General features: G+C 51.3%; 1 protein-coding gene across 6 annotated transcripts; it reads left to right on the top strand.

Annotated features, from left to right (window-relative positions):
- Positions 1–19,393: 19,393 nt before the first annotated feature.
- NRP2 (neuropilin 2) lies at positions 19,394–103,782 on the top strand. Of its 6 annotated transcripts, none has more exons than XM_082763255.1 (17): positions 19,394–19,868; positions 30,781–30,958; positions 46,306–46,487; positions 50,610–50,840; positions 51,407–51,562; positions 53,397–53,566; positions 54,590–54,745; positions 62,839–62,983; positions 63,279–63,628; positions 64,717–64,861; positions 68,592–68,708; positions 71,270–71,422; positions 80,855–81,117; positions 82,930–83,026; positions 85,344–85,385; positions 99,516–99,584; positions 100,185–103,782. In XM_082763255.1, the coding sequence occupies exons 1-17, from the start codon at positions 19,796–19,798 to the stop codon at positions 100,487–100,489; spliced, it is 2,832 nt and encodes a 943-aa protein (XP_082619381.1). In that variant the 5' UTR covers positions 19,394–19,795; the 3' UTR covers positions 100,490–103,782. The 6 variants fall into 6 exon arrangements, with proteins under 6 accessions (XP_082619381.1, XP_082619382.1, XP_082619383.1 ...); XM_082763256.1 differs by having other exon boundaries at positions 19,395–19,868; positions 85,344–85,364; XM_082763257.1 differs by having other exon boundaries at positions 19,395–19,868; positions 100,236–103,782.
- Positions 103,783–125,873: the final 22,091 nt, after the last annotated feature.

Below are 125,873 nucleotides of genomic sequence, written 5' to 3'. Positions count from 1 at the left end.
AAGGTGTGCTGCATTCCAAAACATTTTGAATGCAGATCTTGGCATTTATAGCAAAGACACTGTTCATGGGCAACTCTGGGTCCATTTTAGCCCATATTAAATTATAATTCATGTAGACACCAATTTTAAAAGTTATGGAGTCATGATTTGCACTCATCGCTAAAAACTGGACAGATAAAACACCGATGCCTGAGTTTCTCTATCTGCTCAAGTTATACAAAGTGTCAAAAGATAAACTGAGAGTGTATTAAAAACTGAGAACTCAGTGATCAGAATTTCAGGAAGTGCTCCTCTGGGAGAGACAGGATTGCTCTGGGAATCAGGTAGAAGTGATCAAGGAAGAGTGGGAAATGATGGAGAGGCAACTGGAGCAAAGGAGAAGGGATAAGAAATTAGAATAGGGTGGAATGGGGTGCAGGGGAGAGGGAGCATGTGATGGAGAGGAGAGAGGATTGCCCCTGACGTGCAGTTCACATGCCAACAAGGAAAATGACACTTCCAATAATGACCATTGCTCCCCAGTTCCCGCTTGGGACACCGATCCACTAAGCCCAGCAGGTCAGGAACTCTTTGCAGCACAAAGCTGTCCCTGCCTCGGGGAAGAAACAAAGGGGCAAGAAGGAATTGTAAGGAAACCCATTAACTGGCCCAGGGAGAGAAAGACAACCCTTGCTGACCCCTCCCCTAGGTTACATCTTGCTACCCAACTCTCCAGCCTGCCTCCCTTCACCTCTCTGGGTATCACTGCCACCACTGCATCCCCTTCCCTCCCAGATTCCCCCCTCTTCTCAGATCCACCCTGAGCTCTCAAGTCCCCCCAGAGCCACATTGACCTTCAAACACAACTTTTGCCTTCACTGCTGAGAAGCCTTGGGCCATCTGTGGCTGTAGGTAACCAACACCAAGAGTTTTCCTGGCACCCGAAAGCGATACAGAGTTGAAGCATGTGGCCTCTGGAACAGGCGTTCCCGTGCAGCATGGGCTGGGGCTGAGCCACTGTTACAGACAGGGACAAATTGCGGTCACTTTCGAATCAGCTGCTTCGTGGGTATAGATTGCAAGAAAGACACAGATTTTTATCTCCACGGTCGTCGTTTTGCTTGTCTAGAGTGAGCCGTTGACGTGTACAAAAGCTGTTCTATTGCTGGCCTGGGGCAAAATTGCTGAACCGGTTTCAGGGGCCAAAAAGGTGATTGTAGTCTTTAAAAACAGAATTAATTCTCCAAACGTTCCCAAAATATGCCTGACAAACTAACCCAAGACAGACGAGTTGGCTGTGCTCACAGAAAAAAAAAAAAAAAAACAAACAAAAAAAAAACTCAGTTCAGAGGAAACAGCCCTGCTTTGCTTTTCCAGAAGAATATCTGCATCTGAAAGAAAATAATTTATTGGGAAATATGTACAGTAGAGTAAAATTGCAACATAAGATATTCAATGGGGATTCTATATAAAACCGTGCCCTTTGCCTCCAGCAGGTAATGAATAAAAATGATATAAAGAAGCAATGAACTTTCAATGTTTTATATTTAAAATACATTTTGTGAGGAAAACAATGTGCCATAGAAACAGGACTGAAAGGTTCTCCAAGATAATGCCAGCAACTGCAAGATGTTAGCAGCATTGTCGTGTAAGTTTCAAGGTGTGGGTTTTTAATTTTCTCTTATGAATCACAGAAGCAGTCGTGAAAGCTATCATTAAAATTCATTACAAGAAAAGTAAACTTACATTATAACCAACCCATTCTTCTCCAGATTCTGGGTACTGGTTAGGAAGCACTGTCTGCTTCTCTGCCAAAACCTTACCTACGCAATGAGATTTAATCTCTAGGCTCTGTTAAATCTGAGTTTTCATACATCGCATCCTTCAATCCAGAGTACAAAAAAATAAAAAAATAAATAAACCAATATTGCTAATCTAAATTGCAGCCTAGATTTTCAAACCCGCAAGCTATGATTTTAAGAGACTTCATCTGCCATAATTTTTTCAAGGAGTGAAAAGAGAATAAGTAGATCAAATATGAAGAAAGCAGATTATAAGTAAATAAAAGTAAATAAAGCAGCCCTCATTTCTTCCCTTTCCCCTTCCTGCTAGGTATGTTGCTATACAAATACATACATGCATATATATTTAGGTATTGCTGCTTTTGATCTAAAAAAATATATTTCCAGCCATTCCCTCTCTCCAAAGGAAAGAGGAGTCAGGAGGAACAGCAGTCTATGCACGTGAGAAAAACTGGTGAAAACGATGCGTGAGTGGATGGATGTACAGAACAGCCGGGACTGAGCCATACTCAGCGAAGCGAGCAGGAGGTGTTCAGACAGAGCAGCGTTTCCATGCGCCACGTGTCAGCCCTATGCCTGCATCTCTGTAAGTGGCAGTTGGCAGAGGTGGGCTGGGTGTGCAGGGAGGTCCCCGCCCTGCCTGGGGAAGGGGTGCAGCAGGTGAGTGCTGCGGGGCAGGCACCAGGGCCATGGCATGGTGGCAGTGTGCTCACTGGCCTGGCCAGGATGGGAAAGGTTGAAACCAAAGCATAAATGAGAGTCAATCCTGAAGCTGCTGTAAGGTGATGTTAAGCAGACTGACAGCCTGCTGGTTATTCAGTATGCAGAGGAAATCAAAGGTGCGCTTAGCATGTCCAGTTGGCAACTCTACATTCAAGTTTGGCCAAATAAGTCACAACTATGGGAATATTAGGTTTGAGTAGGGTATTTGTGTTCATGAGGAGGCACGCATACGCTGAATCATGGAATGCGTCTCTCCTTGCTTTCCTCCTTGTTCCTTGCTTCCATCCCTTACGTGGAAGCAAGTTCCCTGTCATTTTCTTTATGTATAAGAAAAGGACACTGAGGCCTGAGTCCAGAGAGCATTTAACCCAATTATGCTGCCAGGCTGCCCTTCCTGCCCCGTCCCTACCTCCTAGCACTTGGTCCCACCCCATCCTCCACGCCTTTTCTCCTTCCCCAGTTGTATGAGTTTTCATTGCTGTGAGAGGACAAAGATAACAGAGCTGCTATTGGGAAAAAAAAATCATTTTTCTTCACTGGGCTGTTTTTATCATGGGCTGTATCCCAGCGCAGTCCCCCAAATTGCTTTAATAGCACAACAGAGTGGATAGAACAGTGATGGGAACAAAGCTGGGAGGGTTAGGATGAGTTGGAAAGTGCTTAGGTTGTCGTTGCTACAAAACAGAAAAGGAAAAGAAAAGCAAGAATGCTAGATCACAGCCAAAGTGCGATGTATTTAGGGGCTTGGATTGGAAAAGCCAAGCACCATCTTCTGCAACGGTTACATTCCTCTGCAAGTTTACTTCTGGCCAAGTTTCCTGTGAGCAGAGGCAGCATTCGCTAAACTTGAATTCCTGAGGCTCTTGCTTGTGGATTTTCTTCTGTGTTCAGCATTAAAAGAGGAGAAAACATGAGACTTAACTCAGGCTGTGGCTTTTCCCCTTCCACCTCGGTGTGGTGGAGGCACCGAGGAGCCCTGGGACCCGCCATGTGTGGTGACCCATGCAGGTCACCTTGGTGGCCTGGGGACGTGGGTACCAGGGAAGACAGGGCGGTGGTGGGCCCATCTGGGCAGGACACCCTGAAGTTCCCGTCACCTCAGCTCAGGATGGTTCCCAGTTCCTGCTCTCTGTCAGGGAGGAGGTTTGGTCCATCGGTAGCTGTGCTGCTGCTGCCAAGGCCGAGCGGTGGTGGCAGTGCCATCGCTCTGGGCCGCAGCCCCGCTGGGACTGCCGGCTTCGCACAGGGGAAGGCACTGCCCAAGGGCTCCTGTGTGAGGAGTAAAGGGGGCAGCAGGGCAGCAACCAGAGCAGCAGGTCACAAAGCACGGCCAGGGTGATCACAGTCACGGCAGCGGCTCTAGCATGGTGTTTCCTTCAGCATTTTAGGGCGTTTTTGTTCCCCTGGCAGGGGCTGGCTGAGGGATGCCAGCAAATGATTCAAGTCACCCTGCAACGTGGTTTTTGTCAGTCACAGGCTTGGCCGGCAGCAGTGACATTTGGGCAGGGCTCCCTGGGCCCCGGCGGCGCCGGAGGAGCCTGTTTGCCAGCTGAGCTCCGGGGTCCTCCTGGCCCTGCAACCACCAGGAACAAAGGGGGCCCTCGGCCCAACACGGGCAGTGTTTGGGGCGATGTTTTGAGCAGGACGTCTTTTGTTTTGTCTGTTTGGTTCCGTGTGTCCTCTTGGATGCTGGTGCCGAACAAGTCATTTGTTCTCTCACCAACTTCAACAAGGTTGAGTCCAGCTGGATTTGTGTTTTAGGTGCAGAGAGCCAACAATGCGCCCATCAGCTGCCCTGTCCCAGAGGGCTGGGCACAGTGCTGCCCCAGGCACACGTGCTCGTCCCCGTGCTTGTCCCCACGTTCCCAGGAGCGGGAGTGAGAAGGTGCTGAGCAAACAGCCCCGCTGCAGAAGGGCTTGGCGACCGAGCCCACCAGGCAGCACGGGGCCCTCAGCTTTGGGGACGTTTTGGTGCTCTGTGTACCCATGGTATTTAGCTGCCGAGTAATGTTTGCTTTAATTTCTTAAACCTTTTTATTTAAAAACAAGCAACAACAAAACACAACACTTCCACTTAGTTCACTCCGTTCCCTGCACCTCTACCTCTCCCTTCTCCCAGTGTCACCTGTAGCCAGAGCCTGGGCTCACAAACCAGAAAGCAGATCGGTGTGAAAACACAAAATGGGCACAAAAAACACCCAGAGGGAGGACAGGCATGTTACTTGTGTCCCAGTGCAGGCTGAGGACAGGGTAATGCTTGGTGCAGGCAACCACATGCTGGGTGGCTGCTGCCTCCATCGGGTCTGTGCACGGGGGGCTCCTGTCACAGCTGGTGACGGAGCAGGGCAGGGGCTCACTTTGCTTTCACTCCTGCTGCGAGCACTCTCAAGCTAAGATGTTTTACGTTGTCCTTATCTTCCGAGTAATGAACATTGTGCTGTGGAGTGTAAACACAGGAAAGGAACAGGACAAAAAAAAAAAAAAATCCAAAAAATTCAGGCTGGTGCGGTGCAGTCAGGACATTTCTTTTCCTAACAGGATATGGGATTGGAGGAAAAAAACTATGCATCAAATCTCGTGTGTCCAGGGGACAGGGGGCAGCAGGCAAACTAAGCAGGCTGTTGGCTTGGCTGGGAAGCCCACGCCATGCAGCAGCTCAGCAGCAGGTCCCTGCAGCGGTGTGTGCCCACAGCCGGGGCTGCAGGGCGCAGGGAGGCTCCGCAGGCCTGGCTGTGGCCTGTGAGGGTCTCAGTTCGGTTTGGCACCACCGGGGAGCAGACCAGAGGGTGGGGAACCTTGGTTGCTGCAGTGAGCAGTGGCAGGAAGGGCCAGGGGCTCGGTCCACTGCTCGGCACCAGCCCCCCAGCAGATTTGGGACACCACAGAAAGGCGTTCAGCATTGTAGCTCCTGTCAGAGCCCCTCTGACGTCCGCTCTGTGCAGGCACAAGGGGCTGGCTGCCCCATGCAGCCCCTGAGGCTGGGCTGTGCCGGAGGAGAGGTGGGATCCAGGCTGCCGGGCTGCAGACAAAGCCAGGAAGCTGTTTCTGGTCAGGCATTTCAGGGGAGGGCACAATTTCCACAACAATAAGTGCATCTGATTATTTGATTAAGGGGAAGATGCGGTCCCCGCAAGGAGGGCCTCACACACAAAGGAGGAATAACTCATGTCCCCGCTGAATGGGAAGCGGCCGCTGTGACAGGGCAGGAGGGTGAGTGCAATCTCCTACTGAGGCTTTGATCAGCCGGGGTTAAGCACGGCGGCTGCTAACATGGCTGAAATCCAACCAGCAGAAGGAGGTTCCTGCTGCAGCATCATGCCAGGCCCCCTCCCAGCCCTCCACTCCTCTTTTCCACAGTCCTTCACCCTCTGTTTGGAGGGACCTTCCCGGCACGTCCTGCCACCTGGCCTCCGCTGCCTCTGGCAGGGCCATGTCCATGCTGAGCCCCCCTGTGCTGGGCATTGCAGCACATCCCTGTATTTCTACCATTTATTCATCCCCATCTCTGTGACAAGCTGGGGAAAGAAGCCCCTTGTGTCCCCATGTCTCACCCCTCTTGCCATGAGGAGAGAGATGGTGAAGTGTAGAGTTGTCAGGACAGAGAGGATCATTTTCCAGTTCTAGCTCTCCTGAGCACTTGCACAGTCTGTTTGTAGTCACCTGAGGTTCTTCCTGTCCCCCGTGTGTCTGAGCCGTCCCCCTTCACCCCAGCAATGAGAGGCCCCTGGGGACATGGCTGCATTTCGAGGGATGATTCTCCTCACTGCTACCAGCTGCTGGTGAGCCTGTGATTAACTGATGGTCCTTGGTGGAGGCAGGACAAAGTGTTCAGTGTAGCAGTTTTACAGCTGGCCCTTGCCTTCCCAAGACAGGCAGACCCAAAGCCTTGGCATCCCAATAGCTTGACCCACACAAGCCCTTCCTGCAGGAGAGCCCCAGGGTCCAAAGGCACCATGTGGGTACAGAATGGGCTCAAAGATCTGAGCTGCACCCTACTCTCCCTTGGAAGGAGCTACAGTGCATGTAAAAGTAACTTGTATTTGGCCCACGGAATCATAATGCTTGGAAGCAAGAGCAAGAAGGAGATGATTTGGCACTCCACAGGGATTAGAGCTCTCCAAGATCTTTACAAACACAGCACAGTTAACCCTTGCAAGAGAGAGAAACCCTACTCTACATCTGCATGGAGGGGAGCACTGACTGCACATGAAAGTCACTGGCACTCCAAAAGCAAAGTAAGACCAAAAAATAAGAAAAAAGCAACTTAATTCAAATACATGTCTCTACACAGAGTTGTATTGCATGGGCACAGCTTACAGATCAGCAAACAAGCCCTGAGATTTTGATCCCAGGTTACATCTAGGAATTTATCTAATAGGAAAAAAAATCTTCACCCTTTGATGTGTGTGTGTTCTGTGAGGATTTGTGTGGTCATGCTGTGGAATGCATTGGTCCAGTGAAAGCTTGTGCTTTGCATGCCTCATAGCCTCTCTCACTCCCCAAGCTCTGTGCAGCCAACGCCACGAGGTTTGCCACAGTTCATTTGTCATCCCACCCTCAGTAAATCATCCCAATATCATCTGGCTCAGAGCTCCTAGGAATCTGGACAACCTTGACAGAAGGTATGGATAATGGACTGGGAAATCCAGTGGAAGAGTCTTGGGGAACATGAGACTGTAAGATAGGACGCTTCCCTGATCTGCCTTGAACCTGAGGTCTCCTCCTAAGAGCGCAGCTAGAGAGCATCCCTTTAAATGGACACTACTTCAGAGGTATTGGCTTACCAGTGGCCTGGGTACAACTCCCCATGAAACTTCAACCTGTGATATGCGTGTCGCTAAGAGACAAACAATCCCATCTGCAGCCTGCCCCTTCTAGATGTCAGCTCTGTTTATAGAAAAGAAGGGGGTGGTGAGCGTCTGTTAAAATGTATTACTTCCTGACGTCATTTTTGAGAAGTCATATATTATGGTGGGACTAGTCAGTCAAAACTGTCTAATGGCACAGTGGTCAGTGCTCCTTAACTTCTTCCTCTCAGCGGCTGCTGCAGAGGGACAGAGATGCTAAAAATAACATTTCTGTCCCAAAATATCTTGACTTATTTAAGAGTGTATGTGTAGAGGGAGTGCTAATATTTCACGTGATTCGTGCCCTGTGACATGTGTATCCCTGGGGAAGCAGAGCTCTCTGGAGACCTGTGGGGAGAGTGGAGGAATAGAAACCATGAGCTCAAGGAACAGGAAAAATTTTGAGGCACAAAAGGAGATGTTTGTGTCGCCTTCCCATAACTGCAGGCTCTGAGGCAATTACCAACAGAATCAATAGGTTCGGCTTAAGCTAATGAAAAAAGCAGGTAAGAAAGATTCCTTCCCCATCCTGCACCCACATTCTCATTTACCTTGGGCAAAAAGCACAATAAAACATGCCTAGATATGAATTCTCCACCAGAAGCAGTATTTTATACCCACTCGCAGAGGGTAAGTGACTTCATGTGGTATACTGCAGTGGGAATTCAGGCATGTAATGTAATAACAAGAAAGGATTTTTAGCTTTGTCTCAGGAACCGTGCTAGCTCAGACGTTATAAAAGAATCCCAAACCTTCATGTCCATCTAGGTCTTAAAAAGAGTGAAATACATCTCCTGGTTCTTTATTTTGAAAAATTGCTGCAGGAAACGTGGGCAAACAGCACCTCACATCTGAACTGCACCTTACCATCCCTCAGTTCTTTACTAGTGTAATAAAATCCCACAGAGCAACTGCTTAACCAACTTCTTTGCTTAGTAAGCTGTTTGCTAGTCATCTATAGGATGTGGCAGCACAGAGTCCAAGCCTGAACGGGGGCTTCTAGGTAAAACCTCAAGGCAAGCAGGAAAGGAAAAAGGAGAAGTGCTGCCTCTGGGGGTGAAACGGCAACACAACACAACAGACCAGGACAGGGCATGAAAAATACAGTATAGACATAGAGCTGACAGCCATAACGTAACGTGACCCCAGTCACAATGGTATTTGATTAGTAAACGCAAAGGGATTGGGAAACAGCCCTGCTCTTAGGAGAAAGAAATCTTTCACATCCCGATAGTCAAGACCTCAGCTTTGTGGTTTTTTTTTTGTTTTTTTTTTTTCTGGGAGATGGTATCTTAACGCTGTAGCAGAACAGGCTGTGCTACCAGAGTGTGTAAGTCCCTACATGTCCCTGAACGCAGGATTTCCCCCCGGGGTGCCAGCTGAAGGAGCAGTGGCTTGTGGCAGTCCCAGAGGTCTGTAGCAGGTACCGTGGTGGATTGTGAGCCCTCCTGTGTGCTGGCTGGGCTTGGGGCTGTGGCCATCACACCACAGATGGGGAGAGCTTGCAGATTCGGGTGTTTTTTAGCTTGGCTACTGGGAGCTGGCTTTGGGGAGCTCCGACTTTGTACATTCCTGTGAGTTACAGGCTGAGGCCCTCAGGCTCGTGCTCCCTCTTTCTTTGTGGAATCTCACAGGACAACCAAGTCACACTCTCTGCCACCTCCTCCTCCCAGGGCTGCAGGTGGCTGGGATCATCCTGCACACAAACCCGGTCAGCAGCCAGCAGCTCTGGAGAGGAGCTGAGCATTTCCAGCTATTCACCTCTCCCCGACAGAACCTTTTTGGGCATTAAAATCAGAGGTGCCAGTTTTCCCCTTCCTCCTCCTCACCCCCCTCTCTGTACCACTTGTCTGCATCATTTTATTTCGGCAAAGCTCTGTTTTGCTCCTGAAATCCCCCTCTGTCCTGGCATTTCATTTCCCGCAGAGTGAGATAAATAAATAAATAACAGCGGTCAAAAATGCGTGCGCGTAACAAAGCCTGGAGTGCCAGGAAGCAACTGGTGTGCCTGATTTTTCAGTGAAAGTCCAGGTGCAATCTCGGCAGCACGGCTACTGTCTGCCTTTCAAGCAGATGTCTTCATATAAAGCTCCCGCTGCCACCCCGCTCCCTTTGTGTGTCGGTGCAGGGAGGACGGGAGCGGGAGACAATATAAATTAATATCCATTGGAATGACAGCAGCTGGTGCCTTGCATAGCTGCAAACACGTGTCTTAGAAGTAGAGTGATTAGTCGTAAAACTGTAGAGCTGAATGTTTATGCTTGATCAATTACAGGAAAACAATGGATGGTTTTTTTTACAAGTGGGAGGAGTGAGGGGAGGGAGTCTTCAGCCATGAGATGATTCTCTTCTTTTTTATATAATAATAGCTGCAGAGAACATGGGGCCTGCTTACCGAAGGGACTGGCAAAACAGCAGCTTCTGGAGAACCCACTGATTGCTGGTTCTCCACAGCACTTTTGAGAAACAAGATCTTTTTAGGCTTTAGACTGCAAACTTCTTAACACTTAAGAGGGACAGACTCAGCTGCCCAAGCAAGGAGCATGTGGGAATGAATTAGCCGGAGTTTTATAGCATGTGAGCACGCACCCATTACATCTAGAGGCCTTCAGCTGCAAGAAGTTATTTCATTGTCTTTTGTTTCACAGAACCTCTCCCTTCTGCTCCTCAGCTCAGAAAGAGCAGTCCTGTCAGAGGAGTATGCCCTCAGTGGCAGTGGAGTGCTGCAAAAGCGTGGCTAGGACTTCACTACCAATTCTTTAGCAATTCTGATTGCAAAAAGAGGCTGTGTCCCTCCCTACATCTGCCAAAAAAAAAAAAAAAAAAAAAAAAAAAGGAAAGAAATTGAGTTACATTTTGCAATAATTCTAATGGAAATGCTAATGGGATGAACAGCAATACGAAGCCAGTGAATGACCCAGCAATTTCATCTGTGCTGGCAACAGATGACCATCTAAACCATGTTCGGGTAATTCTTCCTCTCATTAGCAGCACAATAACTCATACGCACAAATCCATAGGCATTTGCTATAATTTTTTAAAACAGGGCTGGAAATAGAAGTAAGTGCATGCAGTCTGCAAGCGTTACAGCATATGTTGGCTGTAAATCTGTCTGGAAGTGGCCCGATCCTGTTCCTGGGTAAACCAGTGGGAATTTTGCCACTGACTTCAATGGAAGCAGGATAGGATTTTTTGGCCTTATTTTAAAGTGGGTCTTTGTTTTTTTGGAACAAAGTTTTCAGCTTCACAGCTATGTTTCAGTACTTGGCTTGAACTCCAGTCATTTCACCTTTCATGTGTTTAACAGATGGGGCTTCTTTGCTGCTCACCCTCTGCTTGGCATCAGCACTGGAGCAGGGCTCATCTGGGTGACAGCCACCCAGGACCTGGCATGCGTGGGACCCGTGGTTGTGCTGTGGGGCTGAGCTGAGAGGAGATGGGAGCTCACGTTGCCTTCCCCGGACACCTTCGGTCTGAACGTGTTAGAATACTTTGAAGAGAGAAAACCACTGCCTCTGTATTTATCAGCACCATCGAGGGAAAGCGGCCAAAATGTTTGTTAGGAGCAAAGGTGAGTGGTGGCACAAGAGGGCTGAGGAGCCTGGGGGTGTCAGCTCTGCCCTGGGTGGGTCTAGTGGCTCAGTGCTGCATCATGTAACGTGGAGGTTATTTGCAGTCTCTGTGGCTTTCCTAAACCACCTGTAGCCCGCTGAGGTAGCACTGTGTTGGCAAGTATTCCATAGGATAGACATACACACTTTCAGCTTAAGTGTGTAAGGCAAAGAGGCTCGCACATGGCTATATGTAGCTCCTGCTGCCACAGTAACTTTTGAACCTTGGGGCAATTTCATCAGAAATATAAATCTTCTACAAGGCTTGAGAAAACAGCTGGGGACAGAGGACAGAGCGACTGCGCTCGTGCTATCACAAGAAAAAACTGAGCTCAACCTTTATTATACGGCAGTGGATCCAACCACATGCTAGGCACCTCTAGGAAAGCAGCGTTCATTTGTCCTATTGCTCACAGAGCTAATTGCTTCATTGATATTCATTTTTGGTGGCCGCAGCGTGACGAATCCAGCTCTTTTTTTCTCTTCAAAGAGTGCACTCTCATGCTGCTCCTTTCTGGCATTGTCCCTGCTCCCACCTGGCCTCCTTGCTGAGCACTTTTGGCTCCCCCTTCCTGGCTCTGCCTCTGTGCTGCTCCCCCCAAAGACCCCTGGGCTCCTCTGCCAATTGTCTTCGCACTTTCCCGGGAGACATTTCTTCTCCCTCAGTCTCTGGTAGCAGTGCACCCCCTCTCAGCTGTTGATGGTTTACAACTCATCCATCCACCCCCCCATCTGAAATTTCCACCACAACAAAAAACTCAGGAATGAGGCAATTAATATGTATTATTTCAATAGGAGGCTTAAAAACAAAAAGCTTTTGCAACAACTTCCCAGTCAGAACCACGGAGACTATTGTAAGGCAGAAAACCTAAGAAACAGCAGCTGTAAAATATATTTAAAAGCCTTTATTCTTTCCTATCACAATGTGGCAAAAGAGACTAAATACAGCTTTCCATTTGTTTAACTAAAAGCTGCCATTCCTCAGTCTCTTTGATGATAATGATACCCACAGTTACAATCAAACTCCAGCGCACACACGGAAAACTTTGAGCTCTGTACCAACTTTGCACAATGTATTATTAATACTGAGATTTGCGAACCCAAATGCTCTGAGGTGCTGAGAGCAAGGGAAAGCCTGACTGTGCTGGGCTCCTGGTTGATGCTGATAAATGTAGCACACTGTGGAGGAAAAAGAAAAACCTGTAACTGAATATTGTTTGTATTGCAGTAGCCACCAGACCTACTACGCTACGCGTGGGGAGAGACCATTCAGGAGTTCATAATCAAGTAGAGAACTCAGAGAAGGGGTGGGAGAGAAGAAGTATTAGCAGTTCTGTTCTGCTAATGTGGAAATGAAATGCAATACACTAAAGGACTAGTACTGCCCACAGGCTAACACTGGGTTGGGTCCTGAATCACTTGTCCACCGCAGGAAGACCGAAAGACCCTACTGATTTTCCTAAGCTGCAGCTGGATGGCCGCAAACCCACCCCTCATTTCATGGAGCCTGATAGTGGTTCTTTTAGTGCATTTCTTTACTTCAACAGATTTTTGGTGTTAAGCCCTAAGTTTAAGCTTCTGAGAGGAACAACCTGAATTTGAGGAGGCCCATGTGCTCCTAAAGTCCTGTGTAGGCAGTTCAGCATGAGAGTGAAAACATTGCCCTGAGGTACAAGCTGCCCAGAAAACAGGCAGCTTCCTGGTTATTTTTCTCTAGGTCCCAATTCCCCCGAGGACCATCCAGTGTAGTTATTTGAGGCATGGGCCTCTGTGCCTCTCGGCAGCCATGCTGTGCCATCCTATTGACTGTGAAGCAAGCTTAGCACCATTGATTTCCATGAGAAGTTTTACTGCAAATCAATGGGATTGCATGTGCAGGATCCTGAGAAGAGAAGGAGGAAACCTCTCGGGAAAAAGGAGCTATGCTGCATTGATAAGGAAGCTGCCCTGGCCCAGAGGGAAACTGTGACTCAGAATGCTTAAGAAAAGGGAAAGGAAGCAGGGAAGAGCTCCTCTGAGACTATGGATTTCTTGGAATATAGGAAGTGACACAAATACAAGGTCTTGAGTTGAGGTGCACGCGTGTGTCAACGGGAAGATTACAAAGACAGTCTTCTGCCTGCTGCATCCAGCAGAGCTGTTCCCAGCAAGATCATAGCTTCGCTATGAAATCTTTCGGTAGGTAAACATGTACATAAGTTCTGTGCCAAATGCACTGTGAAATGTTCCCAAAACACGGGATTGTTTGTCTGTGATGAAAACATCTCAGCCTTGCTTCTTGCTATCAGCTCGGATCCACTAGATCTGTTCCCTTCCCTGTCCTCGTCTGTCACTTATTAGCAGAATACATGCCTTCTTTCTGTTGTGAAATTGCTTTTTTGGGTTACTGAAACATACTTGGTGATGGCAGGTGAAAAGTAGTGATCCCTTAGGCCTTTCAGGGACATCCTCACGTAAGTGCTTTGTGTTGAAAACCCATTTCCAAACAACAGGGTATCCAGCAGTATCAGAGGAAAGTTCCTACCTCTGATATTGCACAGGCGTAGTCGTATGGCACTCTCTCCCTCAACAGTTTACAACTTGACTAAATGCAAAAGTAATCCATGGGCTTGTCATCCACGTTGTATCTGGTTCTTGGTTTCTGTCTGCTTTGTCTCTTCAGACTGTAAACTGTTTGAGGGAAGAACTGTCTTTGATTCTGTGTTTGGACAGCAGAAGGGTCCCAGTCCTTGCTGAGCCAGGTACCGTAATACAAATAAGGCACAATAATTTATTTTAAAATGAACATCAAAGAAAATAAAAGATTAAAAGGGAAAGACGACCTTTCATAGCTCAGAGCTTCCCCCCGTGATAGTGCTCCAGAAGAATGTGCTCCCTGCTGGAAGGAGCGTCTAGCCCAGTCGCTGGGAGGGCCGTGCGACGTACCGCCACGGGAGCCAGCACTGGAATGTGCCTGGGCGCAGGGGGAGAGGAGAGGTCAAAAGCTAAAGCATGATAAGCAAAAGAGAAAGCCCTTTAAAATATACACACACATTTTCTTGCCAGGATCTATTGAGCAAAGAGCCAAAGCATGGTAATGGCATTTTGTTTATAGGAAAAAGAAATCGCTTCTGGCCTAAGAATGTCTTTGCCAAGTTTCAGGCAAGGGGGAGTCAAAATGACTTGCTGCTTTAAGAATGCGTGTATTTTTAAGGTGGTGTTTTAATGAGATTGCTGGTGTGTCCCTTTCTAACACTGAGCACACAGCCCTGTAAGCATTTACTCCGGAGCACAACACGGTGTGGAAGCCAGCCCGGCGGAAGTCGATGGCAGCACTTACAGCTAAAGACATCGTGCTGGCTTTGCAGGGCTCAGCCACTTGGGTCACATCCAGACGTCAGTGAAGCTGATGGATGAGCTCTCACCAGCTTCAGCAGACTTTAAATGAGGCGCTTGGTTTCTGACTGTAACTGGGTAGGTGTCCACCAATGTGCCCCTCTAATTCGGTCTGTAGAGAAGTTGCTGCTGACCCTTCCTGGAGTGAGGTCCACCTGGAGCTTCTCCAGCATAACGCTGACCAGATGCTGCAGAGACCAAGGATGGTGGGTCATTTTGGGTGCTTTTACCAGGTGAACGTGCAGGGCTTGGGTCACCTCACACTAGCAGGAGGTTATATGACTTTTCGAGACTCTTAACCACACCTTACTGTTTCAGTGGGGTAAGAAAATCAAACCCAGTTCAAAGCCCGCAATAGCGAAGCTAAGCACCAGGGTCTGATGGAGGTACAGAGGGCTCCGTGGTCCCCTCTGCCAGTGAGAAGCTGAGGGGGGATTGGGCACTTGCAAGCTGGGAGCCCGTGCCAGGCCGGTGCAGCAGGAGCTTTGATGCAGAGTCTTGTTTCCACAGCACATCACCACGTACAGCCCATGCTTGGCCAGTATCGGATGCCTATCTGCAAGGGAACTGCTGAGTCCAGAAAGAAAACTCACCAGCATCTGCAGAAAAGCTGTCCTTCCTATGAGGAGCCCCTAGCACTGGTGGCAGCATGGAGCAGGGGGACGTCAGAGCGGTGCAGGAACCAGGCAGGTCATTTGTGGGGATGGATGGGGGCAGGATGGATGTCTGTAGGCTTGGGGTTTCACTTTAGGGGTTTCTGCTGCTGTTACCAAAAGACTAGGCCTGTTGGTGTGTTACAGTGGTTCCAGATCTGTCCTCTCCAGCCTGGGTCACGGTGTGACCCCTTCCCCTCTTCCACTTTCCCTCCCAGGTCCATTCACTGTACCAAACAACAGCATGCAATCATCTTGCGGGGCTTATTTCTGCCTAATGTACCCACCCAGTGGGATTTCAGTGAACATTAAAGCGGTAGATGGAGCCTTTAATGAAGTTAACCTGCTGAAACCAGGAGAGCGTTTGGTTGAAGTACACCTGAAAGCCCTGGATTACACAGCAGCTGCTTCAAAAGAAACCCATTCCCTCCTTTCATACCACTGCCGTATTGAGAAATAATACAGCACCTTTATATTCAGTCTAATTTAGTCAGCCTGCCGGAGTCTGAAAGCTTTTTTTTATTAACTCTGGAGATGCAGGGGCTTTCCTGCCCCCGCCGGCACTGCCACCCCCCCGCGCAGGCTGCAGGGAGCAGGCCCCCAGCAGCACACCCGAGCAGCTCCCCAGCCGCGAGGGATCGCTCCCCGCTAATCCAATGATGGATTTTAACTCCATTAGATTTGCTTCCTCCACTCTCTTCCCTGTTTTCTTCCGTTTCTTCATTTTCCCCCCATCCCCTTGTTCTGTCTCTTTGTTTCTTTCGCCACCTCCCTTCTCTGTTCTTCTTTCCCTTTCCCTCATTTTTTTGTGGCTTTTTTTTTTTTTTTTCCTCCCTTCTCTTCATTTCCCCTTTCCAGGTTGCCTCATCACTCCCATTTCCCCTGCAGCAGTGCCACTCCCTGGCTCTCCCTGTGGCTCTGCCAGCTGCTGGCACCGTGGCAGAGCATCACTGGCCTGGTGCCCACAGCAGTGCCCGTGCTTCAGGCCACGCCACAGCCAGGCAGCACGAGCACTGGGTGTCCTCTGCATGCCAGCACTGCTCCCCGGGTGCAACATACCTGTGGGCATGAGAGGCAGCAGGAGAAAGCAGCTCCCTGCAGCTGCTGGCAGCTTAGAAAAACGTGGGGGGGTGAGTTAGCGGGAGGCGAGCAGGCTGAGGCAGCTTCTGGGCTCGCCCTCTAGACACAGGTTTTGACCACAGACTAGTAGCCGTGGTATCCCCGTGAAAAATTAACTGGGAAACTTGCTAATTAAGCCACCTCCACGCTGGAAGTTTATGGAGTTGACTGCAACGTGCCAAACTGCTTTCTCCAGGTTGGGGGATTTGCCTGCTTTTGGAATATGGACCGATTCCCAAGTGAATAGTCTGGCTGAACACTAGGGCTAATGGGATCCTAAGGTAATTATTGGCTATTTGTGGCTATAAAATGAGACCTCGTAATCATGCACCTGATAGACTAATAAAAACATTTTATACGATGCACTTAGAGCTTTTTAGCTGAGGAGCTCAAAGCACTTGCACGGAGGAGGAGAGCTGCAGCCTGCCGAGCTCCTGCAAGGAGGCAGGGAGACAACCCGCGCCGTCTGCCCCCGTGCCCCACACTCCCACTTCCCGGGTATCCTGCCAAAAATGTCCGAGTCCCGGCTCTCCTGCTGACTGACAATACTTAAGGTTTTATCTAGGCTGGGTATCATTTTTCCTCGCTGTCATTCCTAACCCGGTTTCTGTCCTGCCGCATTATTTTTTCTGGAAGGCTGTCAAGTTCTGTACTGGAAATAGTGTGTTTTGACATAAAACTGGGGGAGAGACCCTGTTTGTCCAGCTACTCTGGAGCCCAGAGGAGGGTACAGGAATACATGACGCACTGGAGTTTTATTTTCTTTTAAATCAGGATTGAAAAAGGCTCTAAGGAAAAGCTGGGGGGTTTCCTGCTTTACAGACACCTCCTGATGGTCAGTTCACGGGGTGAGCAGGACTCATTTAGAAAGAGGAAGCTGTGATTGAAAATAAATGAGTCTGTATGATCAATGTTGAAAAGCAGCTGCAATTAGAGGGAAGAGAAGAGCAGAAGTGTGCCAGGGAAAACCCTAGGTACGTGGGCCCTCGGGTCAGCAGCAGGGAGCTAGGCAGTGCTTGAGGAAGCAAAGGCTTTCTGCTGGAGGGGAGGAGAGAGATGGGGGAAGTTTTGCTACATCACAGCTCTGACTAACGCGGCTGCACAATTCCTTCCACCAAATTTAATGCAGATGGTACAATAAACACTAGAGTACCGCTATATTACGTATTGTCTCATTCTCAGTGAGTTTTTGTGGATGATTCTGACATACAGATATGGAAAAATGTGGCAGTTCCTGATGGATTTGGTGACTTTTAAGTCCCCACAGGAGGACCAAATGGAGAGCCACGAGCAGGCAGAGCCACAAGCCCTTCGCAGAAGCGGGGCTTCACCAGCACAGAGAGCTGACGAGGTCCAGCCTTGCTTGGGGCGAGGAGCAATGCCCACAGCAGCAGCTGCCCTGGAAACAGGCGGAGGTAAGTCCAGGATGCATAGCTTCACCTTATGCTCGGTTTCTTCAAGCCCGAGAGAGGATCTGTGTCTTAAATGTTCCCAACAGAAGTATTTTTTGGCCTCTTTTGTACCCGAGCTGGACTAGCAGGTGTCACCAGCGTGGTTGTCATCCTGTCCTGAACACCTGCAGTGGTAAAAACTGCAGGAGCCCTGCCTGGTATTTCAGTTGTGCTTTTCTTTTCCTGACAGCAGCACGTTGTGGAGAGGAGACTTAAGAACTGACACGAAACACATGGCTGGATTTGTGGAGAGCTATTGAGAAGCAGCTGAGAGAAACCTCTGTGACGAGCAGGTAACTTCATTTCCCATCGCCATATTCTTTCCTAGAGTTCTCTTCTTCACTCAGTAGCGGATCAGAGCTGGTAACAGTTCAGGGCTGCGTTTGCGCTCTTATGTTCACCTTAAGCAGGGGAAACACCTGAATGTAAGGCAAGAAAAATTGCCCCTGCGCTGTATGGTGTGTTACAGGGGGCCATCTCTGTCCAGGGCTTGGTAACCTCTTCTTTTGCGTGCACATCCCAAGAGAGCAATGATTCATGCTGTGGATTTATATTGTGCTGCAGTATCTGTGTTATGGTTTGCGAGGGCTATTTATACACACAAAAAATCACACTTTGCTAGCTTGATAGTAGTCTAACTATAAGCAAGTAGTAAATAATAGTTGCATAATTGCACACCAAACTACAATAAATAAGGCAGCAGGCTCAGTTGCCACTGGCTTTGTGTTGACTTCAACAAGTGTTGGAGCACGTTTGAGCCACAGGAGATGCAGAATAAGGTATTGAAACACACAGGAGGAGCAGGGACGCTGTGGCCCTCAGGGTAAGGGCTGAAATATCAGATCTATCTGCCAGGCCAAATCTGTTGCTGTCAGTGAACTTCCACTGGCCTCGGAGGAACTGGGCACACTCATGGTGTGTGTGTGTGTGCTCGACAGGTTGGCATCGTGATTTCATTGACGTGAGCTGGTGATGCTACCCGCAACTGATAGACAGCAGAGTACAAAATAATTAGTCTCATCACCTTCAGTGAATACCAGTGAAATGTTCGTACTTTCCCTCTCACCCACACAACCATGTATTTTGCTTCTGCCACATGTCGGTATTTCTTCACTAATTACCAACTTTAAAGAAGTGAGGTAACGTGGCTTTCATCCCTTTGTCTGCTGTAAATCTGGAAGTTACAGCCGACAAGCCAGGGACTGAGTAACAGCACCTTTTCGGTTCGGGGTCCTAGGGCTCGTTTCACCTGCGTGAAGTCCCTTTCTCCTCTGAAGTCCCGGGATGTCACAGTGCCGAGGCGTGTGCTGTCTCAGCGCTGCGTGCAGCGAAGCACCGTGCAGGGGCTGTGCACCTGCCGGGTACCAACCAAGGCCAACAAACTTCCCGAGCGCTCTCCGGGCTGCTGCGGGCGCTGCTCCGCGCCGGGAGGAGCCCGGCGGGGCCGGTGCGAGCTCGGGGAGCCCCGCTCATCCCGGAGCCTCTGCCCGAGCCCTCCGCCTCGCCGCGGCGCAGAGCAGGGCGCCGCCGGTCCCCGAGGCGCTGCTCGGCGACAATCCTTGTCCTGATGCTCCCCCCTCCGACAGCTGCCGGCTGGCTGCGGCTCGCACCGCCCCGCTCCGCTCCGCTCCTCCGGCGGCTCCCGGCGGCTCCCGGCGGCGGGGGGCCCCGCGGGCTCGGCTCCCCCCGGCCGGAGCCTGCCCGGCCCCGCGGGGGGCTGCGGGGGGCTGCGGGGGGCTCCTGCGGGCGGCGCCGGGGCGGGCGGCGGGTGCGGGCGCCCCGAGGGGGCGGTGCGCGGGCGGGCCGGGGGGGGCCGGGGGGCGGCGCTGCCGCTCGGCGCTGCCAGCCACATGCCGCCCTGCCTGAAAAGGCTGCGAGGCGCCGGCGGGGAGCGAGAGGAGGCGCAGACGGCGCCCCAGCCCGCACCCACACCGACACCGACACCGCCAGCGCCGCCGCCGCGCCCCGGGGGATGCCGAGGCGCCGGCCCCGCGGGTCGCCCTAGGGGACAGGCGCTGCCCCGGCACCGCCCGCAGCCCCGCAGCCCCGCACGGCCGGGGGGAGCCGCCCCCGCCGAGCCCCGAGCGGGGCAGGGAGGCGAAGCCCGGCCCTGCACAGCCTCGGTGGTGCCGGTTGGGTTTTTTTCCTCGGTGCTGGTGCTTTGGTTGCCTTTTTTTTTTCTTTTTCTTTTTCTTTTTTTTCTTCCCCGCTGTTGTTATTTATTTCTGGCGAAGGATGGATACGTTTCTCCTGGCGTGGGGATTTCTAGCGCTGTGCTTGCCCGGCTCCAGAGGCACGGCGGACACAGGTAAGGCGGGGATGCCCCCGGCCGCACAACTTTCGGGTGCCCGTGCGCGGCCCCGGGACCCGCTCGGGGGCTCGGGGGGATGCGCGCCCGTGGCTCCTGGGGACGGGCTCGGGGCGCATCGCCCGCAGCCGCCCGGCTCCCCTCGGCCCCGGGAAGTTGCGGTGCCGCTCCGTGCGGGGAGCCGCCGCATCCCGGGCACCGCACCCGGCTGCGACGCCGGGAAACTTTGGGTGAGCGGGGCGAGGCGTGTGCCGGGGCGCAGGGAGCCGCGCCGGCAGCGGGAGAGGCTGGCGGAGGGGGGCACCGGCTGCCGGGCCCCCTGCCCGCGGTGGGCACGGACCCACGGCTGTGGCACGGCCGGCCCGGGACCTGGCGGCTCCGAGCCGGGCCGTGCTGTCAGCGGGCAGGGGGATGAAGCCCCGTCCTGGCCCTTGGGCTGCTCCGGCTGGGGGCCAGCCGAGACTGGGCCCTCTGCTCCCTGATTAGCAGGCTTTGGGTCCGGCTACTGGGGGCGGTGGGGTCCCTGCTGGAGCAGGCGCTGGAAGGGAGGGCTGTGCCCACCCGGCCTCCCTCATGGGGCTCCATCTGCGGTCACCACTGCAGGAGCTGCCCGGCAGGACGGTGGTGCCAAGCCGGCAGCTGCCGAGCTGGGTTTCCCTGCCACTAGCTGGATCCACAGGACGTGCCCCAGCCGGCTGTGGGGCACGCAGGGTCCCTATCCATGGTGTGACCCAGGCAGCGTTAGGTGGCAAGGGTCTGTCCGTGCCTTCTCCCTGCCCCTCTGCTTTCCCCCTGCCCTAAGCCGCATGGCCACCGCCTCCCCCTTGGAAAGGGAAGTGGGAGAGTCTGCCGCTGAGAAAGTCCCTTTCTTGCAGCAGCGAGGCACAGACGTTCCCGGCACACGCTTCTTGTGCATGGAGTTGCTGGTTGGCATCGCCTCCTTTCCTTACGGCTGTAAGGGAAAGAAGAAAAAAAATCCCATCTTTTGTTCATTTAGGAAAATAAATGAATAAGCATTCAGCGGGGGTAAAGAGAAGGGGTGAAGTCCTCCGAGGCCCCTGCTGAGTGAACCAGCCTTTCCACGTGGTCCCCGTGCCAGAGGCGCTGTCTGCTCCCCTGGCGTGGGTGCTGTGCTGAGGCGCTGACCCGGGGCTTGCTCCTGAGGATGCACGGCCAGCGCCGGCTGCGATCCTTGCGGCTGCCGAGCCTGTGCGTGCACGTGTGTGTCGGTGTGACCACCTCCTGCCGTCCTCCCGCGGGCTCAGGAGCAGGACTTCTTGCTGGGAAGGGTTTTCTGAGCGAGCCGACTGTGTCGCCGAGGCCGCTCGGTCGCTGTAAGAAATGTTTATTTGAATGCGGGGTTTTCCCGGCTAAGCGGAGCATCACATGGTGTTCGAGCCAGCAAGGAAGTTGTCTCCCTGCGGCTGACACCAGCAGCTTTTTTGCCTAGACGCTGTTGTTGTGCTTGAAACCTGGTCAAATGACTTGATTGTGAGCCCAGTGAGCAAAGGTATGGGGTAGCGGGACGCGCGCCTCCGTCGGGCGAAGCTCAGCTCCAGTAAATTAGCCAGCCTAGTAAGAAAAACATGCCCGAGGTAGATGGATTTATGTTTCAGTCTGGTGTATCTGAAAGCCTTCCCCCATTACGAAAGTCCGTCTTAAGGTTCCCCGAGGGAGGTTAATAGAGAGGGGAGATGATTTTAATAGACAATAATATGATAATCCGCCTGGAAAAAAACCTTGTGCAATATTTCTACAGCAAGAGATAAACAGTGCAGCTGCCAATTTGTATGTAGCCGAGCAAACCCTGAGATAACCACGGAGGGGAGTGGGTGGGAGACCCTGGAAGATAAATCTGGAGGCTGGATGGCTGTGTGTTTTTCGTCTTCCTTTAAAACGCAATCAAGTCAGAAAGTAACAGGTTTGAGTGACCCGAGTACCGCGCCACGCAGACGATGTTTATGCAGCTCTGAGCGAAGCTCGCTCTCGAAGCCTTCCCAATAGTTTGCCTGAAAGCTGGTATTTTTAGTGGTGGCTTAGGAGCTGTAGCGAGGTGGGGAGGGGGACCAAAACAAATTGCTGCCAAGCAGGCGCACAGCCGCGCACACACAGACACGCGCACCCACCCACACAAGTGTGGTGTAACGCCTTTTGCCCGTTGTGCTGTTAACTCCGCTCTTACGGGGAACAAAAGCTTTTTTAGCCTAGGAATCAGACAGTTGTCAGGAGCATCACTGAAGCGCCTGCTACAAGCTCAGTGGGGGGCTCTGACCCAGGTTAGGATGTTGGATTTTGTTTTCCTAACTTTCCTGCCACAGCGAAATCGCCGTGTGTGGTGCCTGGAGCGACAGGCAGACCCCGTGCGCGTCCCAGGGGCTCTGCGGGGCGCTCCCCATCTCCCTGCCCGGCTCCTTCTCCTCCCCGCTCACACCACCGTGGCATTTACCCCATGTTTGCTACCTCGGCATGGCTCAGAGGTTAAAGTGGGAATGCAACCGGCTTTGCTGGGCCGGAGGAGGCAGCGCTCCCCGTCCCAGCGCTGTGCTGCTCCAGGCGGATGGCTCGGTTTCCTCACAGAAACCTCCAGTGCCGCCGGGCTCTAGGACGTGGTGGCCTTGTACCACAGATAGCCCGAGAGGAGAAAGCATCCTTCATGGGGTTTAGGAAGCTGTCAGGTTCAGATAAGGCTGGGATCCTATCCTGTGGGACCCCCAGTTGTATTAATAAGGAAAAATTAATTTTTAAGCACTGGGATGGCTGCCAAATTATATGACCTCTGACAGACCAGCTGTGCTAGGAAAATAAATCGTCTATATCTGAGACCTGTGATCCTATCTGAAATCGAAATAGAAGAAGTCGGCATCTAGCCATGGTGGTGGGGGCAGGTTGCAGCAGCCTGAGGGCAGGCTGGAAGCTGCTAAACTTGCTCTCCATTGTGCAGTGAAGTCACCAGCACCGCGTCCCCACGGGGTCTCGGGAATACAGTTGTCTAATCCGGGAAGTGTGGAAAGCCGATGTGCCTGCACACACCCGGGCTGGGGCTGACGGTGCCGGCACAGAGATGCGGGCAGAAGCGGGTCTGAACGTTTCCAGCTCTACCCTCGCTCTGTAACAGCCCTTTGACACGTTTCTAATTATAATACACACACAGACAAAGAGGTAGCTGGGCTATTTTCGAAATCCCTGTCTACACCCTGGTGGAAACCGCAATACTAGCAACAACATAAATCAGGGCTGTTGCTAGCAGTGTTGCACACGGCTTCGCGCTACAGTAGCATGGTTTTAATCATACTCAGAATCAAAGGGTCAGCCTTCCCCTTGCCTGAGCCAAATCGCAATCTCGGAAGGCTGGATCCCGAGCCAGGCTTGATGCCTGTGCAGCGAGGAGACACGAGCACAGACATGGAGGGGAGGTTTGTCAGGACGAGGTCGGCAGGCGCAGGGCCAAGCGCTCGGAATGACAGCTCGGATCTGTGAGCCTTTCTGCCTGCCAGCAGTGCCCTTGGATGACACGGGGGGTGCTAGGGTAACAGTGGGGGGCCAGCCCCCCAGCTGCAGCCTCGGTGGGGCTGCCCGTTCCCAAACAGGGTGGGGAAAGGGGTACGAGCTGATGGGGAAGGCAGAAAGCCAGGCTGCAGTGAGTCGGCATGGAAAATAGCTAGAAGTATTGCTAGCAGCGATGGATGGCTGCAGAGACTTTCTGTCTGAACGTTTCTCACCCTTTCTTCGTACTTAGTGAGTCAAAGGAAACGGGCCCCAGAGATGAGGTGCTGGGCTCCGGGTCCTTGAAACCGGCCCTGATTTCTGCCTGTGCGTGTGAGACAAAGGCAAGGCATCTGCCCCAGCTGTTCTGGCCGGTCACCCCTGGCTGTGAAGTGCTGTTGGTGTGGGGTTTGAATGCCTCTCTCTGCATCTCCCTCCGAGGGAGATGGTGAAACCAAAAGGATGCTGTCGTTTTCTGAAAGACCGAATTTTTAAGGGAATGCCTGTGGGCAGAGGGAGGGAAGAAGCTCCTGCCGCACTGGGCATGTAGACGCAAATGCAAACAAACCCTTACTATCTCCCTCGCTCCTCCTCTGTCTCCACCAGCACACAAGTCTGTACCTTTTCCCTCACATGCACAGCCCCGCTGGTCCCCCCCTGCCTTGCTGCCTGCCACGCGCACTCCTGCATCGTGCCCTTCCCCATGCTCTCCCTTGTGCTCTCCCTCGCGCACCCAGCTGCTCACCACAACTTTCTCCCTCGTGCATGTCCCCAGGCTCGCTCCCGCTTCCCTCTCTTTCTGTTTGACCGCTGAATATGTGCTCAGCAGGAAACAATGTGTTGGAGATGCTCGCCAGAATGTGTAATAACTTCAGTGCTGGTAGCAAGGCTTAGCAGTAGCTGGATTAGAGCAGCTCGTCGGAAAGGCTGAAGCTGCTGCTGCTCAGCAGTGTGCACGGGGGGAGCTGCAGCGGGGCCTCTCACCAGGTGGCTCCAGGGGAGCTGCTTCCTATCCCATCCCGTCCCGTCCCACCCCATCCTGTCCCATCCTGTCCAGTCCCACCCACCTGCCACCGAGGCACTGGGTTTTGCTCTGCGGCTCTGACAGCACCCCTGGGAGGGAGGTGGGGAAGGATTCAAGAGAGGCTCTGCCAGCCACATCGGGAAGAGGCAGACAAACTGGTGGGGAAAGCTTGGGATTTGAGTTTTTGTGAAGAACGAGCCCTGACAGATGGGCTCGGAAGGTGTGAGGGAGCTGGGAGAGCACAGGGAACTATGAGAGATAAGATACACTTTTTTGTTTCTTCTTGGAATTGTCATAATAACAATAGTAGTCAGTAATTCAGAGGCACTGAGCACCTTCCATCAAGCCTGAAGCGCTTTTCAGAGGAATCCTAGGTGAATCTATGGCTCTTTCTTTGATGTGTGGAGTTGGAAATGTCTCTCATTTTCCTCCGTGGCCCTCGAACCAGTCTGGTTTTGATAGTGTTCACAGGGGTGTCTCAGCGAATTGTTTCATCCTCCTATCGGTTCCCAGTGTAGCCCACAGGTAAGGCGGCAGGCTGCCATGCAGGAAGCCTCTGCTTTGTTTCTGCCCCTTCTCTGAGCCTTCAAGCCTCCCCTGGTCTCCGTTTCCCTGCCTGCAGTCCTGGTGAGGTTCCCTCAGACACTGCCTGATCTGCAGCATGAAGGTCTCCCAAAACTGCCACCTACTCCTGGGGGATGGCAGTGTGTTTCCATGAGATTTCAAACCCCTGGGAATCCAAGATAGAGGCAGGAGGAACAGGCAATGGTTCCTGAAAGTCCAACGTGCAATTATCCCCTCCCTTGTGCACATACACACACGCTCACGCACCTCTTGCATGATTACCGCAGTAGCCAGGAGTTGTAATTCCAGACCCACCAATTACGTTCGTGGGCAAGCCAGGAGAATTGTGTGCTCATCTATATATAAAAACTAACAAAATTAAGCCAGTGGTTCTATTGGAATTGCATTAGCCTGTGATATAAGATGACAAATAACAAAGTTAGTGAAGGTGGCACCATGTAAAACCAGGATATGAAGCCTCGTCAGAGATACAAATGTTTGGGGGAACAAAAAACCAAAACCCTAAAATTACAACATTTGAAGGTCAAGGTTGCCTCAGACTCAAGTCACAAGTGGTACAGACCAATGCCTGCCCCTGGAAAGCAGCTATCCAGAACTGCAGGGCTGGAAATCAGCTGAACTCCAGTGATTTGAAAGCAAATTACCTGGATTTGCCTGCAGGATTTGGCCCTCTAGTTTTCCACAACGGAGCTCGAGTAGGTCTTTATTTCAGGTTTCCATTTAATTCCTCTGTGGATTAACATGGCACAGAAAGTGCAGGTACGAGAAATCTCCAAATCCTGTTCTCTCTCTTCCTCCCTCAAACGCTCTCTTCCTATTTAAAAATAATTTTAAACGATTTCTTTCTGCAAAGGCTCACAGCTAAAATGTTCCATTTGCTGAGCTTTCCGGAGTTCCCCTCTCATTGCTGTCCAGCACTATAAAGTGAATATATTGCATCCTTCCCCAGTTGCCTTAGGAAGTGGTCAAACGGCCGCATTCCTGAACTGATGGATTGGCGCGTTCCTTTCTTGCCTGAGCCCAGACAGTGTTTTTATGAGCCTGTCTCATGACAGGCTTGAGACGCTTTGATTCAAACAGAACCCTAGTTCAGATCACAAAAGCGGTCTTCACGTTCTGCTTTGCTGTGAGGCTACTTTTAAGGGAAATTCTCCTTAAACTGGTGAAGACCCTGGGCGAAATGTTCAGGGAACTTGCCGTGGCTGTGCGAAATCCCCAGTTGTGGGCACGAGTGTCGCTCGGGGATGAGCTGTGCGTGCAAGTGCCTTGTGTTTTCTGGGTGTGTTTGTCCATTAATTTGTTCAGGAAGCCTTTGAAGCTTTATCTCACAATCCAAAGCAAACATGCTCCTGCTAATATGATCTATGCTACTGGGGATAAAAAAAAAAACAAAAAAACTGCTAATCTTATTAGCTTCCTCTGTGCTCCGTCTCTCCTTGGCCAATGGCTAAGCTGTACATGTAAATCCAAGAGCTCCCAGTTGTGTCCCAGCCCCTTGTGGACGTTGTGCCCTGGGGTTTGAGGTTCAACCCACACCGTGCTGGGAGCCTGCAGCGTCAGCCCGGGGCTGAAGCCCTGGCAATGAGGCAGGGTGGACATTAGCAGCAGTGAACCCCCGCCAGAAGAGATCTGTTTCTTCCATCTGTGCCGGGGTTTGGCAAAGCACATGGATGCACGTGGACCTTGAAAAACTCAGCTTCTGGAAGAGCTGTTTGACTCTAGCACAGTTTGCTGCACAAGAGCCCAAGCCAAGTTCAGCAGTTTTGGGAGCGCTCGGCCCTCCTCGCCTGGCCCCGTATCTCGCAGCGGGGCAGATCTCCCCTGCCCAGCGCTGAATCCCGGCATGTAGAAATCTTCCTTGGTGGGAAGAGACCATGGAGCTGGGTGCAGGGGCTTGTGCAGGGCAGAGCAATCAGTGAGGAGGTCAGAAAGTAATTCCTGGTGATTTGGGGCTCTCAGGACCTCGCTCCCTTGGTGCCCTCGAGGCTGCTCCTTCTGAGCAGCACAGACACTGCCGCTGCTGCCGGCCTCTGGGGCAGCAGGAGCGCCTTGTGTTCTGCACACAGCCCTGAGTTATAGCCCCAAAGTAAACGCAGCCCAGCGGATCAAAACGTGCGATGGTTCCCTGCCAGACGCTGCCGACTCTGAGAGGCTGTAGTGTGTGTGTTTGTTGTGAAACGGGCCTCTCTGGTGATGATTATTTTTGTTACAGGCAGAGTTGGCTTTAGTTTCTGTGTTGCGGGTCCAACAATAACAGCGAGCCCTGCTCTCCTGGGGTGAGGAAAATCCAGTGGGGTTTAATCAGCAGGAAATTCAAGTAGGAGAACACGCTGCTCCCGTCTGAAGGTTTCAGCATATGCTGATGAGCTACAGGGCTGAAAACCCCAAGTGTGGGTGGAGGTTCCTGGGGCCGGGCTGCTAGTTTTGGGTCCCCCTGACCGTTCGTTGCAGCCCTGGGGGGAGCTGGGGGAGGCTTTGTCCAGCAAAGGAGCGGGGGTCTCTGTGGGAGTCTGCCCCCATGAGCGTCTCCCAGTCCTCCCTTTCCGTCCCTATGCCTTGGTGTAGGTTTCCTGTTGGGTTGCTGGGGTAACCCAAGCACTTGGTGGGCCATAAGGAAAGAGGGCATCTGAGGATTGCCCATCCCAACCCCTTCCCACTCCCGCACTGATGAAAAGTGTCAACCTCTGTGGCCTCCACACCAGCTGCTGGCCGCGGCCTGGCCATGGGCAGAGCCTCCCCAGCTGCACTGCCCCGCGGGCTGGCAGGGCCCCGGCTTTCCAAGCCCACGTTCACCAACTGAGCAGTGGGGTGTCCCGTGCACCTGGCAGCCTTGGTGAATGCTTCAGAATTCAATTTTAATTTTATTAAGTGAATTCAGGGCTGGTGAAAGCTGCCAGAGTCCATTAGCTGCAGAGCACATCTCACTTCCAAAGCGCACAGCCTGGGCAGTAGCCATGCCACTCGCCTTTTTTCTTACTTTTTTTTTAAATTTTATTTTATTCTTGCATGGATCCAATGCATCAGTTTTAAAAGACAGATTTATATAGAAGCTTGAACCTCTTCTGTGTGCAAAACAGACCTGGTTTTATATACAAAGCCAGTGCTTGGCATGTCTGCCGAGACAAACCCTTTGTCTGTCAGTGGGCGCAATGATGGATTTTTTTGTTGCAGGTGTTTGTCTGCTAGATACTGTGAATCAATAGAAAAAAAGCCCAACAGAACAATTACAAAGATATTAAAGTCATTTTACCTCTTCAGATAACTCTAAGAAGCCCCTGTTTCCCTGGTACACTGTTGCCCACTGCCTAGCCTGGTGCTGTGCGTGGACGAGATGGAGCTGTACTGAAGTCGCCCTCTTCATTAACGTGGAGCTTCCTGGGGGGATGAATGAAAGGCTGAAGTCTGCTCCTCTCAGAGAGGCACATAAGCTTTCCTTCAGGTGGAAGGGCTTCCCTGCCGCAGAAAGATGGTGACATTTTCCTGGAGGTCTCTAAACACCTGAGGGACGTGGCTGGAGCTCCTGGCTGCTCAGAGGGTTCACCTGCTTGTCCCCTTTTACCCTTGAGACCACAGATGCAGAGAGCTGGGCTCTGGTCCCTCTCCCCCTGGCACCCAAGCACCGAGCTGACCTGAAATCAGGCCGAGCCTGGGGTCTTCCTTACCTCGGTCCCACTGAGCTGTGATAGCTTCCCAGGGCAAGGGGAGAGTTTCTAACATTAGGGTAGGTGAACATTACTGCTTTTCTGCTCCTGATTTCAGCTGTCAGGGAGGAGCCAGAGCAAGCCGGAGCCTGGTACCCTTGTTCACATAGCAGTTCCCCTCCGGCTGGCTGGATTGCAATGGCTCCCGGAGTATTCGTAGTACCCGGCACGAGTGAGGGGCTAGCAGCTTCTGAGCGGTGGGTGATGTTGGTGGTATCAGCCTAGCGGGTAGCATGTGTGTGAAAGCAGGAGAGACGGGGAGGGGATGACGAGGTGTGGAAGGATTGACTGTATTTTCATAGCTTCGAGACTTTGCCCTTTCCAAGAAAAATAATCCGCAGCTTGAATATTTCTCTTTGCTGGAGGGGGTGGACATGTGTGCAAACGAGGTGTGAATTTTTAGGAGAAGGTGTGAAAGTGCGTACATGAGTGAAGTGTGAATTACACGTCTATTTGTACGGCGATGTCAACAAGTCCGTGAGTTTCTTTCTTCCACGTGAATGTGTCTCTCTCCCCCCCTGCCTCCCCCAAACCCACAGAGACACGTGTGTGGGCAAATATGCCTTGCTGAGAAAAGAGGTTTGTGCAAAACTGTAGGTTTGTAAATGTTTGTGTGTTGAGCAAGCTCTCCTGTGGAACAAAACCAGATGTTTTTTGGTATTCTCAGCTCCTCCGTGGCAGCATTGCAATTTTTTCCCCTCATATTTTTCAGGATTCTTACAGGATTATTTTAAGAAAAAGAGAAGGCTGCAGAGATGCCTTTGGGTGTGTGAAAAGAAAGTTATTTTAAACAATGACTGTGTTAGAGGGCACCAAAAATATGGAGGAAACGGAGGCAGTGCTTTTTCAGGGCAAAGGAAGCCTGGCTCCCAGGGGGCAGCCAGACCCCGGCAGGACCTTCCTGCTGCTGCTGCACCTTTTTCCAGGAAGCGTCACCCATGAGGGTCCTGCCTTGCTCCTGCTCCTTGCTGTGGCAGGAGGACAGCTCGGACTGTGTGGGGAGGCTCGCGGTGGGGACAGCATTTCCTCTTTGCCCCTTCCTTCGTGGTGCCTGTTTCTGGCTTCTCCTCTGGTGCAGAGGCCCTGGAGCACACTCAAAGGTTTGTGTCCCATGTCTCACCCCATTGCCCAAGGGCAGGGAATGGGGAGCCCGTCTCAGCACAGGATCAGGGTCAGCAGGGCAGCACTGGCCGCTCTGTGTTCCTGGCTGGCTGCTCTGCGGAGGGGCCACAGGCTCTGGCTGTTTCTTTGCCAATTTTGCTGGGGAGGAGGAGGTAGTGCTGTTGTCTGGAGGCAGCTGTGGGGCCATGGTGCTGGGACAGGGCAGTGGCAAAGGAGAGGCACGCAATGGGGGCCCCATGGAGAAAGGGACTTTGTTGGGATTGGTAGTGCGTTATCAATTGACCCTGTGATGCAGATTTTCCTCCCAGCAAGTAATGCAATAATAAATTTGATTTGGAGCGTTCATGAGATTAAATGTTTTTTTGAAGATGAAATCACCCTCCAGGGCCTGTTCTAACCCAAAGCTGGGAGTGCTTCCTCTGCTCACCATGTAATCGTTGCCAGCAATTTGTGGGCTAGCCCCACAAAACCACCACTGCTGATTACCGCAGTCTGCAATTCCAACTGCTCGGCTTGCCTGAAAGGTTTGGGGAGGAGGAGGAGGAGGCCAGCCTGCCAAGACGGGGTCGTGCGGGCAGGCGGAGCTGTTTGGGGAGAGGGAAGCAAGCGCAGAAAGGCTGCGCTCCTGCAGCTGTCCCGAGGGTTGTTCCTGTCCCAACTTGGTGTCTCTCGAGGTGGCTGTGGGAGACTGCCATGGAGCAGCTTGCAAAGGAAGGGATAAAATGAGGCAGCTCCAGATGATCTGATATCAATCTGTCTCTTACTTTATGGCTCTGTAATTGCCTAGGCAAGAGCATTTATTTCTCTTTTCTGCTCTGTGTGAAATGTGGTACGTAAGTGTGGCAGAAGGTAGAAGGAGAAAAGAGTCAGTTTCTTGCGTAGAGTAATTTCCCCTTGCCCAGAGATTGATACTGAAATGCTGGCCTGCAGGGACCCGCTGCCCCCAGCTGCTACCCCCAGCCCGTGTTAATGCCGTGTTCCCTCCATGTCTCTGCAGCTCAGCCGTGCGGGGGCCGCCTGAACTCCAAGGACGCCGGGTACATCACCTCCCCGGGGTACCCCAATGACTACCCCTCCCACCAGAACTGTGAGTGGGTCATCTACGCCCCCGAGGCCAACCAGAAGATCATCCTCAACTTCAACCCTCACTTCGAAATCGAAAAGCATGACTGCAAGTAAGAGCCTTCCTCTTCTTCTCTAGTAAACAGTCATATTCTCCTGCTTTTGTGTGGCAGTACAGGCGTGGTGCTCCCTTGTGTGTGAAAACAAACATCAGCCTGAGCCTCTGTGGTGCTGCGTGTCATTGCCTTTCAGGGGCAGGTGTGCCTTTACCGGCCAGGCAGATGTAAGATGCTTCTTTGGACGCATAGGTTGAGCACACACAGGACTGAACTTGTTGCATTAGCCTGAAATCACCTAAAAGCAAGAGCTAACTGGCTTTCAGCCTGAGTCTGACTTGAGTTAAGAAGCAGCTTGTTTTCTTCTGTGTTGTGGTGGCTTCGCTTTTAAACCACGCTGGGAGAGCAAAGTAATTTCCTGGTGTGTAATGAGGCAGAGGTACGGCACAGAGAGCCCTGGGGCTGGAGACCCAGGCTCAGGTCACGTGAGGCTGAGAGTTTGGGCTGAGGGTCCGAGTGTTTGGCTGGATCTGATTCTCCACAGTGCCTGCTCTGCTGTGCTTAGTAAACTCGGGTATTGGTTTTGTTTACTCTTCTTTTTCCCCTAAGAAGGGGCTCAGAAACTAGATGTCCAGGAAAAACAATTAGCAGCTAGTAAAGAATAATTAACAGCATCAAAGGGCACCATAAAAGGCTGAGTTAATAACACGGTCTCGGCAGGCGTATAAACCTGTGTGTTTCATCTGGAATCTGCAGCCAGCTGCAGGGATATCCGAGCTGTGAAGGAGCTCGGGGTCTCCTAAAGCGGGCCTGACACAGCAGTCTTGCCAGACACGCTGCTCCTGTTGATTAAAAGGAGGTTATATATGGAGAGGGGGACTCTGGTTGCAAAAAGGACAGAGGGACTGGGGAAGCATTTATGGGGCTGTAGGATCAGTCCTGTGGAGAACAAAGAATTCAGCATGGGTTTGATGATGTACTGAGGGTTATAAAGCATAGAGCTGGATCCTTAGCTACCGTAAATCAGCATAACTCCTCTAACTGTAACGAAGGTGTGCTGATTGATGTCATTGGGGATCTGATCACCCCCTACAGATAAAGCCTGGGCTAATAAGGCTCTGAGCACCATGAACTCTCCATGAAGTCACTCTGTGCGCAAGGAGTTTAGCACTTTGCAGGATCAGGCCTGCATTTAGAGAGGGGAGAAGGCAGAGACAGGCTTAATGTGGGCATAAATGAACACAACAAGGCCTTGGCAGTGCTCGTGAGAATAATGGTTGCTATCAGATTTTATTATTGCTCGTACCGGCTGAGCTGTATAGCCTTCTCAGAGCTAATGCAGTTGTCCCAAATTCATAGTAATAAAAGCTTTATAGGCCTACGTTCTCAGTCTGCAGAGTATGCAGCACAAATCGGGCAGGACAATTTGTGTAGAGCGGGGGCTGAGCTGGGCAGGAGGGTCTCTGCCTCTCCAAGGCCTCAGACAAGCAAAGCCAGGTCAGCCAGAGAGCCAGAAACCTCCACGGGCACCTGGCTTCTCCTCTACATCTGTGAAGTTGTCGCTTACGGCTCTGAATACTTAGGGCAACTTTTGCCACGTTTTGCTGCTTGAGAAAGAGCAGGGCCTGGTCCTGAGCTGCGGGTGCTGCAAGCTGGGAGGGCTGCCCCGACCGCTGGAGCTGTTGTCCCTTTGCTGCTTCCTGCTTTGTTGTGGCAGATCATCCGTCGATACTTTCCTTTTCTATGTGGGCGCACAGGGCAGCCTTGCAGGAGGGTTTGTGAGGAGGCTTTTGGTCCCCAGAGCTCTCCACGGGACGTGCATGGTGAGGAAAGTTTCTCAGGGGCCTGACTCAGCTGAGCAGCAGCATTGCTCTCTAGAAACCAGAATTACCATCAAGCCTCTCTTGAAAGTGAAGTTTGCCTGCATCTCTGTTCCCTCAGCAGCTGGGTGTGTGCAAGTGAAACAGGGCTCAGGGCTCATCCACAGTGCACCTGGGCTTTTGTTGGCCCCCCGATACGAGCTGGGAGCCCAGCAGCGTGCAGGTACCTGCCCCCAGGGCAAGCACCGGGTTTGGTTTGAAAGAACCTGATGGGAACCGTAACTAAATCAGTGAAAGCAATGCGAGAGGAACACTGCCTGAAAGGAACAGATGGGAAGGAGACTTTCTGTTTTTACGTGACCTACCAGAGAGAGACAAATCTTAACAGAGTGTAATTGCTCGGACATGAAGCAGTATTAACAGGTGACCGTGCAGTAATAAATACCATCCGAGTGTCAGAGGGTTTGCAGTGAGGAAGCAAAGGTCTCACTGCAGCTGCGAGTGGGAACCTCAGCAGGAATGGGAGTGCAGCACAAAGGAAACATCATCTCAAGGCAGAGCCTTTCTTCTGCCATCTGACCATTGATATAACGCACGCTCACACCAGGATGACAGGCTGATGAACCTGGCTGGCACTCGGTCTCTGGGCAGACGAGGTTCCCCCTGGCCTGGTGTTGGTACCTGGCAGCTCTGAGCGGGAGCAGGGCCAGCCTGTGCTCCGTGCTCCAGCTGCCAGAGGTAAACACCATAACCACTTCCTTTGTTGCTTCTTCCTTCGCCATTTATTTTTCCCTTATTAGGCTAAAGTTTCTTCCTCATCGAGCATAACATTTACATTCCAAAACCCCATCCTAAGGCCTACAAAAATATCTGTGAAAATCTCCTCGCTTTGAATGCGTCCCCTCTGGCCATCCTCCTACCAGCCTCGGGCTTCCCTCCGGGACAGGAGGCGTTTCCTCCTGCACTCTGCACAGCTCCTGGCACCCTGGGGACCTGCAGGGAAAGGTCAGCGGCTTCCCCTCGCCGGGCAGCTGGCCGGAAAGCGCCGCAGCTCCGCATCTGGAGCTGCCTGGCTGTCGGAGCCTGCACCGAGCAGGCTGGGCCCGGGTGGGTGCCCGGGGGTGGCAGCGACAGGCGGCTCGCCGGGTGCTGATTATAGCTATTGTTTCTCCAGAGACACATCTGGGCTTTTATTTTTCGGCCGTGTCCAGCTGCGTGAAGAAACTGCACCCCCCTCCCCCCCACCAGCCGTCATCAAAGGAGTAATTGGGTATAATTGAAGCCCCAGAAGATGTTTCTCTATCTCTGTGCTTCATCTGCGCTCTGAGGAAGCGCCTTACTTTGGAAAACACTTCAGATAAAGAAAATTGGCCACCTCCTGCAATTGCAGCCCTTGTGCTCCAGTTGTGGCGGGCCTCCCCTTACAGGGGGGCGTGAGAGGGGCCTGGGACCCCGGCCGCTGCTCACCCTGTCCTGCAGCCCCAGGGACACAGCGTGACGGCACAGCCAAAAAGGAAGCTTGATACTGCGATGAGACACTGCCAAAGTATTCAGAAGTAATTGCAACAGCCTGTCCACTCACCCTGCTTCCTCCCTGCGCTGCGAGCACAGCTGTGGCTCGGGCAGTGGGACCTGCGCTGTCGGTGTCTGCTCCCTGAACAGGGAGGTGGCACCCAGTGGAAAAGAGCACGCTGTTGCTGCCCTGAGAGGTTCTGACTCTGCCTCACGGCATGGCACGGTGGTGGCTGGGTAGCCTTGTGCATGCCAGGGTTTATTTCTGATCCCAGGAGTGACATGAACCATTTTTCCCAGTGGGGCTGTGCCCCAGCTGCCCAGTCCTTTCCAGCTGCCACTTCTCTGTTCAGTCTGTGCTGCTCGCTTGGAAAATCCAAGTCAGAAACCTCAGCTCAGCGTGAATCACCGCCTTTACAACCACCTTTTCCATTCCCACGTCCTTCCCACTCCTAGATTTCTCTCTGGACCATTAAAAGCTCCCTCCAGAGACTGGCTGCCGGCTCTGCTGTCCCCAGCTGCACTCGCTGGCTGTGCCGGGGCACTGGGCTGTGCAGAGGCGCGCTGGGTGCCGGGACGTTCCTGCCTGCACATGGCAGAGGCACGCTCTGCAGACCGCAGCGCACAGGCTTACACTCGCTCTGCGAGCAGCAGACCTTTCGCCTGAGTCATCGCATCTGTGCCAGTGGGGTGTTATTATTTAAAACGAGCCCGACCTCCAGGCAGGCCACGCCACCAGGTCTTGCCGTCGCCCTTTCTGGCAGATCCTTCCCAGCAAGGGATGCTAACTGGGGCCGCTCTTCCCTGCCTGGGCAGGATCTGGGGGAATGCAGCCGCGGCTCGCAGCCCCCTCTGGTGGCACTTGCCAAATGCTGGCGAAGGTCTCTGGAGACAGGGCTTGGGCTCCAAAACCAGGCAGGAGGCTGCGAACTGGGGACAGCTCCAAGCTGCAAAGTCCGATTCTTCTTCCTGTGTTTGGATCCCCATGTCAGGCCCTGGGGGTTTCCAGAAAAAGGAACTGCGGCCACCATTAGGAGGAAATTTGTGCAGTTGTGACTGTGGCCTCATAAAAGCCTGCAATACAGTGATGCTGAGAGAGGAGAACCACACTGGGCGTCCTGGTGTGCAGCCAAGATGGGGCAGACGCAGCAGGAGATAGCGCTGCTCCCAGCTCACGGGGCAGAGGGGACCAGGGGGCGACGTCGGAAGGTGCCACGCACCCGGTGCCCATCTCGGGGGGTTCTCCCCCAGGAGATGCTGGCAATAACTCACTGGTGCCTTGCCAAAGGTCTGACACATGGGCACAGCGAGGCCCCCAGTGGCAGCATGCCATCGCCTGTGCTTCCAGGAGCGGGGCACTGGGACGCGATGCAGTTCTGTGTCCTTCCTGCAGAGCAGCGCAGGCGCTGGCCCCAGCCCTGTGCTCGCGAGCCGTGGGAATTCAGGGGGATTCTTCACCAGGCTGCAGTGGGAAGCGACTGGGTCTCCTGCAAGGCTGTGACTTTGTGGAGGGAGGAAGTCAGAGATGAGATGGTAAGGAAAGCATTTGCTTGCTCATACGTTTGTGGCATGGGTAGCCAGAAGCAACATTTCTAACGTACAGGAAATAATTCAGTCTGGGTAACATGACACTGCAGCTCAACTTGTCTTCAAATGAGCTTCTGCTGGTTTTTAACTCCATGCAGTATCCGCTGTATGCTTCATAATTCCTGTCCAGCCCCAGTCATTTCCCAAAACAAGACAAAAAGAGCGGGCTAGCCTCAGTGACGTTTGACCAGCTCGGGGCGATTCACATCTCTGGACTCTGCTGCCCATCTGCGGAGCTGAGAGGGCTCAGCTCGCTCTGTGGCTCTCCTGAGGGGATCAGGCTGTGTCCAGCCTGTGAGGTGGGCGAGGGCATGCTCTTGGGGTCTCCAATGTCACACTGCTCACCAGCATCCGGTGCGTCCCCTGGGTTTGTAGAGGCTCATCCCAAACAGGTGGCCTTGGGAGCCTAAGTGCCAGTAGGGATCTGAGCCTTCATCACTTTTTTGGCATCATACAGTGGGGTTAGCAGGCACTTGTGTGTCATGGGTTTGCTGTCTGGATGCAGGAGTTAGAAGGTTTAGTGGTGTGAGGGGGGACCAGAATGATATTTTAGAAAGCATCCTTTTTGGATAAGAACCAGATGCAAAGCCTGGTAAAGGCAGCAGGAGGTTTTACCTTGATTTCCATAGGAACTGAATTAGGCTTTTAATGAGCAACTGTTTGCCTTAGCTGCACGCAGCCTTTTTCATGGATATCATGCCTATTGTTAGGCTGTAGCAGAGGAGTGACAGACTCACCAGCAGCATCAGGGCTGGGAGTTGTGAGATTTGGGTCCTTCCCCTTCCCTGCTATTGATTTACTGTTCCTGCATTCACAAATCATTTTAAATTCCTCACCCTATAAAGAAGAGGTGCCCACCTGGGCATCTGCAGGCACAAAACCCAATCCAGATAGCAACAGTGCCTTACACATCCCCTGCCAAAGGCTGCCGCGTTGCAGCATCACTCAGGGCCAGGTCAGAGCGCCACAAACGACAATTGGTTCCTTCCCAGCCTTTCTGGCTGGGTGTGAATCCTGCAATTAAATATGAATGCGAAATAAAAAGAACAGACTGCGAAGAGCAGACTGAAAACAGAAGAAATTGCTGGCTGCTCTTGGCCGGAGCTCAGCACAGAGCTTGTTTGAAAGACCTGGGAGAGGTGAGGTTTGGTAGGAGGCAAGTTCTCCCTTTTCTTTAAATCAAGCGGCTGCACATTACGGTGACTGGCAATGTAATGATACGTTGCAAAGCACAGCCTGGTGATTCTGGAATTCCTTATAAGTTAATAGCAGTCATGGTCCACTAATCACAGCTAGGATGTTTTAAGCAACTGTCTTTGATATATCAGCTCAGACACCGCGGAAAGGCCTCCTGATGCTGGCCTAGCATGTAGATCATTAGAAAGAGTGGGTGACCTGGTTATGTGGTTGTTTTTGCGTTGAATCCCAAAGGGTTCGTGGGACCCACGTACAGCGTCGCTGAGCAGTCCCAGTCCAGCAGGATAGTGGGGGTTTCGAGGTAGCACCAGGACAGATGTGGAGATACTCGTGTCTCACAAATGGCTATAGAGGCAGAGCCTGAAGTAGTGGGTTCTGACAGCAGAAATCCTATGCCAAGAATTTACTAAACCCTGATACAAATGGCACAGCCAGCAGCAGGGTCTCACTCCCTTCAGAGGCACCGAAGGCAGAGGTGGGTGTGAGGAAAGTGGTGTGGGAGAGCCCCGTGTGGGAGCTGCCGAGGCCGTGCTGCTTGCACGGGAAGCAGCCGATGTGTCAGAAACCCCCCGGGAGCCCGCAGAGCCGGGGGTTGTTGACGGATGTCCAGCGAGAAGGAGGACCCCCCCCGTCGCCTGCTGCCAGCAGGAGATTTTATGCATGTGTTCAGCTTCCTTCCTCTTCTGCGAGCGTTAGTGTGAGGCGTTATTTATGTTGTTATTTTGCAGAGAGAGGGGAAGGTGTAACGCCTGGCTGGCACACGTTGTGCCTTTGGTAATGCTGATGTTTGGCTGATAAGCTGAGCAGGAACAAGGTCTGGGATCTCCATCAGCAGAGGGGACTGACTCCCCATTGATCTCTGCTCACTGCACCTTGTTGAAGTTTTTTGACCCATTTGATTTCTTAGGTTTTCTTTTGTGAAAACCCTCTGATTTTTCTGCCGCTCGGGAGCAAAACATATCTCTGTGTCTTTAAATATGGCAGATGGGGATTTCTTCAGATGTCCAACAACTCAATTGATGGAGACCTCAGGAGACCTCTCCCCTTCCCTGTCCCCCTTCTCAGCCTGTCTTTTCATCTGCAATCTGGAGATGTAAGGGCTATAGTAATAGAGTGTCAGAGGAAGTAATTGATTCATCACACGCCGAGAGAGGAGTCTGTTGCCTTCGGTGTCAATGGAGCTGAACCGCAGCCGGGAAGGGTGAGGGCGGCTTGTAAACACTCCATGGCTGAGCTGGCAGGACAAAGCAGGCGCGCCGCCGAGGGGGTGACACAAAGGGTAGCTTCAAAGCAAAGCTCCCCAAACAAAGCAGCGCCAGGGCCGCGTCTGGGGGAGAAATGGGGACGCTCCCATCAGCTTGTACCCTCATCCTTGCGTCCAGTGCACTCAGCCCCGCAGTGAGGCTCGGTTCAGCTGCAAGGATTTGGGGGCTGAAGGCGGTGGGAGACACCGCACAGCATTTTAGGTGGGGTCGGGCAGGATTGGTGCGCTGCTTGCCCCAGGCTGCTGTCCTCTGAGCCAGCTCCGTGAGGTTTCAGTGGAGGTGCCTGAACAGCAGCGGCTGCAGGCAGCAGGCTCTGCTTCCCAGCCTCCCAGCCCTGAGGCTGGGCTGCGAGCTGGCCCTGTCTGAGATGCTGTGGGGTCAGAAAGCTGTCCCGAGGCGGGCCGGCCGCGGGGAGACCCCTCGTCATTAAGGAGGGATGGAGGTGGCCAGCAGCGGGAAGGGGCTGGTCAGGGCGCAGTTCCTGCAACCTCGTTTCTACCATCGCAGCCTAATGATGTGTTTGTTTTGGGTCTGTGCTGAGAAAAGCCAGTGCAAATGAGAGGTAGGTGGAAAGCCGAGCTGCAAAGCTCCCAGCTGATCCTGGTTATTACCAGCTCCTTCGTTCTTCATGGCGTGTTGTGTCTGAGGCCACGACTGACACCGTGCCAGTGAGGCACAACGGGACTTGGCCCGCTACATCTCCATGGAGGGTGTTGTCCTCGGGGTGGGGGCGGCACAGCAGAGCTCGTGGGCATCCCCTCCTCTTTCTTAGCAGCCACCAGCCAGCCCCGACCTTCATCCCTGTGGCCAACCTGGCCCAGGGCTGGTCCCCATCTAGTACCTGGGTTGTTGGGCACTGCTTGCTGGCATCAGGAGCTGGAGACAGGAGCCTGCTCACCTGCTTCCCCCACTGCCAAGCGAATGTTTGCCCTCTCCCTTCTGCCTGGTCTGCCGCTGTTTGGCAGTAAATTTTCCTCTCGTAGTTGTTATCTTTTATTATTACATTTTTTTTCTTTCTGTTAGTGATCAAGTTGCCTGCGAGTGGTGACAGTAAGATGACACAGAAAGCAAAGTCTAATTTTTTCCACAGATGGATTGTAGCAGAAGGAGGAAAGTGCAAATGTAGTTTCTCAAGTGTCCTGCATTTTGGGGGTATGAAAGGGCTGTGAGTTGCTTCAGTTCCCTTGCAGCAGCAACAGAAGGCAGAACGCCATGGGAAGGGGGGCTATTCTTAACACACTTTATATATATTTTATTCGTGGTCTCACCGTGATTTCCCCCCTCCCAAGAAAGACTACTAAAGACATCTTGCAACGAACGACCCCTGTAGCTAAAGATAGAAGGGTGAGGAATTTATAGAGATGGTTTTGGAGACAGAAATAAAATTAAACAGCCATGTGTAACTCCTGAACAACAGCCTGCAGAAAACCCCTAAAGTGCACATTAGCACATCTTGTTTTCTTATATAATGAACGGTTTTCCAGACATGCCCCAGATGAGAGCACTTCTCTACTCCAACGCGCCTTTCCGCAGCGATCTGGCAACACAGCTTGAAGAAGGCAGCCTGAGGATGAGCGGCAACGCGTGGGGAGCCTTTGCTCCCCCGCCTCGGGGGGGGCAGCAGCATGCAGCGTGGTAGGAGCTGAAACTCCCTCCTGAATCAGAACTCGCCACAGGAGCAGTTTACAGATCTGTTTTATTCTTTCCTTTGCAAGCTGTATTTTGGCTACCTTTTTTTTTTTTTTTTTTTTTTTTCCCCTGCATAACTTAACAGTTACTGCTGAGGCTCTTCCTATCAGTGGTGCTTGTACGGGGGTGAAAACAGTCCAAGGAATAAAAATAGAGGCTATTTGTAGTTTCCATTTTTTGTCTTCAAGACATTTTTGAAGAAGTTTTCCAATCTGTTAGGGTTATTTTCTCTCTCCCTGTCTCTGTCTCTCTCTCTCTTTTTATTTATTTATTTTTTTTATTGGATGACTGGATTTTTCTCATTTCTCAGAAATTCTGGTTAGATTTTTGAGGAGATAAAAGAATCCAAAGCACAGTGGAATGATTACAAAACCCCACAATACTGCGGTTACACAAGACATAATTGGATGCAACAAATTCAAAACAAACTTCCGAGAAACCCTAAGCAATTATGCACCCCCCAGGCCTGCCTCTCCCTCTGCTGCCACCAGATTTTAATAGTTTTAGTCTCTAAAATCCAGTGAAATCCCTTCAGATGCAGAGCAATGATAGCCTATTTGTGTCTGTTGTTGCCAGGGGTAGTTACTTATGAGGGCAAAAGCAGGGCAAGCTCTGGGTGCATCTTTTGCCTCGGTATAGGGACAAGCAGCCCCACAAGCTGCAGGCGGAGCCCAGATGCACCTCGTGCCTTCAGCCGCCCAAAGGTCAGAGCAGGGGAGCAATTAACCCTGTCCCAGGATGGGTGCAACGAGTGTTTCCACTGAGAGCACCGGGCATTCATTTAGTTGGCTGAAGCTGGATATGATACAAGCTTTTTAGGTCTGTGCAAATCCGTATCAGGCTCCATGAGGACTGATTCTCTTCTTGCCCCAGGATAAATTAGGAGTGATTACCCTTAAAATGATGAGTTACACAAGTGTAAAACCAGTTCAAGTCAAAGGAGAATCCAATTCATCTGCTGTATTTATAATTAATTACTCTGATTAAGGGCTGGCAGCTAGGATCAAACTTCATTGCTCTTGTTTCATCAGACAGCAGAGGTGTTTGATCTGCTATTGTGGCTATGAAAAAAAATGCTATTTCAAAGTCCCCAGTAGTTTCTGCAGCAATTTAACCTTTGAAGGGTATGTCCTGCAGTTGCTCGAGATTGTATAAACATCACAGAAAAGTTTTCTCGTCTTTCACAACGTAACCACCCATGAAATGAGGATTTGGTTTGAAGGTGGCATAAGAAAGAGCATGAAGATGGGTGGTGACACAGAAAAATTGACTAAGGCAGCTAGCATGTAATGGACATTAATTCTAGCCGCCTCTTGATTGCAAAACAAGCCCCGTGCTGCTGGTTCACCATTTCTTAACCATATACACCGCAGCTGCTATCTCATTGCTAAGAAGCAGCCTTTTCTTAGAGCACATTTAAAAAAAACTTAAGCTTTTTATAACAATTTCTGAGAAACAAACCAGCTTTTCAAAGGGAACGATTGCATTTACCAGCCGACATTGTGGCTAAGCAGGTTCCTGCCTTCCCCTAGCTATCCACAGAATATTAATGTCTGCTCAACTTCCCTGGCATTGCAGTTTCTCTTCATATCCTTAGCAGATGCATTCGAGATACGGCGACATATGGTTCAAGCAGACCAGAGGTCTCGAAGGCTCAAGTCAACACTGGGCATTCCCAAATTTGGGGCTGTTGGCATGCAGTCAGTACCTATTTGTCTCTCCGTCTATCTAGGCCAGACTCCTCTAATATAATATAATCTGTCTAATCAAGGCTGGCTTCTATTCCTGGCTGTGCCGTGAGCTTCCTCTCTGACCTTGGGCTAGCCACTGCTCCTCGCTGCCTCCCCACCTCGCAGGGTCTCGTGAGGATCCCTTCATTAATGTTTGCCAGGTGCAGTCGTGAGCCCCATGGAAATGCCTATAAATAACAGCTCCAAATTAAACATCGGGGAAGTTCAGGTTAGAGCCTTGCAACTCTCTCCCACCCTGGCAAGCCCTGGAACTGGGCTTTAGCTGTGTGTGAGCCCTCACCTCCTGCAAATGATAGCTCTGAGAAAACTGCCAGCCAGGCCAGAGCTTGGTCTGGGAAGCCAACCCTCCTCAGGCTTTGAAGCAAAGCTTGCCCACATTTGTGTGTTGGGAGGACCGGTGCTATGCCTGTAAACATATAAATGATTTGTCATTCACATTTCTCTCCATCCTAAGCTAACGTCCCTGTAATGCCCTTGAAGCGTGTGTTGGTGAGGAAGGACTTGGCATCTCCTAGGATGTGGGGCTCAGGGGCAATGGGTTTGTTGATTGTCGTGGAGCAGTCTGAGTCCCAAAACAGTGCTTTTTGCCAAATTGCGTGCCTCGGGAAAGGAGCACCCAGAGGAATGGCACAGGCTCTGGTGCTGCTGCCCAAGTGGGTCCTGGTGCTCCTGAGCTCACGGGTGGGCGCCTGGGAGCTCTGTGCTGGCCTCGGGGAGCCGTGGAGCACGGCTGAGCAGCCAGGGAGCACATCAGCTATTTCACAACAGAAAGGGACTGAAAAGGTGGAGGTCTCCTCACCACCGCAACTGGGGCTTGTTGGCCTTTGTTGTGCCTCGCAGCCTTTCTGCAGCAAAGTGACTTAGGGAAAATAGAGAGAAAGAAGAGACTGGGAAGCAGGGAGGGCTGACTGGGGGAAAAAGCAAGCGAGCATGAGTAATACACGCATTAGAAGTGCTTTATAATTAGTTTATAAAAGCTCTCTTAACATCAGCAAAGCACTTTCTACTAAAAACCTTTAATAAAAGCGCAGCAATATTTGTAAGCATTGTATGTTTTCCGTTTAATTCTGTTAAACAGCTACAAGAAGAGCGTCTAAGCAATGCATTTCCCTCCTTTCTCAACCCCCCATTGTCTGGGAAGTTAAAAGCACTCCAGCTTCGCCTCCCTGCCTTAAAACTCCCCAGTGAAAAGCACTGCGTTTGAGGTGGTTTCAAACCAACTGGCTGCCCTTCCCACTCAAGCAGCAGCCGAAAATACCCTTCTGCTGGAGGAGCAGCCAGCTGCGGTCACCTTCTCTGCGAGAAGACTTGGTTAATCCACTGACCACAGCTGTGGGTTATGGATGCTGCACCCTGCCCTCGCGTATTTACGGTCAGCTCGTGGGAGCAGTGCCTAGACGGGGAGAAGTGGCCATGAAAAGTGACCTTGGAAGTGGCAGCCTGCCCAGCAGAGGGGTCAGCCCACGAGGATGTTGGTGCACATTGACCGAAGCACAGGATCTGGTTATATGAGTGAAATGCAGATTGCTGGGTGCTGGTTGAGGCAGTGTGGATGCCTTCGCTGCGTAAATGTGTCCCACCGAGCCGCGCACTACTCTGTAATTATCTGGGAATGAAATGGTTAGAGCAAAAAGCATCCCCAGGGTGGGGGTTTCTTCCTTCCAATTTTTCTTCTTGTTTTTCACACGGGAAGAACGAAGCCTGGAAACGATGCTTACGCCTAACAGAAGCAAAGGCCTGGCCAAACTAGATCTTAACATGGCCAGTGACCCAACGTGAGAAGAATGGGGTTTATCAGCTTGTGTGATGGTGGGCCAAGGCATGGACACGACTGAAGCACACGGTGCCAAAAGAGCTGGTGCCAGGGATTAGCTGGTATTCTCGCTGAAGTTTGCGAGTCTCGTGTTTTGGACCGGGTGCCTTTGGTGTTTCATTTTTAAAGCCTAAGGCTTAATCGCAATGTTGGAGAGAAAGGAGGTGCTCCCCCTCCTCTGGGCAGGAGTTATCTCCTGACTGTAATACTCTCCCAGTTCACGCTCTGTTTATATGACCTGAAGAAAGAGAGTTTTGCCTTATGAGGAACAGAGGGCTTGGGCCAAGTTTCTTTAGCTAGGAACAAAAACTCTTACGTGTTTATATTCATTTTATATTTGGCAAAAACGATTCCCTGACCTTCTCCTAGGGGCTTTTTTAGTTGTTTGTAACATTTGATTTATTAAGGATTAGCTCCACTAGGAGAAGGCTCGGTTAGATGCTTGGATGAAGCCAAACAGGGTTTAATTCAGAGAGAGGCAAATATTTCCTGATGGTTTACATACTAGATTCATTCTTTTAATTTTCCATTTGCGGATTGCCCAAGAGCAGCTTGCAATATTCCCAAATTGTACGTATTATTGGAAGTTATTCACCCATTCAATAAGCAAATATTTCTTGGTCCAGAACTTGCTTCTGAAATTGCCAGGGCTGCTGCAGCACTGGGTGGTTTGGGAAGCCCCGTGAGGAGCCGTAGGGTGTTTGGTGTTGGCTCCAGCAGAAGCTGTGATCGTTGCAGGCCAGGAGCTGAGGCTGTGGCTGGTGTTTGCGGGTTACAACCCCATGAGGACACAAACAGATGTGTTGCCCTGGGATGCAGCTAGCTAACCTGTGCCTGTGCCATGCAAATGGCAGCTTTTCCAATTCAGTACGTTACCTGTGTTTTGCCAACGTTCATATTTTTAACAAATGCATTTTTGCTGCTTATTCACCATTTCACTAGTCGCCAGCAGTCCTGCAGCCCAGACGTGTGCTTCAGCTGTGGAAGGGCTGCACACACAGCGAGATCAAGCAGTTATTTAGAGAACAAAATGTCCCTGCTGTTTGTTCAGCGCTACTTTAAACAAATAGACAAACAAGGAAGAAAAAATTCTACTTAAAAGAAGCACTAACACTGCCCTCTATGTTCTCCTCCCTGGGGAGAGGACGGGAGCAAACCACAGATGATGGACATTAGTGGGGTCACAGGGGGTGCCGCTGGATGGTGTTCGGGTAGTGAGGGGTCAGGAGGTGATGGGGAGCTGCCCGGGGTTAAGAGAGAGCAGGGGAGCAGACCATCAGCTAAGCCAAACGCTCTTCCTGTGCCAGTGCCTGGTTTCAGGACCGCTTGGATTTCACCTTGGCCAAGCCGATTGCGTTTGTAACGAAGTTAAGGGCTGGGTGATTAGAGCTAACTCAGTGCTTGGTCCAGCGTAGGCAGGATTTTATCTGCAGGCATTTTGCTTTTGGCTCCCAGCCCGATTCAGTCCCAGAAAGGAGCGAAAGCGAAGCTGTCCGGGCCATCTTTCTTTGTGGAGGAGCACACCGAGTCCCTGTGAGTTTGTTTTGAGGTTGTTGCCCGCCAATGTGTGCTGTGCAGATCAGGAACGAGTCACATGAGGATCACTCTGTGTCCAGCGAGCTACTTCTCCTTTCAACTCTAGATTCCCGAGCAGGAGATCTCGTGACAAAGAAGAAAGGCGGATTTCTGGCAGCGAGGAGACGCTGCTTCCCTCCGCAGCCCCGCGAGGAGAGCTGCAGCGTGTTGTTCAAACAGGTTGATACAAAGCGAGTAAGCAGTAGAGGAGAGATGGGCAGTTTCTGTAAATAGCAGCGTGCTGGCCAGAGACAGGAGAAGAGGGGCGGGAGAGCGCGGGTGTTAGGAGGCAGCTGAAGAACAAGATGTTCGCAGAAAAGCTGTTTGTTTCTTCGCAGCACGCAGAGCCTGATACTACCTTGCCGTTAGTCACGGCCTGGATGAAAATACAAAGGGATCTGTGGGAGTTTCCCCTTCCAGCCCGACTTTGCACCAAGCTTTTGTCTCTGCAGCGGGAGGCAGTTCTTCCAAACGTGCCTGGAGGGCAGGAGGAGCCTTGCCAGGTGGCAAAGGCAGGCAGAGGTTGCAGGAGGGACGCCGGGTCAGGCAGTGGTGAATGTGGTTACCCAGCTCTTCGTGCAGCAGTTCTCACCCACAGAAGACTTTGTTGGCACTTAATAGAAGGGCCTTACTGCCCAAGTGCTAAATGAATATGCTAGCCACACTTGTTAAGGACCAGTGTGGTGTCAGAGAGTGCACAAAGTAACTACCCGCTCGCATTGATTGAACATCGACTATTTCTTTAATGTCTGTGCGTGTTTGGCCAAATCCCACCTGGAGAGTGGAATAAACTGAGCTGTGCTAAGTGGCACAGCGGCACTTACAGAGAGAGGTTAGGGAAGGAGAGCAGCCCGGGAGAGCTGTAGCTGAGGTTCCCCCACACCAGAGACTTGTGACAATACAGGCAAATTGTGTCCTAAATTTTGCAAGTTGTTTCTGAAGTGGATGTGGGCACAGTAAATTGATGATGAGCAAATTGATGAGGAGCAACAGGGAAAGGGCCTTTAATGTAGTCAGCCAGACAAAAGGGAAAAATGTAAGTGTGTGCATATGTGTGAGTGACGGGGTCCCAGGAACCTGTCTGGAAGATAGTTCTGTGCAACATGCAGATAAAGAAACGTTTTGTGTTTGTCCCCAGCATCCTGCAGCATCTCCCTGGCAGATGGTTTTAATGCCTTTTCACCTGCCTCCACAGGTACGACTTCATCGAGATCCGAGACGGGGACAGCGAAGCAGCAGACCTGCTGGGCAAACACTGTGGGAACATAGCACCTCCTACCATCATCTCTTCTGGCTCCTCTCTCTATATCAAGTTCACCTCAGACTACGCGCGGCAAGGTGCCGGCTTCTCCCTGCGCTATGAGATCTACAAGACAGGTCAGTGTCCGAGTCAGTGCCTGTCTCCCAGGCCGTTTGTCACAGTTATCTTCACAAGGAGATGTTGGCCACCTTTTCAATATGATTTTTAGCATCTTCTCCACAGATGAAGAGCTTTTTTTTTTTTTTTTTCCTTTACTTTAAGCAAGTCTATTCCATCACAGTACCAAGAAGGTGAAGATGTTAGTTGCACATGATGGTACATTTTTGGATCGTAGTGTGGCATCAGAAGCAGGATTCCTTGCTAAATGCCCTCTTGAATTCAAGGACTTAGAAACATCTCTTTTCCTCATGGCATGTGTAAAGCTTGTTAGGGCTAAGTGGGGATTGTCCCTCTGTTAGGAGCGTACGGAGCTCCCCCTCCTGTGGAGCTGCAATTCAGGACTGATTAATGACGCTGTGTTTTCTCTCCCTGGAAGCGGGGTTTGTAGCTGGGGAGGTCTGGCGCTCAGGGGACTGCTGTCAGCTGTGCCGTACGGGGGCCGAGACGGCGCCTTCCCGGGCGGATATGAGAGGAACTATTCATAATTCTGTTTAATACCAAACTATTATTGAGGAAAGTAAAAGCTGCTCAAAGGCCTTTTAATAGTGTTTCTGTCTAAATATTTGTCAGGATTGTGTGTCTGGGAAGGAGGCTTGAGAACATAAAACCCGCTCTGTGTGCGCTGTGTGTGTGCGGGTGAGCGAGGTGTGCCTGGTGCCGAGGGAACGAGAGCATGTTCCGCATGGAGATGCAGGTGCCCACTCTGTGCCCACGTTCCTGTGTTGTGCGTTGGAAGAAAACACACACAGCTTTCACGTCATCACAGCCAGCAAGAAAAAAATACCCGTGCCTGTTAAGGAATCAGAAAAGAGCACCAGAGGGTGACTTACCCAGGCACCAGTGCCCAGGGTTCACGTTGAGGACAGAGGTTCGCAGGCACCCCCCAGCATGGTCACAGGTGGATGTGAATGTGGAGACCTTGCTGCACAGGGACAAGAATAGGATTCCCCAAATTTATTGTGAAATGGTGAGGACGGGGGGTGTCTGGAGGTTCTCGTGATTTAGGAAAGTGCTGTTGGTGATAGCTGCCTGGGCTGCGTAGCCAACCATTGAGCTGGTCTGCTGCAGCCACCTGAGGCCACTGCTGTTTATTAGTGGTTGAGATGTGGACTGGTCCTGGTGGAGTTTAGTGGCTCAGCTGACTGTTGGGATTTGCCGAGGCCAGTTGCCAGCAGGAAAGATGGCAAAGAGTGCCTGTGTTCAGGTGGGAAGACAGCTGACTCTCCTCAGCACCCCTTGCCACTCCCTCCCTGTACACACACACCCGTCTGAGCCCAAAGACTCTGCACTGAGTTGTGCTTGTCCCAGGTCAGGTCCACCTGGGACAGGATGGAGTGGTCTACCTGGCAGGAAGGTGGCCAGGCCGGGAAGGAAGGGATGGGACAGCTGGCAGGAACGCTGCCTGCCAGGGTGGGAGCCAGGAAGCCAGCAAATTCATGGGAGAAGGAGATTTTGTTGCTGCTGGCAGGGAGGGAGGGGAAGCAAGGGCTGCTGTGGGAGATGGTGTTGGTTGGAGGCTGGAGATGAGCTTGTGTCCCTTGATGTAGGTCCTGCAGAGCTGCCCCCACAGCTGAAGTCGTGCTGGCACATCCCCAGCCACCATTCCCCTGTTGCCAGCAGCCATCCCCTCCAGAGATAGCCACGCTTTCTTCCAGCCACAGCCCGTGAAATCCAGGCTGGCAAGGCAGGTTTCAGCACAGGGGCAGGGGTGAGTGTGTGATCAGGAGCACCGCAGCCCTCCTCGCCTGCGTGGCCCCTGGCCCCGACAGAGCTCCCAGGAGAGCGGTGGCCGTGCTGCTGCAGGGCCACTGCATCCGAGCCAACCTTGCCTTTTGTTTTCAGACACAGGCAGAGGGAAGATTCAGTCTGAGCTGCCAGGGTAGCCAGCAAGGGTGTCATCAGCTTTAAAGGTCATCGGATTGTTATTGTCCAGATGAGTAAAGGCAGCATTGCAGCAGCTTCTTTCTTCCTTACAGGTGACCTACAAAAACAACACGTTTCAACTGAGCATTTATTTCCACACCTTGTCTAAATTTCCCTTATCACCATGTGCGAGAGGAGCGATCTGCATACAAACAGCTGCATACCAGCCTCCGAGTCCCCTGATGGGTATCAGTCAGCGGTCTGGGGGCTGACAAAGGAGCCGTCTGCCCTGGCTGGTTCAGGCTCCCTGCTGCTCGCTTTGTGAGTCAGCTTGGCAGAGCTGGCCTGAGCCCTCCATCACTGGGCATCAAAGTCTCCTCTCAGGCTGGTCGGTGCTGCTGAAGCCAGCAGGACTCCTGTTTATTATCTGCAGCTTCCTTATGAAAAGCTGATCCTTGTTTGCTGCTATCAGCCAAGCTGTAGACAAAGATGCCAAATCTGATAAGAGCCCCACACGAGGAAACTTGTTATCGAACACGGTGACATAGTTACGTCTCTCTCCTGTCTCCAGAGGACAGTCCCTGACTCCAAACTCTGGGTTTACTCTTTGATTTTCTCCCCAGCTCGGAGCTTGCCTTAGTTTCTGTTTATCTGTTTGTCTTGTAGCTGTTCAGAATGAAGTACGCCCTTATCCCCATTCACAGCATTATGCTGTGATTTGCGTTTGGCCTCATTTTTTGCCTCTGTGTTTTACCCCACAGGTTCCCACCAGAGAAGCCGGTTGCTTCATTAGGTAGTCAATTAAGAGACCCTCCTGAGCAGCTCTCCAGCTAGGCGCTGCATAATGCGGGGCCGGGATCCTGCCATTACTGCAGGCTGCTGGCCTGACTCCTGTAGGTTAATGCAGAATTGAATAACAAGTCTCCCATTAGCCCGGGGAAGGCTCGTGCTGCCTGGAAGAGCCGGAGCAGAAGGGTTTGCAGAGGAGAAGGCGGGTGTCCCAGCTAAACCGAAGCAGAAACCTTTGTTAGCGCCGGGTTGCAGCCGTGGCCGCAAGCCCCTGCAACATCTCCTCTCCCCTCCAATAGCTCCAGGCTGCAGATTTCTGTTGGCCATTGTCCTGCCTCCACAGAGCAGCGGTTTCAAAGTCACCGTGGTATGAATAAGGCACAAATTCCCCTTTCCCCAGCCACCCCGAGGCACCTTGGCTCTCGGAGAGGGGGCACCGAGCTGCGGCAGGGGCCAGCGCGGGGGTCAGTGATAAATAAGAGGCGACATTGTCCGCCCGGCTCGCGATGCGAGGGTCTTCCTGAAGGATAGAAATAACTTGCATTTCTGGTGCGGGCGGCTGAGCCTGTGAGAAAGAGGGCTCTGTTCCCCCTCTCAGCAGAGCCCCCGCCACGGCCCCGGTACCCCCGCCTTGCCCCAGACGTAAGCTGGAGCTGCAGGGCTCAGGGCACCGCAGGCTGACCACGTGCCTCCCGAGGGTTTCCGAGGCTTCCAGCTGACAGTGGAGACATTGGCACTCCCCAGCCCCTCTGGGTCCTTGCGCTGTCTAAATATTTGCGCTTCCGGATTTTCTCAAGAGGAAACTGAGGCATAGATGTCCCTGCCAGAGGGAGAGAGGTTGCAGGAGAGCAGCCCCCGGGGAGAGCTTTCTCCAGAGAGACCGTGTTCCCATTGCTCTTCTCTTGTCCCCTCCCAGGGCAGTCCTCTCCCTGGATGGGAGCTCCTCCATCTGGGCTTTGGGGTGGGGGACCCAGGTCTCCCAGCAGGTCACTGAAGCCCAGCCTGGCTCAGTGTGGCCTCCCAGGGCCACCACCTGGGCATGGGGGACACAGCAGGGGTTGGTTTGGCACATCACAGCCCTGGCTTTGAGTGGCTTTGGATGGGATCTCCCTCCTAGACCCATTTTTGGAGTAATTGGCAAGAGGATCAACAGAGGCACATGGGTTATGTTTCCAGAGCTGTCTGAGGGATTTAGACACATACTGTCCACTCCAGTGAGTGCACAGACTTTATTTCTCCACCCATGGAAAGCTTGGAAAATCACACTCTCCATCCTTGCAGGCAATTCACACAGCTCTTGGGCCACAGAAAATGTCCAGAAGTGAATGCACAACCCATCAAAGATCAAAATGGGGTTTCCACAGCATGTCAAGCTGTCAGGATGAAGCTGCGTTGTTAAGACTGTGTTTTTTTTCCTGCCACTACAGGTTCCGAGGACTGTTCCAGAAACTTCACTGCCTCCAACGGCACTATTGAGTCTCCAGGTTTCCCTGACAAGTATCCACACAACCTGGACTGTGTCTTCACCATCATAGCCAAGCCAAAGACAGAAATCCTCCTCCACTTTCTGCTCTTTGACCTCGAGCATGATCCGCTGCAGGCAGGGGAGGGAGACTGCAAGTACGACTGGCTGGACATCTGGGATGGCATCCCTCAAGGTAAGCTGTGTGGTGCCACGCCAGCATCTTCAGCTTCTCTTAGCGTCTCACAAAGCTCCAAAACTCTGTGGTCTGTTTCTTAAGACCAAAGGTGCCTAACCTTAGGCATGACTGCAGCATTGCCTCCCACTGGGCACACTCCTTGGTTGGCCATGGGAGTGATGTGCTTGCAGAAAGCTGCATGCATTAATCCTGAAACTGCTGCTCTGCTGTAACCGCTGATCTGAAGAGTCCCATGGGACACTCCCAGGTGCCACTGGTCCTCTCTAAGAGAAGGGCAGAGAGTTCATGCGTGCTTATCTCCCTACGCTGTACCAACACTGTGAAATAGAGCAAATTGGAGCGTTTCCCAGCAATTGCAGAGCAATGTTTGCTGCAGTGGATATTTCTGCACAGCACGCTGCCTGGCACTGGGCCAGAGGATGTAAAAAATAGCCCATCCCCAAAGCCTTTCTTTCATCCCGATTGGTCCTGCTAAGGCATCCCTGCTGAGAGATGCCAATCTGCTGCTGACCCAGGAACTGGTGGAGAGGCAGGCATTACCTTTGCTGTTCTTTCTTTTGCAGTTGGCCCCTTGATAGGCAGGTACTGTGGCACTAAGATGCCATCGGACATCCGCTCAACCACCGGCGTCCTCTCGCTCACCTTCCACACTGACCTAGCGGTGGCTAAAGATGGTTTCTCTGCTCAGTACTACTTGATCCAACAGGAAGTTCCTGAAAGTAAGTTGGGAATGTGGGAGTGTGTCTTGGGTAGTCGTGTTGCCCATTTTACCCAAGTTCTTCCCTTGCAAGAGTGTGGCAGGCAGAAGTGTGTCCAAGGGCTTATTCCCCGCTGGCAATAGTGACAGAGTTATGCTGTCTGCTGTTTCTCACAGAAATGAGATTAAGGAAGAATCACATTCTCAGACCTTTCCTTAACTTTTCCCTTGCTCACAAAGCCTTCACACTGCTTTGGGATAGAATCCCTTGTGTATGTGCTCAGCCCAAAGGATTTAGGGCAAGACTTCAGCCCAGCGGGTTTGGCAGAATCATTAAAACATTAGGGAAAATCTCTACAGTTTTCCCAAAATTTGCAGCCCCAAAGTACAAATTGTAATTTCATGTCTAATTAAGGAATGCCTAAAGCTCCAAGTTCAAACCAAAATTTGTTTTAAATCCCTTACTAAGGGAGATGAACTGAAGTGGTGTGAGGACAAAAAGTTGTGTTTTAAGAATGAAGAGCATTTTGATTCTTTGTGGTAACACTTGCAGCCTAGGAAAGATTCAGTTGGTTTTCCCTTCATATTTTTTCATCAGAGCTACAGTTCTCAACCTCTGTTAGCAGTGAACATGTGATACAACAGAAGAAGCCTTCAGGACACCCTTCAGTCCCAGAGAAAGAGAGGAGGTCTCTGCCCCTAGGCTGAGTCCATGACAGAGAGCAGGGTAGAGAAGGGGTTGTGCAAGGCTGGGGGCAGCTGGGTTACAGTCTCTTGCTCCACAGCTGAGTTAAGGATGTCTCTGCTGAGACTCTGGGAGTTACAGACAAGCACGAGCTCTTCACCGTTACATATTTCCACACTCTGTTGATCTGTTCTTTAATCCCCTTTCTATTCTGTTCTTTAAAAAGTCTGGGAAATAAAACATTAATAAGACACAAAGCTTGAGAAATCAAGCACAAGAACTCTTAAAGGGTTAGGCCTGTTTTGATTCACACTGGTGTAAACTGAAACTTTAATGATACCACTGAGCTCTTAACTTGGCCCATCATTTCCACATGGGGTGGACTTGGCCACACTAAAAACAAACAGTTTGGTGGAGCCCCATTGGCTTACAGCAGCGGCGGGCTTTGTCCCACACAGTATTTCCTATCACTGTTTTCTTTGTTATTGTTTTTATAGGACAGCTGCCATAAAATATATGAGATGTGCAATAAGATTGGTCTAATTGTGACTTTTAAAAGCCTTAGAAGTGAGGAAACACAAATAAAAGCATGCCAGAGCCTTTCATGTCTGTGGCTGGTCAATGCGCATGGGCCTGACCTCCCATATAGCACACGCACACATCCACACACATCCAGGCTCTCACATGCATGCAGAACCATTAGACCTTCCTGCTCTAGGCCTTGACGATCCTTGGCAGCACAGCAGTGAGTGCCCTCCTGTTGTGCCTGCCCACACTCCTTGTCTTGTTGGTGCTCAGTTTTCACCTCCAGCCTTCCAGAACTTCATGGCAAGGGGACCTGGGGCAGCTTGCGGGAGATGGGGAGTGGGAAGGGACAGAACAGTGTGTCAAAACTGTGCAAAGGCAGACAAAATAGAGAAAAGGAGACAGATCTGCACTGTATTAATTTTCCGAGAGCCATGCAAACATAAAGCTGCCCTGTCTTTAATTTTGCAGTGCCATCTGTGAACACGCACAGCGCACAAGATGGTGCAGATCTGCTCATCTTTCCAGGCAGACAGCTTCGCTCGGGGTTAGCAGGGGAGGATAGTTCAGGGCTTCCTTCCACTTGGGAGCGCAATGCAGAGACTGTAAGCTGATCCATGCGTGTGTGTGTGTGTTCCCGCTCCAGACTTCCAGTGCAACGTGCCGCTGGGGATGGAGTCTGGCAGGATCTCCAACATGCAGATCAGTGCCTCTTCCACCTACTCGGATGGGCGATGGACGCCCCAGCAGAGCCGGCTCAACAGCGATGACAACGGCTGGACCCCCAATGTAGACAGCAACAAAGAGTACCTCCAGGTTTGTGTGCTTTCCCCTCCCCTCGCCTCGTCCCACTCCACCAAATGGAGTGTCGTGCTGTTAAACTGACCCTTGACCATAAGGCTTGTTGAATTTTTTATTGCCTGTGTGGCTCACGGGGAGCGAGCAGCAGGGGAGCTGTGGTGTCTCCGTGAAACAAGGCGGGCTGGCTCTCCCATTAGTCTGCACAAGGGCTGGCTCGACCCGCTGTCCTTCTCCCACCCCCCTCCTTCCTGCCCAAAACTTTGATGAACTTTCCAGCGTACTGACAGAAATGGAGAGACCTCTGCCACTTACAAGGGCCACTGACTGCCACTGGCCTGAGGACCAATGTCTCCAGGAGGCACGTGGAAAAACAGCTAAAATGATATTTATCTCATCGGAGAGTGAGCGGGCTGAATGTCAGGCAGGGGGTTGTCAGAGCCAAGGCTTTCCCTAGGACCTGGTTAGATCCTCTGTGTCTGTCCGCACGAGGTTTCTGGCTGTCTCATTGCCGTGAGACATTGCTTGCTAAAGGGCACTAGGAACGGGCAGTGGTGAATGTCGCTGCCTCAAGCAGATATCTCATTCTTCATTCATGGCAGTGCTACTAAGCCAGCTCCGCTAACCTTTCTTAACCCACACTGTAAAAAAAAAAAATGCACAAAAGGGAAAACCAGGAGCTGTAGCACTTGCTAATTGGGCATCATGCTTTTATTTTACATGGAAAGTCAGCCCTTGTCTTGTTTCAATGGACATGAGCTTCCAGGTTCTGTGCAGATCCTGTTGCTTGGTCTGAGGCAGGAAGAAGGCTTTGTGGTGGTGCCATGTGGCCAGACATCAGGACAAGTTACTCTTGTCCCATGGTCCTACCTGCAAGCATCCTGCTGAAGTCAGCCTGGGGCTTTTGTGCCTGTTGACATTGGTTCTTACACGCCTGTGTGCCTCCCCAAATGTTTTCATGGGTCAGGAAAAGTAGCCAGGAGCTAACTGGGCTCTCAGGTGCTCACCACTCTGTCTCTTGTCCCTTTTTCCCCTGGAAAGGTGGACCTCCACTTCCTGACTGTGCTCACAGCCATCGCCACACAGGGTGCCATCTCCAGGGAAACCCAGAACGGGTACTATGTCCGTACCTACAAGCTGGAGGTCAGCACCAACGGGGAGGACTGGATGATGTATCGCCATGGCAAAAACCACAAGGTAAAGGCCTTTTTGTCTCTTTTGTAAGTGCCTTGGTGGGTCTTGCAGTCGATGGGAGGGAAGAGAACAATGATTTTACAGGACTGCAGGATTTAATCTGTGAGGGACCCTTTTACTGATGAGGGCTAAAAGACTGATGATGCTTTGAGCAGAAATAGTCCTTTCTCCTCTGCACAGCAATGAGGAAACACGATTCCTTGGAAAACCTGGCTGCTGTTGCATCTTTCGTGGTGGCGAGAGTATGTTCTTTGACTGCAAATGAAGGAGAAAATGCTTTCACAGCCTGTGTTTTGCCATACAAGATTCATTGAGCTTTTATGGCCGTAGCCCCGTCTGCATGCTGGGTTAACAATCACAAAACCACATGAAACTGTAGTTCAGGAGTTATTGAGGCCTGGAAATGAAAGGGCACAAATCCTAAGAGGGGATCGCACCATCCCAGAGAACAAAATGAACAATAAATAACGAGGAGCAATTCAGGCTGCCAGAGCTCTGGGATCTGCACGAGCAGGCGCGCTCGGCAGTGGTGCATCGAGCCCTGGGAGCTGCTGCGTGCTCTCACCATGGTCCTGGGAGGCTCAGAGGGATGGGAGCAAGGTGGGAGAGGGTGTCTGGCCCTTCCAAGCCCTGTGTGGCCAGGCGAGCCTGGGGCAGTCTGTGCAGGAGCTTTGGTGTGTGGGGAGAGCCAGCCGTGGAGTTAGGGCAGCCGTGGTGCTGGGCTGCTCCTGCTCTGTCACTCACCTTAGTAGTGTGGTTGTCCTCTGGTTAAGGGCACCTTGGAAAAGCCTTTTCCTGCTCTGCTGTGGAGCCACCAGCGCTGCTGCTGCAGCTCAGGTCCTCCCCGCTGCCGTGCCCTGATCTCTGTATGAAACGGGTGGCCGGGGGCCCGCCTGCCTCCCCCTGCATGCACGTCCCAGCAGTTTCTGCTTCCTCAGCACTTCTGTTAAATTAACTGTCCCCTCCCTTTGCTGGCACAGGCGCTGCTGGCATGAACTGCAGTAGCCTGCCTAGTCCAGGATTCATCCAGACATTTCCTTCCCTTCCGGGCCATGCGATTTCCCCTTCCCCACAAGCGATTCAAATTCACTCTGCATCCCAGAACGAGCCCCTGCCATGCTGAGGCCCCTAGCAAGGCTTCATACCTGCAATATTTGGAGCATTTCAGCTCTTCGCGTGCCAGGGAGGTGGTGTTAGTGCTATTTTAGAGGTAGGGAAATGGGGACGCAGGACAGCAGAGCATCCCCTAGGAGAGTCCTCCCCTGGCTCAGGCTGGCTGCGTTGGCGCTTGCTGCCGGATAAATTGCATCCATGGGGTCATGACACACCAGCTCCCCCGGGACAAGCCCTAGGGCTGTGACTCGTGGCAGAGCTCCTGCCATGCTGTACGGCGGGGCTGTGCTCTCGTGTGGAGGCTCCATGGTCTCCCCGAGGCCGCTGGCTGCAGCAGGCCCTCCTGTGAGCCAGGGCCGCTCTCCTCACCCCGGGCAGACCACAGACACCAGTGAGTGTGAGGTCTCACTGGGGCCGTTGCTGCCAGCCGAGGCAGACAGAGGCTGGCAGTGCTCCAGCTAGCAAGATGAGCTAAACAGTTCAGCCAGGCTGGCGTTCCCAATAGCCACGTGCAAGAAATTCGCCTTTTGGTGTCTAACCGAGGTGGGAATCTGTCCTACAGAGTGATTCTGGTCACTTGTGCCAGGAGACTGCCCATCCTCACGATCCCAGGCCCTTGGTCCTCAGCTGGGGCGGAGCAGGATGGCACACGGCTGCTTTCAGCACCACCAGAGCAGCGTGCATCAGTCGGCAGAGAGCAGGGCCCTACAGCCTGGCTGGTGCCGACCCAGAGCAGTCCCACAGCCACCATGCCTGGGTTTGGCCCTTGAGCCCTACCAGCTCTTTCCTGCCCTGCTTTCTCTCTTCACAGAAAAAAAAAAAAAAAAAAAAAAAGGAAGAAAAATCAAACCTCTCTTTTTTTGCTCCTTTATTCCAGTCTCGCCTCTTTCCCACATTCTGGCCTCAATTTAGCAGGCACCTCCCCAGGCTGGAACACAAATAATTGCTTTTTGGTGCTGTGCCTACCCCTCTAGTCAGGGACTGCTCTCCCTCCCCGCTGAACGACCAGCCTCAGGCAGCCCAGGCGCTGCTCCTGGGGCCAGGGGAAAGCCCCTCATTCAGGGGCCTGGCCAGGGGGGCTCCGGCCCCATTAATCTCAGCCCTCCCTGTGCGAGGGAAGCTCCTGGCGCCTGCATTGAGCTCGCAGGTACCGCCCTGCGTCAGTGCAGTGCTCTGCACACTGCGGGCTGCAATGGTGGAGTGAGCCATGCCAAGGAGATTTGTCAAGTCTGCCGCAGCTTGATTTGGTGCCACAAGGAGCAGGGAGGGAAGAGGAGGGATGGGGTAGGCAGACAGGGACTCCAGTCCTCTCTACATGCATACACACACACACACACACATATAGATAAGTGTGTGTATATATATATATGTGCAGATGCACACACACATGCGGGGTGTATCAAACACTGCTCTCAATTCCTGCTGCCTGTGTGGGCCAAAAGCAAAGCTTTGCTGTGCTGCGGGCAGGTCAGCTCACATTTACATCTTCATCAAAGCAAGAGAAAAGCGGTGAGTGCAGGAGGGGTGGGCAGAGGACAACACGGAGGATGGGGAGCTCTGAGCTCCCCTCCTCCTTCCCCCGCTTCCCCTCCCGGCGGTGTCTGGGAGGAGCGGGGCCAGGCTGTTTCCCTGTGAAACATGAGGGCTCACCTTTGGATCCGCAGCTGCTGGCACTCAGGGCGAGGGAAACGGGAAAGGCAGGATGGAGCGGCGGAAAACAAGATTAATATGCACTCACGGCAGACGGGGCTGGCGGGGCTGTTTCCTTGCCGAGCGCTGCCGCGCTCTGGGCTGGGGAGGCAGCGGAGCTGCAGCCGGCAGGAGAGGCACGCCGAGCTCACAGCGAGCTCACGCCGAGCTCACACCTTCCCCGGCCCCCCGCACCGCTGCCGGGCTTCTCCACTACCCCAGCAGCTCACTCCCTGCAAAGCCCAGGCAGCGCTGCTGTCCCAGTCTGGGGGTGGTGCCCAGTCCTTGTCGGGATGTGGGACCAAAGGTGCGGGGCTGTCTTCCCCTGTGTCCCCCTGGGACCAGGCCCCATGCAAATGTTCCCAAGCTTGCAGGGCCCAGGGTCATTGTCCCTGTGTGCTGGCAGCAGTGTCAGCTTGGGTCCTGCTGTGTCACCTGGGGCTCGATGGCCCCCAGAGGTTATCTTCCAGGCACTGACCCTGCAGCTTGTGCTGAGATCTTATCTGGCTCTTGAACCCTAGGAAGGAAAAGAGCACCTGGCAGGATTTGGCCTTTTGTTTCTGGCCATTTTCTTCGGGCAGATTCTGCGGTGAGGACTTTATTGGAAAACAAAGTGCTCATCCGTTCTGATCCACTTCCTTCTTTGCAGGGTCTCGGGTTCCTGCTCCCGTGTGGTCCGAGCTGCTCCACATTTGTAATTGCAGAGTTCATATTGCAGGGATCGTGCAGTGGGAGGGTTGGGAGGAGCGCTCTCCCTGCCTCTGTTTCTGGTGTGAAATGGGAAGAATGCACCTGAAACATTTGCCTTGAGAATCTGAGTCAATGGAGGAGAAGTGGCAGAAAGATCCAGCTGATGCACATTTTCGATTTCTGATTCATTTCGGTACCTTTGTGCTTTTTATCAGCTAACCTTCGTGGGCAGTATTTCAGGTGGATGCAAGGAGGCAGGTTGAGTTGCTGCAAAGAGCTGCAGCAGTATCTCAGCTGTGCATGGAGCTGGGGACATCAAAGGTGTTCAGTGCTGGCAGAGGATGTTGAGGATGACTCTTTGGAGACCTTCATGCCTTCCCTTAGGAGCAGTCCTCTGTCTTTTTAGTTCTTAATGAGGTCTCCTGTGTTTATTCACATGGGGAGAGTGAGAAAAGCTTTCACTCCTGTGGCTTGTTTATCTGGAAAACTCAGGAAAAGCTCCCGTGATTGGCCAGAAGGCCACGAGTGCTTCTGCACAGAGACATCACGGTGCAGTTTGCCCAGAAGCATCCCCTGGTCCCAGCCTGCTTCTGTTGCTTTCGCGGGCAGGACAAAGACATCAGGCTTTGGGAAAGGCAGCCCTGTGCGTTCACCCTTGGTGCAGTACCAGGGGAGAATTACAGCCTTGGCTTTTCCAGCACGGCTGCAGCTTTGTATTTCTGAGCCTGATATCTCCTCTGCAGGCTAGTAGAGCGCTGCTCATCATGTCCCTGGTGGCTCCCGGATCTGAGTGGAGTCTCTCAGAGGCACCGTGCTGGCAAGCCCACCCCCGCACACTGTGCCTTGCCCTGGCCGCTGTGCTTCACTGCCTATTGCCAAGTATCATTTTTCTTTTACCTCCTTGTTCCTGGATTTAATAAATCCCGGACTATCCACCCTCCACTTGAGCCAGAATCCTCCCACCATCAAACATGCCCCATTTTGTGCCTTCCCTATCTGAAGAAAAATAATCTTCCCTACTTTTCTCCTTCATGCTTCTCTGTCTAAATCCTGAAGCCCTAATCCTGTTAGCATGCTCTGTTCCAGGGCTCTGTCTCCACGGGAGTAACATAATCCTGCCATAAATCTAGTGGGTCCAGAGAGACACATACATACGGATGAAGGCAGAGCTGCTGCCATCCTTGGCCTTCTCCTCTGCCTCCCCAAGCCGCTTTCTTTCTTTAGCTCCACAAGAAATTGCGCAGTGGCCAAGCAGCCCTACAAATGCAGCAGGAGAGAGGCTGCCTGCTGTCCCCTCCCCGATGCACTGCCTCTTCAACTTCATGGCCCTTTTTTCCTCCTGCCCTGCTCCGCAGCTGGCACAGCTCTGTGCCCACCGGCACTGACGCAGCTTCAGCAGTGCCCCCGTCACCTCGGGGCAGTTGCAAAGTATCCGAAACACGACTTGGGAGCGCTGGGTGGGGGTGTGCGTGCACGGATAACCTGCCCAACCCTCCCCTTGCCTGGGCGTCTTCTCCTGCCACTTGCTTTCTGCAGCAAATTAATTAAGCTGCATTGATTATCAATTTAATTGTACATGTCGACCTGCCGACTGGACGAGAAGGGAAGTAACCGTAAAATATGTGGGGACGGGATTGGCGGCTTTTTGATGTGGCGGTGAAAATGAGTTCCCTTGGCTGCTTCTTGGAAGGTGCTTTTAATTTGTTAATGGTTCTCCCATCCGTCTTCTGGCTCCGTCACCCGTCAGCGAGTGCGTGTGCACGCGCGTGCGCGCTCTCTGTTGAGTGTGTGTGTACATATATCCCTAGATTGCAGCCAGGTTTTTTTTTCTGCTGGTGTAAATTAGTGTGACTTCTTCAACTCCGACGGTGGTATGTTGATTTACACCACCCGAAGACTTGGCTCAAAATATGTGCTGAGTGGGAAGGAAAGCAGATAGGATGGGAAGAATAGCAATGTTCTATTTTGGTAAGGGGGAAGAAATCTTTGCTTTCTTGGCGCTCCCGATTTCACACATTTTCCTGCTAGTTCTTCCCATGCCGTGAGTGCTAATTTGAGGCAGGATGAAGAGCCTGTTCGAGTCAACGGGGCTCTCCGCACTGCTCTTGGGCTCTGGGAGCAGCGTTTGCGATGTGGTCAGCCACGGGCTGAGGACCAGGCTCTGGGCAGCAGCGTGCGGAGCTCATGGTGCCTTCTGCCTGGGGAAACAGGTTTAAAGGCCAGGTGTGCAGCAGGGCCCTGCTTTTCTAACAGTGCTGAGCACCTGCCCTCTGGAGAGTGGGCTCCTTTCTGTTGTGCTGAACTGGTTGGAAGCAGTGCCTTGCTGTGACCAGCTGGGGCTTTCCAGAAACAAGGTATGTCGGGGCAGATGCTGCCAAGGCAGCTGATACCGGAGCTGGGAGTCAGGTGGCACTTCTGCCCTCGGAAATTGGGAGTCTGCGGCCGTAAGGCCCCGGCTGGGATTTGTGTCGCTTGTGGGACGCGAGCCAGTCAGAGGAAATTACTGGGCCCCAAATCCAAAGCAGAACTGAGGTTGCTCTTCTTGGAAGCAGGTGGTTGGGACTGAGGTCACACAAGAGATGCTTTCAGCAACGCATGTGGTAGTGATAAAATTTTTGGGCTCAGTCCTGCTTCTGCTTTCTGTCAAGCTTGACATTGCAGAAGTCAGCAACAAATTACATTGGTGTAAATTTGGATTCTGGCCCCTGATGCTCGTATGTGCGAATTGAGCTAAAAAAGAACAAAGCTGCAAATATGCGAAACCAAAAAGAGCAGCAAACCTCATCAGTGACTGTTAAACATGCCGGTCCATATGCAACCTTTGGCTCGTGGAGCCTTCAGACTGCTGCCTGCGGGAAGCAGGGGGAGGTTGCCAGGAGCAGGCTCCCTCCAGGCTGCGGCACCCGGGGGTCTGCCAGGGCCACCGCCAGGAGCTGCTCCGGGGACAGGGGCACCTTTGGGCTGACCCGAGGTGCCCCTCTCCGTGCTAAAATTGTGGCACAGGCTCAGACAAACATTTCCTGTCCTCCGGTGTTAGGTTCAGAGGTAAGGTGTTGTGTGTCAGCTTGTGTGTCGACGCAGAGCCGGAGGCTGGGCTGTGGTGTGGAAATGTGTCCTTTCAGCCTGGGCGTGTGTGTGTGTGTGTGTGTGTGTTCCCACACGTGTACGAGGCGCACACACACACGCCTAGGGAGCATTTCACAGTAACCACTTCTCTTCCAGCCCTCCTGCTGGAAGAAAGGGTATTTGGTGTCTACTGAGCAAGGCAAGGGATGGGAAGTGGGGTCAAACAGGATAAAATAGGATATTAAAAACACATAAACCATGCTGTGTTGCTAAACAGTAGCAGCATGATGCATATTCTCCAGATTAGCATTTCTGCTCAAGTTCACATCGGCTCCAAATCCTAATTACCGGCCAGATTTGCAAGCGAAGCCCTCTGCGGGTGGCTCCCCGGCCCTGACAGCAACGCAGCCGTCCCGGGGCAGGACCGTGCTGTGCAGGGGCAGCCCCGTGAGGCCTGTGGGGCTGTGAGCACCACGTCCTGCTCTGCAGGCACCCCAGTGTGCTGCATCCTCGCAGGAGAGCAGCAACACATGCTGCCTGCAGACCTGGAGCAGTGGGAGACCTATAAAATGCTTCTTAACTCCTCCTCGAGGCGAGAGGCCCACGTGCAGCCTCACCCCTTGTTCTGTCCCGACTCACAGGGATCTGCGGCTGGATTGTTTGACTCCTGCCTCTGACAGGAGATCCGTGCCAGAGACTGCACTCCCTTGCTTCGCTCTGTGATAAACTTAGCGGAAGCTCCTGTGCTTAGCACGGCATCTGCAGGGTAGGAGACTGCAGAAGAGCCCAGCCAACATCTCAGCACGTCTGGTGCTCCTGGCTGAGATCAGAGGATGCTCCAGCCCTGTCCTGAAAGCCTGAGTGCTTTGAGGGAAAGAGAGGAAGGCGTGCAGCTTCAGTCTGGGAGCGTTAGTGCTCTATGCTGCGGGCAGAAAAAGGGTTGGAAATTGCCCTCAGATTGGGTGTCGCCTCTTCTCCCCTTTTTGTTCCCCCTCATGGCACCACAGCCTGAAACAGAAGCGCAGCTACCCAGTTCTTGTCCGGCCTATTAGAATAATGGGAGGGAGGGGTGGATCTAACATCCATCTGGTGGTTATTGATTATGGCCATCTGGTAAGACAGCAGCCTTTTCATATCATGTCAGATCATAAACTCTCCCGAAAAGCTGTCTCTGTGTGACGGGCTGCTTGTGCACTGGCGAGCAGGAGAGGGGCTGGGATGTAGCTCAGCGCCTGGGGCAGAGGCAGCACCCTGCCTGCTCCTGCACCGCTCGCACACATTGCTCCCCGTGGAGCTCGGTGCAATATTTTGGTATGGGCGAGCCCCTCAGCCCATGTGCAGTCCTGCCAGCAGCTCAGCTCCTGCTGCCTGCCCTGGGGCTTGCCGTGGCCAGGGGCTGGCCCTGCCCAGAAAGCCTCTCCCCATTTTTCCCTGCTGAGGTTGTTTCAGCTGCTGAGCTGGTTATTTGCTTTGACTGCTGAACTGGTTATATCTTTCCTCCAGGACATAATTGTATTCCTGTCCCCTCTCCCTTGCAGACATTTCAGGCCAACGAGGATGCCACGGAGGTGGTTCTCAACAAGATCCACAGCCCAGTGCTCACGCGTTTTGTGCGCATCCGTCCCCAGACCTGGCACAACGGCATTGCCCTGAGGCTGGAGCTGTATGGGTGCCGCATCACTGGTGAGGATCCCATTTTCCCCTCAGCCATCCCCTCCATCCTTCCAGCAGCCTGTCCCGGGGTGCTCCCGACCCTCAGAGAGGCTGTCACGGCTGCTTGGGGCAGCAGCAGTGTCACTGCAAGTAGCACAGAGGCACCCGGCCCTCTGGTTGTGCTCTGGGGAACCAGGACCCAACCCCTGGAGGCAAGGGTAAAGTGCCTGGTGCTGGTTTAGCACCCTGAGTTTAAACCTGCAGGGAAAACCTCGAGTATTCCCCTCCTCTGCCCTAGCTGCTCATGCCCTCTCCTTCCTTGTAGATTCACCCTGCTCCAACCTGCTGGGGATGCTCTCTGGCCTCATCCCTGACTCGCAGATCTCGGCCTCCTCCATCAGAGGCTACGACTGGTCCCCCAGCATGGCCCGCCTGGTGAGCAGCCGCTCGGGCTGGTTTCCACGTGTCCCCCAAGCCCAGCCAGGGGAGGAGTGGCTGCAGGTGGACCTGGGTGTCCCAAAGAACGTCAAGGGCGTCATTATCCAGGGGGCTCGCGGCGGGGACAGCGTGACCACCACCGAGTCCCGCTCCTTCGTGAAGAAGTTTAAGGTAGCCTACAGCATGAACGGAAAGGACTGGGACTTCATCCAGGACCCCAAAACAATGCAAGCCAAGGTAGGCACTGCTTGGAGCAGCTGAAAAATGAGATATGTTTCTGACTATCTTCAGCCTGATGGTGACTTGGGAAATCAGCTTCTACTCCCTGCACAGTGATCAAGTGACCAGGTTGCATCCCCTGGTCCTGCTCCTAAGCTGCACTAGAGCGTGTAGGTTCCACCTTGCACCAGGGTTGGCAATTCTCTTTCACTTTTTGCTGCAGACCAGGCATGGGGTGTGGACATTACCTTCTGCTCTTGCCAGCCCCTGCAGGTTGGAGCCCACAAGATGGTGTGACAAAGTTTGTTTGCCACAAACTAACGGCATATTTTAAGGGGAAAGGTGTTACTGTCTTTTCTTGTATCTCTGGAACAGGAGGATGAATCACAATTTCTCTTTGGGAAATTTGCTATATATGAAGTCCCTTTTACCACACCAATGTGACCCTGAAATTTCCTATATTTCTCCCAGATTATGGGCAACTCCAACAATATGTCTGCTTAGTACTGTGGGGGTGGCAGAGGGCTTGAGGAATAAATGATTTCTCTGCTACTGCCTGCTTTGTTTTTATGCAAACTCATCTGCTTCTGAAAATTTGGGTATGTTTTAATTTTTCCTGATCCTAAAAATGAGTCTTAGAAGGCCTGATGCTATCTATAGCCCTGTGTTTATTCCCCACAGACTTCAGTTCATGCACGCAAGCTGAAAAGTGGCTGTACTTAGACTGCGAGGAAAACTGAGTGTTTGCACTAGCCTAGAACATGCAGTAGCTTCTTTATTTGCCAAAGGACAAATCTGATTTTATTTATACATGAAGTTAGTGGATGTTCCACAAGCTTTCCCAATGTGGCTTGGATCAGAATCTGACCCCTGGATATAAAGCAGAGGCCAAGAGAGATTGTGCAAGCTTCTTAGAAACAGCCTCTCTGGTCCCCTTGAACCAAGGAGGAACAGCCCACTTGCTGCTCAGCTGGACGCAATGGCCTGGAGTCAGACAGCTAAACTATTTCAGACTGCGTCTGCATCCTGCTAGAGCCAGACTATCAAGGCTGGTGGAAAGCAAGTGGGATGTGTGCATCATGTGCTTTTTTTCTCTCTCTCTGCAGCTTTTCGAAGGCAACATCCACTACGATATCCCTGAAGTCCGGAGGTTTGACCCCGTTCCTGCCCAGTATGTCCGAGTGCACCCAGAGAGGTGGTCCCCAGCAGGAATAGGAATGCGCCTGGAGGTGCTGGGATGCGACTGGACAGGTAGGACACCTGCTCCTCTGCCCACCAGCTCCATCGGGGCAGCATCAGGGGCTACAGCAGCAAGGCATGAGAGTAACGTTATTTCTCTCCCTGCTGTCTCACCTTCAGGCCATGCTGTGGCAGGGTGACTCCAGCCATGACCGCAGGACTTGCAGAGTGGCTTGAGCCCATTTTTTTTCCTCCATCTTAAAAACAACTCAGGTCTGGGGCTGGTCTTGACTCCAGACATAGTGCAATGTTTGGATCCAAAGAGCCATGTGTGAGATTTGCCCTCACCTCCCTTCTACCCCTTTCAGGTCTTTTATCTGGGTGTTGTATAGGCTTTCCCACACTCAGTGTTAGATAATGTTTGGGCTTTCCAACCCAAATGAATAAGACAAAGAAGTAGGAAGATGAGCAGAGAGACAGAAGGGGTTCAGTGACTACTACAGGTATCTCAAGCTGCCACAACAAGGCTTTGTCATGAAAACAACTGCCCCTCTAATGGAATCCCACGTGGAAATCCTATTGCAAGACAGGGTGGGGATTTAACTCTACAACATGCCTAAGAAGAAGGATATTTGCTCACTTTTGCCCACCTGTTTTTCACAAGTGAAACGTCTTGCAGATGCCATTATTTTTAAAGCAGAGGTGAAAACTGTCTAACACTCACTGGAATAAATAGATGCTGTGCTTCTGACCCTTCTGAGGCTCAGTGATGATTGATTGCTCCATAGTTTCATCCCCAAAAGCCAAAAATGCACCCAACAGTTCATTGTGTCTGATGCTTTTCAGTGCCAGGGGCTAGTGGTCCTTTCTTTTTCTTTTTCTAAGTGTTTTAATAATCTGCTTAAATCTAAATCTGGTGTCCAGATGTCAGTGATAAAGAGGTATGATTTCCATTTTATAAACACATCTGTAGAAGGCATTTTCTTATAAGAATTCCTGTTCTCAGAAGCTTAAAATATACAGAGCTTTTTTTTCCAACCTGTTGTGTAGTCTTTACTACCCTTTCCTCCTGTGAGGTTCTGTGAGATGCATTGCAAACATTAACAGCAAATCACAGAACACACGTACACACAATTAATAATGATAATTTGTCACCTTTGAAATCAATGGCAAATTTCCCCCTGGACTGGGAAACCATTATAGGTAATCTAAACTTTAAATCAAGATAAAATCTTGTTTTAAACCTTACAGTATCATCTTTGGGAAGGCAAGCACCGTGGTTTCCACGCAAGCAACAGGAGCTGAGCTTCTGCACAGAAGTGCTCAGGCAGTCCCCTCACTGCTGCTTCCTGCAGCTCCCAGGCATCTCCCTGGCCCATTGCTGACCAGCACATCAGAGCACTGCAGCCCTGCTGCAAAGGGAGGCAATTGCACAAGACCTCCGACTATGTCCATGTCAGCCCCTCAGGAGCACTCCCCTGGATTAAAAAAAAAAAAAAAAAAAAAAAGGAATTTGGCTTCAATTTTTTGTCTTATTTTTAGTCCAAATTTTCTTTTATGGCTGTGTCCACGTTCAGTTTCAATATCAGCAGCAACAGACGATGTTTTTTCCAGGCAGGGTGCTTTATGGTCATTTCCCAGTGTGACTCTCTAATCATTTGCACGTTGTAATGTTTAAAACTCAACTGCCAAGCCATAAATATTCTTAGCTTTATTGATCTACAGGCATTCAGCTTTGTAATCAGAGCAGGGCTTGTAATCTTGTGGATTCACCATGTTATAAAGAACATTTAGATCCCTGATGAAACCTGGGGAGCAGAGATAGCCATGGTTTTATCTGCATGCTAAATGCAGGCTGGCTGCATGCGGCAGCTCCTGACACAGCCAAGATGTACAGCCTTCCTTCGCTGGGAGGACCCAGGCATGTTGCACAACTGGCTGTGAAGACTCAGGCAATTGTACTTGCTTGGAAACAAGATTAAGAGATGGATTAAAACAAGCTGATTTAAAATATTTTCAAGTGAGGGACAAAGCCGATGTATACCCTGCCCAGCTGTTTTCGTTTCCTATCAGCAACAAGCATCTTAATTACTGAGTCAACCAGGTAACTTGGCAGCAACAGGGCTCACAAACTAGTTGGCTAGTAGCTCAAACATTGTGAAGCAATTGGCTTCTTTCAAAGACCTGCCAAATTTTTTCCTCTGAAGAGTGGAGATTGATGAATGTTCACTTGCAGCTGGCTTTCTCTCCTTTGAAGTTCCAAACATCTGGTTTCAATTGTTCAGTGACTTTGCATTTTGATCATCCATTACCACCAGTTGCATTGACGCTTGCTGGGCCAGGGAGAGAGAAAGCAAGCAAGAGAGACCTCTGTTTTTCACTTTCCATTTCACACATCACGTTGTCCTCCCTGCTATTTTCATTATCTCGTGTAACCATCTTGTTGCAGCTCTGCCATGGTAACTGATTTTTCAAGATATATTTCTGCTGCTTGTCCAGGGCAATACAACACTGCTGATTTACATCCTCTCAGCATCTGTGTCCCGTATGGGACTTGGCTTTCAAGGTCCTTCCACATTGTCACATTTCAGCTATAAATCTCAATATACAAGAGCAACAACCTAAAAAATGTACCGGCTTTAAATAACATGCAGCTTTTGATATGTTGCCTTCACCTGCTTCTTCCCTACCCCCTTCTTTTTTATGACATTTTTCTGTGCCTGGCTGCTTGCAATTTGCTTCTTGGTTGTGTTTGGAGTTTTATGGGGCTGTAACAAATTTGAACTTACAAATTAAAAGACTTTGAGGTTGTTTGGCATTTTACTCTGAACAAAAGACAGCCATTGGAAAAAAAAAAAAAAAAAAAAGTGGAAAAAAAATGAGTTTATGTGCAACATGTTTAATAACAGGAAAATAAAAGGGGAGAAAGGAGCCTATGGAAAATATTCAGCGTATTTAGCCATTTCCTCCTGCTTCTGGCTTTATTAAATGATATCCTGAAGGGTGCCGACAAAGAAACACAATCACACATAACTGAGCAAAGCCGACTCTTTTTCAAAGTGGAAAGAATAAAGCCTGCTGTACTCCAGTTAACACACCCGTAAAAGGAAAGACTGCTGGAACCTAATGTCGTTTACTGTTGATCTTAATATCCTTCTCTTTCTTGCTTAAATTTCCCCTGACACCTACTTTGAGGTTGTTTCACACGGGCCATGTTGGAGAGAGGGAAATTGGACAGAGATGCTTTAAAAGCGTAGTCAGAAGCCCAGAGTGTGAAACCAGATGCTTTCTGCAGTGAGCCAGAGCGCGCTAGGGGATTCTCTGGGTCCATTTGTGGTTACGTCATTTGTGGGTTTGAGTGACTTGTTTTATAAATTGGCACAATTGGTGGGAATGTTGTGTGTGTTTTTTTCATGTGTCATATGCCTTTATGAAAGGAAAAGATGTTCCGCCTGTGATCTCTGTTATCCAATAATGACAGCCAAAAGGATTGCCAACACCCATGTAGATTAAAAAATGTAGAAAAAAAAGTAGCATGTATGTCTAGAGGAGAGCCTTGTCCAATGGGGACTCTAAATCAAAGGAACTGCCATATGGAAACAGCTAGTTCACACCAAGTTCAAACCATGCTAGAAATTGTAGCATGTGGAAATTTCATGGTACTCTTGTCCTATCTCTTCCTGACATTATAAGAACATGAGAAAAAAAATTGCTTTATTTCCTCCTGTCTGTTTTTGTTTGTTTGTTTGTTTGTTTTGTTTAGTGTCTATTCCAAACAGCATCTCTGCTCCATTTTTTGCAGACGTGAAGCCCACTGCAGAGACACTTGTGCCCACTTTGAAGAGTGAAGAGACCACCACCCCGTACCCAACTGATGAGGAGGCAACTGAGTGTGGTGATAGCTGTGGAGAAGAGGAGGGTATGTATCAGAGCAGTACATCTTTATATCAATAAATGATGGGTTAAGAGCTAAGCAAACACTGTTATCTTCCCATTTGCTCCTATACATGGGGCTGATTCCTGGAAAGCTTTGAGTAATGTTATTAGCAATAGGTTGAGATCAAAAAAAAACAAAAAAAAAAACCAGCCAAAATCTGATAAGTTATATCAAGGAAGGATGCAAGAGCAAGAGAGATAGGAGCTAATTCAGTCCCTAGGGTATGAGATTTGAAGAGCTGCTCTCCCAGCTTCCTTACGTGACCTGAAGTAGCTCACTTAGGGCCCTTTTTAAAGCCACGTCTATACTAGATCCCTTTGGTTGCAAGTCATAAATTCAGAAAGTGATTCAGGGGAGAGGTTCAGACTGCCTATTATGCAGGGCTCCTTTTACGGAGGTCACAACTGTGGGAGTAAATCACACCACACAGAGAAGGCAGGTGTCCTGAAGACAACCTGTCCTATGAGGATCACCTTGCCTAATGCCAGCTGCTTAAAAATTAGGAGGACAGCCTGAGCTCCTTGTGCAGGCAGCAAAGAGAGAGAAGTACAAACTGCGAGCAGGAGTTTGCCCCTCCCAGTCTTAGATGGCTGTCAGATAGTTCGGTATCTGTGGCACTTGCCTGCCTCTTCTGACTGTAGAAGAGGCTGAATGTTAGTTTAGACCATACGCTATGCTTCAAAAGAGCTGATGCAGCAGGGACACTAATCCTCTGTGCCTCGGATACCTTCCTGTAAAAACAGACATCATATTCTTCTGCTCCTTGCAAGGGTAGTGTGACCATCTAAGCTGGGAAATGTCCAGATTAAGAGGAGAGGGCATGGGAGAGCTGTGCAGGGTTAGATGTAGAGTGCCGTGCACAGGAGATGCACACCCCTGGACACAACAGCAGCATGTGCCCCAGCAACGGGACTTGGACAGTTACACAAGGACTCCAAGGAAAAATCTCATGCGGAAATGTCCTTTGAGATAGCTTCTAGGACATCTGTCACTGCAGCTTCCGGTCCCAGAGAAAAAAAATAATAATAATGGGTTTTAAAATGTATAAATGAAAAAAGAAGAATAATTAATTGGCCTTTTCATACCTCCTAGAGGGATTCTGCTGTAGTTCAGTTCTGGAAATGCAAGTTGCAGAAGTAGCTCAGAGGGCCTGCTTCTCATTTCTTTGCCTCGATGATGAGCCTGTGCAACCCTGCTACCAGTGAGGCACTTGGGAAGCTGCCGAGAGGAAATCTAGGCCAGTAATAGTCTATGCAGCAACACAGTTCCTGAACGCGATCCAGTGCAAGAGTGAGCAGAGTATGCTGTGGAGCATGGAACCAGCCTCCATGTCAGCTTCCCTCAGATTTAGCAACAATTTTCTTTCTCATACTCCATAAACAATGAGCGTGTTTCTCTGGACAATCAGATTTATGACAGCCAAACAGAAACAATGCTGCTCTCCAGGGTATGAGATTACATTGAAATAAAAGGATCCATGATCTGCATTGTTTTATTTCAAACTGGGAGCATGTCAAGAAAGCCCTGTGCCCCTCGCAGCAAAGTTCCCTAATGCCTATTGCTCGAGTCACTCACCTCCTTCTGGCTATCGCTCGCTTTGCGAGCACTGTGATTTAAAACTTCCTCTTTACCCAGGAAAAACCCTGTCTATAATTGGTCTCTGACGTGCGTGTCCGCTGAGTGCTTGGGATGATCTCAGACCATCTCTCCAGCCTCCGTGCCTTATGGCTGCTTCCCCTGCTGAAGGAGCCAGCAGCTGCCTCGCTGCTACATGCAGCCCCTGGCATGTGCCCTCCTGCCCACGAACTTGTCTCTGCAGGAAGGCTCTCCAGAGCTTTTAAAGCTCTTGACACAGAGGGATTAGCTCTGCTCCTGTTTCACAGATAAAAAGTTAAATGACGCGCCCAAAGACCATGTGGTGAGTCCATAGCAGAGCTAGAAATAGAGGCTGTCTCCTTTCACTCAGAATCCAAAAGCCTGAGCTCATAGTGGCCCCACATTTCCCCTGGTAGCATTTCCACGACAAGGTAGGAAGCAGTGAGTGACAGCTCACCACGTTGACAGACAGCTCCCGTCTGGTGCAAGTGGCTAGATCTGTCACTCAGGAGCTGGGTTTTTGGAGCACTTGAGATTCTCCTTTTGGAGCCAGAGCGGGAACTGATGAGTACAGGGGCACTCAGGAAGTACTCTTCCCTGACATTTAAGAAGGCATTTAATATTTGACCACTCTAGGGGATGAAGAGAAGGTGCTGATTAGAGTCTGGAAGCATTTGGTACTTGCTGTTATATTTGCTTAGTTTGGTGGATTAGCCGCGGGATGTGGTGTGAGCATTTTGATGATGCAGAACTTAAGGCTGATCCCTGGAGCTGACGAAATGTGAGATAGGTTAAAAGCATCAGTGTGAGTGAGATTTCATGCTTTCTTCAGTATTTATGGCTTGCTAGCTATTTTAGTTTGGGGCTGTTTTTTAAATAGCAACCCTTTGTGGGTAGGTCATTTTTTTTTAATTCAAGTTTATTTCGCTTCTATTTCTCTTTGTAAGATTTCCATCTCCCTGCAAACTTCAATTGCAACTTTGATCTCCCTGAAGACCTATGTGGTTGGTCACACGACTTGGCAACGGGGTACACATGGTCTTTTCAGCCTACGAGCACCTGGATTGGCAACTCTGAACCAAGTCCCGAGACCGTGCCTGGTAAGATGATTAATACCATACCAACGTAGGGAAGAGGGAGCTGATGGGCCTTTCTCCATGTGAACAGTATGGCTGATTATTGCACAGCTATTAAGAGTTGTGAAGGCTGTGCAGAGCTGAATGTTTTCTTTTGTGGAAGCTTTCAGATGCTTTGTTTTATGGGTTCATGACTTATTTATAGGACTGTGACTGCTGGCACTGCGCTGTACTAACTATCCTCTTGAGATAGTCTTGAAGCAGACACTGGGCTTTGAATCCCCTGTGACTGTGTAGGCTAGTCCGTGCTTTGTTCCATGTCCTGATCCAAATGTTCTCCATAGGACCCAAAGTTTTTTTGTTTTTTTTTTTCCCCAGAATGCATTTCTTCTTTTGTTAGAGGTGCATTTCTTCCTCCCATATGTTGCTCAGATTGCATATAGACTTCAGCTATTCTGCTCTCGGGGCTTGCATAGGCTCCCCTAAGTGAAGGATGATGTAAGCCCTAAGAATGCAGAAATATGCCAGCTTCTTGCTGTTTGACTTTTGCTCTTTTTCTCTTCTGTGCTTTGAAAGCAGAAGATTTGCATGTGTGTGGCAGAACCTAATTTATGGAGGACCTCACTGAGATGTGCTGGCATGGAAAGGGGCCTGCCTCTGGCAGTGTGGTTGATAGATCAAGCTCTTCAGCTTCTCATCTCGGAGCTCGCTCTGGGACTAGTGCTCTTTCCTTACCCTCCTTGACTTGGTGGCATGGGTGGCATGAAGGACAGTTGCTGGTTTCCGTATGTTAGTAGCCTGTGTCACTGTACCATCTCTTCTCTGCACTTGTGTTCAGTGCCTTGGCAGCCCGAGGCTCTCCCCAGGAGAGCTGGCTGATCCTACCTGCCTCGGCTCAGCCCTGCGCCCGGTGACTCTGGCGTCAGCCCTCCGCGTGCCCTGGGAGCGGTGTGTGCCACGGGCTCCCCCCTGCTCTCCCCGCCCACCCCAGGAAGGTTGGGTCTCGAGATGCAAACATTCAGGCGAACCTGTTAGCCACCTGGCAGAGGCACTGGCCAGATTGGCAGTGCCGCCAGCCAGTTGGAAAGCCGTGCAGCCAACACCTGGTAGGCAGTGCTAAAGAGGAAAATATGTATTCCAGAAACATATGGGAAGAGGAGAATCTGCTACATCTCCACACACAAATCACCCCCACACAAATGCACACATCATTTTTCTCTTCGGCTCCTGAGGTGCCCAGCATTTTTCTAAGAGACACAGTCATGCCCTAAGTGCAGCCTATACGGACATCTGACAAATTCTTTGGCGTGACATAGGGTCACAGTGTCTGCTGTGGAGAAAAACATTTTCATATTTCAAGTGTTTATCTCTTCAGCATTTGAGTGCTTTAGAAGATTAATATCTGGAGATCAGTGGAGCCTCAGGCAACAGGAGAGAACACTTACAGCCAGCCCCAGACTTAATAACCCTCCCCATCTCATTCGCTGTAATAATGTTTAATTAATATAAGCCTCCTGCAAGTAGGATAAAAATTACTTATTTTTATAACTCAGACTCAATTTTTCATTTCATTTCCTCTCCCCCGAGTCTCCCTACAATTAGTTGGCCATAGTTTCTTAGAAGACTGTGTGTGTATGTGCATGCACAGCCTGGGAGAGCCTGATGCTTCCTCAGACATCTCAGCACACGGTTCTGTTTTTCACCCTTCTTCTACCCTTTCTTCTCTTTCTTAGTTAGGAATCGCCAGGCCTCATTGCTGCAGCCAGGAGGACTTTGTCCTGCTGAGTTCAGTGATCTGGCTGGGGGCCGTGTCCTGCAGCAGGAAGCTCTGATGGGCGCGTGCCCGGGAAGTCACGGTCCATACAGGCAGAGGAAGGGGAGGAGGTGGCAGCTCCAGGGAGCTGAGGTGATTTGTCTGTGGCCACTGAGAAGACAGCACCAGAGCAGGAACAAAAGAGTTTCCGAGCCCCCAGTGGGTCACCTCAGCTGGTGGGGAGGTATCCAGCTGCTCACGGCAACCCAGAGCAAGGCTCTGAAGCAGCAGAGGCATCCCTCGCTGTGGTCACATCCTGAGCAGCTGTGGCTGTGACACCAGCCGCAGGCTGAGGGGTGGGTGTTGGCACTGCCAGAGACACCGGCTGGGTGGGTGAGGGATGCAGCCCTGCTTCTGCCCTGCCCACACAACGCAGGGCCGCAGAGGGGCTTGGGTCCTGCTCAGAGAAGTTAAGGGGACGAGACACGAAGGGAAACAACTATTTGCTTTTTTCTTCCCTGCACAGCTTTTAAAAAAAACCTTCGAGAAACATGAAAAAAAGGCAGCTCTAGCCCCTCGGCAGGGACAGAATCGAAGCATTGTTTGGTTCACACTCCCTCATTCTTCTCCTGGCTTTCCCTCACGCTCCCTCCAGCACTTTGTTTCTACTTACAAAATTCATCCGCAGACTCCAGGGAGCAAGGAATGAAAAGCCCTTGTTTGGGGTGGTCTTTTCTTGTGAATTCCCCACCCCAGGGTGAGCAGTTGGGTGAAGGAGAGCAGCTGTGCTTGGTTTAGAGGCAGGGCAGAAGCTAACAGGAACTCAGAGCCGCTGGAGCCCAATTTGCTTTCATTTAAAGGTGCTGGCCCTGGCTGGAGCCCGCGGCTGCTCCACGGTAGCAAGGAAATGTGCTGTGCCTTTAAGAGCCATGTGGGATGTGTTTCTGTTTCTTCTGAAAACGGCAAAACAAAAATTAAAATTAAATGGAAAAAATAATAATGAAAGGAGGAGCCCTGGCTCAGTCTGCATGAGAGAGAGGGGGAAGGAAATGACCATGTTGAAATATCCTCTGTGAGGCGCTTGATTAGAAAAATCTGCTGAGAGACAGGCCTGAATTCCTCAGATATCTCCTGATTTCATTTTATGTGCTGCATGCAATTCCTCCTTGTCTTTGGCGCAGAGAACTTCTTCTCGAGACTGACAAGACACCCACTGCTCTCGTTCCACTATTTTTATTTCCAAGATACTCTTTCAGGCAGCTCTGCATTTCTTTTTTTAGCCCTGTGTTCCTTGGGCTCTTCGCACCGTGGATTAGCTCCACGTCTTCTCGTGCAGGCTCCCGTTACATGTCTGGGGACCCTGTTGGTGAACGTGGACCCAAAGTGCCCAACTCAGCAGAAACCTAGCGTGGTTCCAGCTGTAACCCTGCCCTTTGCAAGCCTGAAAAATACTCTTGCTCCCTTTCCTATGCCCCCGTGAGAGATTGCCAGGATTTTTCCCTCTGCGGATTTTCAGATGCTTCCCATCTGTAAAAGGATTCCCGAGAGCTGCACCTAGCAAGCCTCAGGGAGCAACAAGTTCAGGTTTCAATGAAGGTTCCTGTCTCCTGCTGCACGCAATGGCAATATGCCATTGGTGTCACGACAGAGGTCTTAAGGACCTGAAAATAAATCTGGGTTGGTAAGTTCAGCACCTTAACTCTTCACGGTCTTTGAATTTCACCACAAGGCTTGGTCCTGAAGGCTGTTCAGATTGTCAGTCACATCCCTAGCTGGCAGGTGCAGTTGCATTTCTCTCGGTGCTATGCTAATAAGCTACTACTGAAAAGCTGGATTAGGTGTGTTTTGCTCCTTTTTTCCCCACTCTTGCAGTCATTTTGCAAATACCTCGTGATCCTAGAAAAGCACCATGGCATCTGCACCTCTAGCACGCGCTGCTTCACATCTGACCAGAGCCCTGTGAACCCCGTGTTTTTCAGGCCCTGGAGGCTGTGTGTGAGAGCAGAAGAAACAATTTTAACCTTGTAGCTCTCCCGACATGTAGGTCCCGGGATGGGCTGCAAAAACCCACTGAGAGCGTCTGTTGTGGGCCGTGGCCTTGTTGCCTTTGAGGGCGAGGAATGCTGCTCATTCGAGTTGCAGGCACTGCAAGGAAAGGTTTATTTGTTTCAAAGCGTTTCCAGCAGAGGAATGTTTGCAGAGCTCTGAAGTTTTGTAAGAGCTTATTTTATAAGGAAAACAAATGCTGAGCTGTTTTTAAGCTGACGGTGACCCTTTACCGTTCCTGTGTTTTTCCCATGGGATCTTTCAGAGGGGAGGTTTTATATTTTTCCTGCAATTTATGAGAACTTCTGCCTGAAGGCCTTGATCCTGCTCTGCCCAAACCAGCAGAAAGGTTCTTGTGGTGTTAACGGATTGGGACTGGACTGGACTGGGTCTGCACTTACTGTCATGGGGTCTACTCTCAGGGCTTGTGCCCTGGGGACACATTTTGAACTCTTGGGTTAATCTTGTCCCCTTTGAAGCAGGAGGGAGTTTTACAGCATGGGGTGGTGTGAAGGTCAAGCACTTCTGTGCCGTGAGCGAGCAGCTGCATGCTGTGGGAAGGAGACCACATACCTGTTCCTGTTTCTCCCTGCTCGCCTCATGTGGGGTGCAGACTGCATATCAGCAAAGCTATTCAAGGCTCTTCTTCCCCTGGTTTGCAGATTGAGGACAGCAAACCCTAAAAAGTCATTTTTGCCTTGGCTTTCCCTGTGGCGTGATGGAGCTGGGATGCCCTGGCCTCAAGTCATGGGAGGTTTGATGAGCAGTGGCCGGGCTCTGCCAGTCCCCTGGGCTCAGGCTAGGGCCAAGCTGAGGCCAGGCTTTGGCACTCTCATGCCCATTCATGAGAAAAGGGGCATGGCCGCCGTCTGTCCCTGCACTGAAGAAACCATTCCTCTTGAGCTTACCCATTTATTCTTCGCTCACCTTTCTGAGTCCTTAGTCACTTTTTGGACCCAAAAGCCCATGACACATGCTGGCTATGAAACCAAGCTGGAATACTCCGTGAAAAGCAAGAAGCAGTCTCTCAAACCTTAGCGTGTACATCTCTCTGGAGCTTCGCAGCCATGCCTTAGCAGCCCGTGAGTCACAGAGCCTGACTCGGAAAAGCATGCGTGAGCGAGCAAGCAGAAAAGCAGGCGAGCAAGCTGTGCTGCACGGCGTACGCGGTGGAAGCGCTCGCTCAGTGGGTTAATGCCTTTAATTGTGCATGCACAAAAGCCGGGCGCAGGTGGGTCCGCGCGCACCCTTTCATGTAGCAGCACACACGGTGCCTGCCGGGCTGGAGGTGGACGCCGCGTGGCGGTGAGCGGCTCACTTAGCATAAATGTCAGGCTCTAATTGGCATTTGGTTCGTCAGGGACACTGTGCCCTCCCTGCACTCTCCGAGGGAGGTCGTAGGACTCGCAATTGTGCCGCGCTGTAGAGGACACGAGGCTTAATTAAGAGAGAGGATGTAATGGCCTATCCATTAGAAAGGCTCCGACGTGTAGGTTGAGGGCTTGGTTCTGGGCAGGTGTGGGGTTTTATGCCTTTCCCTGAACTGATTTAGAGACTGAAATGGCAAGGACTTGGCAGGCTAATTAACACATAATCAAAATTGAGGGGATTTTCCTGCAGACGCACTGATCTAGTTAATATAAATATTAGTTTTACGGAGGATTGATTTCCCTCCGTAAATGAAAGTCTGTCATTGAGGAGAGGCCTGTCACTGCAATTACAGTGGCAGCCTTTTGAGGTGAATTTGCATGATTTGCCAAAAAAAATAAAAATATAATAAGTACCCAATTTCAATCTGCATATTCATGTGGCTGTCATTCCCTGCTACCAGAGCACCCTGCAGCCACAGGGGGGATCTGAGCTCTTCTGTTCCCCCAGGATGGGTGAGGGCTTCTGCGGCCTCCAGCTCCCAGGGACAGCAGGATCAGGCCCCACTGGGATGTCCCCCTGGTCCAAGGTGGCATTTGTGGCTGTGCAGGGAGCGGGCAGGGCCTGGAGCAAAGATGTAACACAGGGATTTGGCAGACAGGAGGTGGCTGCCGGTGGGCTGCGATGCTGTTACTAAAACACACCCTAAAACAAGCTCTGCAATAAAGAAGAGTGCGGTGACCTTTGGAGGGATGTAAGTGAAGGCAATTCAGCGTGGGGCATCCATAGGAGCAGCAGCTGTAAGTCAGCAATATCCAGTGAGGGGGAAATGCTAGGGGAACCTGCAGCCTGGGTAATTGCTTGTGTACATCCTGCCCAACACGTTTTGCTGGAAAACCTCCAGATGTGCTGCCGAGACCGGTGAGGGAGAGCGTGTTTCTCGGGAGAGGGGCTGAGATGTGCAGGACCCAAGCACGCAGGCAGGCTGACCTTGGGGAGGGAGCAGCTGCCGTGCTCGTGGCTGCAGCCTGACCTGAAGTGCAAGGCTTCATCCCCCGCTGCCCCTAATGGCCTCTCAGATGGCTTGCTAGCAGGAGGGGACGGGCACGCCAAGAGGAAACCGCGTTGGCCAGATGGTTTATTTGCAGGGCCCGGCTGGTGATTTATCTGGGACGCTCTGCCATGCACGTACAAGTGCCTCCACCATCGGCTGGCTGGGGATGGTTGCACGTTCACGCTCCTCTGCCTCCTCTACGTCCAGATGAACCCATAAATCTTCCATGAGATTTTCGCAGTAGCCTCAGTTGCAGAAGCAGCAGTAGGTTAAAATGCCTGAGCAGGTTTGCCCTGCCTTCCTCCCAGCCGCATTGTGAGCTGCCAGTGCCACCTGGGTGGGGGCTGCGACGGCCGCGTGAGCTGGAGCACAGGCTGCGCAGCAAAGTTCTGGGAAAGAGATGAAAATGCATTTCTGATCCTGGAAGAATTGATCAGCTAATCATTGCAAGACTCCCTTCAAGCGTTTTAGCAGGGGAAATCAGCCTTTCAGGTGCTTTCTGTGCCAAAGCCTTCCATTTACTGTATCAAACAGCAACTGCTGGAACCTCCAGGCTCCCACGTGCGGTTCCAACAATCAGCTCCACAGAGCCCTGGTTCAGTCAGTCTCAGCAAATTCGTGGGGCTCTTCAGAGGGTCCAACCAGCCATTAGAGCGATCCAGCCATTTCATCTTCAAATGACACAGAAAGTCGTGTCTGCTTCTGCCCAGTTGTCTCCTCCAGAGGCTGTTATCAGGAGCAGGAGAGTGTGGTAACAAACGCAAGTTCAGTTTCGTCCCTGGCAGGAGAGATGTGACTGAGGGACAGGCAGGCTCTCGTGCTAAAGCTCTTCTGCCGGCCGGGGTGGTGTGAGGCCAGGCTGAGGCAGTGACACAGGTACCGATCACGAGGGGTTTCCAGCTGCACAGTTAACACAGTCCCCTGTGACCAGCTTTGGGTGCATCCAAGGATGGCTCACGTCCCCCTGCACAATCAGGCTGCCTAGATCCTGGCACCACAAAAGTCAGTCGTGAACACGGAGGATCTGGATTTGATCATTGTTGAGCCTGGCTGGTGCTTTTAGTAAGGACTTGCCTGTGAGACCCTTTCAGCTGTGAGATAATTGTGTAATCGTAGTTTGATTTGCTCTTCCACCTTGCTTGTTGCTGCTTTTTTCTTGTTGTTGTTGCTTTTTTCTTTGAAGAGGCTTGTAGTGAATTACAGAAAGAGGATTTTAATTCAGGAGACCTTGATGACTTATTATGCCTTATCGCTGCTCAGGCATGGAGTACAGCTCGTTCTTTTTTTTTTTCTTCCTCCACTTGTTTATCTCCCACATCTCCTCCTGCACCACCAGCACTCTGAGGTAAATCACAAGAACACTCCTCCATTAGAGAACGGCATGGTACTTTCTCAAGTGATTCACTCGAGCAGGAGTGGGCAAACATGCTTTCATCTTTTTTTCTGCTAATGTTTGTTGGCATAAAGTGCCAAGTGACCCAAGTGCATTTTGCAGGTGCTGAAAAATATTGCTGGAAAATGTTTCTCTGTCTTTATGTGGCCGGTCAGAGACAGATTTGTCCTTCATGCAGCAAAATCCCTGAAAGTTCATATGGAGTGGATACGCTTTTGCGGTACTTTGGTCATACATCCCAGGAGCAGAGTGATGGCAAGGCTTTCTGCTCTCTTGCCCTACATTTATTTCAGAAAGCTGTGTGGCTCACGGTGCTTGTTCCAGCCCATCTCTCTGGCAGTGACAAGCGTGCAGCAGGCCGGTGGCTGTGCAGCCACCGACACAGGTCACTCAGGCTGGGATGTCACCCAACTGCTGTGGCGCCAGCGAGGTCAGCTCCAGTTTTCTGGATGGGTTCTGCCTGCCAGTGTTCAGGAGCTGGGCTCTAAGTTCAAGTCTCTCTCTGTTTCAAGGTTTCAAGGTATTTTGGGTGCACTTTCAAGCACTCTCAGCGTCTCAGTTAGACACTGCTCTTCAGCCATTGCCGTGGGCGCTGAAGCAGCGGAGGGAGCAGGGCAAGCAAGAGGCAGGCTGCTGCTCAGAGCTTTGCCCATCAAATGCAGTGGGATAAGGTGTGGGGGAAGGAAGCGACAGACCCTCAGGCATGGCCTGCGGCAGGGGTAACCCTCCACATGCTGGCATTGAGCACCGGTTGCACGAGTAAGCGTGTTCGTCTCTCTGTTGAATGAATGCGAAGTGCAGCAACATCTGTCGTTGGCTTGTCTGCCTGACCTCGTGCTGCAGACGCTGCAGTCAGAGCAACCCAAGGGACCATGCCACACCGTTGATCATGATGGGGAGAGGTCAGGGAAGGATCAGATCAGCTACATGGTTGGCTTTCAGTCTGTGCCGAGAGGCTTCAGGAGTCCAAGCTTCAAATGGGAAACTCCTGAGGGGGCTTCTCATCAGAGAGGATTGGAAATCACTGATTCCGGACCAAACCAGCCATGCCCGGGTATTTTTATCCGTGGTCCTTTGCTGCTATCTGTATTCAGATCAAGCATCTCCTGAGATATCAAATGTACCAAATCTCCTCCCCGAGGACTGACAAAAAGCATGGCACAATTTTAAAAATGACATTAAAGAAAGTGAATCCCCTGCAGTCTCTCAGCCGCCTTCAAGTCTGCAGCTACCCAGATGTCACCTGTGCTTACTTCACTCACTGGGACTCTGGGCTATGCTTAAGGGCCTGTTTTGTTGCATTATGGAAAAAACAAGAGCCAGGCTTTCATTTTCTCATGGATATCCTCAAAACAAAATTGTCAGCGAGATCCTCGCTGAGGAGGAGTATTTATTGCTGGGGATGAAAAGAGGCAGGAAGGCCATGTCATGAGACCCCATCCCAAGATGAATTTTCAACACTTGTGGTTAGAAAACCCCCCACCTCAGGTGTGTTCACCGAGCAAATTCTCAGAATAAATGCAACTTCCCCTCCAATGTCATTACCGTGACTTCTGTTCCTCTAACTACTCTTTGATTTCTCCCATGTCAGCATTTGGCTTTCTGCTTTCTGTGGCTGTGGGTCTCCCACCAGCCGGCAGAGGCGGGTGGGGAAGGCGTGCTCCTGGCTGCACACACACAGGGTGCTGGTGTGAGACCCCAGTCCTGCAGCACCTCCTGGTCACGGATCGGGAGCAGGCACGGGAGCCTGCTGAGCAGTGCCAAAGCCACCCAGCAGGAGGTGAGACGCTTGTTGCAAGTGGCCACATGAAATAATATAACCGTGTCTTCTTCCTTGAACAGATGGCAGGAATTACCTGCAGCTGCAGAGCAGTGGAAGGAGGGAAGGCCAGCGTGCCCGGCTCGTCAGCCCCACCATCTATCTGCCCCGCAGCGCTGTCTGCATGGTGTTCCACTACCAGGCATGGGGCAGCAACGGGGTGATGCTGCGGGTCTGGCGGGAGGCCAGCCAGGAGCACAAGGCGCTGTGGGTCATCACGGAGGACCAAGGGGAGGAGTGGAGGGAAGGCCGCATCATCCTGCCCAGCTACGACATGGAGTACCGGGTAAGGGGGCACGGAGCACCGGGTAAGGTGCTCGGGGCAGGTGTGGAGCCAGGCAGCATCTCCAGCATCCTTATTGCAGCGGTGCAGAGACAGGGCCCATTCATCATTAGGGAATGTGGCTGAGTGGGGCTGTTTGCATTGTGTTTCGTGGGTTACTATAGTAACTAAACGACACTGTTTGTTATTCAGACAGTGCCTGTCTTCTGCACAGACTCAGGCCTTTGTTCAGCCTGTTGCCTTTTATATTCCTCAAATCTCCCACTTTGCAAATATTTTTCCTTCTTCTTTTTTTTTTTTCTTTTTTTATTTTGATTCCATTCTGTGCATTTCCCCCCTTTCTGATGGCAGTCAGACAGCCAGACCAGAGGCAGGCATGCTGCACAGGGAGCAAGTCCAGCAAGCAGCCCCTCTGCAGCCTGGGCATGGGAGAAAGGAGGGGAAATGGGGGCTGACGTGGGACCCCCCTGCTCGGATACCTCAGAGCAGCTCAGAGGGCTGGGTGCAGCACTGTGGGTCAGGATCAGGGCCCAATCCTGCATTCAGGAAATCAGTGGGAGAGGATCACGGGCAGCACCCCGCAGAGAGGCAGTGTCCTGGGGTGCCTGTGGTGCAGCTGGACCCTTCCAGGCAGCGCCTGTCTGCCAGGGAGCCTGGGCTGCTGCTGTCACTGATGAGTGAGCATCATCAGCACAGCACCCAGCTCTGTCAAACACGGACAGAAGCACGGGTCTCACGGGCTGGAGGCAGCACTTCCACAACCACCCCAGTGGGGAGCCTTGCTCCGGCCGGCTCCCAGCCCTGACCCAGGGAGGTGCAGCCCTCAGGCCACCCACTCCTCCAAAACGCTGCCTTCCACGGGGGTCAGTGGCCTGTGCTTGGGACCAATGGCTCTGACATGCCCTGTGCACAGACACCTGGTTTTGGGGGGAGGTCTTGTCACAGGTAGACACAAGTCTGGGTGGGGAGAGATCTGTTACATACATAGCCCCAGGAAATTATTTGCACCCTCAGCAGAAGGCAGGGAGATGTACAGCCAAAGCTTTGCACTGGGGCTGCGTGGCTCGTTTGCATGTGTTTGTCTGGCTTTTTAATAAAATACCAGTAAACACAATATGCCTACAGATAAGAATGATGGGCACTGGCTGACTACTTTGTGCATTAAACATGAATATACAGGCATTAGCTAAATAACAGCATCATTATGTAAATAATGCAAGTCTCTCCACTCAGCAGTTCTTAGAGCTAACGACTCTATTTATTTTTGTAAATATATTTTGCCTGTGATTAAGCAGGAATAAATTGACCCTTCTGTAACATTTCAATACTTCTTATGTAACGTTGATGGGAACAGCACTTTACAGTTAATGTAGCTGTGAGTTTCCTGACCTTTCTTAACTTTTTCTGATTGTGGCCCGGTTGTGGGGCCTCTGTTAACACCACAGCCCAAATCTGCTGCTGCTGTAAGTCAGTGTTGTGCCACTTGCATCATTTGTGCAGAAGGGGAGGAGGTGGCCTCCAGTGCTGAACATCGATTCACTGAGCTTTCATTCCACGTGAAAGGCATTTAATTGAGCAAATTGCAAGCTGAGTGCTGCCAGGACAGGTAGCAATCTCCCTGCAAACCCACCCCTGCAGAGCAGCTTTCCCCAGGACAGGAGTGGCAGAGGCAGGGGAAGGAAGCAGGACTGGCCTCAGTTCCCTGCAGGTGTGCAGGGAAGGCCAGGAGCAGATTTCCTGCCCTCTCCCTCGGGAGCTGGAGCCGCTCCCCATGTCCCAGCTTGACGCTGACATTTCTGTCTTGATTTCCCACAGATAGTGTTTGAGGGATTTATACGGAGCGGCCACTCGGGAGAGCTCGCCCTGGATGACATCCGACTGGGCACCGACATCCCACTGGAGAACTGCATGGGTACGTGCGGGGAGCGCGGGCAGCCGGGGCTGGGCAGCCTGTGCTCACATCAGCCACCACTCCTGTGCTGTTTGTTACCAGCAGTTGCTGCATCTCAGCTGGGGTTTTCCTTGCCCCTGGAAGAAACGAGGGGGGAAATCAGTCCCTGGGGGACAGGGATCTCTGTGTTGGTGTGACAGGCAGGAAGCACATTGCTGCTGTGCAAAGCTGAAAGAGCAGCTGAGGGTTACCAAAGACTGTTCTGTGTGATAAGGACATGCACCAAATTTAAAAGGAAAGTACTGGACAAAAGAAACCAGCTGTCAGTCAATATTACATGCTTAGAGGAGCTGATGAGTTCAAAAGGAGTCTTCTCTAATAAGAAATAAAATAGCAGAGGGGTTTTACAGCGATGCTAACAGAATAACAAAAGACATTCTTGTCCTAGAATTATTCACCATTCCCCAAACCAGGCCAAAAGCCAAGTAGGTTCACTCAGTGTGAAAGACAGAGAGGACTTTGAGAGGGAGAGAGGGAGGGAGAGAGGTATTTTAGCAGTTTGGTGCTGGTGGAGCAGTTGCCCTGCCCTGTTCCTCTAGCTGACATATCCACACACACACTCCGATGGCTCTGCTCACCATCTAGTTTGGATGTGGACTTAGAGCCCTCCCAGCTGAGGATGGGACCAGCTGTGTTCAGTCGGTGGGATTCGTGCTGAAGGCTGCCCACAGGAGGGACACCCTGCTCTTCTGCGTACCCTGGGGGAGGCAGGCCTCACTATGAAACCCCTGCAAACTCCACTGAGGGAGGGGAGTGTCCTGGTGCCCCCTACCCTCAGTAGGATGGGCGCTCCCTTCCAAGGTGTGTGTCTCAGGGCACGGATGACTTGTACCCGGGAAGGGCTGGGCACATCGCTTGCTGCCCTGGGCAGGCAGGTGATGGTGAAGATGGTGCAGGAGCCAGCATTAATAATAGAACAGAGGAGCAGGACTGCCCCGGAGACGCTCTTGAGCACCGTAGGTCCCAGTTCCTTTGATGCTTTGAACTCTGCTGGTCTCCTATCTGCCAAAGGAGCTAATGCTCCATATGTCAAATTCCCCGTATTAAGGCTTGACAGCAGTGTTTTAATCCCTTGCCTTCTATGGCATTAAAGAGAAGCAAGACTGATGATTAACACAAAGAGCATTTCCTATCTGGCTTCTTTTGAGTGCAGCAATTCACCTAGCTTGAGTGTTATTGTATCTCATGATATTGGGCCTCATGAATGTAAAGCTTAATATTTCAAAACAAATGCATTAATAAATTATAAAGTTTCAAGCATTCCCTGTCCTAAAAATAACACCAAACTGCTACATTAAATTATTTCTCCCATTCTAGGAAGTTAAACGGGAATCTTAAAACCAATAAGGATAGTTTGTTTCAGATCATTTCTAACAAAGAGCTTCCACTGCAAACTTTAACATAAATCATGGGTCATTTCCGATGTCACCAAAATAATAATGAAGCAGTAGAGATACATCGCTGCTCTCTCTGTCACAGCAATGAGAATAACTGACTCCAGCACAGGCTACTGTTTTTCAGATGTAACCCTGGGAAGTAATCTGATTCCTTTTTAGCGTGAAAGAACTTTAATAAGTCACAATAATTTTTTCCTTTGACAAAAGTGTCCTTCTCATTCTGATCTTGAGTGATGATTTCATAGCACTCAGCAGAGCCAGAGTCTGCTTATGTGACTCACAGGCATAATGCAGAAGTAATCTAAAAATAATCAGAAGTCTATTACTTCTGTGAGAAAGTAATCAGTAATAAGCACTGATTATTGCTTTTCAGATCCAGTAATTTGTAATAGATTACTTGTTCAAAGTATCTTGGAAAGAGAAGAAATCACTTCCTTTGTTTATTGGTACTGTGAGATGGAGAGGAACATGGCATGGGTACTCAGAAATGACACAGTTCCCATGTGAATAATGATGCCAGAGTCGAGACAGAAACCAAACTGTTCTTGGAAATTTTAGGGGGATTCAGAGTTTCATTATTGGGCCAGATTGTCTTCAGATGACTCAGGCGAACCAGCTGAATCCAAATGACCCTCAACCTAACACACTTTTTTGTCTGAAGTCTGTGTCCAAGTCAAAGCTTTCTGCACCTGGTCAGTTCTTGCCCAGGACAGGGTTTCTCCCCAGTGTGGGGCTGGCTAGCACCCCACACTGCTCCCAAGTCTGTGGGGCACAGCCACACACCTGCTCTTTTTGGATGCTGCAGATCAGTGGAGATGTGAACTGTGGCCTTGCCTGTAATATCCCCCTCTCTAATTCTAAATTTTTGTTTTCTTTTGCAGAACCCATCACAGCTTTCCCAGGTGAGAACTTCTACTTTCCAGGTAAAATTGCACTTCTCTTTGTGGTTTCATTCTGCTGGCATGGGCTTTTAAATCAAAGGAAAGTTAAGTGCTTGCTTGTACAATAAGCAAATGTTCTAAGCAGTGAAATGGCAGGCGTGTGCTAAACCTCTTCTGGTGCTACAGCAGGGGGTGGCACCCTCTGGCTCTTGCTGGGTGACAGGGAGCAGGCAAACAGACAAGTCCCACTGTCCTGGGGCTGAGCAATGTCACGAAACCTGCCATCAGGGGTACCTGGCCTCCTGAAGAGCAGCAAAGCCCAAAATGTGAAGGCAGAGGAATAAAGGAAAGTTATCAACTCAGTTAAACAAAAATAGTAGCCAATTAAAAGTGAAATGAGGTGGCAGTGACTTACACATGTGTGGAGGAAGGCTGTTCTCTAGTTCCTGGATGCCCTGGCAGTGGTGATGTTTGAGCTGCTGGTGAAGGATGGTGGGGTCGGCCTGTTTGGAAGGGGAAGGAAATTGGGAGGTGGAAGTGGGAGAGCAAATTGCTGTGAGGAGCTCTGAAGGTGACAGTCAATAAAAGGAAAACAAGGTGAAATGGTGCATTTAATAGCTTAATTCTAGCCTGAAGGATAGAAACTGGCATTTCTCTGATCCAACCTACAGAGTAAGATAAAAGGTGGGTAATTCAGAAAAAATGCTTCACTGTTTGAGCAGTGGGGATGCTGTTTGTCTTGCTCTGGGGTGGGAAAAGCTGTCTACTTTGAGGGAAAGATCAGTTTAGTCTCTTTCCATTTAGTCTCTGTGGGGTTTTTTCCCCTGTTTTGGTTCCTGGATTTTGTTTTCCTTCCTGCCCCTTCACAAATGCATCCGGGGATGGGCTGTGATGAAGAGCAACCTTGGGGCTGCCCTTAACTCTGAACATTGCTTTGCCACTTTGGTCAGCGTGCCTTTTGCTTTCACTGGTCACGGCGTCCTCACTCGTTCTGTCCCCTGCTCTGCTGATGGTCTATGCAACATTTCTGGGCTCTGCCCTACAAGCACCTGCATTTCTGTATGGGGGAAGGCTGTGTCGGGCGGGTGTGCGTGCTGGGAGCTGTGGCAGTAGCAGGAAAGCAGGCACCAAGTAATGGAAAGTAGGCACTGAGACCCATGGCAAGGGAGCTGCTCCCTCCCCGGGGCACTGCCAGCGGGGGCACACACACGGGGCTGTGCAGGACCTGCCTGGGATGGAGTTCCCTTTCCCTGCAGCATCCCACAGCGTGCTGTGCTCTGCTCTCACAGCTACAACAGCCCTGGTGTCACACTGGTGCTGTGCCTGTTGCTGAGCAGTGCTGGCACAGCACCAGGACCCCTCCAAAACCCCACAGCCAGCAGGCTGGGGGTGGGCAAGAGCTGGGGAGGGAACCTCACTGGGGCAGCTGACCTAAAGCAACCAGAGGGATATTTCGTACTGTGTGGTGTCACACCCAGCAATAAGAGGTGGGGAAGGGGAAGGAGGGAGGGGGGCTCTCGGTATGAAAACGTCTGTCCTCCCAAACAACCACTCTGTGTATTCAGGTCCTGCTTCCCAGGACGTGGCTGAACATCTCTCGTTGATGGGAAGTAGAGAATTTCTTTTTTTCTCTCTCTGTGCTTCCGCATGGCCTTTGCTTGTTTTTTTCCCTCTTCCTTTTCTCTTTAATTAAATCATCCTTACCTCAACCTGTGAGCCTTTTTTTCCTTCCAGCGTACTTTCTTCTCCCCTTCTTCTTCTGAGGAGGGGGAGTGAGAGCGTGGTTGTGGTGGAGTTCAGCTGCCCGGCAGGGTAAAAACACCACAGTCCTTTTATTCTGTGTGTTACACTCATAATAACTAGGAATTTGGGCTTGCTCTTTGGTAGGCTGCTTATTTATCCTGCTGCTCAGGCTTGTGGTGTTACTGAAAATCTGCTGCAATGTTCTCAGCTAGAAGCCAAAGCCTCGCAACCATTCCACACTCAAACCACCTCTCCCTGTTCTCCTGGGCCTGGTCTGGGACCTATTTTGCAGACAGCATCCTCACCTTTTGGGGCTTGTGATGTGCGTCATCTTCAGTTTGAACCTCCTCCTGTGTCCTGACATGGAGTCTGCCCCAGAGTCCTGCCAACACGTGTTCCTTGGCAGGAGTAGATAGGACAGAGGGATGGAATGAGCAGGGAAAAAGAAAAATGCAGAGGGAAAAGATGAAAATGAACGATGAAGATTGGAGAAAGCATGATAGATACAAATGAGGTGAAGAAAGACACAGATGCCCAATAGACAGAGAGGGCAAAAGGAGGGTAAGAAATCCCTGGCTGTAGGAAAAAAGGAGCTTGAGAGGAAAGCCGGCAAAGGAAGTATTGAGATGGTTCTGTAGCCCCCGCTCCTACAATTACATGTTGAGCTGAAAAAGTCAGGTGCCATTAAAAATAACAAATCCTTGCTCTTGTGGCTCAGGAGCAAAGCTGAAAACATGTACCTTGCAGGCTCCGGGATCACAAAGCAAATAATAAGAGAATTGTGTGGGAGGAATATCTTCCAGCTAGTGGGTCGGGATCTTAGAAGACCAGTCAAGTGTGCTTAAACTGCGCTCCATTTGAGAGTTGATGCATCTCACCCTGAAAGGAAAGGCATAACAAGTGGCTGGCAGCAAGGAGTCAGATAAATAGCAGGCTAAAAATGAGAGACATCTTCCAGGAAGCGTGGAGACAAACCGCAGGGAGAACGTACCTTTGGGACTGGTGATTCTCCCACACGGGGTGTCCCGGAGTCAGGGCAGGGATATCTCCCTGGAGAAATGGCAGGTAGCAATTAGGGGGTTGGGGCCAACACCGGTTCTGATTAGATGAGTTTAACACTTGCTTTCATCTGTGCCGTCTGTACGAATTCCAGCTGTGGTGCTTGTCTGCAGCGGTTTATGTCAGTGATTTTGGGAGAGGAACACGAGCTGTGACACGGCAGTGGCTGAGCAGGGCAGGCTGCTCTAGGAGGCTCTCTGGAGAAGATTTTCTGCATGTTTCCCAGGGTGAATTTTGCTGCTGCTTGTTTTGGGTTTTCACATCTGTTGCACAGCTCAGAAATCACCACCCGTAGTCCTCAGTGCCGGGAAGAGGAGGGGTGGCCCTGGCCAGGCTGGAGGTGTGAGCACAGCAGCACACCCACGTAAAACCCTCCAGACTGCAGGGATATTCAGCTGGGTTTCCCCTGACCTGTGTCGCAAGTCGTGCCTTCATCAGAGCACCCACTGAGCGGCCAGGAACAGAGAGAGGCATTGCTTTGGTAAGACGAGAGCCCCAGCGAGTGGATGAGGAAGGGCAAGTGTGTGTGTGGCGGAAGGCAAAGGGGAGTGGAAGAATTATTAAGTTACAAAGATGGATTTTTTTTTTCCATCTCCCTGAGCAGAGAACTTTTCCACAGATATAAAAGAAAACTTCCAGCAAGCAGCAGAGCCAGTAAAAACAGAGCAGATAACATCAGCTCTGCGCTGAGTGGACTGGCAGCTATATTTAGTGGCTGACAGCGTAAAGAACAATCGTTAATGTTGGGAATTGGCTTTGTTAAGAGCTGGAGACAAGCGAGTGTGATTCCTTAATGAGTGCAGTTGCTAAATGAACTCTCCAGACGCTGCTATCTCCCCAGCAGGGCCGTGAGGTGCGGAAGCGGGGGCTGAGGCCATGTCCAGCTGCCTTGGTGACCGCAGCACCCCTCGGGCTTGCTCCCAGCGCAGCACTGGGACATCAGGAGCAGGTCAGAGAGGACCAGAGGTCATCCCAGGCTGGCAGCAGCCTCCAGAGTCCCCGCAGGATCCTTCCCATAAGTGGGATCATCCGGGTGCACCACGCTGCCTCGGGAAGGGTCGGGGGCACAGGCTGCGTACCACGGCACGTCTCCCCTCGTGCCCCCACCCGGAGCACACCAGCCGTGCGGGAGGTCATGCTCTGCAGCTCTCTCACTGCAGGAAGGTGCGATGTAAGCGCAGGCTGTCACCAAGTGTAAACACGAGCGGCCCCTGCTCCAAGAGTGAACCCGCGGTGCTCCCCCCACCCCGGCGCTGTCAGGCTCTGGCAAGGTGTCGCTGAGCCAGCAGGGATGGTGGTGAGACGTGCACCGACCCGCTGGGGCTGCGTCTGCAGCGGGACACAGCGGCGGGTTGGCAGTGACACTCGGGCCCTGTCCCACGCGCTGGCCCCGACCCTGTCAGGGGCATCCCACACGGCCCCATGCAGTCGGGTGAGGGGGCAGCAGGATGCTCAGAGGGGCTGTGGGGACGTGGTGCCTGCGTGCTCCTGTGCTGGGGCAGCAGGCAGAGGGACAGGAGGAGGTGGGGGGCTGCTGCCTCCACCCATCAGCCCACCCATCAGCCAGCACAGCCTGGCCCCCAACACAGCAGGGATAGGGGAGGCTGGGGTGAGACGGGGTGAGGGTGGCGCAGGCTTCTCATGAGACATCCGAATTTCTTGCCTGCAATGACAAATATGTGGGTGGTTCCCAGCCTCCTGCTTTTACAAAGCAGGATTTGTCTTGTCCATGTGGTTTTTCTTTGTTTTGGTTAGGGGTTTTCTTTGGTGGTTTTGTTTACTGTTTTTTTTTTAGTGGTGTTTTAGCTACACATCTGGGTGCAGTTTTTGTTCTGATTTTCACTCCCTGTGCCCAGGTTTTGGGGAGATGGGGAGTGGAGGAAAGCCTTTTGACTAGCTGAGGAAGCGTTATTTTGCCTGATTTCGTCAGCTAGCAACAGCAGAAAAGCCATCATCGTCCCAACTGTGCAGCCAGTGGCTGTATAGGGAGTGCAGTCAGATGCCCTTGCTGCTTTCCAAGCCGGGTCCATCCTGCACCATTTTGTTCTTTCCCTTTGCCATCTTCTGAGCCTGCTGAGGAAGCCTGTGCCCTGCGGCAGAGCAAGCCCGAGCCCCTCAGAAAGCTTCCCCGGGGACCCCATTCCCCGTGAAGCAGCGGTAGATGAACGCGGTGCAGAGGTGCGCCTCTCCCGAGGTCCTCACGGCTCGCCCCCGCGCGCGGAGCTGGGGAGGTCTGGGCAGTGCGTGCAGCAGGATTAGCGCCCGGCCGCTCTCCAGCCGTGGGCGGTGTGAGCACAAACACCAGCGCTCCCCTCCCCGCGCCTGCCCGGGCCGTGCATGCTGCTGCGGGCTGGCAGCGAGGCCCCACACGTCTGAGCACCAGATGTGCGCTGCCGGCCCGTCTCGGCACGACCCGGGCAGCAGCAGCAGCAGCAGCAGTGGCGTGCCCCGGCCTCCCGGCACGCTGCGGGTGCAGGAGGGGCTCACCCTGCCTGGACTGAGCCTGGGCGCTGCGTCCCCCCGCGCCCTGGAGGCAGCTGCTTTCCCAGCCCTGGCCGGGCGGGTCGTGTTTGCCTGCTTGAGTTTGGTGTCCTGGCTTGCTTGAGCTGCCGAGAGCGTGAGCTGCTCGTGTGGAATGTCGCAGCCCACGCCGTCGCAGGATGTCAGCATGCATCATCGTGCATCATCGTCCCCATCCTTCCCTGCTTTACAAAACTGTAATTAAATGTGAGGCTGTGGACGGGGCACCTAGTGAGAAGCGAGAGCAGGTCTGTGTGCCGAGCACGTTCAGAAAGAGATCTTCCTCCCTGTCTTTGCCATAAGAATAACAAATGTTTCTCCCTGTAATTTCTTTCCCAGTCTCCTGCAGTAACTTCCTTGGCCATCTGAGATTACGCTCTTCCTCCAATTAGGAACGTGATGAGTTTTGTCACTGCTTGACAACATCTGCCATGCGGAGACAAAACCAGGCGGCTGATCTGGGGAAGGCTAAAAAAAAAGAGGGAAAAAAACATTTGTTAATGCCAGAAATAACAGTAATAATAGCGTGCATATGGAATTTGCATTGTGAGCCAGGCAGGCTGATTAATTAAAAGGGAAGAAAAGGCGCTTTGACACGCGGCTTGGCAAACACCAGGCTGCACACCCCGCTGGAGCACGCCCCGCACCCGGAGGTGGCCCCGGGACCTGGTGTTGCTCGGCGCTGTACTCTTGCAAGCATGTGTGTTTCTGTTTGTGCGTCTGCATGCCTCCCACCTAGCAACCCTGTTCTGTGTCTCCTCCCCAGGGGCAACCCTCCTGCCAGGGACCGAGCCCACAGTGGACACGGTGTCAGTGCAGCCCATCCCAGCCTACTGGTATTACGTTATTGCCGCCGGAGGTGCTGTTGTGGTGCTGGTCTCCGTCGCGCTGGCCCTTGTGCTCCACTACCACCGGTTCCGCTATGCGGCCAAGAAGAGCGATCACTCCATCACCTACAAAACCTCCCACTATGCCAACGGGGCCCCCGTGGCCGTGGAGCCCACCCTAACCATAAAACTAGAGCAAGACCCCAGCTCGCGCTGCTGAGAGCCGAACAGGAACGAGAGCGCAAACAAAACACAAAACAGACAGACAGACAGAAACTAAGACTTCAAATACGTTGCCTCAGTTTTGCACTTTTTTCCTTACCTAGCATACGTGTGAACTCTTAGACATCTCTGTCCCTTCTCCGTCCCCCATCCATCCCCGAATCTTTTACAAACTTTAAACTAATGCTGCATCTTGGATCGCCAGAAGAGACACACCGCCCCTTCACTTCACAAGTGAACGCTCCCTTTCGATTCCTTTTTGAGGACTGTTGGGGTGTCGGGTGGGTTTTTTTGTTTTGTTTTGTTTGTTTGGGGAGTATTTTTTTGTTGGTAGCCTTGTTTGGTTTGTTTTTTTTTTCCTTCTCCCAGTAGGCAACCTGCAAGGAGACTTGATGGCGAGCCTGGAAGTGTGTGTGCGGCTTGTGCGCGCGTGTGCTCGGTCTGGGTGTGTGTGAGTGTGCATGGGAGTGCGTGCATCTGCCTGACTGACTGAATGTATATTTAGAAACAGCCCCTTTTTAATTTGCTTGTTATTGCTTCTACTTGCACAGGGAATGCTTTTTTTCTTTTTTAAAAAAAAATATTTTATTTTTTATCCCCCCCCCTTCCCGCCTCCCCTTGGAAGGACTGGGACAAATTTATGGTTAAAACCCTGCTTTGTTTACTTGGGGAAGAGAGCAATGCTTTTTTGTTGCCTTATGTAGCTTTGGCTGGGTTTCTTGTTTGATAGCATTAATGTCTTGGGTGCAAAGTCAGAAGAGAAGGCCAGGCTGGACAGTAGGAATGTCCACCTCAGATGGCTAGAAGAATCCAGAGAGGTTCATAGACGTCCGAACAGTAAGATCTCTCCATCTTATTCTTTCTGCAGCCAACGTGATAACACAGCCATTGTTGGGAAGCGGGGGATGACCCTCCTCTTCCCCCACCCACAAGTGAATCTATTTAAAGTTGCCTTATATCAGAGAAGCTCGTATTGAATGTTTAGTTTGTATCTGTTAAAGCCAGCCTTAGGGTAACACATAGACTTCAGCAGGTCTAAGGTGGATGCTAAATACTGTAGTTTCTTGAGAGTTGGAGGCTTATTTATTTTGTAAGTATCCTCGCTCTGGGTGCTGACGGTTTTGCTTTTACACGGGGAAGGGGGAGAGGGCTCCTCCTTGTCTTTCTGCTAGAATCGTTGAAGGGACGAGTATAATTCCCCTTTCTGGGTTTTGGCTTTGTTTTCTTCCTCTGCCCAATTCATAGCTGCTGAATCATAAAAACTGCCAGTTGATTTTCTAGAATGTCAATTAGTTTCGCATCTGCTAATGTTCTGCTTCTTAAAGCGTCGGTAACACCTAGCGAGCAAAGCCTAGCGGGTGCACTGGGGGGGCCGGCCATCGCCGCTGCCTCGGTGTGCCCCGACTGTCGAACGGTCCAGCGAACTGTCGTGGAAATGCCTTATGTAAATTACTGAACAATGACATGCAAAAGTGGTTCAAATCATTAACCTTAATCCGTTTGCAGGCAAAAAAAAATGTACCTCCAGTGAGCGAGGTTCTCCCTCTTGTTGGTGTTCCTTTGTGGTGAGCGATCACGTTTCCTCCCCCTCCTAAACTTGCCAGCACTCCCCACGCCTCCCCTGCCCGTGAATATTGCATAAAGCGAATCCCAGCACGCAGCTCCCTCACTGCCCCTGCCGTCTTGAGCTTCCTCTTGGTCTGGGGAAGACGTGGAGACACTAAGGGTGCTGCTGTGTGTCCGTAGCATCGGCCCTCTTGTGGCGGAGCCCTGTCCCCAGGGGATCTCTGCCGAAGGGGGTGTCACGCTCCCCTCTCACCCCACGCAGCCCGCGTGAGCCCCTCGTGCTGCTTACCGGGTGGGTTTCAGCAGGACCCCTCAGCTGCCCAGGGCCACTTGGGCCAGCGGGTGCTCCCTGAAGCGCGCAGGAGCCCTGACGGGTGGCAGGGACACCGTGCCTGTCCCCACAGAGCTGGCAGAGCCCTGGGGAGCACTGCCACCCAGCTCCCCACGACAGGGCACACCAGTCCCGGCCCTTCCCCGTGAGTCCCATCTCCCTCGGCCAGACCGTCCCCTCGCTCAGAGCAGGTCACCCCGTGGACTTTAGCAAGTGTGCCTCGGCGTGTCAGAGGAGAGTGTGGCACCCTGTCTCTAAAACTGAAATCACCAAAGACAAAACAGGTCACTTCAAGGTTTTTACTCCCAGTTCTCCCCCGCTCCTAGAGCCGTGACATCCCCAGCGTTGCCCAGTTGCCTGTGTGTGAAAAATATCTTGTGGAAATTTGAAACTCTTTGAAGATGTATTGTGTGGAATGTAATAAAATGATGATATTTTTATACAAATATCTGGGGTTTTTCTTCCTTCTCCTTTCTTTGCTAACGAGAATGCTGTTGGTGGGAACAAAACGGTGCTGCAGAAGTTGACATTTTCTGTCAGAGCTTTAGGGCCGCTTCCTTTTGCCGAGTGACGCCCCCGTTGCTGCAGGGCACGGGCCCGCGGCTCCTGGCAGCGCAGCTGCTGCCTGCCCGCCAGTTCGCTGCACTCAGGGCCGGGCCATTAGCAGCGGCTTTTAGATCCATTACGTTTGTAACAGTCCTTGGTGGGAGTTTTGGGCGGCTGGCCTGACGCTTAGGATCGTCTGGGGATTTCGCTAGCGTTGCTTAAGTGCTAAATAGCTTGATGTGACTGTGCAGCTTCTCTCGGCCGGGGCCCCTGGAGACAGGGCATCCCGGGGCAGCTGCGCTGCCGGCTCAGCCCCCGAGCACCACAAATGATGGGTAAGCTGTCACCAAAACTAGTGGTGGTGATTGCAATGCGTTCCTCTTCTGTAAAATCCTTTCTGTGCCTCTACATTTGGTTGGCAGTGTCATGGTGCACAGGTTTGGAAGGAAGCGTGCATCATCCCCTGCCTGCCCTCCAGCCCCGTCCTCAGCCCGTTAAAGAAACCTCTGCTGCAGCATTGCTCCTTCCCATCTTGAGGAGCACCTTCTGCCCCTTCAGAGGAGGCAGCAGCATCACGTTTCATGTGAAATCTGTTTTGCTGCCAGTTTGAGAGTTTATTCTTTCCCTCCTACATTTGTTTTCCTTCTCTCCTACTCTTTACCCTGGCACTGAGCTTAGCTGTGCAGTGAAACTTTGTGGCTTTACTCGGAATTCGGGCCATCAGCAAAAAAATAATTCAGCTGTGATCCCTCGCTTTGGCTGTTCAAACACAAGCAAAGCTGAGGACCCATGCCATTGGGGTGGGGGGTGTAGAGGGACTAGGTTTGGAGGTTTTTTTTCTCTAATTGTACAGCAAAGCCCGTGCACTTGTAATTTGCATTTTGTACACTTCAATGACTGTCCAAGCAAAATTCAAAACAAATATGCACATGCGAAAAGCAGGGAGGGAGAGAGTGGCTGATGGCTTCCCAACAAGGAGCAAAAAAAATCTGTTAAGTAAACAGAAGAAAAGGGAGGAATCGTTCCGGGTTTAATTATTCCTTCTGCGCACCACAGCCAGATTGACCGGGGAGCTGGGTGCTGCTCAGACTGCAGTACATCACGGAAAGAAAAGCAGCTAAAATTAGCACGTTTTGTTTAGAAAAATTAAATGCAACTTCATGTGGCTGGGATGCAAGCTCCTCTGCAGGCAGCTTTGGGCGTGTAGAGGTCTGGGCAGGCATTGGCAAGGTGACGCGTGGCACAGGGCTGCTTCCCCTGTCTTCATCTGCCCAGCCGTGCTTGCCCACCTTCTCTGGGCATGGGAAGCCTGAGGGCAGCGAGGGGCATCTCGGAGCCCCCACAGTGTAGATCTGAGCGTTTTTACTGCGCTGCAGAGGGCCGTGGGTCGAGGAGGAGAGGGTTCTTGTTTGCTTTCCTCAATGCTGAGCTCTAGCCAAAGCACGCTTTTAATTTGAAATTTGGCAGGGAGTTTTGCAAACCCAAAAACGTTCTCTGTTTCTGGAGGGGTGGGGAAGAGAGAAGTGAGGCAGATTTTCAGCTGGAGATGGAGCGGATGGATCTGAAGAGCGGTTCCTGCCCGAGTGCCGGCGCTGCTGCGAGAAGAGCGCTGCCGCCCTCCCTGCGCTGCCGAGAGCAGCCGAGTCACAGCGAGGCCCTGGTGGCCGCCCTGCTGTGTCAAAACAAAGCAATGTGTGTTGGAATCGCACTGCTGCCGTGGGGAGAGAAGGGCTGGAAGTGAGCAGAGGGAGAGGAGCGAGGGTGAAGCTCAGGCTCTGTCCACCTGGGCTGGTAGCAGTAGCTTCTGGCTGCGTGGTGGTGGACAGGGCCCTGCCCTAGGATGCAGGGACCTGGCAGGAGGCAGCACTTGGTGGAGAAAGAAACAGTAATTTTTTTCCTAATGGTGGTCATTTGCCTTGGAGGAATGCATCTAAGCTCTTTAAATTGGGACCTGGTGTCCTTGCCCACCTTGCCTGGTGGGAGGCCGCAGACCTCCTCCGCTGGTGTGCCCACGGCCTGCCCTGGCATTGTGCCGAGCACACCAGCTGAGCCCCTAACACACCTTGCCCCGTCCCCCTGCCACTGCCACTGTTTTCCAAGAGCTGTACATTAAAGCTCCCTAATCTCTGCAAATACTAATTCTCTCCTCTCTCCCCACGTGAGCTTATAGCACTGTGGTACTTAGGGCACTCCTTGTCTTTGATTAGAATCTCATCTTTCATTTTTCAGGTCCCATAAATTAGCCTGTTAGCTGGCAGTGCTCTCAGATCCAATATATAACAGCCTTTTCTCAGCATCCGGATGTTGCCAGCGACATCGCTAACATCATCTTTTCGGCATGAAGGGCTAGGTGCCCAGCCAGCCTTCAGCACGTGCCTTTCGCTCAGGAGAAAGCTCTCCTCAAGTTTAAATATGAATCCCCTTAACTTTCTTGCCTTTCTCTGGTGTGTTTTTTATTTTCATTTTATTTATTCCTCTACATTTAAAATGCAAAGTGAATTATGCCAGAAACTCGCCCTATAAGACGGTCGCTCTCCACAGCCCAGGGAAATACTTTTCCCATTCAGCCCAGCAGTTTGCAGGGCTTTTCTAGGGACTGCTTTCAGGGGAGGCAGCTTTCATGGCCTGCCGCTTGTGACAATATTGCTGAGATTTGTCACAAAGGAGCCCAATTAATGACAAATACCAAGCTATTTTCTGTGACAGGATATCATCTCCACTAGGAACTGTGCTGCGACCACCGGCTTCAATTCCCACAGACAGCCACGCAGCCAGATCTGATTTTGTTAATGACTCAAGAAACCCCAGGATGGAAAAAGATCAGCCGAGTTATTTTTTTTCCAGGGGCAGTGCAGAGCCCTGCGTGACACAACACGCAACCCAATAGCAATAACGTGGCATGCAGCAAATGGAAGAATAAGGGTCTACCACCAGCCTGAGGAAAAAGGAGAAAAGGCGAGGGGGAAGAGATCTTTTAAGCAGAAATTGGAGTCATATTAGCATAGGGAATTGAGAAAATTGCTAGGAGAGCAAATAGATTTGGGGCTGGGCTTTTTGTATAAGCATTCTCTTTTTTCAAGTTTTCCCAGTGCTCTTTTCTTTCAGGCTTGAAGAATTGGTGTTCTTTCCTTGATTAACTGATACTTTGTTTTTTCTGGCCTTTCCCTCAACACTACCCTGGGAAATAAAAAAGCACCAAATTGCTAGAGTGTTCTCAGACGAAATTTAGAGGAACTAGAATATGGAAAGGCAAAACACTTCCCACTGCTGCTCCCCTGTACGTGGGGTCCCCTGGCAGACAGCGGTCCAATTTCTGCCTCTGCTGATGTTGACAGGGCCGTGCGGGTGGCGCAGTGGGATGGCAAAATGTCACGGCTTGTCCTCCGGCTGAGGACCTGCGAGGCAGGCAGCTTTGTGTGTGAACTGCTTTGCAAGTTATTTTCCACATGTTCGGCTCTAAATGTTTGCAAGAGGCCCTCAGGCAGTTCTCCCAGCCCTAAGATGTTGCCATCTGGGCCTGTCAGTTCTGGAAGTGTTGAGACATCACGTGAAGTGGCTGCTAAAGTGAGGGCTCACAGAACCTGCGTTGTGCACCTATGTTTCTTCACCAAACTACCCGCAGCGTAGTCGCTTAATTCCTTGACTCACCAGATGCAAAGCTCAACATCAGGAGGGGCAAGTGCTGTGTTTTGTCTGTTCGTGTTGCCAGGTTCACTTGAAAATTCAAAGAAATCCCTTAATCCTTTGAGTGAGGAGGGCAAAGGACACTTCTGCAAGAATGGGTATTTGGGAAGCTACCAGTGCAGGGGATTATTGCTGTCAGTCTCTGGTGGGGAGTCCCCAGTGAACCAAGGCTGACATGCCCTGGGTTGCTGCTGCTTGCCACAGCTTCCAGGACGGTGCCAATACAAGTTAAGGTAAATAAAATGCAGCTTTAGACTTCCAGGGTAGGGAGCTGGTCAGGGATGGGTGAAATACTAGATGGTTCAGTGGATGCGATGCATGTTTTTCCCCTCCAGCTCAAGATGCTGCCACGCTGAAGTGGAGGTGGGGTGGCCACCAGGGTTCCAGAGAGTGAGGTGGGATTTGGGCAGCGTGGCACTCAGCAGAGCCACCCTGCTCTCAGAGCAAACCTGGAAATGTCACCGATAGGGATTGGCCCATACCATTGTCTATGACAGCAAAAAAAAATGCATTTCATGATTCAGGAAGCCTTTCCCAGCCCTAAAGCTCTGTGCAAATACATGCAAGTACTCTTTTATATGGTTTCAAATAATTTCTTCACATATGGCTTTTTAGGAACAAGTTATGTTCTTTGGGTTTAGTTGTTTTTAAGTAATCTCATAAAACTCTTCTTGCTGTTTCCATACAAGACACAAAATAGCCTTGGTTTTCAGCCACAACTATTTCAAGGATGTGACTTCTACTGCTTTCTAGCAGTCCCTGATTTTCTGCATTCCTGATCTGTTGAAGGTGCCTTCTCAGCTGAGCACCCTGAGTCACAGTCGGCTTTGAAAAATCTAAGCAGATCGAAATGAAAGGGCATTTTCTTTTGGAAAACTGAAAAGAAACGTGGTTGCTATACATAGAGATAATGCTAGGAAGACTACACAAAAAAATAGCTTTTTCTCAGATTACAGCATGTGCATTTGGTTACTAGTGCTTGATCTGTGCTGAACAATAAAAAGAAATGTCATCACTAAAAGGAATTTGATCAGAGAGATGTTAACATAAATGCCTAGATGTGGATACCCATTTGCCACTCTCCCCATTTCAACCAGCTTTTGCATTAAAACATGTAATGATGATACATGGCTTCCTCAAATTATTATGAATTTATCTGAAACCCAAAGAGAAACTGGGTCATTGGAGCTCTGTGTCCAGTAAGATGTATGGAGAAAGATGAAAAGTAGAGAGTGCTAAATGGATCTAGCATTAGTGGCAAGTAATGATAGGCACTAAGATCCTATTCAAAGTTATAAGGATAATACCCTTGAGCATGTTAATAGTGAATTATAGCCATTATGTAGGCACCAATGACAATATTTTAGTGCTATTCAGGTTATCTGGTTTCTTTTACTTCATTTTCTTTTTTTTTTTCATCTTAAAAGCTGGTCATTTGGCAGTTGTGAAATGTGATGTAGCAGGAAGGTCCTATTCTCCTGAGTGCACAAACATACTCATTGACTTTGGCCAACGGAGGAAAAGGAAGAGCTCTCCCTCCTTCTGTGAGGAAGAGCCTTGCAGTAGTTTAACTATTGTTTTCTTCTGGCCAGCCCCATAGTCCGATGACCATTGGCGATAATGCCCCCAAAAGGCCTCTTTAAACAAACAGTGCTTCCCATTTTGTTGTTCTAGTGAACTTCCCAAGAATGGAGGATGACTTTCCGATCCCTGAGCAGGACTTTGAAGACAACGACGATACCGGTTGGTACTCAAAAGCCACATGGGCTATTTATCTGGGGGAGCTTGTGTTACAGTATTAGATGCTATGGTTACTCACAAACCTCAGCGTTAATGAGGTTTAGGAGCTAGACCATGCTTGAGAACATGCACTGAAGTGGTGGCTTAGTGTCTGGACAAAGACATTAGTTTTCTTTTCTTGTTTTCCTTTTTCAACAGCAAGCAACCTTGCAAAGTCAATATATTGTATTTGTGTTAGGACAAGTGGAACTGATCTTTCAAGCATTAATTGCTGCTTGTGTGGCATTTTGACTTGTAAATGGAGAAAATTAAGTCTGGGATCTGTGACAGGTTGTTGCCATAGTTTTGAACCCATTTGAGCGGCCAGAGTTTCAGTGGGTGTAAAATGCTAGCATGCCATTAACATAGCCTGAGGTGTAAAACAGAATTAGGGAGCTTAACTTGGCATTTAGTTGCTTCATAGTAATTCTGAACCTGGGTTAGAGAGCCCTGCCAAGAGCCATCATATGATCTTGTGAGGCCTTCACAGCTCCAAATGAGAAATGATTCAAGGTGAAAAAAAAAAAAATGATCCCTGGATAATAAGTGCCCATTCCACTGCAGATTACTTTGGATCGGATAGGAACGACACACTGTTCTCTACTAACTCTCCAGGAACCCCGAAGCTGGACAAAGAAAAAAGCTGGCTCTACACCCTGGATCCGATCCTGGTGACCATCATAGCCATGAGCTCCCTCGGCGTCCTCCTTGGGGCCATCTGTGCCGGTCTGCTGCTCTACTGCACGTGCTCGTACGCAGGGCTGTCCTCGCGGAGCTCCACCACGCTGGAGAACTACAACTTTGAGCTGTACGATGGCATCAAGCACAAGGTCAAGATGAACCACCAGAAGTGCTGCTCAGAGGCCTGAGGGGTGCCCTGGGGATCACCCTTGGCATTGCGCCTGGTGAGGTGGGCTGGCAGGGGGTTACTTTTTTTGCTGTTTTCTATGGGAACTGAATGCCATAATGGGAAACGAGCGGCGTGGGAGGTGCGAGGGGAGGCACTGCTCCCACCGCCAGGTCCCGCCAGCGGGTCGCGCTCCACCAGGACCGAGCGGGCGTCCCAGCAAACCGGACTGTGCCGGGCAAAGGGGCACCAAGACCCTTGTTTGTTGGTTCATCTTCATTTTCTGCTGATGTGAGTGGCTGAGACATGGTGAGGGAGGCTGGTTTTCCTTTTGGATGTGAGAAACTAGTTGTCGATCGTTATTTTCCACTTCCTTTCTCTGATGAGTTGCTGAGAAGGCTGAGGGCTTTCTTCAGCCGCCCTGTCTTTAGAAATGACACACACACACGCACACAGAGACCCTGTCCATTTTAGACCCTGTCCAGATACTGGTTTGGCCGTAGGATTTGTGCACTTCATACAAAACCCAGGAAGCTGCAGTTTCCAGTCCTGCATGTAAGAGCCTGTTGTTACCTTTCACTTTCCTTCTCCTGGCAGGGGGGAGAGATAGGATGCTGGGTTTGGTGTCAATGGTAACAACAGCGCTTTCTAAGTCATTAAGAAATAAAATAGAAAGGAACCCTATGTGTAGAAGCACCTCTTTGAGAGAAGCTGAAGAGCCTTAAAGTGATTTGTGAATAAGAGCCATTTATTAAATCCAAATCTTGGATTGAAACAGCCGAGGCCTTCATCAGGAAGGCCCTTCTTTGAATCTCCCACCCTTCTTGATCCTGCCCTTTTTCCTTTCCTTTTTTCTTTTCCTTTTTTTTTTTTAATTTTATTATTATTTTTTATTTTTGTTATAATGAGAAAATTGCAGCAAACAAAAGACAAAGTCTGCCAGGTTCCCTGCGCTCAGGCATTCAGAAGGGGGCTTTGCTGGGGCTTGGACTCGAGGCACGGCACCAAGGCCTCCCACAGGTGCCAGGAAGGGAAGATGAAGGGTAACAGAGGCCAGAGCTGTGCCCGCCACCCCAGGGTGCCCTGCCGTGTGCCTCCTGCTCCCCGGGGCTGCAGGGCACCAGCTGGCACTGCCAGCACCTATGGACCAAATTGCTGCCATCTTCTCATCCCCTTCGGAGTAGAGCGGCGCCACTCCTGGTCAGTAGCAAAAACGTGAAGTTTTATTTCTGAGCTGTGTTTTGTCTTAGTTTAAACAAGTGCCTTAGAAGAAGTATTTTTCCTCCATCTGATGATCAGTGCTGTATCGAACAACAAGTGAGGTCTTCATCCTTCCCCGGCAAGATGCTGTTCTTCATGGCTCGATGCTGGGCGCAGCCTGGCTGAGGAGCCTGGTCCTTCTACTTTCAAGTGGTCTGGCTACATCGTCCACAGCTGACACCTCCCCACCCAGCTGTGCTGTGGAGAGGAATGCTTGGAAAACAAGCTAATGGAGAAAAGGAGTTCAAATGCTGGGCCCCAAACCAATGAATGCCTTCATTTCCAGGTTAGTACAGATGGATCGCCCATATCAGCTTGCACATACGTAAGGAAGAAACTTTTCCAGCATGCTGGATTTGTTTTTTCAAAAGCTCTTCAGAAATACCTGTAACGTCCTGGTTTTACATTTTGCCTAGCATGATATTATGGGTTGGGGATGGCTTTTTTTTCTCCTTACTAACTGCAGAGCACTGTAGGTGTGATGTGCTGCAAAGCTCAGTTTACAGAGTCCCTGCAAACACATCCTGCAGCAGGCCAGGTGTTCGGGGAGACAAGCAACATCTGGAGGGGAGATGAGCACGGACAGTGCCACAGATGCTCCTTGCTGCTGTGGGAATAGAAACATTTGTCTAGTGTTTCATGAAAAGCTCCATCAGACAGTAAGTTTTTAGGGGGGAAAAAAAGACTTACCCACTCTAAGAAGTATGCATGTTTTACTGGTGAAGCAGATGCTAGCAGCTGTGTCAGCCAGACATCCACATTTCATACTCACACACTGACTCAGACACACACATGGTCCTTTATTTTTTTAATTCACACTGTGTGCCCGACAGGAATGGCAGTAAGCCTATCTCAGATTCTCCTCTCGAGTCACCTTATTTCTTCCGGCATTCTTCATGTACAAATTCCACGAGTGTTTTGCTATGCGGAAGGAATGTGGGCAGTCAGAGGAAATGTACCAGACCATTTCAAAGCTGGATTGCTGCTGCTTGATGGTTTTATCCCCTTCAAATCACAGGAAAGGGGAAGGATGAATGGAAAAGGACCATACAGTAGAAAAGTCAACTTAGGCAAACAATAGGTGAAAATATATAAGTAAAAAGGTAACGTTATGGTGTCTAGTAGGCGTACAGAGAGAAGAGTTCGTATATACATATATTCAGAAATAGTGTGTTTGCACACGCACGTGGATTCTCTGTATGTATCGTGTACGTGACTTATTCCGTGGGACTGACTCGTGTTGCTGTATCTCTTGATCCGGGGCAGGAGAGCACGGCTGGTCCTGGCGCTACCTTGGCGTGGGCCTGGGGAAGCTGCGCACGGGGCTGGAAGCGGCCGCCCCGTAGGTCCCGCTGGCCCCTGGCAGGTGGTGCAGGGACCACGCGTGCACTTGCTGGGCAGGAGCAGGCCGATAATGCTGCAAAGCCGATACCTCACTTACCTCTGCTGGGTGCTTTACTGTTCTACTACAGAAAACTGTGTTTGATTGTAACTTCAACAGGGAAAAAAAAAAAAAGGTCATCAGTGCATTCAACTCATTGCATCCTCCTCTGCAAATATATTAGGTTTGCTGATCTCAATTCCCTTTGTAAAATTCAGAAGAAGAAAAAAATAAAAAGAAATCAGTGTTAATGCCTTTGCTGAAATGGGCCACTGCCTCCACACCCTTCTGATGGGGAGGACGTGTGGCCAGCAGGCGGGCTGCAGCGCAGAGTGATTTCATTTTGTGGGAAGGTGCTGGGGCTGAGCATGGGAATTAAAGCATTAAGAAATTATATGCAGAAATGGAACTTCTCCAAGGTTTGCAGTTCAAGGTGTTTGACCGTTCACTGGCTGAGCCAGGACTTATGGACTTAAAGAGCTTTTACTGTGATTCTTCGGTGTAAAAAAAAAAAGAAAAAAAAAAAAAAAAAAAAAGAAAAAATCAAACTGTGTTTATATGATTTGTATAAAAACCTTTTAAAATTACTATTTAATAAACATTATGGTAGAGATTATGTCTCAGTGGCTTTTTTTTGTTTATGGAAGAAGAACAACAAGAAAACCAAACCGAGAGCTTTGGGCAGCCTGAAACCCCTGGGAAACCACAGCACTGCTGGAGGTGCATGGCCCTGGGCTGCCCGTCACCCCGCAGCCACACACATCCTCCCCATGACACGGCCTCTCCTCCCCAGAGCCAGGGAGGGCACGGAGGCTGCTGTTTCTGTAGGAAACACCACATCAGATGTGGTGTGGGCTGCATGTGGGGCTGGGGAGGCTCAAAGCACCCGCTCTGTCCCCGTCTCCTTCCTGCCAGCCTCGGGGCACCTTCCCAAAGCCGTGCTCCCCTCCCAAAGTGCACACACGCTAAAGAGGCTCCTAAAGCGACGAAGGGTGGGCGGCTGGCAGCTTCGATGGAGGTGGCGGTGTAGCTGCAGCCCTGACAGCTCCTCCTCACCCGGAATAAAGTGCCGGTGTGCGGATCGGTACCTGGGGGAGCGGCTGTCAGGGATGTCAGTGGGATGCAGCGGCTGATAAGTGACTCAATCAGTGTCAGACCTGTCTTGCCCTAACGCCGCCCGTAAATCTCCCCAACAGGAGACGTGCCTCTGCCAGCACGAGGAGGGGGAGAGCAGGCGGCGGGGAGCCGGGCGGCGCAGGGCTGGGGCTGGGGCTGAAGCCAGAGAGCGGGGCCACAGCTGCTGCCCGGCACCAGGGGCAGGCATGGAGCCGCTCCACACCAATGACATCTCCAAGGGGTTCGGCAGGAGCTGGGATCCCCCATGGGGCCCCAGCTGGCAGGGTGAGGAGGGGCCGGGGGCTGTTTTCCACCCACCATGCTTCCAGCACAGGCAGGGGTGCCTGGGGGTGGCAGGAGGTCAGGGAGCTTCATGTGGCACAAGAGCCATCAGCGGCACAGCAGGACGAGGGCTGGCTCACTGCTGGTACTGCTGGTGCAGCCTCGCCTTGAGTACTGTGTGCAGGTTTGGGCACCCCAGTATAAAAAGGACATAAAGTATAAAAGGACATAGTATAAAAAGGAGGGTCCAAGGGTGAGAGAAGATGGTGATAGTTACAGAGGGGAAGATGTGTGAGGAGTGGCTGAGGTCCCTTGGTTTGCTCAGCCCCGAGCAGAGCAGGCTGAGGGGAGGCCTCATGGCGGCCTGCAGCTCCCTCACGAGGGGAGCGGAGGGGCAGGCGCTGAGCTCTGCTCTCTAGTGACCAGCAATAGGACCTGAAGGAATGGCATGAAGTTATGACAGGGAAAGTTCAGGGTGGATGTTAAGGAAGGGTTCTTCACCCAGAGGGTGGTCAGGCAGTGGCACAGGCTCCTGTTTCACCGTTCTCAGCCTGCTCCAAGAGGGTCCAGCCGCTGCCACATGTCCTCCAGTGCCAATTGCAGCCTCATTCATACCCTCACCCCTGCTCTCCCCCTTCTTTTAGCTGTGCCTTTGCTCTCTGTTTTAGCAGAGAATCTTTTCAAATAATGGCTTGCTGTCTGGACAGCTGGGGGCTTGGCAGTGAGGGGGAGCCATGGGGCTGCACTAATGAGTAGATTCTTAATTAATTAATTGCAGGCAGGTGCAAACAGAGCCTCCTGTCGCCTCGCTCTCCTCTGTCACTGTGAAGAGCTCCGTTGCCTCTCCAAATCTGCCACTTGGGTGTCCAAGGGCACTGAGCAGTACCAGGGGCTGGCCGGGCACTGCCCCTCCAGGTACACAGGACCAAGGCTGGAGCTCCCCTCCCTCCCTGACACGGCTTCTGGCCTCTGCGCCCCGTTCCTGCCAGGCTCCCAGAACAGCAGCAGGCAGCTCCCTGGGCAGGGCTCACATCACGATGTGTGCCTGTGTTGCACAAGCGGCCACCTCGCACGTGAAGGCAGCCGGGGAGGCGGTGAAGGGCCAGCGCTGCTCCCTGGCAGCCGCCACACGGGGTCCGCTGCCAGTGCCCGCCACACAGCGACGTGTTCGAGGCAGCAAGCGCCCCGTGACTAAAGCAGCTTAATAGGGAAATAACTAATCCTTGATGTGTTGAGAGGGAATGACTCCTCTCAAGGCTCCCGTATCATAACTCGGCTGCAACACTCATATCCGAGATGGAAAGAGCCGAATTAAACACTTGGCCTGGGTGCCAAAAACCCAGGGAAGAAATATTGCCCCGCTGCCTTGCGCTGCTGCAGTGGGTGGAGGACAGCACAACACGCCAGCTCCGCGCTCGGGACTGTTTGCTGCAAAAGACTTTGCGCACATTTCCTTGGTTAAACAGTCACAAAACCAGAGGAAATGGTTCTCCCAGATGCTGCTGGTAATTTCCTATCGGCTCCCTCCTGGCCTGTGGCGCGGGGCTGCTTTGTCACCCCCGCAGGGGAGCTGCCCACCTCGTGCTTAATGACGGCACTGACTGACTGCTGTACAGAGGCTGTCAAGACTTCTAGCACTGTTTCTGCCCTCCTGCTCCCTGGGGCTTATCCAGAGAGCAGCCCTGCCCTGGCTTCCAGCCCATCTCTCTTGGCAGCCCCAGTGTCATGCCCCTGGGCAGCACAGGACCCCTGGGCACAGCGATCCAGAGGCGGCCTGCCTGCCACAGCCCCCAGGGTGGCCACTGCACCCTCACATTTTCAAGGTGACCTGCAACGTGCTGAAGGTGCCGGGGTGCCCTGGACACTGCAGCAGTGGCAATCCAGCTCTGCAGCAGCCTCACGGCCTTCCCTGCTGGCCAAGGGGGCTTTGCTGACTTGGGGTGAGAAAAGTTTCTGGGAGCCAAAGCATCCCTACCTCAGAGAGAAATAAGGATGATTTAAGTAGTCTGCTTGTGTCTGTGGTGGAGAGTGAGTCCCCAGCTGACACATCAGAGGGAAAAGCTGTAAGCCACGGCTGCGTTTATTACAGAAGGAAGTTGGGATCTGCAAAGCCAACCTTTTTAAGCACTCCGCGATAGCATTTTAATAAAAAGCACAACAAGTCCACAACAAATCACAGCTTTGAAGAAAAAAAGCGTCAATTCCTGTCAAGTTTTGAAGAATTGTCTGAGCTTGTGGAAAGTGAATTCATGCTACGTTTCCCTCACACTTTGCACTGAGCAAATCCACAGCACAGCCGGGCATGTGGCAAAGCTGCAAACCGTGCCGGGGGCGGGGGGCGCAGCCGCCGATCCAGCCTCTGCAAGTCCTGTGGAAGGATTGAGGCTTAAAGAAAATGAAATTTATGGTCCGAGCATTAAAATATTAAAGGACCTTAGGAACAGCCATGAATCTGATTTGGGGGGGGAAAGGCAAGTCTGTCATCAGGCAGAGACAAACGGCTGCGGGACTTGACAACTCACATAAATCTGGCAGAGGAGAAGAAATAAAGCCCAATCAGACTCAAAGAGAGAAAAAAAAATAAAAAAAAAGGTGATGAAAAGATTTTAGGGCATAAAGAGTGAGAACCAGAGGGAAAGCTAAAGAAGATAAGGACTTGAAAGCAGAGAAGCCATTACAAAAATAGCAGCAGCAGTAGGGCTGGAGGTAGAGCAGGGAAATGATTAAAAATTGCCAAAAAAGCGCAGATCGCAGGGGTATTTTTGATGATCTCCCCCAGGAGAGCGCAGTAGGTGTCTTACTGCAGAGCGTGCTTGAGCGAGGGGTCAGACAGACAGACGGACAGACAGACAGACAAGATGTTGGGACAGGTGCCAGCCCATCTCTGACTCCCAGTGGCCCCAAGCAGGCACGGCGGGGCGGGACGAGGGCTGCGCCGAGCAGGGACTGCAGCTGGGAGCCGGGAAAGGGTGCGAGGAGTGCCGGCGCTAGGGAACACCGCCCGCGAGCCAGCCCTCCAAACGCTGAACAAAAACCAACCTTCAGCTACATTTCAGAGGAAAACAAGAAGCATCTGGTTCCCTTCGCTGGTGTACATAGCGAGAGAAAAGTTGGCAGTACATTTGATTACCATAAAAGAGAGAGCTATGCACAAAAAGCCACATTAGAGTAACATCGCGCAAAACAAAGTTAAATGTCTGCCTTGTTTTGGACGTGCTCGTGGTAGAAATGTGAGCAAAGGTCAGCCCCAATTAACAAGGGCTGCAAATGAACTGGCTGGGCTGGGCCTGGCGCCCTGCCGCGACGTCTCACCCAGCCATTTTTATTTATCGAGTTATTTGTTTGCTTGGACGAGGAGGCATCCTGCAAACAGGGCGGAAGCCAGGCCTGGTGCTTCCAGGGGATGCCTGTCCCCATCCCACGCCCGCCTGGCTGCCCGTCAGCAGGGCGGCTCTTCTGGGGTGGGCAGAGGATGCTTCCCTGTGGGTTCGTGGCACAGAGGGGTTTGTTGCACCCCTTCCTGACACACTGGCAGCGATTTACTGCAGAAGTAGCTAAATATGGGGTTTGGTTTGGTCTGGGGAGGGAGGAGCAGGAAGAGGAGCCCAGCCCTGGCTCGGTGAGGCTCCTGGAAAGGAGAAGCCGTGCTGGCAGCCCTCATGTTCCTGAATTTGAGCAGGACACAGCTGCTGGCCCGGCTCCTGCAGCAACGCGCCCTGAACGGCCGGGGGCTCGGTAGAGGATGGAGCAGCCACAGGCAGAGGCAGCAGCACCAAGCCCTTCCTGCAGCGTGCCCTCGCTGTGCACCGGGGTACATCTGGCCCCAGCCCCGCAGGGCCAGGAGCAGGACATGCCAGCAAGGAGCATCCTCACCTGGCCCCGTGCAGGATGAGTGAGTGACGGGCCCCACTCGGGCGGTGTTTCAAAAATAGCCTTTGTTGTTTTCAAAGGAAGAAGTTATCGCCGCTGACTTCGGGATTAGAAATAGTCAGCTGGGTTCAGCGGGTGGTTCTGGAGGACGGGAAGGGCTGCGGTGCCTTGTACTTCTGATCCCAGCAGTGTGAAAAGCAGGACACTGCTCAGTGACTTTAAAAATGAACACCTGTGCCTGAGGTTATCAGCCTCGGGATAATGACAAGGTGGTGAAGGCAGCAATGCTGCTTGAATTGAAGAGATTCAGGAGCCTGGCTGGGGAATAAGTTGTGATGATTCCCCCAGATACTCGAGCTGAAGTGCAGATAACTCCGATAAACCACACGGCATGGAGCGAGCCAAGCAGTGACAGTGCCTCATTGCAGCTGCCTGGACAATTTGGCAGGTCAGAACAACATTTTTGCAAGCGTGACCGATTCTCATCCATGTTTTCCTGCGGCACCTGAGGGATGCCCAGAGGAACTGAGGCTGGATGAGGGCGCAGCCGCTGTGCCCGGCCAGGAAGCCGCCCAGTGGCCGGGAACGCCTCTTCCATCACCCCCAGTGTCTGCCAGGCTGAGGTCACCAGCTCTTTTTCCAAAACCAGAGCAACCCTGCAGTCAGACCCAACCATAATCCTGTCCCTGGAAAAAACAAACGTGTCTCTTTTAAATGAGGAGGCTGATTACAAACCACGGCCTCCTGGCTCCCCCATCCCACCCAGATGGGGTCCATGCCAATTCAGCCGGCAGCAGGAGCAGCACGGCAAGCAGCTTGTCCCCCCGAGCCTCCTCCCCGTGCATGTACCTGCAGGGGCTCTGGCCCACCGCAGGAACAAAGCCTCCACGGAGGCTCCTTTACAGTGCCCCTTTGTTGCATGACTTTACGGTGGAAATTAATTTAGAAAAAAGCCTTATTAAAAAAAAAAAAAAAAAAACAACTCACACCTCTTTCTCCTCCAGCACCCTCCCCAAGCAGTGACGGGGGATAATGAACTGCTGGGACTGTCATCCACAGAGCTCTTAATGACAGTATTCGCCATGTGTGAGTGTAGCATCGGCTGTTCTCAAAGCTCTCATTATGAATAGTTTTCAAGCTGTTTTGACTATTATCTGCTACAAAGAGAAACTCACTGCTCGCTGCCTGTTTCCCTCACTGAGGCTGCCCAACGTGAGCTGCGTGGCGCAGCAGCACCGCTCCCCTCCCTCTCCTCCACCCATGTGGCACCAAAGAGATGGACAAACGCAAAGGGGACAGACCCACTGCCCACCCCATCCTTCTCAACAAGGCTTTGGGCAAATCCTCAGGGCACTGAGGATTTACCACTGTTTTGGGGACTGTCCACTTTGGGGGCTGGAAGTCCCCACCGCAGGCTCAGCAAGTGGAGGGGGACCCATCCAGGCTTCATCTCCACTACAGAGAGGCCACAAAGATGCACTAACCCATCTGTTCTCCCATCTTTCCCTGGACCCTTTGCCATGAGATGCAGTACTTTGGAGGGGCAGCTGAAATTTTTCTGGCATTAATTTATTTTCGGTCTGCTCACTGTTAACTTCGGGCTTGCTGTGCTTTTTGTGGCTTCTTTTCTTATAGCAAGCTTATTTTCTCTTAAAGCAGGGAGAGAAGCAGCTTGGCACCACAGACACTTTAAAGATGTTTGAACATTTGCGAGAGGAACCGAACACATTTTCTGAATGCTATGAAAACCACCTTGACCACCGATGTCTCAGCAAGAGCCCTCCACACACACACACCTCCAACTCAAGGTCACAAAATGCTTCCATGGTGTCAAGCAACCAGCACTTCAGGTCTGTAACACCACCCAGGGCCATGCAGGGATGTGGGTTGGCTGGGAGATGCCAGCACCCACCACCACTGACCCCGTCCCTGGCAGGGGTCTGGACGCACTGGTCCCAGCAGCGGGTGGCCGTGCATCCCCCCGGGCACCAGCCGGGTTTAGCCGCTGAAGCATGCTGCAATGTGCTGCTCTGCTCCCTGACGAGCAGCTGAAACAAACCTGCAGGAGGCTGAGTCTGTCCAAGAGGCTTTTATTACACCAGCCCTGCCCGTCTCCACACAGGTTACAGCTACCTTGGCAGAAAATTGCAAGCTGTTCCCCTGCGCGGGGCCAAGCCCGAGACGAGTTTCCCAGCCACACTTTGGGACTGTGCTCAGATATTAAGGGGACCAGAGAGTGTCATTACTGCCAGGTGATAAAAACAGCCACTATTTGTGAAGACTGATGGCCTTTGTAAGAGCTCCCAACAGAAGCTCTGCTCTGCACAGTGGATAATAACAGCCGTCGCGGGCTGACATCCCAAAGCAGCTGCATTTTCCAAGGCTACAGAAGTGACTTCAGGATTCCTGGCGCCACGTTTCTCGAGCATCATTTTTTGGCAGTTGCAAAGCCAGGATCAGTTAATATTCTTAGACGATCACAGCTTTAGGATGTCGCCTGCTTTCCCCCCACTCACAGCTCTGCTTTCTGGATTTCCTCCCTGGCCCAGCAAGGCTGAGGTCTCACCATGAGCAGCGGCTGCTCTGCGTGGGAGTCCGTCCAGCAGCCAGCAAGCAGCGCTCCCTCTCTACCTTCCCCTGTGACATGCAGAGGAAAGTTTAAGCCTCCTTCTCTGTCAGTAACATAGCTGCCAGATCGCACTGTGACATCGTAAAGGCATGGCTGCATCATGCTGCAGACGTCACCCTACAGCAGTGACACCTGCACCCTCACCGCTCTCCCAGCCCCTTTTCACCACCTCTGGACACCGCAGTTCCCCGGCCACATGGGGACCGTCCCCGGCCGTGTCGCCCTCAGCCACCACACGCCTCCCCAGCCCCCGGCACACCCAGCAGGGACAGGTCCCAGCCATCCCCACACACCAGATGCTGCCCACACCGGGGACAGCTTCAGCTCACGCTCACCACAGGCACCTCGCTGCCGGCATCCAGCCCTGACACCTTTTCATCCAGCTCAAGCGCTTTCTTCTGCGTGGGTTTCCTTGGCTGAGATGAAGACTTTGTGAAGACTGCTGGTTCCTTTCTAACCTTTCAAGGTTCCTTTCGGTATGAAGTTCCCTTCACATCATCCCCAGCAGATGCAGGTAATAAAATCACAGCAGATTTATGACTTTGAGAATCTCATTATGTCTATCTATCCATCAGGAAAAGGAGCTGGTTTTGAAAGAGGCAGGAGATGGATTTTGCTGTTATTATTTATTGTTTAAAAAGAAAAAGAAAAAAAAAAAAAAGAGAGAGAGAGAGAGAAAAAAAAAAGCAACACCTTAAATTCTTCCCAGCCCCAACTGTGGAAAAGCATTTTCTTACCTTACCAAGAGCAGCTCCCGCTCGTGCTGATGCAGGATGTGGCACCGTGACTGTTGGAGAGACAGGAGACACACGTCTGTGCTCCTCAGCCAAAGTGTCTCCCAGGACCTGCTTCAGCCCCAGCAATGGTGTTGCCGTGGATTGCAATCGGTCCAGGAGGGTTGTGCTGCTGGAGACCCACAAGCGACAAGCCTGGATTGCTTGATGAAGGAACATGCTGGCCAGTCACTGATGCTGCCTGCCCGTGAAGGTGCTCACATCACTGTGGGGTGGGACAGAGAGAGCCCCACGTGTTGCCTTTGCCCTTGAGGAACCCCAAGGCCACGTTGGCATGCCCAGGTTTTGGCTGTGGGGCCCACGCAGGCCTCATCCCACGTCCCTCCATGCCAGCACAGACACCATGGCACAACTCCCCCCGGGCAGTGCTTTGCCAAAGGGGTCAAAGGCTGCAAATGTAGGACTGGATGTCAGGAAAAGACCAGGAGGGACCAAGTGCCTTCAGAAGCTGTCACACACCAGGGACAAGGTGACAGCCCCAGCAGCATTGGTCCTGGCTGGCGGGCGCAGCCTCGCGCCGAGCAGCCGCCCTCGGCTCTCTGTGGGACAGGAGACTCCTTGTCCTGTTCCCATGCTCTCCACCGCTGCTTTCCCAGCTCTCCTCCAGGCATATCCCATCTGCCCCTGCCCACAGGGATTTGGGATTTTGCGCCACGATGCTGGCTGCCTCGCTGCTCAGCAGCAGAAGCTTGTGGGTGGTGTCAGAGAGGGTTAAATAAGTATTTTAGAAGGATCCAGGCTGATGGAGCATGGTAACGGGTCATGTGTTTGCCATGTCCTCTGACCACATCAATAAGGGATTCATCACTACTAAAGTTTCCACTTGGGAAATACATTTTCCAAGCTTCATTCCAGCCAAAAGAAGGCTTTGCAGGCCTATTGTCAACATGATTTGGCAGCTTGCTTGCAAATGCTTGAAGACCTCTCTAGCATCGCTCCCAGCAAAACCCATTCCCAAAGCCCTCAGCAGCCCCTGGTTTCCCAGCCGAGGGGAAAAGGAGCACAAAGGGCCCAGTACAGTGCTGGGTTAGACAGACCCGGGCACGTCAGGGGCAGGGACTGGGTAAGACCGGGATGTAATAGACACCTGGTATCTGCAAAGTCAACAGGAATTTGGTCATCAGCTTGCCACCTTGTTTTCAGCTCCAAAATACTACTGGGGACTAGGGCCTGGGACTAGGGCCTTCAGTCACTCCCTGCTCTGTTTTGTGATGCAGAGCCCCTTTCTCTGAAAACATAATAAATCAGTTTTGATCTTTCCCATCAGCCGCTTTTGCAAACACACGCCCTGCTCGACGTCTCTGTTCATACATCAAAACACTTGGCGAAACAAAGCAGAAACCTGCTCTTCCTGTCAACTAAAAAATTAATTAGGAAAGAGCCCTGATTCTGTGGAAAATAAAAGAAAAAAATAGAAAAAAAAATAGAAAAAAAGACCTCCTTTAGCTCTTTAAGCAAAAAAGGCCATGCAAAGAGTAACCACTGTTGAACAGCCACGGCCATTTTATTTGAAAGGTGATGTGTCTGTAGCTAAAGTTTGACAGCCTGCTTTGAGAACCCTTTCTGTTTCTTACAAAATAAATAAATAAATAAATAAAAACTCTGATTGTAAGGTCTGATTCAGAAAGGAGGAAAAAAAAATCCAAGAGAAAGAGACAGCAGCTTTGGACAAGACACCATGGGCTCCATTAAACAAAAACAACCTGTCATTTGCATTCACTTGGCAAGTGACTAGACCTGAAGCTGGCTGCACACTTGGTGCCCCACCATCACTTTCCAGGGAGGAGGCTGAAATACTCTTATCCCTGTTCATTAGGCTAAAGCAATTCTCTTAATGCCACTGAACCAGCCAGGGACCAGATCCCACACGTAGCATCATTGGCAGAGTCGCTACACGGACTCCCCCAGCAAGCAGCCAGGGGAATTGATCCTTGCTGCCCTGTCCTTCCACAGCCCCCTCCCACTCCACCCCACTCCCGTGTGGCACCCAGCCCTGCTGGCTCCTTCGGCCTCAGCCGCATGAGGGGCAAGGATGTCTGGGTGCACAGCAGAGCTGAACTCCCCGCTGTGGCCTAGCAGAATGAAGGGTGGTCTCTGTACCACACAGCAGAGGAATCACGGCTTTTTCCAGTAATTGGAAATGTGACGAACCCTTCATTAAATTATTCTCCAGAAATTCAACTTCTGCTAGGCGAGGCTGCCACGCTGCGGCAAGCCCTCGAGGCTGTCGGCCAGCACAGCGCCCTGAGCTCCTTGCGCATCAGCTGAGTAAGTCCTTACTGCTTCCTGGCCTGTGTGTTGGGCCACGATAAGCAGCAATATCGCAGCGCTCAGCGTCGCCCGATAGCACAGCAAATCATTAGCGGTGGGTGAATCACTGTGAAAAGGCTGGCAGCTCCCTCATGCCCTGTGTGAATGCGCTGCTACTGCTGCAGCTGCTGGCGGCTTGGGGCCAGGCTGCGCGTCCCTAAACCGTGACCAGCAGTGTGTGGCCACAGCAGGGTGGCAGGAGGAGGGTGGCCCCAGACAGACAGCGAGGTGCGCCCAAGCTGCACACCCATTCCAAACACCACAGCCAGCAGCCCTGCATCCCACCCACGTGGGGAGTAGAGGAAGGAGCCCCTTCCAGCTCCCCCATGCATTTCCCTTTAGTGTTCTGGCCAGTCATGAAGAAATATATTGCTTCATATATTTTCTTCAGTATTACCAAGTCCAAATCCTTGTGTTTGTCTTCTGCTGGCACAATAACTTAGAAATGTGTTGCTGCAGAGAGCCTCGCCTGCCTGCCAGCATCTCCCGCAGCGGCGCGCCAGCAGCAGGCAGGACTCCTCACAGCTCCTTCGCAAGCTGCTGGACCTCACCGAGCTTTCCTAGAGACACAGAGGGGACAGAGCCCCAGCTGAAGTAAACTGCTGTAATCTCATTGCTATTCCCTTGTTGTTGTTGGTTGTTTTTTTTGTTGTTCGTTTGTTTTTATACTGGCCACCAATTTAGCCTGCTCATTCAGCAGCAATGCACAGCCTGTGGCTCCACTGTGTGGAAAAGCTGCCGCTTTCTCCCACCAAGGCAGAAACTGGTGTTACCTCCTCTGCCAGCAGGGACGGGAGGTGATGGCGGGCTGACCCTGCAGCCTGGGAGGGACTGATAGAAAAAGAGAAGTGTGTGAGCAAAAACCCTTCATTGACACAACAGATCTCCTTACTGGGTCGGCCTGATGCTGCATCAGCACGGTCAGATGGTGTGTATAAAGAGATCCCACAGCTGGTTTGGGATAACAGCCTCACCGGGCGGGTTTCGGGCTGCTCTTCTCACCCAGCTGCAGAAGGCCAGCACCAGACATGTCAGCGAGCACCGCAAGCAGGGCTGTGCTTCCCACTGCCAGGAGAAGACTCCCATTTCAGAAAGCACCTCATGGCCTCCACGCTCATTTTCCCTGCTGCCAGAGATAAAGGCTGCCACAGATGTGCTTACAACTTTGATATATGTTTTTTTTTCAAATCATTTGAGAAAGCATCTTGTCAGAGAACAGCTGGAAATGATTGTCCTAAGCACAGTTGGCTCAGCTGGCAGCCTTCAAAATACGGCCATTGTACCAAGAGTTTAACATGGAGAAGTTAATGGTCTGGCAGCGAGGCAGTAGATGGAAAGCCAACGCTGTCCTGGGGTCTTGTGGTCTGAGGTAACCCCACTCCTCATTACTTTGTGTGTGCGTGCTGTGCTGGCTGCAGGCAGGGGCAGCCAAGCAGTGGGGCAGTGGCCGGGGGCAGCCCACAGGGGACAGCTTCTTCCCTTCCTTCAGTTCCTCACAGAGACAGGAAGGCGAGTGCAATCAGCTTGGCGCGGATCTATTTACTATGAGCACATACGAAAGACTCACAACAGATCTCCTCCCCCACCTTTGGCAGGCAGCCTACGTGTTGGCAAGCAAAAGATGTTATCTTAAGGATACGCTGCAATACCCTGAGTCATGCTGGAAGCCTGAATCCGCGAGGAAGCCTGCTGCAGCCAAGGGCCTAGCGCAGGGACGCCATCTTCTTACCTATGGCTTGCGGGGCACACGCTCCGTGCCAGAGCACCGCGGGGCTGACAGACAGCAACACCTCACCACCAGTGGCTGGGAGATACGAGACTCAGGCCCCAGGCTGAGATGACAAGAGCACAGCTCCACCAGAGACCTTTTGCTGATGTCCCTGGCTAAACCACACCGTCCCAGCAGGGCCGCAGGGTGTGTGAGGCGGCTGCGGGGTCAGCCTTGGGCACTGGGTTTGTGGGCTGGGGCACTCACAGAGGAACGAGGCAGCAGAGCGCAGCTGAAGTACATCAGTCGGGGAACTACCGCATGGTTGGGCAACAGAGCATAGTGAGGAATATCAAAAAGCGAGGAATATCAAATGCAAAGCCCAGCATTAGCACAGCACTCAGCTTAGCAACTCCAGGACTCCAAGGAGAGGGAATTCAAGCCCTGAGGCAACTTTAAATGAGGAAAAATTGGCAGCCAAGAGCTTTAGGGGCATTCCCCCATCAGGCAAATTTGGACCTGAGTATCAGAAACCTGAATATTTCCTGGGGGCAAGAGAGGACTCCCTCTCCTGGACTGTAAAGTTTTCTAGACAAGCAGGTATTGGCTCCTACTGTTTCAGTGATGGTCACATTTAGGAGTAGCCAGAGAACAGCACAAGCAGAGCCTCTGCGGGTGATGCTGTATACTGCAAGAGTCCTCAGCAAGCAGCTGAGCCCAGACCACAGAACACGTTTTCATCAAAGAGTGCAGCAGCAAGTCCTCATGCATCCCTGGGCAGACAACTGGAGAAATGGTGCACCACTGAAATGCATTCAGGGGAAAAGGGGCACCCTGATGTGTGCAATGATAGAGCAGTCCCAGTGGGGCAGCATTTTGGGGTGAGATGGACACAAAATATATCACTGTCATCTACAAACTGCCAGATGGAATTAGCAGGTTTTGTGGCAGCTGCTAGCTACTGCACGTAGATGTATAGATTTTCAGGCCAAAGGATCAAATAAAATCATTTAATATGAACTCCTACAAGAACCAGGCCACAGAATCATGAGTCCATAATTTCTGCCTGACGCTGGGCATGTCTTTTAGGAAGATTTTCAATCTGGATGTAAAGATATTGAAGGATGCAGACTCTACAGTCCCTGAATACATTAGCAGATAACCTTAAGCAGTAACAAGGGAGATGTCACTTTTTTTGCCTGTCTTGAGCTTTCAGGCATTGTGTGTTGTTATGCCTTTGTCCTCCAAATTAAACAACCCTCTGCCCCCATAAATCTCATTCCTAAATAAGTATTTCGAGATGATGATCAAGCCGCCTCCTAACCTTTCCTTTGTTACACTAAATTAGTTTAAACTTCCTTCACAACTCCCTCCAGGGACAGTTTTCCAGGCTCTGAACCTTCTGCTCCCTGCAGCAGCCTCCCCTTGGCTGCCTCCCCTCGCTGCCTCTGCAGCGGGGCTGCCAGCGGCGCCGTGATGAGGCAGGAAGCCGGGGCTGATGAAGTAAATCACGCTGCTGGGCCAGGAAGCGGCTCCTGGTCATATCACTGGTGTTCAGAGGTCTCCAGAAACCACCTTGGCCCAGCACGGACAGGCTAAAGGCCAAACTTTACTCCTCCGGCCCTGGCCTCTGCCCCTCACCGCTGCCGTTACCCCCACGCCAGCCGGCACCAGGCAGCGCTGTGTGCAACCGAGTCTGCAAAGCAAATAATTAACAGCGGTAATTAACCTCTCTGCTTGCTTTTATGCAGTCCCATCAAAACTCTGGGGTGCTTTTGTTTACTTGCTGTGTGACAACAGCTTGATGGATTTATATGAAGAAAATTAATAAATAGGCAGTACCCACGGCAAGAAATAATTGGGAGGACTTAATGCCACTGATTAAATTACCCATTCAGAAACCAAGAGCTCTAGCTAAGCCCCCCTTCCTCTCCCCTGCCTTTCCTCCCGCACCTCTGCACCTGGCGCCCTCGCAGCAGCCCTGCTCGCCCCTCGGCTCTGCACAGCCCTCTCCGTGTCCCCCATCCCCGTGTCCCCCAGCTCTGTGTGCCCCCATTTCCCTGTCCCCCCAGCCCTGTCCCCCAGCTCCATGCCCCCAGCCCCGTCTCCCGTGAGCCCCGAGCTCCCCCTAGCGGGTCCGGCCCCGTCGCTGACCCCCCCCCGATGCCCACCCCGGGCAGCTCCTCCCGGCACCGCCGCGGGTTGCTCGGATCCTGCTGGCTGTGCAGGTGTGGTTCCCACATCTTGCCTGTGTTTTGTTTTCTCTGTATGCCAGGAGAAGGGAAGCACACGGATTTAAGGCGCAGGTGGGGTTTTCAGGCACCGTTCTGCTCTGGAAACGGCAAGGTTTGGGCTTTGCACCCCATTGCCCATGGAGAATTAACACAACACGTCCCTCCCCTCAGAAAAGGAAGGCTAGTTACTTCTGACAGCACTGCATCCCGAGGGCCACACTATTTGCTGTTCCAATGGGGTCCTGAGTGCACACTTTGCATTTACCCCAAAGGGCGAGAGGAGCTGCCCGGGCACTGCTCCACGCTCCAGGTGGCTGCTAATGGGTGGGTCGGGTCTTGGGTCTCCTTCAGGGCCGCGTCTCAGAAGTGGTGGAGTCACCAGCTCTGGAGGTCTTTAAAATACGTTTAGATGTAGAGCCTAGTGATATGGTTTAGTGGAGGACTTGTTAGTGTTAGGTCAGAGGTCGGACTCGGTGATCTTGGAGGTCTCTTCCAACCTAGATGATTCTGTGATTCTGTCTTCTTCCCCCACTGTCTGATCCACGGTCTGGCTCCTTCCTCTATCCAGAGCTTCAAGAAAACAAGGTTCCAACCTAGAACATGATGAGATTGGTCCTAAAAGTTAAAGAAAACTATGAGAGTTGTGTTTACTTATCCTAAGCCTATGGGGCGAGAGTTTTGGTTTTTCTCTCCAGCCACGAGATCAGCCCCTTTTTCCCTCCCTACGAGAGAACAGAGTTTCTCTCTTGGACCTCAGGGAAGGTCCGGCTGTTGGAAGGACTGATGGCAGAGAAGCCCGCCTTGCTGTAGGATGGAGAAGAAATGCAACCAGCCTCTGTGTTTCTCCAGTTTTCTGTTGACATTTCTATTCCGCGTTGCTCCTTATCAGCTCAGGGCCAGCCTGGCCCACAGGCAGCTGATGACATTTTCAGTCATCGGCATTTTTCCAGTTGAGCTGAGATTAAGCCAGAGTCTTCTCATATGGTGGATGGCTGAAAAAGCACTAACAAGGGCCTCGTCCACAGCCGAGACAGTGCTGTGGTCTCACAGTGCTCTCACTACCACACACGTCACATTACAGAGTCGCAGCCACACACAGCACCTGTACCTGGGAAGGGCAGCACCAGCACACAGACCTCCAGCGAGGCAGAGACCTCGGCTTGCTGCTTCCATTGGTGAGTCAGCTGGATCCAGGCATCCCCAGGACATGTCTGTGGTCGCTGCCCATCTCTGAGGGGTGTGTGGGGATCCCCCAGGTCCTCAGCAAGAAAGGACGCACAGAAAGCTGCTCCCAAAGCCACTGGAGGGCAGGTTGAGAGCAAGAGCTGCTTTTCCAGCCAGGACCACGACGCCAGGTGTTTGCACGGTGTGCCTGATGTCCACGGCCAGCACGTCTGCTGAGCAGATTGCAGCTGCTGGTGTGCTTACGATACGCACATGCATGAGGGCACAGGCCTGCGATCCCCAAATACCCGATTGTACTTGCAAATGAAGCCGCACGGTATCTAAGTGCACATAATTTGCAGGTGCCGTCAATTTTCTCCACAGTCTGTTTTTAACTGCAGGCAAAAGAGTTGTCAACAGGAGAGCGCACCTGCGGGTTTGGAGGCTGGCTGAAAAAGCAGCAACAAAGCAGCAACCAAAGGCAGGACCAAGCAAGGCAGCCTGACAGAGCACATGGGAGAGCTGCATCAGCAGGACAGAGCTGATGCTGCTGGCAGAGCTGGACAGGCACAGTCCCCAGAACAACCATGGGACCTGCTTACTTGACAGCCCGCTGACACTGGAAGTGCTGCTGGGGGGTTTGTCTTCTCACCTGAAGGAAAGCCAAGGTGAGAAATACCAAACAGGAGCTTTTTTGTCACAAAGGAGGAAAAGAAATCTATCAGAAAGCAGCACACACATCCTGCAAAGCCTCACTCCCATCAGACTGTCATGGGGAAGTGCCAAGATATGTCCAAAGTGGAAAATAAGACAAGAAGCAGCTTGGAGAGGTTTGTGATGACTGAAAATGAGCTGCACGCTCACAACAGCGGCTGGGAAGGGTGGCACCCAGTGCCACCAGCGGGACTGGTTAAAAAAGTGAAGCTGAAACTTTCTCCCAAGTTCTTGGAGCGTGAACGAAGGGGAGTAGCTGGGGGACCTGTTGCAAACTGATTGAAAACAAGGAAGAGGCTTCCTCTACTTGCAAATAGGATTTTGGCAACCGCAGACAATCGCCTGCATCAGGGCAGTGGCTGGGAAAGGTAAGGATCTGCAGCTGTGCTTCAGAGGCTTGTGGAGTGAAGCAGTTCTGAGGGAAAAATGGGCCGCAGGGGAACCTCGGACTGCAAAGGCCACATCAGCTCCCTGGGTCTCAGGGTGTTGGGAGGGGACCCCGTCTTTCCCTACACACTATAATATTGCAGAGGAGGGAGGAGAGCAGCATGCAGACCTTGGATTTTTGGACTGTGAATGAAAGCCCTTGTAAGAGTTCTTTGCAAGGTAATCCATGGGCTGTCCTCCAGGCAGGTTAGGTGGCTCTTGGACTAGGCAGTGCTGAGGAGGTTCCCCTGCAGTTCACCTTTGATAATGCTCTCTTTAAGATCCTGTTCTTTTCATAAAACTTGGCCATAAAAGTAAGCTTAGTGCAGGAATGGGCAATACAAGTCCACCCGTGGAGATCTCTTTCAGCCCGAGAACCACCACTGCACCTTTCTGCAGAGGAGAGACAATGAAATAGCTCTTTGCAAATATTCAGAATCAGCATTGTAAATCATGTCCTGACACCAAATCTCCATTGGCAGAGGTAAGAAACATCCCAAATAAGAGGTTCTCTCTGGGCAGGACATGATGGATGACAGACAGGGAAGTCTCAAGGAAAAAATGTGTTTGTGGGGACGGCAGGAACCTTACCCAGTGAGTCTGGAGCTGTCAAAACCCAGGTTGTCAGGATAATTGAAGAAAAGCAATTTCCTAAAGCGTAACAAGCTAGAGCGAAGGAAATGTATTTCCTCAGCACTGGAAACAGGATATACTGAATTATCACATAGTGGAAGAACCTAGGGAGACATTTTGACACACGTCACTCAGGCATTATAGAGCCGCAGCCTCTTTAGGAAATTAAGTAATGAGGTTGAACAGAAATAAAGGAAAGTGCCTGTTTGGAGAGGATGAAAGGCATCCAGATGTGCATGCGGCCGTGACTGCTTCATATTGTTTGGGACTTTCAGCCCCGGAAACAAAAGAGACAATCCTGATGAAATATGTAAGCCTTCACTTGAATGCTATCAAGACAAATCAAACCTAATGTTAAAGCACAAATATAAAAAGGAAACGCAAGAGGAAATGAAAAGTGAAAGAGAAACTCCCCTTGAAAAAAGTAATAAAGATATTCCACTTCCCTGTGCTTCCCCTTATCTGCTCCTGCTTGGGGAGCATCAGTTCTGCATGCAGCAGCCTCCGCACAGACCACAGGGAATTTTGTGGGGTGCAGGAAGAGCAGCCAGCTCCGGCACCTCGTCCTGCCCCTCAGCAGCCCCGCCGTGCCCAGGCCCTGCAGGGCATGCACCGGCAGCCCCAGCACAGCTACTCCGGAGCAAACCCAGAGCAGGTCAGAAACCACTTTGTTTTGATTATTAAAAACTCAGGCAGTACATAATTGCATCTCAAAGGGTATTCTAGAAATATATTCTTTGAAATGGGGCTCTGCTGAGCGCCTGACTTCTGCCCTCATCTAGCTGGTGCCTCCCTCCTCCACTGCAACCCCAGAGCAGCGTTTCCCTCATGCATGGACCATGACAGTAAGGTTACTATAAGTGGAGTCCAGTACATCAGTGGAAAGGAACAATCCCTAGATAAATCATTAGCGAATTAACTGCTTGAAAATAGAAGCAGAAAAATTAATTCTATGTTGTTAGCAGCATGGCATCCTTCACACAAAAATAACAGCCACAATCTGATTTTACAACACAGGCCTTGTACAATAATACTTTCCTTTGCCAAGCCATTTTCCCAGAGTAAACGAAAACCTCTGTGAATGCTTATCTTGGTATAAAACCTTGCAAGAAAAATAAACAGAATGATGCCCAAAATGAAAAATAAAACAAGACGTGTTGGTTTTATCATGCTAGAAAACCCATAAAACTCAACAGTCCAAGTGTGAGAGGTTGATGCCGTTTGCTCTGACCAGTGTATCCCTTCCATCAAACACTACCTTCCATGGCAAGTCGGGTCCCAAGCAGCTGCAGGAAAAACCAGAGACAAAACAAGGCTGAATTATGAGTGATATGAATGAGTAGATTTATTTTCATGGCATTCACGACCAAAGTAAAAAGAGTTTTTTTTTTTCTATTGTTTTGATGTACATGTATTTAAGAATTACACACCACAGGCACAAATCTAAATCACAGGGCCACAGAGTAACATGGAGGGGGCCTGATGTTTAACAACATACCCATTCTCCTGCCAGGGAGTCTCACAGCCAGCTGGCTGCCTATGGAGGACAGGGTGGGCAAGGTGGGATGGGAGGGCTGATAAGGCAGCAAGAGGGTCAAAAATACCGTCTGTGCTAGCTCTAGGGACTGCAAAACGGAGCTTTGGACATGAGACCAAAGCAGAGTAGAGAGAACTGTTAGCAAGAGCTGGGCTACACTGAAGCAGGCTCAGCAGAGCAGTGTAAAACCCGCAGGATGCCCATGCCAGGGGCAGTTGGCAGGCAAGGAGGAGGATGCCAAGTACAGTCACTATGAAAGGTGCTGCTTGCTGCTGCATGATGCCTGTGTGATTGCAGCAAAGCAGGGATTGATGATAGCAGGACTGCTGGCTTTAAAAGTATTTGTAATGGGAAACAACGTCTGATAAAGGCATCATCATTTTTGGCATGTCATGACAGGAAATTGGCTACAGGCAGCCAGCTTTGCAAGGCATGCAAAATATCACAGAGGCTTGGGTTAATTTTTCTAAAAGTGCGGGAAAGATGGCTTGTCAAGATCCTCATCTCCATCGTCATAGAAGGGATCTAGTCAGACAACATACTTATTTGTACTAGACTGTGACTGATTCTGATTTCATAATTGCGGGTACAAGGAGTAGCTGTGCCAGCCATGGCCATGTACCTGGGCAGCACTGACAGAAACAGCAGAGCTGTACGAGGAGGATAAGGTCTGGCAAGGAACAGCTCTGAGCTCTAAGAATCTTATTTTACTCACCAGACTCTCCACAGCAGCAATTTTAGTTGTAATCTGAGGGAATGGAGGAAACAAAACAAAAACATTATATTGAACGGGCAAAACACTGGGCAAAGAAGGAGGAAAAAAATCAAAAGCTATATTAAACAGCAGGACCCAAGGGAGAGCAGAAGAATGAGATTAATAACAAAGGTAACTGGCTGGATCCACTGAGCAAATGCTGGTTAAGAGAAAAATAATTTCTGCGGGATTAAACAAGGCATTAAACTGGTTGGGGCAGGGAAGAAAAAAAAAAAAAAAAAAAGCCAAGTGCTCTCAGATATAAGTCAAGTGGCTTTACTGACTTTGAACACTCAGCTGGACTGAAAAAGCTCTTTACTAAAGCAGCCGTAGCAAATGCATGCAAATTGCCAAGAGTAAAAATTATAGAAGCCTACACACTTGGGGAGACAGCCTCTGCTGATGCTAATATGTGTTGCTCTGGATTCAGGCAGCAAGTTCAAACATCTGCAGCAACAGGCAGCAGGAATGTGCACAGAGGAACCCAGACGCCTCACGTACCCTGTGTTTAACCTGTTTGCATGCTTCCAGAAAGCAGTACCCCTCAAACCTCTCTCCCCATCCCACTTCAATTCTTCCTAATATGGCAGTGGCAAAGAATATTTTTTATTAGCAAATGGAAAATAAAATCTGGCAAAGGCATGATTTTGAAGACCTACTCAAAACTGGTTGAAAGAGCTTCAAGGGCCCCAGCCTCAGCCAGGTCTCCCAGGGAAGGACCAGTACCAGCACCATCCTGGCCATGGAGAGATAATGGGGAGTTGTCAGTGGGTACCATGGGCTCAGTGTAGAAATGATGACAATATTCACTTTGCAAAATACTTGTGAAGACTTCTAGCATCCATCTACACAAATTCCACGTTCACGGCTGTGGACCAGCTCTGCTGAGGCGGCAGTATTGTAATTGAGACCCACAGCTCAAAATCAAACTTTGGCAGAGTACTTGCCCGTATCTGATGTGAATAAGTATCTGTGTTGCTCTCGATGCTTTAGCAGCAGCCGAGTGAAGCAGGGTTGCTCCTATTCCTTCGGCTGGAGTTTGGCCCCAGTGCATCTCCTGATGAGCACTGCCACTCAGTGCATGGAAAGCCACAGTACAAGAAGGGCACTTGGAAAGAAACGCTCCAACACTTCAAGGTGCAAAGGAAAGTTGGGAAAATAGCCGTTATGAAGAGTAGAAGAGCTTTGCAAAGCTGCAGGGAAATGGTCATGGTGCTTTAGACAACTTCCTGCTTGGCGCCATTTCACCTGGCATGGGGCCACTGCCAGGAGTAAGACAACAGTGTGGGCTCTGAAACCAAGGCTTTTGTGCAGTCATAAAGCTCTTTATGGCATGAGCAGTACAACAGGTAACTTTTAGCAGGGAAATGCTGGGATGCATTGATGAGGGATTATAGTTCTGAGACAGAAAAGGGAGAATGCGTCAGACAGGTTAGCCCTACCAAGAGCCTTCTCTCTGGTGTGGAAGGCCTTTGCATGCAAAGGAGGTGCAAAAGGTGAGTGGACATGGAGTTGCTAAGACCATTACACCCTCAGAGGAAACACAAGAGAGCTATGAGAAAATACTGATCAGTATGACAGCATTTATGCCTGTATCAGTGGCCTAACCCCTGTCCGTGTCCTAGGAGGTGTCACAGTACAGAAAGCCCCGAAGACTGGATTTGCAAAAGGCCACCTGTATGGGGGTGTGTGATGGGGTGTCAGTATTCCTCCACCAAGTGTTGCACAGCTTTAAGTTGTACGTTTGAAGAAGCAAGGACGTGAAGCCGGTGTACAAGCTGAGCACAAGCAGGTAGCAGGGCCAGACTAAGCTCTGGTGACAGGACTCCCCTCCCCTCCCCCCAGTGGTGGCTGTCAGCCTCCACAAGTGAGATGTAAAGGGCGAAAAGGACCCACAGCCCCTTTTCCTTCAGGGACATTTTAACACAACACTTCAGTTTTTACCAAGTCTATTCACTGACACCTTCCACAAGCCATAAATTAGCTACAGCAGTAAAAACAAGGCAGCCATTCCTGGGCTGAAGCTCATGGCAGTAAACAAAACAATCACCTCCTAGCCCTTCAAATAAGCATCATACATCTCCAGTTCAGATTTGACAGCTGCAGAGCACCAGCCCTGTGTTTGGGCAGGAGGATCCAGGAGGGAGCGTGGAAGATCGGTCCCATTATTTTCCGCAGATGGGACAACTGCTGTGGCCATGCAGGAAGAGAGAGGCTGTCTTCACCTCTGCAGGAAGCCAGCTCCCACATTTAGTCAAGGTTTCTCCTTCCAATCACTTCACTGAACATGAGAGCAACACTTGCTCTTGTAACAAAACTTGTCACCTGCTTTTCCAGCACAAACTAAATGAGCTTTCCTGAGAAAATAACTGCCAGCTATTGTAAGGCTACTGTTGGAGCTCGAGAAGACTGGCACAATACAATGAAAGATGTACCACATTCTTCCTGAACTGATACTTCAAATAAAATCATCTATTTGTGTTTTGAAATGCAGCACTAGAGAAATGACTGCTTGGTTTTGTAAAGTTGCAGGCTGAGAGTCATGCAATCATTTTCTAAGAGTGTTTCTTTGTTGCTCATGGAAATGTTGGAAG

Source organism: Aythya marila, assembly GCF_965140915.1.
Source record: "Aythya marila genome assembly, chromosome: 6".
NCBI classification, from domain to species: Eukaryota; Metazoa; Chordata; class Aves; order Anseriformes; family Anatidae; genus Aythya; species Aythya marila.
This window is presented reverse-complemented; position numbering and strand designations above follow the sequence as displayed.

Bases quoted from the DNA above. Each gene is read 5' to 3' on its own strand.
- NRP2 (XM_082763255.1), top strand. From the start codon at position 19,796: ATGGATACGTTTCTCCTGGCGTGGGGATTTCTAGCGCTGTGCTTGCCC. The intron at 46,488-50,609 runs GTCAGTGTCCGA...CTGCCACTACAG, and splicing joins CTATGAGATCTACAAGACAG to GTTCCGAGGACTGTTCCAGA. The intron at 81,118-82,929 runs GTAAGGGGGCAC...GATTTCCCACAG, and splicing joins GCTACGACATGGAGTACCGG to ATAGTGTTTGAGGGATTTAT.